At 41.0% G+C, this 118234-nt stretch overlaps 9 protein-coding genes and 1 pseudogene across 11 annotated transcripts; 7 read left to right on the top strand and 3 right to left on the bottom strand.

Moving 5' to 3' along the window:
* The first annotated feature begins 17725 nt into the window (after nt 1–17725).
* Nucleotides 17726–34079, top strand: s1pr2 (sphingosine-1-phosphate receptor 2). Its single transcript, XM_026352721.1, has 2 exons — nt 17726–18480; nt 30932–34079. The coding sequence occupies exon 2, from the start codon at nt 31065–31067 to the stop codon at nt 32178–32180; it is 1116 nt and encodes a 371-aa protein (XP_026208506.1). The 5' UTR covers nt 17726–18480; nt 30932–31064; the 3' UTR covers nt 32181–34079.
* Nucleotides 34080–36095: 2016 nt separating this feature from the next.
* Nucleotides 36096–46999, top strand: dnmt1 (DNA (cytosine-5-)-methyltransferase 1). Its single transcript, XM_026358418.1, has 34 exons — nt 36096–36323; nt 36767–36803; nt 37253–37360; nt 37447–37687; nt 37785–37857; nt 37968–38052; nt 38147–38187; nt 38276–38330; nt 38420–38503; nt 38599–38708; nt 38818–38936; nt 39042–39134; nt 39225–39376; nt 39656–39843; nt 41268–41448; nt 41574–41671; nt 41909–42056; nt 42196–42311; nt 42392–42593; nt 42696–42829; nt 42936–43115; nt 43197–43421; nt 43503–43695; nt 43808–43898; nt 43988–44134; nt 44251–44533; nt 44659–44800; nt 44937–45103; nt 45214–45391; nt 45509–45704; nt 45831–45994; nt 46180–46296; nt 46569–46662; nt 46736–46999. Exons 1-34 carry the CDS (start codon nt 36277–36279, stop codon nt 46771–46773), a joined length of 4527 nt encoding a protein of 1508 aa, XP_026214203.1. The 5' UTR covers nt 36096–36276; the 3' UTR covers nt 46774–46999.
* Nucleotides 47000–47523: 524 nt separating this feature from the next.
* eif3g (eukaryotic translation initiation factor 3, subunit G) lies at nt 47524–50427 on the bottom strand. 2 transcript variants are annotated; one of them, XM_026356261.1, is made up of 10 exons: nt 50326–50427; nt 50199–50245; nt 49407–49495; nt 49110–49169; nt 48912–49016; nt 48598–48793; nt 48391–48501; nt 48150–48286; nt 47712–47818; nt 47524–47634 (listed from the first exon to the last, which is right to left on the bottom strand). In XM_026356261.1, exons 1-10 carry the CDS (start codon nt 50346–50348, stop codon nt 47619–47621), a joined length of 891 nt encoding a protein of 296 aa, XP_026212046.1. In that variant the 5' UTR covers nt 50349–50427; the 3' UTR covers nt 47524–47618. The 2 variants fall into 2 exon arrangements, with proteins under 2 accessions (XP_026212046.1, XP_026211968.1); XM_026356183.1 differs by having other exon boundaries at nt 48385–48501.
* A 426-nt stretch (nt 50428–50853) lies between these two features.
* Nucleotides 50854–52801, bottom strand: p2ry11 (purinergic receptor P2Y11). The gene is made up of 3 exons (XM_026356044.1): nt 52563–52801; nt 52351–52485; nt 50854–52021 (listed from the first exon to the last, which is right to left on the bottom strand). Exon 3 carries the CDS (start codon nt 51961–51963, stop codon nt 51040–51042), a length of 924 nt encoding a protein of 307 aa, XP_026211829.1. The 5' UTR covers nt 51964–52021; nt 52351–52485; nt 52563–52801; the 3' UTR covers nt 50854–51039.
* Nucleotides 52802–53148: 347 nt separating this feature from the next.
* ppan (peter pan homolog) lies at nt 53149–57003 on the bottom strand. The gene is made up of 12 exons (XM_026356018.1): nt 56798–57003; nt 56348–56518; nt 56015–56116; nt 55878–55928; nt 55523–55693; nt 55254–55330; nt 54797–54904; nt 54562–54685; nt 54400–54478; nt 54082–54211; nt 53830–53987; nt 53149–53745 (listed from the first exon to the last, which is right to left on the bottom strand). Exons 1-12 carry the CDS (start codon nt 56810–56812, stop codon nt 53375–53377), a joined length of 1557 nt encoding a protein of 518 aa, XP_026211803.1. The 5' UTR covers nt 56813–57003; the 3' UTR covers nt 53149–53374.
* A 760-nt stretch (nt 57004–57763) lies between these two features.
* angptl6 (angiopoietin-like 6) lies at nt 57764–61651 on the top strand. The gene is made up of 7 exons (XM_026356031.1): nt 57764–58184; nt 58846–59342; nt 59437–59583; nt 59674–59881; nt 60569–60762; nt 60880–61150; nt 61248–61651. The coding sequence occupies exons 2-7, from the start codon at nt 58872–58874 to the stop codon at nt 61430–61432; spliced, it is 1476 nt and encodes a 491-aa protein (XP_026211816.1). The 5' UTR covers nt 57764–58184; nt 58846–58871; the 3' UTR covers nt 61433–61651.
* Nucleotides 61652–61784: 133 nt separating this feature from the next.
* Nucleotides 61785–65711, top strand: LOC113159347 (vascular cell adhesion protein 1). The gene is made up of 8 exons (XM_026355986.1): nt 61785–62041; nt 62902–63183; nt 63274–63579; nt 63686–63994; nt 64136–64387; nt 64534–64863; nt 64975–65235; nt 65390–65711. The coding sequence occupies exons 1-8, from the start codon at nt 61954–61956 to the stop codon at nt 65563–65565; spliced, it is 2004 nt and encodes a 667-aa protein (XP_026211771.1). The 5' UTR covers nt 61785–61953; the 3' UTR covers nt 65566–65711.
* A 517-nt stretch (nt 65712–66228) lies between these two features.
* Nucleotides 66229–69760, top strand: LOC113159392 (cdc42-interacting protein 4 homolog). Its single transcript, XM_026356056.1, has 3 exons — nt 66229–66649; nt 66767–66955; nt 69369–69760. The coding sequence occupies exons 1-3, from the start codon at nt 66584–66586 to the stop codon at nt 69429–69431; spliced, it is 318 nt and encodes a 105-aa protein (XP_026211841.1). The 5' UTR covers nt 66229–66583; the 3' UTR covers nt 69432–69760.
* A 148-nt stretch (nt 69761–69908) lies between these two features.
* LOC113157424 lies at nt 69909–73932 on the top strand (annotated as a pseudogene).
* An 85-nt stretch (nt 73933–74017) lies between these two features.
* trip10a (thyroid hormone receptor interactor 10a) lies at nt 74018–88745 on the top strand. 2 transcript variants are annotated; one of them, XM_026355997.1, is made up of 15 exons: nt 74018–74620; nt 79121–79236; nt 79786–79842; nt 80536–80683; nt 81661–81723; nt 82180–82284; nt 82380–82508; nt 82702–82848; nt 82966–83154; nt 85465–85629; nt 86554–86663; nt 86916–87048; nt 87335–87423; nt 87508–87641; nt 87893–88745. In XM_026355997.1, exons 1-15 carry the CDS (start codon nt 74597–74599, stop codon nt 88042–88044), a joined length of 1761 nt encoding a protein of 586 aa, XP_026211782.1. In that variant the 5' UTR covers nt 74018–74596; the 3' UTR covers nt 88045–88745. The 2 variants fall into 2 exon arrangements, with proteins under 2 accessions (XP_026211782.1, XP_026211790.1); XM_026356005.1 differs by lacking the exon at nt 85465–85629.
* Nucleotides 88746–118234: the final 29489 nt, after the last annotated feature.

Raw genomic sequence — 118234 nt, forward strand, 5'->3', positions numbered from 1 at the left:
CAAACAGATGCTATTTGACCACAACTCTGCATTAACACTTTTAACAGGCAGCCTACTTGAGGCAGATACTGGTCCACACCCAAACCTGAACAGAGCAATGTAGTATAAGCAGTTCAAAGCAGTGTTCACAGAAACAAAGTACAACACAGAAGGGCCAACTCTTAAGGACAGGATTTATTAGTCCACCTGCACCTGAAAGACGAGAGCCACTCAGCGATGTCCATAGAACAGAAAGACAGGTGGTACGAACGAGGCATTAGAGAAGCTGTTCATGTCATGTTGAATGACTCTCTCCCAACAGAGGAGACGGCCTTAGGCATAATCTATCACTTACAATGCAGCCCTTTCATCATTACCCAGGTGGTTTCACAGTCGTTCACACTTGGTCCCAAAGACACACGATAGCCAGGTGAGACAACAACCCACAGGTGACCATGAAGATGTTACCGACTACTCCGGTCAGTCAGAACTGATGAAACCTTTTAACTAAGAGGAGAAAGATCTTCAGAAACTTCCAAAAGTCCAGTTGCTACTTTTAATAAATACACAAAAGTTCATTTACATGCTTTAATAACTTTGCAAACATGTATGCAAAGTCACTTCCCATCACTGGGTGTTTCATTAAATAAATAAATAAATTAGCTGCTGGTGGTGTAAGATCCTGACCATATCCTGAAGGATTTCAGCCTTTGGGCTAGTCACCAATTTACCTAACTACATGTCTTTGAACTGCAGGAGAACAACTGCCACGATCGATTGAACCCACAGTCCTTCTAGCTGTGAGGTGACATTGCTATCCACTAAACCACTGTGTTGCTAGAGTAAATATTTGATGGATAAGTAACAGGAAATATCTAATATACTGCAACACAATTGCAAATTTAACAAACAACAGGAAGAGTGTTAACATTTTTATGTGAAAGGTGGAACCATGCCAGAGATTGCCACAGAATGGAAGATGGAATTTCTCTTTTTCCTTCTTATCAGATGACCTCCTGTTCGGCTTACTGGAAACTGTGCAACAGATCCTCATCCTTATTAAAATCCCTATTCCCTATTCTTTCAGTTTCTGGGCTAAATCTGGCACAGCCATGTGGAGATGCCTTGTTACAGCTCCTCTGTAGCCAATGTACCTCACCTACATAAATACAAATAATTTCAACATCAAGACATCAACAAGACTGAGACATAAAAAGAAATCTAAAGGAAAAAACAGTAAACAGAAGTGATAGGCCTATGCAGTGCAGTAATTCCTTTTCACTTTTATACTCCCTGTTTGTTCCTTTCTCCAGTCTCCTTTTACATGCAACTACTCTCTTCAGTTGGAAATGAAGGAGTTTTAGCCCTGATGGCTATTGAAAGCCTCAGCAGAGACTGAAGGCCTCTTTCCACAGTGATTACATTGCTTTGTTATATTGTTTCATTAAGGCAGGCTCACTCCTGTCCAGCTGAGTCATAGAAGAAGTGCTCTCCAAGAGCAAACTGCCCCTTCCAGTCTCCAGCTTTTGTCAGCTGACAAAAAACACATTCAAACAGAAACTCCCAGTTGGCAGGGGAGGATGAGCCAGAGGATCTGCAAAACATCCCCCTGACTTCAAATGTAGACATTTTTTGTGTCAGATTGTCTTCTTACTATTTATCCTCTCTTGATGTATTACACCAATTTCAGAGTAGCAGATAAAAAGCTTCTCCGGCAGGACAGATGATTTCTGACAGTAGGTTTCTGGTCCTCGAGCTGAGGAAGTGTCTAACTACCCTAACTATCCTATTTGATCCTGTTGACCCCGGGAGGGGATCAGAGCTGTATAACATAAAGATGACATCACAGTCATATGGGAAAATTTAGGGGCTGCAGGTTGGGGTGCAGACAAAAACAGAAACAGAGCATTCATTTCTTTCATATGTTTTTGAAATATTACTAAAACATTAGGAGTATATATATATATATATGTTTACCAATAAGTGATGATATGGGCTTTCAATAGCCTCAGTTTAATTTGCTTTCAGGATGTAGGAGGGACACATGCTGAGGTAAGAGGTTGTGAGAGATGATGTTATGCATGTTGGGAGTCATTAACTGTCAATATCCTGCCAGTTGAACAGCAAAGACCCTCCTACATCATCTGGCTTCAATTGTTCAGAGGAGAACCTTTGAATTAAATCCTCCAAACCTATCAGAGACATTCTCTCGTGATGCTAAATGCATCCCCTGGGAGAAAGAGAATGTGAATATTTTGTCTTTTGGCCACTCGTCTTGACATCTGTCAGGGTAGGACTTCATGGCTGCAACATTGGCTAGTCACTGATCTCTGGCTCCCCCCATATGTTGAATTCCACAGAGTGAGTCCACCACTTTTCTCTTCACTCTGAAAGACGCGTCAGGTTTAACATAGCAAAATAATGCACATAACCATTTCATGTTACAGCACCTTTCTTTCTTTTACAGTAAGAGAGTATTAAAATTAGGAACTCAACGCTCAAAAGGGCACCTGAGTATTTGTGTTCACCACTAGATAGCAGCATAGCATCAAATCAAACACCATGACTCCAGCACGTTTTATAACCGCAATACAAATTTGAGCTGTTGTGACTATGAGGAGGTTTGTGAGGCCAACAGGGCTCTGGGTAAAGGTGGTGGAGGGGGCTGCTCGGTTGGATATTACATGAATTTAGGAAACCTCAGAGACCACATACACTCACTCTAAGGCCATAACAAAACTCCTGAGAAATCCCAATTAGCAAGATTATAGTAAACTGGAAGTGATATGTGGTCTCTAACTTAGTCACATTTAATTTGAAGTAAACATTATTTGAGATGGGTAAGAGAGAACACAGATTTTGCTCCCCGGCCCCCTCTTTGTCACGACACTGACACATAATGAAAACACTGCAAGTCAGACATCTAACACTGATTTGGCAGGAAATGTGATTCAAAGGATGATTATACGTCATTTATTGAAGCTCTATACGGGTTTCTTGAAACTGAGGCCACAGTTCAAAGATTCTATGAGATATGATTTGGCTTTTTATCGTCTTATAGACCTTGTGCATATAGATTCCCTTATGTATATCACACACTGTGTTTTTGTAAGTAGGACAATCAAGAGAGAATATTGACACATGAACTACTAACGTGTAAATATAGTATAGTGAACTGCTAAGTCAAACTTAAAGTGTGTCAATGAAGTGTGTCTTGTGACATACAGTACAGGGTGAATGTTTCATTTATCAATGTAGCGTTTGCAATAGCGATTGTAAAAGAGGTTTTGTCATTTTCTCGCTACATTTACAAGTGATTAAGCACCTGAAAGAATTTCAGAACATTTCCTTTCAAGCCTCAGTGCTTCCTACCTTCATTATGTGTTAACAGCTGTGTCTCAGCTGGCGGTGAAGCTGTTACAGAGATTATTGGTTGTATTGTGGTGGGATAAACCACAAAACTGTCAATTTCTCAGACCTTTGAGATGGTAACACAGTAATCCCCTGTTTGTAAGAACTTTAAACACTGAGATTGGCTGTCTTTCTGTGGTTTAATTTTAACTTGTTTGTTTTGGACAGTTTCCAGCATGTGCTGCAGATGGACACTTTCTCACAGAGCTCCTCAGCCTGGAGCTTTTCCTGCTTTCTCCAGTTCACTCTCACTTCTTGGGGCTTGAGTCTGGGGCTCACTTGTGGCCTCAGCGGACCCAATGGCCAGCCAAAATGTTGTTGATGTCTCGTTTTGCTTCATGTCCCTTTGCCCCAGCCATGCTAGAGCATGTTGAATGGTCTGTCCCCACTGTGCTGCAAATCGCCAAAAAAACAGAAATACCCTAAAACCATGTTTGGAAGCAGTCCTGTGTCGCTGCATTTCATCATGTAACCCTAACAAAAGTCCATAGCAAATGAGTAATAATACACGAATAACTGCTTCTACAGCAGCTAGATGAGTTCCAGCACTGTTTTTTGAAGAGGAGATTAGGATTTAAAATAACACCACCCAGGGGACTATTGCTTTCTACAATGTCCCAGGGTATGTCAGTGCCCACAGTGAGAAACAAATAAGACTTTAATGATGGGCCTTTTACACATTAATAGAGCACAGCTTGGAACATTGTATGAAACATAAATCTGTGATCCGGCGACACAAGAGAGGGAACAGGGAGGGAAAGCAGGGAAGACGGTAACCTTAGCAAAGCTCTAGAAAGCAGTCATTGATTTGTTGCGCAATCGCCTCATAGAAGTAGAGCAAGAAAGGGAAAGGAGAAAAAGAGTGTCAGCATTGTAATAAGTTGATGTGGAGCAGCTGACACAAGATACCCAAACGCCCAACCCAAGGATGCAGACAAATGAAACCTAATGCTGTTTACCACCGCTACCCATCTGGATAGAGAACAGCTGCAGAGGACTTTGTTGTCCTGTGTAAATTCACCTTTTTACAAATGTTACCAGAATCTCTTCTTAACCACACCCATGCTCCTTGTGCAACTTTTCATTTGAAACCCTGCTGGTTGGTACAAAGGGAAAACAGATGAGTGATTACCCTGTGAAAGCAAAAGGATGCTGAGGTCCTTTTCGTAGTCTCAGTAGGAGCTTGAAAGGTCTTGTGACCCCCTCCACCCCCATCTCTGCCGTCCCATCCCCCCTCAAAGGCCTCATGGGCACCATTAGCACTACTCAGGAGTGGCACTGACTTCCAAGGTCTGGTAGGGCTGGAGACTGCAGTATCCCAACATCTGGAAGGCATTATGCTGTTGCTGCTCGAGGGTGAAACATGGGGAGATGATGATGATGATGGTGGGGAAGTGAGTGTGTATGTTTTTACCAAGCTGTGTGTGTTTTTTACAGAGGGTGACTTAATTGCACTGTTGTGTGAGAGTTAGGGCATGAAACAGTGACGTCTTGATAAATACTTGGCGATGAATGAGGAGGAGAGAACGCCGAGATGAAGGAAGATACTGAAGTACATTGCAGTCCTTCTATGTCTGTTGTGTGGGTCATGCATTGGTGTTCATGCACACAGCCTGCATGGCTCTTTGTTCATGTAACTTGTTTGAAGACTAGGCCTTTGACTGGGAGGCAGGATGTAGAGCTCTGGACCCTTGGCAACAGAGCAGCTCCATCTGAGCATGGGCTAAAACAAGATGGCTTTGTATGTGGGATCACCATCCTGCCCCTCCCTTCCTTCCTCTTACCCCTACTACTGTACGGCAGTGCGTGCGGCCTCGCGCGCTGCCCATCAGGTGCTCCCTCTCATTAGACTCACAAGAGCCTAGTTCCTGATGCTTAAAGAGAGCAGAAGTTCCTTTACTGGGACTAAAGGCAGCTCACTCTTTAATCAGGAGGCCAGAGAGAAGCAGGCCAGCTGACAGAGAGTAGCATGTGACACCGCAAGTTAGACATTAACCCACACATTAATAGAAACAGCTCCCTGCCATGGACACCCATTAATAACTGACACATACTGTACGTGATTAATACAAAGCAGGGAGTTGTGTGCGATTTTTCCATGCAGCTTCCAGGACCCCACCCCTATTAGACCGATTTCTTAAGAGAGAGTTGAGTCCTCTCCATAGCATAAACACCCACTGCCTCAGGCTCACAAGAGAGAAGATGCTGGACAGCAGTCTTCTCTCCTCCTCCTCCACCTCCACCCCCACATGAACCTGTCATGCACTCCTTCGACCCCCATTTCATGTCCCACTCCTCCTTTTTCGTCCCTCCTCCCTCTCCCACCATGCCCTGCCGTCACTCGGCTGTTATTGAGCAGGCATTTCACAGACACTCCCACTGAGACCGGTGACCTCATCAGCGGGCAGGAAGTCAGAGGGTTCAAGTTCCTCCTGTGAGAGTAATCCCACACATCTCTCTACATATTTGATTCAGGAGAGCAGAGGGTTTTAAGGGGCCATGGGGGTGTGGAGTCCCCACGCTCACTAGCTTCTCACTATCAGACTATGCCACATCATCCTAGTCATCACATGATCGTAGATTTTGGCTCGAGCTGCCCTGGAAGCAGAACAATCTGAGAAAAAGAGCTGGATCCAGGTGTCTATACTTCCCCAGCTCCAAACTGTTGCAACGTGGCAGTGGAACAATGTGGAGGAAGAGAGCAGAATAGAAAAGAGGGAAAGAGGAGGAAGGTGCTTTTAATAGATGACAAAAGATGTGTATATTTAACCATTGGTGGACAAAGATGTTAACAGACAAAGACACTCTGTTCCCTTGCCTGTAGCCCTCCATCAGGGAATAATCATTAATTTGAAACATCGCGGAAACACAAACTGATGGTGACTTTTTCCCTGAAGTGGGTCAATGACCTCGACTGTTTGTCAGTCTCCTCCTGCCAAAGTTCTGTTGCCTCAACAAATGACATCAGTGGGAATATAAACTAACACTGATTCAACTCCTGGCCGGACACACCCACCTGGTTCTACACACGTAGCACATGATATGTTAATTCTTTGTGGTTACGTTCGCTGGAGACTGTAAAAACAGACACACAACTCTATTATATGACAATGTATAAAAAGGGCAGCTTGTTAAAATGCCTCTTTGTCAAACTGCTGGATGTTTTTTGAGCTGCACTATTGATCCATTTCCATTTCATCAATCAAAACCTGTGGCTTCTGCATGTTTACAGCAGGTCAATCAACTGGGGCACCAATTAAATGTATCCTGGAGCTATGTCATGCAAACACGCAGGCACACAAAGTCACACAACCAAATACACAACTTGATTATCTGTATTTTACATTATGCTCCATCACTTTAACACTCAAAGCTGTAAACACCCTTTCAGACTAATGACTTTCACATTTTGTACACACCTCCCACTCCTATCTCCTTTCAGGGAGCAAGAAGGGGGTACGTTTCAACATGTTAGTTACTGGCAGGTTTCAATTTGTGCTTACTCTGCAAAAAACATTTCAGTTCTAGAGAGTTGTGTCTGGGCTTGGCCACTCCCGGCGCGCACAGCACAAAGACACAAACACAGAGTCCATAGTGACACAAGGCAAAAATCTAATGGAGGGCGTGTGGTGTATGTGCGTGCTGAAGAGGTGTTGAATGTGAAATGGCTGCGTGCTGGGCAGCAACACAGTTCAGCTCATCACTGATCTTTGCCTAAGGGAACACTGAATGGGTTTGTGCCCAGATGTGTGGGAGGGAGACAGAACTGAACATTCATATCCAGCGTATGTGAAAATCAATGCAACTCTTCAACACTGAAAAACATCCGTGCATCAGTGACTCAATTGCCGGTTTTAACATGCACAAACAATGCGCATTTCTGACTTTGAAAATAGTGTTACGTGCACTTGCAAGGTTCATGTGCAGAATTTTACAGTAAAATGAATAGTGAACAAAGTGAAAGAAAAAAATGTAATTTTTCCTCAATCTCACACTTTTTGTTGTTGTAAAGAATGCAGTTTGTAATTTAAACAGCCCTGCGTGTCTATGAGGCCCACTGTGACCCGGCCATCACAATCAACCCTTCTGCATCGGACGTGCAGTCAATGTGGAGGCCCAGTGTGTTTTAAGAGCTTTTCTCCCCTCTGCCTGACTCTGTGCCAATATTCATACTTAACTGAAGCAGAACATTCACATTGAGACGGCAGTGAGACTGGGAGGACATTCACTGATAAACTCTAGACCCTCACAATGAGAACATTCAGACATTGTAGTCAGGGATGAACTGGTCTCACTCTGCACCCAGCAGATCACCATTGTGCCACTGCAAGGAGAGCTAATGATGCATCTACTTGTAGTGCAGCCACCTTACTGTCATAGTGAAGTCATAAAAAGATATGAATTGGAAAAGTAAAGTTTGTCAGTATCGATGTGAGTGAATAGTTTTGTCTGCAAAAATGTGATTAATAGATAGAAGGAAGCAGAGGGGAGAAAGATGGTGTGATAGAGAAAGCATGTGAAAGTTAAGATAAAGTGTGCCTGTGAAGATAAACGCAGGTCACTGCAATCTGGCTGCTCGAAGGTCAAGAAGGTCAGTGCTGATGTGGAAGCTGAGAATGTCATGAGCTGTTGCTGTGTGAGAAAACTTGGGAAGGAAACGGGGAATATTTTCAGGTCTGTTTGGGATAATTGAAGTGCGTCCTTCAGCTGGAGTACGTGTTGGTGCAGTACTCGTCATACAGAGAGAGGGAAAGAGATGGGGAGGAGGGAAAAGAGAAAGAGGAGATTTGGTCCTTGGGCAGGTCTGGTTCCCATTAGACCAGAGGCCTGGGGTCCGTTTGTTTGTACAGGCAGAACGTCCCAAAGGAGAACAGAGGCAGCCTGATGTTTCTCCTCCCAACCGGGCCGCCATACAGGGAACATCAGCTGTAGGGCTTTCTCTTTTGCCCCTCCTGTCCCTGTCCTGTTTCTGTACTCCTCCTTCCCACCCACCCTTCTGGAACAAAGTCCAAGAGGGCCTTCTAAAATGTTTACGGATGTTCTCTGTTTATGTGCTATTCATGAGAGCGGTGCTGTGAGTTCCTGTCAGAGGCCTTAGACCTACTGTCCCAGAAATCGTGTCATTGATATGTGAACCGAACCTTGTGTATGAAACAGCCTAGCTTGCCTGTGTCTAATGGGCATGCAACGACAGGTCCATCACTCACATGGGTTGGGCTACAGCGCTGCAGTCTCACACTCCTTTTAGGCATAAACATCAGCAAATCAATAAAAAGGTTTTCATCTAGTGTTGCAGAACAGTGCTTGTGTAACATATTTTTTCCATCAGACTGTGCTGTGTCATGGAAAATTTTATCAACATAAATTTCGCAGATCTGCCTTCATAGTTATTTGCATAGAATTGTGGAAACATGAGCCCTTTCTCTAACAATCCCCCTACAGGGGGTTTTGCTTTTTTCTTCTTCTTTTTTTTTTTTTGCCACTGTGATCTGTATGAAAACACTGTTAGGAAACTGCAGTCGCACTTGAATGCCACCGCTGTTGTGGATTGTGGTCGATGAGGAATAAACAATATCATGACCACATTCTGAAATACCAACAGGTAAAAAAAAAACATGCCAGAAGGGTGCTTGAAGCAGCGCGACAGACGCCACAGTGGTCTGAAAGACAGAGTCGTAACGATGTCAGTACAGAGTGGGTGACTCAAAAGGAAACAGAGACCTGTTGGTTGTGGTAACATGGTGAGGAAGTTCTCATTTGCTACCCTCTGCTGCACTGAAGCAGTCAGAGTGTAGGGGGGTATAGCTGGAGGTGATCAGGCAAAGTGAAGGGGATGATGTTTCTCCCTCAGTGCTCTCCAGGGAGTGGCAGGGGAGTGGAAATGTGATTTATTGAAGCCAAAACCTTGTTGCAACTTTTCCTGGAATCTGGGGGCTGTTGTGTGGGACAGGAGGTTGGCTCAAGAAGGGGTTAGGGGGCAAGAGTGGTTTAAGGCAAGTGTAGAAGCAATATTTCACAGAGGCGGTTAAATCGATTCATCTGAGGAGGGAGCTGCAAAGCTCTTTTACTTTTGCAAGGTTCTTGACTTAAAGCCTGTCCAGGTCCCCGGAGATTACAGGGTAGTCCCTCCCCAAGGTGAAGATCTAAAATCTAGCTATTGTTATTGGAACCTGTTAAGGTCAGGAGTGCAAATCATCGGGCAACCAAAGATGGGGAAGAAAGTGGAAACTGAAGGAATTCATCAAAACAGTAATAAAAGTCCTTCACAGTTAGAAGGCGCCCGCCTGTTCATTTCCACTAGATGCAGTGCAGAGGTTCTTAAATAGTCAGTGAAAAAATTAGGTCATTTTCGAAGTGATACCTTTTCCCGGCTATATATTTAATAGCAATAAATGAAAACATAGTGTTTTTAAAGGTTTATAAATTCTCTTGCCTTACCAAAATCTTGCTTTACAAAATATACATTCTTGAATTCAATTGGTTTTCTAAAAACTGGCAGTCATTTTATATATGTGTGTGTGTGTGTGTGTGTGTGTGTGTGTGTGTGTGTGTGTGTGTGTGTGTGTGCAACATCAGAGAACAATCATGGGTCTGGATTAGAAACACCATTCAAATTTAGTAAAAACTGTGGTTCTGTTGCTGTTTTACCACGAGGAACAATGTCTAATTCAATCTGTTTTTGGTTAGCGAGATTACTGCCATAGAACAATTCGTGTGAGCTGTTAATTAAAGCCATGTTTCTGTTTTCGTTATCCAGCAGCGATATTCATAGGTTTTATGGAGAATCTCTGTGGCTGCTGCATAGTTGGCAAATGTCTTCATTTTAGGGTTGAGTCCTTGAACTTGGACACTTACAGGCACACCTCTGACTTTTTTTCCCATCACCCACCTCTACTGCCTCAAGGAGTGATTGTTTATATGTTTTTCACCGCAGATGTGAACCCTGCAGTCTGATTAGATAATGGTGCAGCAGTCTCTGTATTCCACCATGCAGACTTTAAACTCTAATGACATGACTCAAGCAGAACCAGCCCAGCTGGCAAGCAGCAGCATGAGCTAACAGTCATCATCAAGCCAAAACCTCACTCACAGATGTGTGTATCCAGGGTGACAGATCCATTGACGTTAGGGTTACCAATGAAGTCGGTGATAAATCTAGAGGGCAATGCTCAAAAGTCATTGTGCCTTATCGTGAACTTCAGCAGGGAAAAAGTGACGGCTGGATATGGTTAGCATGCGTAGTGATTATTTAGTAATAGGATATTGTGTGTGGCGTGGGTTGCCAGTTCTTGAGCAATTCTGTGGAATCTGGAGCTGTTGTTAATTATCTTTTTCAGTATTGTTTTTACTGTGAGTGGTGTACAGTGGTGCTTTTCATGTGTATGAAAGGATTAACTTGTAATTTGGCTCTATCTCTATTGTATCTGCTAACTTTCTTTTAATTGCCACGGTTATTACAGAACTGTCTGTGGGTGATAAGTAATTTTGGACTTGAAGCCAGACTTGATTGGATGTGGCCTGTGAGGTCATCATGCAGTTAGAGTACAGCTGTACTAATATCAGCAGTCTCTCATAGCTAGATTGTCGTTTTCCCTGCCCCATAATACTGTGAAAGTTACTATGCGTTTGAAACTTCTGAAACAAACTTTTCTTTGTTACTTCCTTTAAAAAGCACATTGAAGTTACTCACCAGTGGAAACAACAGTCAACTATAAAACAATGTGACTTATTATTTCACAATGTGTAAAGTACTTTCAAAATGAACAACACTAAATGTTGTTGGGAATTTTGCAATTCATCTACTTAAAAAACAAAAATCCTAAAGCTTCTTAACAAAGTTCAAACCTTGACTGTATACAGGGATTTTAATCTGACAAGTCAAGACAAGTGACGGCCTATTTCTAAAAACAGCTCAAGGCTTCAAACTAGAAGAGATGTGAAAGGATTCTGAGAATATAATACTTCCCTTTTACAATACTAGTAGACGATTCTTAGTTTTGTAGTGTGATCAAAGTGGCCCGTGAACTAAAGTTGTATTTACATTGGATGGTTCAATGACTGCAGGTCTTCCTTCCTTTCTCTCTCTTACTCTCTTTCTTTCTGTCATTCTTTCCTTTCACACTTGTAAACGGACTCATAGAGTTAAAATAAAATAAAGACCAGAGGTCATGGAAAAAGGAACAGAGCAGCTGCAGCAGTTGCTGTCCAAGAGAAACGCTTGATAAATGTCAGAGAAAGGGGAAGAAATCACCTCTCATGACATGCAACGTACTGACATCATTACACGGATGAATGATATACATGATCTGACCTGTTCAGATTTTCTCTTCATGCTGCTCAATTGCATATGCTGACTTGAATAAAAGTCAAACAGAGGTGGGCCGTTCCAGCTCCGTTGTCAGCACGACCTTGGTGGAGGTGGTCTGGGCGACTGGAGTTGTTCCAGCTGCGGCCAATAATAAACACTGGGAAGAGAAGCGAGATGATGATGGGAAGAATGTGTGCAGCGTGCTGATCAAAGCACCATTTCCTGGGTGGCGTGTGGAGCTTGACCACAGAGGAGGCAATGGTGTGCAGTTGCTAAACCTGGGAGGGTTTCTCTCGAGTTCAAAGGTTAGTTGAAATGACTCAAAGACAAACAAGCACTGAGAACGAGACAAAACAAAGAAAGAAACATTTTGTCATAATTTTGTCATAATGTTAATGACCTTGTTTGTATCTTAGCAATGACCATTATTGTAATGATTTATTCTGAAATGATGACTATTGGAAATTTTCACATTACACATTTATTTTCATGACCTTCTGTGAAAAGTCATACTGGTAACTAAAATTTAAAAAAAAAAAGCATTTCCATGTGATTGTCTGTGCTACATCCAGGCTGGGTCTGGGTCATGCTCAGTGGGTGTGTGATTAGCTTTAAAGACAGACGTGCTTCAGGCTGTATCAGGAGAGTGTGAGATTTAGACCCTTGCTGCCTTCCTACAATCTCTCCTCACAGTCTTTGTTCTTTTTTTTTTTTTTATTATACATTTTACCACTTAACTTCTGTGAATGGTCACCGAGGGCACAGAGAGGAGTACTGGTCATAAGACAGGCTGGTACGAACAGCTGGATTAGAGTAATGGCCTGACCCTGATCCTCCTTATCTGATGACCCCCTAATGTGGACACCGGCAGCCAAGTGCCAGCTTCCCTTTAGGAAACAAGTTCTGCTTAAGGAGAGAAATGTGCACCTTTTAAAACATGTGTTAGCACAAGCATTCTTTTGTAAACACACTTTTACAAACAAATACTGAGCATTGTGCCTCAAGCAAAATTACACAAAGACAAGCTCACTGAGTTTGGCCTCCCTCTCTCAGCTGTGCAACACCCAAGTTTCCACACTAGATTCCAAAAGGTTCATGCTTGACCTGGTTGCTGAACGCTTATTTTACCCTCTGCTGACCAACTTCACTTCACTTCCTTTCAGTGTTTACACACATTCATCCATTCTCTATTTCCTTCTTCGACTCCTTCACCAAACTGTTCCATTGACCCCTTCTATCCCTTTTCATTGTACAATTGTCTGAATGGTTCTGCATGATTGGACAAAAAAGAACAGGTCTGCCTTTTTTCTGTCGTGCTGAGTGATTGCTGCACACCATCTGAGCACTAAATCTCTCTCCTACCTCCGCAAGCACGTAGCCCTCTGAAACCCTGCATCAACAGCAATCAGGTCAAAGAGAGCAAACTTCCTATAGCTATTACAGTTGTGGTAGAATATTAAAGAGCATTTAATAGAATTGTTTTCAGTCTTAGGGTGAAGCTCCAAGTAAGCAGAAGTGTAAGCCGAAAAAAACATTACTTGTACTTGTATGTTTTGGTTTCTAGACTAAAACATAAAGACAGAACACACACACACACACACACACAAGGACATAAAGACACATGTTCATACAAATCTATAACTAACCTTTTGAACTTGCTTTCTGGTTAATGAATTAGCAAGTAATGTCAGTATTAGGTTTCTTTGCTAGTGTGAGGGGAAGCCCTGATGGCTGCCATATGGTTCCAGGTCAAAACAACAGATTTTTAGCCGTGCCCTTTGCAATTCCAGTAAAGATTAAATGACAGGGACCCTATCTGTGGCTGTGCTTAATGCTGAAGACCGTTTGTGTGCCTATGAAAAGACACCTCTCCAACCACCAAATGACTGTTAGACCACAGTGCTGACAGAAGTTGCTTCACTTCTCTTATGACAGATACTACAGTACTGTGTAAACCACATGCTTTGACTTATACACTAATAATGGATGTGTGGACTTTAATGTGCTTTGCCAAGGGTTTTTCAGCAAGGCTCTGTAAGCACTGTCTTAATCTGCAGGAAGCCACAAAAGTCATGTCTCACCCCCAACCATGTGGTCCACCTCACTTTAACTCTCCTCCCTTTAGTGGATCATAGGACAATGAACACAACAGACACTTAATACTAATAATCAGACATTAAAACCAGCACACAAGTCTACATCAGTGCAGAAGTGGTCCATGGGAATAATACAACACTACTGGTTAAAAGTGATCACGTGAAATGATCTTGATGTTGTCAGTGATTTTTTTACTATGACTATTTAAGTCCCTGTGCAGTAAACAGATCAAACATAAAAATAAGTTCTTTTGTGCAGGAAGAAGCTGCTATGTGGTCTCAAGATAAACAGTAAGATAACACTGCAGGTCCCAGTGGAGTTAATGGAGGGTGGACAGATTTCTTCCTAACCTGTGAACGGTGAGGACAAGTGACACAGCCAGCACTTAAGCCCCCTGCTTGGAGAGCAGATAGAGATAAGCTGGGCTGGCTCCAGGCAGCACTCGCTGTGATGTTGGGTGTTGAGAGAGGAAATCAAACTTCTACTGCAACAAAAACTGTGTGTGTGTGTGTGTGTGTCAATTTGTTGTGTTCATGGCCTTATCTCTTTGAACAATTTTCAGTTATCAGCTTTTATTTTGTCAACAATTCTCATAGCAGGTTTGGTTTGGCAACTAAATATGATTTTCTATAGTGAGCTGTTCTCCTGTTATGGAACTAAAGTGAAAACACAGTCATAACATTAGACCTGGTGGAAAATAATGTTTGGTGTGCACCCTATGTATGAACAAGGACAGTCACCTGCATGTGGCCATGTTGCACAGAAAACGTTTCTCAGGCACAAAATGAGCACATTTCCTTCTTCTTTGACGTCCTCTGAGAACCATGTCATCCGGCTCACATCGGTTCTGACTGACTCAGACACGTTTGATGAACATGACCAGCAGCACATTCACAGCACTATAAATACACATAGAGAGTTGGCCAGAACATCTGTAGAAAAAAAAAGGGAAGGTCTCCAACGACTTCTGTATGTCTGTGAGGCTTTTTTTTTTTCATTTTCTTTGTAAGAGGAAGTGGAGCGAGTATCTCTCACAGATCTTTACAGCTTTCTACTGTACGTGTGTTTTCATTTTAAAATCGAAACAACTTGTTACCTTCAGAGATGTTGTGTCTGGCTAGAGTAGTGTACATACAAATCACACTAATGACTCATTACATGAGTGCATATGATGCTGTGCCGGGGCTTGTGGTGGTTACCCAGTTGTCGTATGTTACACATTGACAACTGTATATGTGGTTTAACTTTATGTTCTACACAAATGTGAATTAACAAGTGATGGAAAGTCCCAGAATTACAGATGACAGAAAACATCAAGTTGGAGTTTTCTGTTATTCACATCCCTCGTGTAATCCTGCGTCTAAAAGTAGAAATGCAGAATATTTATGTGGTCTTAAGACCACATTGGCTTTTTGGGGTCATGAGTTCTTTGAAAACTTTGAAAAAGATCTACGGAAATGAGTAACATGAACAATGAAAGAATTATTCTCTTTGAAGGCCAGATACCAACAGTAGCCTACTTTCAGTCGCCGCACACATCTTGATCTCTAAATCGTTTACAAGTTGCTCAGTGTCTCCCTTCTGGTAAGTTCAAGCCCAGGTCAGGGGACCACAGCCTGTCTGAATGCACACAGTAAATGAGCCACTAAGTCTGGTGCAAAAGTAACAATAATGCATAATTTGCTTAAAATGCTTCTTCTTTTCCATGCTGACATGAGAAAATTTAAAAAACTGTGGTGCGTGTACATGATAAATACGTTGCTGGAGTCAATATCGGTTTAGCTGGAGAAAGTTATTCTACATCTGGTTAGAGGTAGCAAATTTTACCAACCACAACTTTGAAGCCTCAGTAATTAACATGTTTTATCTTACTTGTTTAATCTGTACAAAACGAAAGTGTATATGACCGTTGGCCGTTTTACATGGGCTGGTTGCAGCTTGCAGGCAACTTCATGGAGATTGAATCAAGTTGAGCACACATTAAATTAAACTGCTCTTACAGTCTTTCTCTTCTATGGAATAATCATAATAAGGTGTGTAGGTTCACTGTTGGAAGCACTGTCGATTCACAGGGCGATAACCTTTATCTGTGCATGATCTCCCTGTCTGTCTGTCTGTGTATGTTAGCTTCCTCCCACAGACACATGTCCAGAGACATAAAGGTTTGTTAAATGATAACTCCCACAGATGTAAATTGTCTGTCTCAATATACCAGCCCTGTGATAGACTGGCAACCTGTTCATGGTGTACCTGCCTCTGTTCCACCCCCGCAACCCTAAACAGGAGAAGCGGTTAAGATAATGGATGGATGGATACAGTGTAGTATGGTGTGTAATGAGAAGTGCTGGTAGGAATAATCTGTTACTTCTAGACAAGACCAGGTCTGGTTTTCAGCTTTTGTGCTAAAACCTTGTAGAATACAGTGTAAAGGTCTTAATTTTTAAAGGTATTAAATGATGCTGTCAAAATAATGCTGTGAATAGTTTCATAAATTGTGTTGATCAACTCATCTAACTTGCCACAACAATTTAAATGAGCATATTTCCCCAAACTACATTATATTAAATGTACTGTATATGTTTCTACATGTAAGGTAACATATAATGTGAGTGTCCAAGCAGGACAATAAAATGAGTATCACTGAACACATGTAACAAAGCTTAACCTGTGTATGTCTGATTCATTCTATTAATGTTGTAACAACACAGTAGTGACTTCTGAAACAATACCATCTCCGAGAGTTTATTTCGAGGTGCGTTCTGGGGCTCACATTCACCAGCAACTGTAGTAATCTTCCTCAGGGGGTGGAGGGGCGGCCGGGTACAGGAGGTTGCTAATAACAGCTGCCAGATGTGCAGATTCCCCTGAGTCCATGCACATTCTCACAGACAATGGAATGCTTGTGAGGAGCCCCAACAGGAAGTGAGGTCAGGGCTCTTGACCCCTCCCCTGAAAGCCCAGCGAGAGACACAGCAGTGGGGCAGGCTTAGTGGAGCAGCTCCTCAAAGTGTCCCATCATAAACCCGCTGACAGTGAGTAGTCAGTCTATAAAGTCTGTCTGCTACACATCCATTTCACACTGCTCACTGAAGCTGCCAGCACTTTAAATGAGGAGAACATAAAGTAAAGAGCCTTGAATATGCAGCGTTAAACCATTAAAGTTGTCTCCAACCTCTAGCAATTCCAGCAGATTTATTACAAAGGTTGTTTTTTTGTTTTTTTTCTTTTTCTTTACTGACTATGTTCCACATACCAGCCACTGCGGGGGTGGAAGAGATGAGTGCGGTGAGCGTGGATTGCACAATCTTGATCATTTCTCCCCCACTACACTCTGAGCAGACATGAGTCAAAGCTGGTGAAACTGTTTAGTAAGGGCCAGACACGAAAAAGATTCATTTGGGAACTACTGGTGTATTTCCACTGGGGAGGATTCAATCCCCCTTGTAGACTGACTGTATGATGATCAGTGAGGTGCTCTCCCTTGGTAATTGCACTGATGTCATTCAGTCAGGTAGGACTCAGAGTACAAAGCCTTCATGTATGAGTCTGAAGTCATTTTTGCTTCCTGACATTTAGACCGGTTTCATTTGATGAAGAAAACCCTGTGCAGCTCTTGCTTCTTATCATATACACATGACATCATAGTCACTTGGCACGAGTGCGACTTTGAGGGCAATGACTGTGAAGAGATTATTACCTCCTCTAGTGTTGGACAGAAGCTCTTTCACGGAAGCCAGCACCTGCCCCACTGCATGAGAAGGCGCAGCCCAGATGACTAACAAGCCCTGACTTACCTACACCTCACCCTTATTACAGTTATACCCAGACGTGGTACACACATGTAAAATTACTGTAATGACTCATCACAAACAAATCTAAGTGTGTATTTAGCTTGAAAAATCACAGACTGCCAGGCTTCTTCAGTCTAAATGCATTGATATCATTACATTGTCGTTGAGCTACGTGCATTTTGCAGCTGACCAGAAGAGAAACTGAGCCAGAATGAGCTGAAAGTGGGAGCAAGAGGCAAGAGGAAGTGAGGAGGAGGAGGGAAATCAACATCTGGACTTCATTTGTGTGCACCAGAGTGGAGAAAGGGTCCAGAAATAGGCTTAAAGACGCTTTTCCATATTAATTGCTGTCCACGAGTGCGCACCATTGTTGTGTTTCGACACTGAGACTCGCCACTCTTTCAGTGGCTGTATGACGTTTCCATAACCCGTCTCTCTCTTGTGTGTGTGTGTGTGTGTGTGTATGTGTGTGTGTGTGTGTGGGTGGGTGTGTGTTCGTGCGTGCGTGACCGCGTATTGTGTGAGCGCCTGCAAAAGCCCGTGGAGCTGTTGTTTTCAGAGAGCAGGAGGACAATCACACGGACTGTTGGATTAGTGCGACAAAGAGAAAGTTTCTCTCCGTTAAAGTGAGTCCCTCGTCTTTTGGACTCGGGCTCTTTTGGGGGGATCTTTGTATGATTTCTGCGGTGGCGCACAGACCGGTATGGATTTTACCACTGACTAGACGAGACGCGCCAACTAACATTAGTCTTCAAAGTTTTTGGTTGTCAACGCTGCTTCTCGAGCCCGGAGCAGAGAAAGTTTGGGAAAACCGGTCACCACATGTGAGGAAAAACCGGGGACATCTATTTGTCGGCTCGTCTTTTCGATCATCTGGACTGATTCTCTGATGGGGTGAGTAGCGTCCTCAAACTAGTGCTGGTGTGACAGTCTGCATGTGCTGCAGGAACCGAACAAAAGGACCTGATGTCTGTCTGTTCTGCTTTCTATTGTCCTACTGCAGAAATGATTTACAGTTTAACTTGAAGCGACTTACTTTCGTTTATTGCGGCTCCCAAATAACACATGGTGGGTTTGGAAAACGCCACGAGGTTACTCATTACACAAACCAAATTAATAATTGATTCACAGAAAGTTTCCATTCAGCGGATTCAGCGCCGTTGACGTTGGAACACCTGGCTGCTGCACTTTGACTTGCAGCCTGCAGACGCACGGAATATTTGAATTCCGTGTGACAGCAGCGTTTGCTAAACATTATGTTATAATGAATAACACTGCGTGGGAGAGGGGATGGAGGGTGTGTGTGTGTGTGGGGGGGGGGGGGGGTCAGTTCAGGCCGCTGCATCATATGTAGCCTGTCTGTATGAGCTCTGCTCCCCAAGAGCGTCATCGCAGAGACCCCCATACCGCAAACGCATTATGTTCCTTGAAGCCGTTGCGCAGCCTGCTGTGCCCCCCCCCCCACCTCACCCCAGCCCCGCGCTCTGACCCCTACGATGTTGTTGAGGCTTGTTCATCCGTCACTCTAAAGAAGGCATTGTATTGAAAGGATGTATTAATAAGACAAAAGCTCCCATTATCCCCATGTACAGGAGTTAATCTAATGGGGCTGGAGATGTGCTACATAGAGAAATCAGCACAAAGCTTGAACTGAATGTGCTACAGACTTCAAATGTGCTGAATATAAATGTGCATTGGAACGCTTTAACAAGAAAATGTATGTATGTTTAGAGGATTTGCGTCTTTTCTAGGCCCAGTGGTGACATTTCCTTATCTTCACTCTATCGCCCTACTCTGACTTAATAGCACATGCTGTTTCATTGTGTCCAAGAGAGACAGCCATGAAAAGAGGGATACATAGGTGTCAGCAGTGCAGCCATGAAACATCCTGTTGTGGGAGAATCTTAAAATCACTGAGAGATAAGATGATAAGGCGAAGGAGCTAATGTTTATTGCTCAGATAAAAGCTCTCATCCATCACTCTCTATCCTGTGCTTGGTCTGGTTCAGCCCATTAGCAGTCAATATCTAACTGCAAAGGCCTGTGGTGACATAATATGTGTGTGTGTGTGTTTGTGGGTGTGTGACATACATATACATATATATATATATACACACACACACACACATATATATATATATATATACACACACACACACACACACACACACACACACACACATATATATATATATATATATATATATATATATATATATATACATATATATACACACACACACACACACACACACACACACACACATATATATATATATATATATATATATATATATATATAGACGATGGATGATGCCGAGGGGTATCTCCTCCCAGATCTGGTCCAAGGCATCACTGAGCTCCCGGACAGTCTAAGGTGCAACCAACACATAATGTCCCAGAGGTGTTTTATTGGATTCAGGTCAGGCGAGCGTGGGGGTCAGTCAATGGTATCAATTCTTTTATCCTCCAGGAACTGCCAGAATGCTCTCTCTACATGAGGACGGGCATTGTTGTCACCAGGAGCAACCCAAGACCCACTGCACAACTGTAGGGTCTGACAGTGGATTTCATCCTGATACTCAGGGTGCTGTTATCTGGCCTGTAGACGTCTCTGTGTCCCTCCATTGATACGCCTCCCCATCACTGACCCACCACCAAAACCGTCATGATAAACAATGTAACAGCATAACATTCTCCACAGCTTCTCCAGATCTTTCATGTCTGTCACATATGATCAGGGTGAACCTGTTCTTATCTGTGAAAAGCAGACCTGCCAATTCTAGTGTTCTATGGCAAATGCCATAGAAGGCCATAAAGGTCATTTTGTAAGGCTCTGACAGTGCTCATCTTGTTCCTCCTTGCACAAAGGAGCAGATGCCGGTCCTGTTGACCTTCAATGGCCCTATCCAGCTCTCCTAGAGTAACTGCCTGTGAACTGGAATCTTCTATGTGCTCTTGAGACTGTGATGAGAGACGCAGCAAACCTTCTGACAAAGGCATGTGCAATGTGACAGGAGTTGAACTGCCTGTTCAACCTCTGTAGGGGCCAGGTATCACCTCATTCTACCAGTAGCGACACTGACCCTAGCCTAGTGAAAAAACTGTCAGAAAAGATGATAAGGGAAAAAATGTTAGTGGCCTCCACCTGTAAAATCGTATCTATTTTGGGGGTCTCATTGTTTCCCCTCTAGTATATACATCTTTATATATATATATGTAAATCAAGGTGATGTGGTATCACGTTCAGCAGAGTTTAGTGAGTGAACTATCAGGTTTGAAGGCCCTGTCAGCAGGTTCAGTGTTGCTGGTTTTGTTTGAGAGCAGCTTGGTTTCTTTGAGGCCTGCACAGCTGCTTAAGGCCCTGATGCTTCTCCCAGAATGCTTTGGGCCTGCTAGAGACAGGCCATGATACAGCACAGATACTTGGCCTTTGTGAGGGTGCTCTAAACAGAGTCAACTTATCGTCCAGACACTGCACAGCCCCACGCCAGCGCAGCTCTTTACAGACAGGAGCACATATGGTATTAGACCTAGCAGTTTCTATACAGGAACTTAAAAATGCTTTATGTTAGACTGCAAGTCTCTGTCCAGCAACCCATGACATCATGAGCTGGAGATTTGTGTGTTACTGACCCACCTCGCTGTGCTGAAATCGGACCCTTCTCAATGGGGACAGCCAGGGATAGCGTGAGAAATGAAGACAAAAAGATGATCTGAGTAAATAAATATATGTTTAAGTGCATGGATGGATAAATAAATTAATGGTAATTTGGTGGTGGGAACTGGATTTGCGGGACTTTTTATTTAACGTAACAGGTCACTAGGGGGTTGAAGGCGGGTATGGGTGGTGAGTGGGTGGTGTCGATCCCAGAAGGATGCTCAGGTTTCACTTTAAGCCTGGGAGCATACTGCTAATAGGAAGCAGTGAGAAGGCTTTTCCTTGGGGAGACTGGTTTTTCTATTGTTGTCTGCATTCACTACTTTATTCAAACAGATCGGAGGAGTAACAACATTGAAAGATCAGAGGAGTGACCTGCCAGATGCATCCGGGCTTTAACCTGGTTAAATAAAACCAATCAGACTTCAGTGCATAACTTTAGGATAAGAATAGGAGCCAAGTTAGATCACAGAAAACAATACATTGTCTTTTACATTGCCTTTGTGCATTTCTCAGGGATATTAATATTCGGTAGGTGATAGCTATCTGGGTACTACAGGCTCACAGAGTCATAGCTGGTGCTCCCCCATTCACTGAAAAACACTTTCTTTGGGTGTGGCAGCTGAAGCAAAATAAACGCCTTCTGTTCACAAGCCGAAGTGCAAGTCACAACACACAGCTGACAGCATGTAGCTTGCTGATTCACAGCCAAGACCTGGGAGTGTCTCGGATCAGTGAAATAAATATGGTGTCCTCTGCCTTTTTCCTTTTTTGCAAAAACATGTGAGAGAAAGGATGTCACTAAAGTGCTGGCTCCCTTTTGGCAGGTAGACGAACACACAAAACAATCGGCCCATGTTGCAAGGAGATATTGTTCGTGCTGTTATGATCATTATATAAACATTTACATAAGCTGATATTTAGTGGAAAAAAGTTGGTCTATTTTAGGACACCGTTGTACCCAGTGAAACAATTTGTTAGCTTTAATGTCTCCTGTTACATTCCTTTTCCACTTGAGGGACTTACACAAACTATAGGACCCCCCATGACCAGGTACTAATGCTTGTAGCAGCATGCCAGGATTTCCCTGATGCTCTCTAGTGTGGGGATAGGCTTAGACCGGCCCTTGTTCCAAAATCCTGTCAGTTGGAAGTCATGCAGTAAAGGTTTTTACAACTGTGAGTGGCATTTTTCTTTGTACAACATCGCTCCACAGACATTATACATGTTTTAAAGACAATGACAAGTAGATTTGAATACAAGGTTTCTGGTTACTGCTGTGGCTTTGGATGGGATTTGTAGCACGTTGCAACCTCTCTTTAGGTTGTACAGTGTGATTTATGAACTGCATGGGAACAACCTCAGACTGTCTGTTCTTGTGGCAGGCTTAATCAGTGTGGTCATGTTGTGGTTTTCTGATTTCTGGTCATTCTCAGCACTCACTCTGGAGTGATCTGGGAGCAGGTACACTGGAAGATGCTGTGGTTTTGGTGACCTTCTTCTCTGTTGGAAGCCTTTGTTGCACACTTAGCTTTGTTTGTGCAGCTGGAAACCTCTGCAGCATTACTTCTACAACAACCTACATACATCCAGAAGTAAGCTGAATGGTATTCTTGGATTTTAAAATGCCCCATGCAGCCAGTGAGAGCCTGTTGAAGCCATTCATTAAGTTTGGAACTGAAAGTTGTCTTCCTAACGAGCTCTTTCAGATTTTCTAATGACTGAAAGGATTTAAAATAGGGCAAAATAGCCTACTGTGATGATATTGTGTGAAGACACAATAAAATTAACCTCTGGCATAATCCAAACAGGGTCATTATAGAGGCCAAACTGATCCATTGCAACAGACAGATTGAGTGGAAGTGAAGAATAGGATGACTGTTTAAACAGCCGTTTCAGATGAGTCTCATCTAGGTCAAAGTCAAGTAGCTGTTGTCTTGTACCCTCTGAAAAGTTGCACTGCAGCAATATTCACTTTGTGTGTAGTTTGTTATGTTTGCAAAATGTCCCTTGGAAAACCACTCTACCCAAACCTTGCACATGGCTCTGTAAAGCTGCATAGAAAGCCAAGGTATTTACTGTGGGGCCTTTTCTTTAAAAAAATGTATTTGTGTGATGCTGCCAGGAAATAAAACAGACATCGCATCCCTCCAAAACTGTGCTCTTGATTCACTTTCCATGCACACATTTGGTGGTCACTAGAAGGAAGTTGCTGTATTGTAACCAAATATTTTATGATACAAAAATATTTTATGACATTATATCCTCATGTCAGTGAGGCCGATTTATGTTGTCATCACAAGATGTTTTTCAAAAATAAATTTGGTCTTAAAAACAAGCCATTGTTAAATTGTGTGAAATACAGAAGTACAACTGCGGACTGTGTGGACACAACAATGTTCTCTCACCAGGCAACAGTGTTATTCTCCAAAAACAGAGACGAGTTAAATGGATCTGTGTTTGCCAGAGGAGAATGAAGTTGTTTTCCTATGCTGGACCATCAGGGGAGGTGGAGGGCCTCCATCTGTACATGACGTTATCATTGGGAGCTAGGCAGAAGGAACCAAGGCGGCTTGTGCCACTGGTGTTAGCCCACGTTGATGGTATAATTTTGCTTTGTGCAATCCTTTGTTTTTTCACCAGCACCAACCATACGCTCTTCCACTGTGTCTTTGGTTTTCGGCATGATGTGCTCGGTGCACTGAAAATCAGTTCAACACAAGTGGAGCAAACACATAAATGTTGTCATGGCTCATTAGCACGCCATGTAACAAATAATCACAAGTTCTCTCACGGCAACCACACAGGTTCCCAACAAGCCAACAGAACATGAGAAGGGGTGGAGTTCAAGGTCTGGCAACACAGTAGAATAGGAGCAGGGAGCTAGGACAAAAGAGACGTAAAAGAGGGTTCAAAGCCTTTCATTAGGGGAGACCTCATTGTAAAGACAAGAACATGGGGAGGTGTGAGATGGGCAGAGCAGCTGAAACTTGAATCAAGCACACCTAAGCACTTGAGGTTTTCAGTGGAGACTAGCAAGACCTGACATAACATCATTTGCTGCATTGTATCAGCTAGTGTTTGCACTGCATTTGTGTTCATGTCGCCATGTGGTTAACACTAGTCTACGTTTACTGGATGCAAATCAGAAAAATTCTCAGCGTCTTCTGTGTGGTTTACCGCGGTTCAATGATGTTTAAATTCTGAGAATAGTTGTTTTTGTTTTTTTGTTTCTTAGTTTTTTTTTTTGCAGAACATAATGATAAACGTCAGGTACGCATCCGGCATACTGTTCAAAAACAGTCTTTTAGTCTTAATGATAAGGATGATAAAGGCATTGTTTTGTTATGCATGAAGATATGTGAAAAATATATAGGATGCATATGTAGTTGAAGTTGTAGTGAGAGTGGATTGTGCAGCATGCGTCGTAATGAAGTCTGTAATAGGGGGCTATGAGAACATGTCTGCTCCAGATGTGTGCTAAATAAATCTTTCTTGATGTGCATTTAATCACCTCTTTGTGGCTTTGTCCTTTGATCTCTGTGGTAAAGTTTAAGATATACTAGTGGAGGAGGGGGGTGTTAGAATGAGGATGATGTGGCTCGGGAAATTGGGGAGCAGCATAAAAGGGAGATATGCAAAGTAGAGCGATAATAAACGTGAATAATTAGGAAACCAGTGACTTAAGTTGACAGGAGTGGTCCAAGAGTGAAGGCATTACAGTAATTACCTCTCAGGCTCTATCCTCGGAGATCCCCCACCTCTCATTGGGGCAGACTGGGGGGAAGGGGGTGTCTGCCAGTCATGTGGGTTATGGCTCCTGAGGGTATATGATGCCCTTCTTTATGGGGCTCTTTGTCTCCTGTTTAGCTCACCGCCACCAAGAGCCCCACAGCATGTGCTGCCTTAAAGCGTTACAAAGTTGAACTGGTGAACTGAGGAGGAATGTAAAAACAAGTCAGATCACTGCGAAATACAGTGAAATTAACAAACACGTTTTGTTCTGACAGAACTGTGCTAACAGACTGGACATCTCAGAAAGGGCTGTGCCCAAACTGTCAAACTGTATGATGAGCTAAAGGGTAATCCCTAATTATATGATGAAACCCCATGTATTTGGGACACCCACTCCCCTAATATCTAGCAGCTTAGATATAGATTTAATGAAGCATGACGGTGTTAGCATAATAACAGACTAAGAGACAGGGAAGTTTAAAATGTAAGCTTAAACACAGAGTAAATAACACAAGACGGAACTGTTTCATCTTTCAGCAAAAAGGAACCGTTTTGCTCTGTGGCCCCTCATCTCATGCTATTTTGCTAGTATCCTAACACTGATGGCGACTTGTAATAAATACTTCTGTATTTTTTGTTGCAAAAAAAGGATGTAATTTCTCTGTGATATGATTTCGCAAGTAACAAATACTTCTTTGCCAGGATTAATTTTTTCCCTTAACGCTGTTGTTGTTGTTGTTCCCCCAGCTAAATTTCTCTCAAAACTAGAAATTGGGAGACATTGCAGGCCCCCATCTCATATATCTCAGCCTGTTCTGCCTCTCGACTGTGCAAGTTACAGCGCCACACTGAAACAGACTCTCATCTTGTACTTCCCCTTCAAACTTCTATTTTTTATTTGTCCGGTGAGTCTCTGCTGTTTCAAAACAACAGATCCAGCAGACTTTTTCTTTTGCCAGTATTTCACTGTATTTCATCCATCTTCAACCCACGCTTTCGTCCCTTGAGTACAATGCTGCAGTGTGTGAAATCACTGCCAGAGTGAGTCTCTGTCTCAAAGGATTTTACTACTTTGATTTTCCAGCGTTTCGGAAATATGAGTAAACATCCGTATGGTGTATATCTAGTCAGTAGTAAGTAACATGTGACTGCAAGTCTAGCACCCTTAGCTTCAATTTTTAATTGTGATTCTAAGGAAAACTTGCTCATGGGATTTCATTTTGTGAAAGTACAATATTAATACAGTGTTTTTTTTTTTGTGGATGACAGAACTGTCACTAACTACCACAGGAGGAAGTTGAGGTTGTTCATTCTTTGGTGCTTAGTTTGACCTTGAACATCAACATTTTTAATGTTGTCTTCATCTAAGCTGCGCTTCTTTATCGTTGTTTTTTCCATCATCTTTTATCAGCGAGCTTGTCTGCAGTATGGCATGTAACAGAGATAAGAGCAACGGCTTACGATAAGCTCAGGCAGTAAGGACTAAGGCTGTGAGCGCTGTTCTGCGTTTAGTTAGATTTTAAAGAAGACATGCTGTTGAATAAGAGAGTAAACAGTGTGTGACTATGTTGCCTAAGCCGTGATCAAGGTCATATGAAGAACCAAGACACATTGTAGTCATGCGACTGCAACAGCATGAACCCTCCTCATCACAGTTACACTGACACTGGAAACATGAATGCCTTTTCCTGGTAATTAAGTGTGAACAAATCAATAGTGCTGCTGTGCTGATGTGAACAGATTTCACACACAGAGCCCCGGGGTTCAGAGTTAGATAGGACAGTAGAGAGTCATTGTAGCCACCTGCAGCAGACACAGTTCATCCTGTGTGTGTTTTGTGGTTGCACAGCATGATGGCTCTGTTCAATTGAAGTCCTCATCTTATTGGGCCCACGTGTGGATATGCTTGCTATAACCTTAAATAGCACTGAGCTGTCAGTGTGAAGAGCAGCTACAATGTATGGTATTGCTGATCAAGTTTGAGAAACAGAAAAGAAAAAAAAAATGTCTGTGGGTGCCGCTTTAAGCATGCATCTTTCACTTTAGTCATTTCCTTTGAATTTAAGCTCTCGTGGTAGCAGCGGTGAAACTTTGTGGTGGTAATAGTTGTGTTTTCTCCTGCGTGTCTGACAAGTCGACGCTTGACTGGGGGAAATTTCTGCCTACATTGCTGTACTTTTCTCATGGAATTTTTTTGTATTGGAGGCTCGGCTCGTTTGCTGTACTGTCCCTGCATGCAATCATCTTCACACCTTTGGGTTGTAATGCCCCACAAGCAATCTTAATTTAAATTACATCCTGTTTGAATGTCAAGACTCGGATGTGTTATTTTACATGATGTTTAGCTGATCATCTCCATTGCATCAGTGCCTCAAAAACAGTGAATATGTTTCCAAAAATGGCGACAGTCAATGTCCTGCGGCCTCCAGGTTAGTTAAGAGATGCTGGACACTAAAGGCTGTGCAGACTGAGCCTTTCCACAGCTAAAGCAAAGCACCTCTCCAAACCATTAATGGCTGTGAAACTGTACAGGATGCATGCTGTATATCCATGATGGATTACTTTGTGGCTGTGCTTAAAACTGGGGGGAGATTAAGCCCAGAAGGGAGCCATTCAGTCTCCTTAAAATGGAAAATGAGCCTTAGACGATTAACATTTTCATATTTTAGTCCTAACAAAGGAGCGTTGTCTGCTATAGTCTCATAATACAACACTTTTATAGCACAAAAAAAAACAACAAAACACTTGGTCTGCAGGAAAAGAAGCAGAATTATGTGCTATGTTGCCACTACAGCGACTTATAAGCGATGAGTGTAAAGGGCAGATAAAGAAAGATGTGCTACAGGATGTTTCAGACCACAAGCGGCTCAACCGTGAAACGTGTTTAGCGTTTCTTCTAACTAAACAAACAGTTAACACATTTCAGTACAAACAAACCTGCAAAAGGAAACTGTCCAAACATAGGTCAATCACTGCCCCTATTGCTCCTATCTAGACTAAAATGTTTGTCGGAGATTGTGAGGGAACGTGTGTGTGTGTGTGTGTGTGTGTGTGTACCAAAAAATGTGGACATGCACGGTATGCTGTGTCAAGGTTTAGGAGTTCTGTTCTTGTTGTGTTTTCCTCCTGAGAAAGTAGAGCCAGGTTAAAGTGGAGGATGACAGGTGTAATGGGGCACCGTTGTCTTGGTTTTTGGTGAGCAAACGCTCTGCTAATTGGGGCTTATCAGGTGTTTCTGGGAAAAACACCTGAGGCTTTTGTGCAGCTGTCAACCCCATGATGGAGAGGGGCTCTCTCTGTCTCTTGTTAGGATTAGAAGCAAAAAAAAGAGTCAACTTTCGGTAAAAACCATCTTTCTCTTTTGAATCATCTTTTGGATGTTAGAAAATCTATGCTGCACATGTAATTGTTGTTGTGCGATAAGAAGGATCACACAAACTTTCTTATAGGATATCCTGTCTCTGATGACTTCCTTTGTCTCGTTTGCACCTTAATGCCCTGCTGTGCGCTGTTGTTTCTTTCATCACGTTTCGTAACCTTGTCTCAGCTTTGCAGGATGTTGTTATTTGTCTTTCTGCAAGCTCGCTACACCTTCACCTACATCACAGTACCCGTTTACCAAAGTAATGAAGCTCAGCTTCTTTATGATCTCTAATAAAAGAATTTCTTAGCTCATGTTGCTTTCTGTTTGCATTACTTAGCAAAGGAAACCTACAAAAATCACTGGTCAACATGGCGTGACAGCATTGTGGACGTGTTATGTTTAATGTAGAAGTGTGTTAGTAATGTCTGGATTGCACATCTGTCTCAACTATGATGACAGTGATGAAGCCATTTTGCCAGGACGTCAGCACTGCTGTTGACCAATCCCTGTGAAAACACTGCATTGCGTGAATTGCACATGGCAGGTGGCGGAGCAGGAAGGTGCTGTGGTGAGACAATGCTTTAGCAAAACCAGCCTGTCAGGTTTCCGCACACAGCAAAATCCCTTCATGACAAAAACCAAGGACTCCTTGGTGACAGAAGGACCTTGAGCTGTCTACACAACATTCAGAAAAGAGAAGTGTCCTGAGAAAATGTGGCAGAGCCGAGAGAAAACCTGAGCCGAAACACATCAAAGTCAATGCTTATTTTCTCTTGGCAAACTGGAGGCTCTGGAGATACAGAGCTGGTCTGTATCTGCTGACTTTTCCAGTAATAAAATTATAGTCTGCCATAATATAACCTGATTTAATTACGCTGGTGCAGATGGAGCACGTGTTCGGCCTCAAGCCTTCTATTTGTGTCTATTAATGGAGCTCAAAGGGCAGGAGATAGACGAATGGTCCTGATACAGCGGTTCTGATAAAGAAATGCTCAACTGTAAATACATTTGTATTATGATACAGTTGCAGCAGCCAAATGGAAGTGCACTGTGCCATTATTAAGGCTGAAGGGCAATGCTCTCCACACTCAAGCAGACTATTGTTCTTTGTTCCTGCTTGAGGAAATGGTGTGCTGGTTATTACTAGCAACCAATAGCAGCTGTGCTGAACCTGCCCATATGTAGGGGGGATTCTGTGTCAGAATTAGCTGTGTGTGTGAAGAAAGATTTCTGCACACATGTAAAGTTCTAAAGTTGGTGCAACACATTACGCTGATGGATTTGTACGTGTGTGTGTGTGTGTTTGCTCATCACGGTGATTACTCAGATGCCTGGCTTTGTGTCCAGATGCCGTTCCACATGCATGCTCTCTGCCTGGCTTTGTCTTGCTCCCTCTTCATCTTTCAGTACTCTTAGGTTTTATGTCAAATCCCAGCACAACAGATAAGAGTTCGAGCCCCTGTTTCCACTAAAAGCTGCTGTAGCTGTCCAGGCTAGTTTGTGGAGACGAGCAGTGGAAGCATCAGTGTTGAGTTACCTTTGGAGCTGGCTTGCTGAGGGATCCTGTTACTTTTGACAGGTTGAAGAAACAGCTCCACCTCTAATTAGATTTCCAGAGCCTCTAACTTTTCTTTTTTTCAGCTCTGTAGCTGTATCTCATTTTGTTTTATTTTTTTATATAGGTTTATCATTGAAAACGTTAATTTTAAATCACTCTTCACAGATTTTCTTCAGTGTGTTCACAATGGATACAGCAAAATATGCCAGTAAAGCAACAAGCTTTATATGTACAATAATTATTCTAACCAATTACTTACTACGCTACAATCAAGTATTAAAAAGCTTTATACTCATAATGATTGGAAAACTTCCACCCTTTTTCTTCTAAGCAACTATTTGATTTGCTGTCAGCTTTTCTGCACTGGTTGGAAGGGGAGGGCGAGGGTGAAGAGGTCTGGCTGATCCACAAGCTATGCTAAAGTTTCAAGAGGTAGCTCACTGAGGTGGAATGGTTTGCTCCCCACAACAATGCCATGTGTTGACAGCCGAGTGCTCGGACAGGGTTAGTGGAATTCAAACTGCAAGCGCAGCCCTTTGTCTAGACACCAGAATGGACAGCACCTTGCAGAGAATTTATTCTACTACCTGAAGATGGTCTGTACCCGTAGAGCTTCAACATGCAAACAAGGGAAGAACTTTAGATGTTAATAAGATCCAAAGTAAATAGAGGTTTCCCCACATAGCTATTTTAATCATACTGTGCAACTCCCATATGAGCCATTGGATTATCACACGTCATTATTAGAGTGAAGTAAGTTCTAACTGCCTTTAGTTTGGAAAATAACAAATGGACACAGTGACTCTTCATGCTGAAGCGTTGGTATTTATAGTTGCTCTTATGCTTAATCAACTCAAGGAAAATGAAGCAGTTTTTATTTTAAATCTGTATGTTGTACGTTATAAGAGGAGGAGTGCATTGCTTTGCCAAAAATGTGTGTTTGCTTTGTGACAGTTTATTTCAACAGTGCAACAAAATCTCCCTTGTCAGTAATCCACGCCTTCTCTCTCTTTTTGTGTGCCTGCAGGTGACCCACATAGAGATCCTGAGACGTGACTGTGGGACAGGCAGGTCTCCCACGCAGCAGCGGCCCTCTTCCTGTCCTTTTCTTAAAGGCAATGATTATCAGCATAGACAACTTGCACAACTCCACTGTGTGAATGAATCTTTGTCGAAAAGCCGTCGGGCTTTGCCACCCTGTCACCATGAAGAGCAAGTATTCCCAGTACTACAATCGGACTTTGATCCACTCCTACTATGCCTTTGCAAAGAATATGACCACTCATGACCTGGAGAAGGTCATTGAGAATAAAAAACAGCTCACCACCCTTCACATTGTCATTGTGGTTCTCTGCACCATCATCATCCTGGAGAATCTGCTGGTCCTCATTGCTGTCTGCCGCAACAAAAAGTTCCACTCTGCCATGTTTTTCTTCATCGGCAATTTGGCCTTCTCTGACCTTCTGGCAGGCTCAGCCTACATAGCCAACATTTTCCTATCAGGGTCAAGGACCTTTGAGCTGGTACCTGTGCAGTGGTTCATCCGGGAGGGCACAGCATTTATCGCTCTGGCAGCTTCGGTCTTCAGTTTGTTGGCAATAGCTATTGAGCGATATATTGCTATTACCAAGGTGAAGGTGTATGGCTCCAACAAAACATGCCGCATGTTCCTCCTGATAGGAGCTTGCTGGGTCACCTCCATCCTACTTGGAGGACTTCCCATCATTGGCTGGAACTGCATCAACAACCTCCCTGAATGCTCAGCCGTATTGCCACTCTACTCTAAGAAATACATCCTCTTTGTTGTCACCATTTTCAGCCTCATACTATTATCCATTGTCATCCTGTATGTGAGGATCTATTTGATTGTACGCTCTAGCCGCCAGGAAGCGACCAACGCACCAGCCTATGCTCTGTTGAAGACAGTCACTATAGTGCTGGGTGTCTTCATCATGTGCTGGTTGCCTGCTTTTACCATCCTCCTTCTAGATTCATCCTGCGGGATACAGTCCTGCAAAATCCTCTCCAAAGCAGAAATGTTTTTTGGCTTTGCCACTCTGAACTCAGCGCTTAACCCAGTAATCTACACGCTGCGCAGCAAGGACATGAGAAAGGAATTCCTGCGTGTGTTGTGCTGCTGGGGCGTGCTGCAAAGTGGGCGGCCCGCAGAACGTTGTCTGGTCCCACTGAAGAGCTCTAGCTCTCTGGAACACTGCACTAACAAACACGAACACCAGACCACACCCATCATGCAAGATTGTACCACCTGTGTCTGATACGGTGAAAACAACTGCTTGTGTGTATTGTGTGTATGTGAGTATAAGTGAGAGATAACGTGTCTATCGAGCGTGAGATCAAGTAGAGAGGCTGTGATGAGATGGAGATATGTTAAAGAAATAGGGGTGGACTGGCATGCCTAGCTAGGCTGTGACACAGCTGTCTGTGGAGACACATTATACGTTGCAAATATTTTCCATTTGTGAATTCACAATCAACATTCAGTTAATTCTATGCAATGAGTTTAACGCAATGTATTTACCAAGGGAACCGATACAGTGAGAACTGTGAAAAGAGCTTTCTCATGGGTACTCTCATTAATATGGAGTTGAAAACCATTTTAATGTATATCCTTGTCGTGTTTTTGCTGTTTTTCTTCCTAAACATGTAAACCCCGATTGAAAGCCAAAAACAGAAACATAACATGCATAATATCAAGGTTATGTTGAGTTGCATTTCAAGAAGTGCATCAATTGCTAAGTTGCACTTTGTAGATGATTTCAGAGATAGATTCTTGTTCCTGTAACGTTTAAGCGGATTAGGTTTCTCTGATATATGTATACATTAGGCCTTCAGAGTTACCACTCTTTACAGAGCTGTAGCCTGCAATCGGGTTCACTCTGCTCTGCACTCTGCAGAAGCCAAACTACCACAGGCCCCTCCTCAACGGAAAACCAGGTCTATATATTTCCTATATAACTGTGTTTAAACCATTTGATAAACTACAACAAGCTAACATAGTCTGCTTACATTTAATGCATGAATTTCTAACTCATTTGTAAGCGCTAATAAAAAAAAATGTATCATGTAATCCAGCTCCAGCTTCCATCACTAACACCCCCTCCCTCATTTGTCATCTTAGTCTGTCACCTTGCTTTTACCGTTGTCTTTTGTATCTCAAGAGTTTCCACTGAGGAAGGCCCAATCAGAATGCACATTTACTGAACTGAGTTGGCACCGGTGCATTTTACTGAATGACATCTGTCCAGTAGTTTTGATTAAATGTACTGATGTGCTGATTGTGTTGTAGCAATGAAGCAGTGCTAACTCTGTTTGTGCCTTCCTCTTAAAGGAAATAGGCTGAATGTATGTATGAAGTGTTTGGGGCAGGTGCCCCATCATTGACAGTATTATTGATCATTATTTTAAATTACCAAGTCATTGAAAACCAGAAAGTAGGATGAACAGGGTAGGTCACTCTCAGTGTGAAGTCTTAAATAGCATAATGAACAACGCAACTTGTGAACATCCTGGTTTAATTTGCTAGCCAAATACCTTGAGCAACTTGTAAGCAAGTCTTATCTTTCCAAAAAACCCCTACAAAATAAGAAAAGGTCTGCTTCGAAGCACAGGAGAGGGTGTCTCCTTGGGAGGCCAACTTCATTCATCCTTATTCTATGACATCCTACAACACACAAATTCCTTGAGCACTAGGACGTCCTGTAGTGTACTGTATGGTTCCTGTTGTTCAAGCTTACACTAACATTTTTCTCATAGACACAGTTAAACTCTTCTCTCCTTCAGTGTTTCTTTTTTATTTTTTTATTTTTTTACATGTAGATGGCCAAGTTGAAATGGTGAAAAGCACTTTGGCAGCTCCAGTGATGTTTGCTTTCCCCCAGTTTTTTCAGACAGAGAGGTGTTTCAATCTGTGTACCTATCAAGTACTTGTGTTGATTTTTACGATAAATATATGAATACCTATGTATGTTTGTAAGTATGTATGTATCTTTGTACAGTATGTATGATCTGTGTTGTTTGAAATGTCTTGTGTGCAATAGCCTTGTGTGTTCTGTAGCACGCTGCCTGTGTTAAATCGGTACAATCTGAAACACTAATGTAGGTACATAAACATTTTGCATTCCCTTTTTTATAAAATAAATGAAATACTGAAAGAATTCATTTGTGTGTTTGAGAGTAATTCTGAGCTGTAAACACATTTAATTGCAGGTGGAGTTTATCTGCAGGTCCTGAGATGCCTCTCTATTGTGCCTACATGTGGGGAGTATTCAGAATGAAGCATTTAATCCAAACATGCCATGACATGGTCAGGAAAACACCAGCTTCAACATGAACGCACAAATCGTGCATGCAAATGGTTCTTGGCTATTAATCATTACTCTCTTACCTAATAAAATTGTTCAATTGCTTAAAGGCTAAAGCAAGACAGGCCTATGCTGGGAAGCTGGGGAGAGGGCAAGGAGGATTAAAATGGGGTGTGGTGAAGAAGAATGTCTATTTGTAAGATAGTTTTCTGAGAGAAGCATAAATAATGACCCTGAGAGATGTTTTTGGGTAAGGGGAGATTTGGGGTGAGGGGAGAGGCTGACTTATAGTGGCCTTGGGAGAGCTGGGCCTGTTTCCTGTCAGACATCCAGGATTCCTGGGTGGGAACATTGGCTGAATCAGCCCCAAGAGGCTGCACTGCTGGGATGTCTGCCAGGTCTTTCCAGTGCCCTGCAGGATATGACATCAGGCTCAGAAACCTGTAGGTGAAGCTGTGTACACAGAAACATTTAAGGCAGCACACAAGACCGACTTAATCCTTGAAAATGGGACAGTTTGAAATAGTTTACAAGAAAGCTAAACATTGACAAAAAAAACCAACAATCTGGTGGAACAGGTCCATGAGATTATGTAAATATAGTACACGCACACAATTGAACAAATTGCTTTGGTATAAAAAAGTGACCACTGCTCAGTTAAAATAGAAACTGACAGTAAATGTAAGATAAATATCTTATCTGAATAAATATGAGGGAGTAAAACCATTGGAAACCTTCATTTGGCTTCACAGAAAAGGCAGACTATTAGGATCCGCTGTGACATAGTGCCACCTTGTGGTATGATAGACATGTAGGTAGTGTGATGTTAAAAATACACATCTATAGTAAATGAAATAAGTGATACCCCATCTACATTAACTGACTACTACTTCAACCTCTACCACTACTACAACTATTAATACTATTATATTATTGTTGTTGTTATCATTAGTATCTGATAATACATAGCTAATAGGTATTTGATTAATGGTTGCAGCTCTAAGCTATACAAAAAGGGGGATATCTCAGAGATGGTAAGTAAGTATTTTATCAACTACTGTACTTAAGGACAATTTTGAGGTACTTTTACTCCAATTCAGAGGGAAATATTGTACTTTTAGCGTCCTTGCATTTGTGCAGATGTAGAGTAACCGAGCAGAATAAATTGAAATAGGCTCCACCATTACCAGATGCTGTTTTTGTCTTGTCTTTTATTTTGTTACTTTTTGTTAAAATCTTTCTCTTTCGCAGTTTTCACATTTTAAATGTGGTTGGACAAATCTGCACTAGACTTTAATATTTATGTTAACAACACCATCAAATACAACAGTTTCAAATGCACAGTTGTCTTAATTGCAGGCCAGTACTTGTAGTTTTACTTCGGTACTTGTTTTGTGCACGCCTCTCTCAGGATCTGAATCGCGAGCATGCATTAGAGAAAAAAATTGAAAGTGAGTGACCTACAAATGTTAACCCTGCACGAACACAGCTGCACTATGACTCACTGTGTGCACGTTTATTAAATACTTCTACTGAAAACGCAGACAGCTAAGCTCAAACACACAAATCAAACGCTAACATCGCTCCACTATTAGCGACAACACTTCCGCTTGGGCCGTTGTTTACAACATCTGGGAAACGACAGGGGTGAAAGAAGTTAGTTTCTCATTTAAAGTGTAAAATGCGTGTAGCCTACACCCGCCTGACAGTATTGTTGTTTTCCACACTTGATGCTGTATATGACCTTGTGTTTCGCGTTACAAATCAACATGTGCGGGGACACATCGAGTCCCATATTTACCCTGTTTTACCCACATATGACTGCAGTGGTACAGTCCACAACACCCGGGTTTCCGCGCGAAAAGACGGCCCGCGCGCCCGAATCGCTTATAGCATCCATTGCAAAAAACAGCACGCGCCAGGCGGTTACTCTGGAACCGCGCTGTGGTCACGAGCAGCGGCTTTAAACATTTTAACCCGATTTTAAAGCGATTTTTATTTTTTTTTTTTAATCTGTTTTGTCTTCTACGTTTAGCTATAGCTGTTCACCATGCCTGCCAGGACTTCCCTGTCTCTGCCAGAGGATGTCAGGAAAAGGTAACGTTAGTAACCTGAATGCTAATAGTGTCTTGGTGGGGAAGCTAGTGTGCAGCTTGATGTCCTCCTCCCTAACAACAGCAGTGAACCCTGGAAACCATCTGCTCTCAGCCCAGCTAAGTTGTCATGAGCGGGGCACCACTCTACCTTTTGTTTGTACTAGCAGCTGCAGCTAGTGTTAGCTTGTTGTCACTTGACAGACAGATGCCGCATAGCCCCCGTTAACGTTAGCCAGTTAGCATTGTAGCCCGTCAATGGATGGAGCAGAGTGCGAGATTTGGCGCCACTCAGGAAGTTTTGCTACCTGTGTTTCTGCTAGCTCTCTGCCACGGCTGCTCCGCTGCTACAGGCTCGGTAGCAAATGTGCTCCTATAGGATCTGCGCGCTGTTGCACATTAAACTCACTCACCGTGATGTTGTTTTGGCTTGTTCCTCGTTCACAGGCTGCAGGTGCTGGATGGGGATGGACTTTCAGACGAGGTGGGTACTGTGTATGCTTACCTGAAAGCCTGCATGTCATCTGTGTGAGTTTAGCCGCTCACGAATTGTTGTGGCCCTCCAGAGACCATCGAGCATGTTAATTAGCGCTGGATCATCTTAAGGGGAAGCTCTACTCTCAGCGATACTGTTATGGTGTTATGGTGGTATTATTCATCATAGAGTTTATATGAAAAGTATAGAGCAAAGTGGTAAATGGTGTGCAAACTAAAATATTTACTGTTAAGGATTTATTAGATAATGTAGTAATTAACATTTTCTGAAGGCAGGTAGCCTCCTAGATTTTAAGTGATGCATTTTAGGGCAGTACTTGTAAGTCAAAAATGTACTGTACCTTGACAAGTTTATGATTCTCAGCTGCCAAGGCAAGTTAAACAATATTTTGAAACTGTTTAGTGTTTTAAAACCTTTGCTTTTTCTTGTCATTTAAGGATCACGTGAAAGAGAAGCTCAGGTTGGTGCAAGACTTTCTGCATCTTGATGCTCAGGACCAGCTGACGAACCTGGAGGAGAAGATGAAAAGTTCAGAGATCTCAAAGGTTTGTGAAATCCAAATCATTAATAATTATAAAACTTTGTGTATGATTTATACAGTGACGTGACATGTACTCTGCACTTTCATCAGGAGGACTACATAACTAAAGTAAAGGCCTTGCTGGTAAAAGAGCTTAATCTTGAAAATGGCTCACATGTTGATGGTGTGGAGCAGAATGGAAAGACAAATGGCTTCACAAATGGTTCCCACAAACATGAGGATGGTGTAGATGTAACCATGGATGTACAGGAGGAAGAGGAGGCTATCAAGTCACCCACTGGTCCTAAAGGGAAGGGTGGACGGAGGAGTAAAGCAAATTCTGACACCAAAAGTAAGGGTTAGAAGAATGGCTGCATTGAAAGACAATAATGATTTAAAACGTTTGTCTGGTGGAAAACATGATCCTGTTTGTTCCTTCTTGTTTGTAGAGTCTCCAGCCAGTACAAGGGTTACAAGAAACAGCGGGAAACAGCCAACCATCTTGTCAATGTTCTCTAAAGTGTGCGTATATCATTCATATTTTCTGCCTGATACTTTCTTATTCACATCTTTCAACACGTTTTTCAGGTGAATGTGTCTGCAATCTTTTTAAATGTAAATCTGTTGTATAGTCAAAAGCGAAAGTCTGAGGACTTGAATGGAGAAGCTACTAATGGACAAAATGAAGTAATGAAAGAGGAAGATGATGCTGATCAGGTAAGGTTTTGTTTGTTTGTATTATTTTAACTGGCACAAGACTGGAGTTTTCAGTGTCTAACATTACACTGAAAACTTTGAAATCTGTCTGTAGACTCGGGAGGAGAAGCGTCTTAAAGTGGAGTCTAATTCAAAGTAAGTATTTTGTCTTCTTAACCTAAATCTAAATGATGGTGATGGAGCTTACAGAAGTGAATATGTACTAACACTTTTCTTCATGCAGTGCTGCTACAGAAGACTCAAAGAGTGAGCTCATTAAGCCTGTTTCTACTGCAAAGGTAACAAATTGAGTCATTCTGTTTCAGAGCTGTAAATTTTATTTTATTTTTTTTGGTATATCATCACCGGTGTGATGTTTTTTGTTAAGACACCACCTCCTAAATGTCAAGACTGCAGACAATACTTGGATGACACAGATCTCAAGTTCTTTCAAGGGGATCCTGATAATGCGGTGAGAATTTAAGTTGAGTCATTCAAGAAGTGGAAAGTGTTTTTAAAAGTGCAGTACTGAAAACTGAAACTGTTTTTCCTCTTTAATATCTTCAGCTAGATGAACCAGAAATGTTAACAGATGAGCGCCTCTCTCTGTTTGACTCAAATGAGGATGGATTTGAGAGCTATGATGATCTTCCACAGCACAAGATTACAAACTTCAGGTGATTATTATTATCAGTTTTCTTTTTAACCGAACTACAGGACTTGAGGTGAGTTTTGTTTAGTTTTTTTTCTTGTCAGTTACAGGTTATAACTATTATGTCTTTGTAGTGTGTATGACAAGCGTGGCCACCTTTGTCCGTTTGACACTGGACTGATTGAGAAGAATGTGGAGCTCTACTTCAGCTGTGTTGTCAAACCCATTTACGATGACAACCCTTGCTTGGATGGTCTGAAAACTTTAACTTAATATTGCTTGTATATTATCTTAAGCTTTAAGCCTCTCCAACAGAGCAGATGTTTACATGTATGGTGTGTTTGCCCCCCCCCCTTAGGCGGTGTCCCTGCCAAAAAGCTGGGACCGATTAATTCCTGGTGGATCACTGGTTTTGATGGTGGAGAAAAAGCTTTAATTGGTTTCACTACAGGTAGCAAAGCTGAAAAAGTTTTCTGCTGTAAATGGGAGTCTTTCGCTCTTTATACATTATATACTGATGGCAGATGTCTTTATTATGCAGCTTTTGCTGATTACATCCTGATGCAGCCCAGTGAGGAGTATGCTCCCATCTTTGCACTGATGCAAGAGAAGATTTACATGAGTAAGATAGTGGTGGAATTCCTCCAGAAGAATCCTGATGCTACGTATGAAGACCTTCTCAACAAGATTGAGGTGATGTGTAATTTGAGTAAACCCAGCATTTTTGTCCGTGTTCATATTAAAATGTCAAATATTTGCTGTTTGCAGCTTTATGGATAAAACGGACTCACTTTACAAAAAAATGTCTTTATGAAAATGAAGGCTCTTATTGTTTAATTGGCGATTTTCATACTTTTTAACATTAAAATCAATAAATTGTTAAATCAGAAAAGTCACATTGAAATGCAATGTAGATCTTGTCAAAAGAAACATGACAAAACAATAACCAGCTTCTGTTCCTCCTTCCATCAGACCACCGTGCCTCCTGCAGGGCTGAACTTCAACTGCTTCACTGAAGACACACTGCTGCGCCATGCCCAGTTCGTGGTTGAGCAGGTAGAGAGTTATGACGAGGCCGGTGACTCTGATGAGCAACCCATCATTGTTACTCCCTGCATGAGAGACCTGATCAAGCTTGCAGGAGTCACTCTCGGGAAGAGGTATGATAAAGATGAATGGATTATGGTTTGGTTTCTTTTTACCATTAGGAAATATTGTACTATATACTTGAAATTCTTGAACAGAAAAGGTTAACCAGTGTGTATGCTACATATTAAGTGAAAACTCCCTGTTCTCAGTGCTTCAAGATTTCAAGGTTATCTGTTTTATTTGTATTTTTTTTTTTTTTTTTTTTTGGCTTGTATTTCTGCTCCTTGTCCTCCCTAATGTCTAACATTCCTTTGACATTTCCAAATGCAGCAAGCTGCTGTACTGGTAGGTAGGCCTTGTTGTGAATGCATCCTTAGCTTGTATGGTGGTGTTTTAGTGTGAAACATTTAGAGGCTATATGGACAAAAACGGCAAACCAGAGTTCACGCTAGAATTTTTATTTTCCCTCTAATTTCCTTTATTTGGCTTTACATTGTGTGTTTTTTTTTTTTTTTTTTTTTTTTTTAATTTTACATGGCACGTTTAAGTTCTGGCCACTTAACACTCAGACAGGCTTCTGGACCAGTACCATTAACAAAAATATTTGTTGGGGTAGGATTTTGTTTTTAAATCTTTTGTGTATTTTGTCACTTTGAGTAATGCAAACCCTTTTGCACTACATATTTAAAGGTTTATTGCAGAAATGTTTTTCAACATAAACTTTGTCGTCACAATCAAGATCCTTTAATAATTCTGGATATGCAAAGTTTGCAGGTGAACTATCTTCCTGCCATTATCACATTGTCAGAGCAAATTATAATATTTACGTTTGTGTTAATTTTGAACAAAATTACATACTATGCTCAAATCTTTTTAAAAGTTGAAAATTTTACACATTTTATTAAGACCAAACCATAGTAAAAATTACATAAAGCTCTATATAACTATTTTCAACAATAGGCAAGTGTGGCCATAACTTTTTTTTGTTTGTTTGTTTGTTTGTTTTGTTCCTTTTTAGCTCCGTCACTCTTTAAAACGGTTTACATAAACAAAAATGTTTTAATCATTTCTGTACTGTGCCATCTTTGAACTAGGTCTTGTCTTGACTGTAGACTCCCAGCGCTTAAGCCTTTGATTGTTTGTAGTAATGTTAAATATTGTTAAATTACAACTGGGTTTTCTCTAGGCTCCTGTCATAATGGCATTTATTGAAACAACATCTAAAACACGAACACTGAGTTCAGAGTTTCATTTGTGAAATTCGCAATGCGAAATGTGTTAAGGAACAAGTTTGTTAGTTGCATCTATCGGGAACTCTGCATTATACATCTTTACTGTGTTTGTTTGCTCGTTTCTTATGTTGCATGGCCTGATGCTGTGGTGTGTTGACGGCCCGGGGCTTCATAATGCCATTGCTCCACATACCATCAGGTGTTGATTCTAAGCTACTGTCAATGGATTTTTCCACTGAACACAAACTTTGTTGTGCTTACAGGAGAGCTGCCAGAAGACAGGCCATTCGTCACCCAACAAAGATAGAGAAGGACAGTAAGGGGCCGACTAAAGCAACCACTACCAAGCTGGTTTACCAGATCTTTGACACCTTCTTCTCTGATCAAATAGAACAGAATGATAAAGAGAGCGGTGTTAAAAGACAGCGCTGTGGTGTCTGTGAGGTGAGTGACTCTGAGTGAAGCCCAACTGCTAATTTAACTTATTTGGCAGTGCCTGATGTCAATTTGATTTAGGTCCCCTTATGTTCTTGCTAGTTACATTTTTGTTCTGTTTTCTTTGTCTTTAGGTTTGTCAGTCTCCTGACTGTGGCAAGTGTGTAGCTTGCAAGGACATGATTAAATTTGGAGGAAGTGGCAAAAGCAAACAAGCTTGTAAGCAGAGAAGGTGAGCATGTCTCTATACAGTCAGCAATATATAACCTGAAGCCCATGAATTCCTTTCAAACACGTTTCCAAATATTTGTGGTGTCTTATTCTACTTGCTGAGTATGTTGTTAGCAGTTTAATTTAAGCAAGAATGAATGGGTATTTGATGAACAATTACATATACTAATGTAAGTGGAATGTGATTATGTCTATAGTGTCTAATTCCTCTCTTCCCAATAAACTCCCGACTCTTTAGATGTCCAAATCTTGCAGTGAAGGAGGCTGAGGATGATGAGAATGTTGAAGAGGAAGATGTTCCTGTGGAGAAGACCAAAAAGGTTTCTCATGCTAAGAGAAAGAAGCAGACCCAGTGCAAGCTGACATGGATCGGCGAGCCTGTAAAGGTATTTTTCCCCCCACATCCTTTGTTGTATGTGTGTATGTATGTTATGATATATGTAATAATAAATGCTGCAGATAAAAGCATAAAGATGTAGTGTGTGTGTGTGAATATAAAGTGTATCTGTTTTCTGCTGTGTTCAGACTGAGGGGAAGAAACAGTACTACAGGAAGGTCTCTTTGAATGATGAAGTTCTGGAGGTGGGAGACTGTGTCTCAGTTTCATCAGAGGATCCAAGTATTCCTCTGTATCTGGCAAGGTGTGACATTTTGAAAGAAATGCACGCTGATAATATAGTTAGGCTTGCTTCTATAAAGCTAATGCTGTTCTGCTTTCCAGGATCACATCACTGTGGGAGGATGGCAGTGGAAAGATGTTCCATGCCCATTGGTTCCTTCGTGGGATTCACACAGTGTTGGGAGAGTCCTCTGATCCACTGGAGCTTATGCTTGTGGATGAGTGTGAAGACATGCTGCTCAATTATGTCCAAGATAAAGTGAATGTCACGTATAAGGCCCCATCTAACAACTGGTTTATGGAGGTAAGTTTATTTGAAAACAGGTTTATCTGCATATTGTTTGTGTGCTGTGTGTCACTTAAAACGTGAAAGTTACAGTGAACTGTTTTTTCTTGTGTGTTTTAGGGTGGCATGGATGTTGACATCAAGGTGATTGAAGATGATGGGAAGAGTTTCTTTTATCAGTTCTGGTATGACACAGAGTTTGCCCGCTTTGAGATGCCTCCAAAGACCAGTCAACCAGAAGACTGCAAGTTCAAGTACGCAACATCCACACATGTATTTGTTCTGCAAGTGTGAGCGGTTCAGTGGGTGCGTTTTTGTTTGTATTTTTACGAAAATTCCATTTTATTTTTTTCTTTTCAGGTTCTGTGGCAGCTGTGCTAGGATTAAAGAAAGAGAGGAGCAGGAAATACCTCGTGCATTTGAACCCCTGGAAAGTGAAGACAAGGACTCCAAGGCTCTGTATGCTCTGGCATGCTTTAAGGGGGAGCAGTTCAGGGTGGGAGATGGTGTCTACCTACCTCCTGAGTCTTTTAATTTCAGGTCAGTGACATCATTCAAAATTTGCAGCATACTCAAACATGTACAGTGACAGATGTACTCAAACTGTCTTCTGACACTTAGTGTGAAGCCTTCTAGTCCAGTGAAGCGCTCCCATAGGAAAGAGGATGTGGATGAGGATTTGTATCCAGAATATTACAGGAAGTCGTCAGACTATATCAAGGGGTCAAACTTGGACGCTCCAGAGCCCTTCCGTGTTGGACGCATCAAGGAAATATTCTATCACAGACGTAGCAATGGGAAGCCTGACATGTCAGAGGTCAAACTGCGACTGTACAAGTTTTACAGGTAAGAGCCATCAGTTACATTTGTTGTACTCCACAGTTTAGCAAGCAACAATAGAAGTCACTTTTTTATCTCACCCTCCAGGCCTGAAAACACTCATAAAGGTGTTAAAGCAAGTTACCATGCAGATATTAATCAGCTGTATTGGAGTGACGAAGAAGTGACTGTCAGCATGACTGAGGTACTTGGCCGTTGTCAGGTAGAATATGGAGAAGACCTGAACGAATCTGTCCAAGAATATTCCAGTGGTGGACCTGATCGCTTTTATTTTCTGGAGGTAGAGTTACTAATTTGCAAATGTCTTATATTACAAAGACTGTTCTAAAAAAGAAAAGTTAAAATATCATTAGTGCCATGAATGCATTCTCATGTAAATGTTTCTCTCAAAGGCCTATAATGCAAAATCAAAAAGCTTCGAAGACCCTCCAAATCATGCTCGTTCAGCTGTTCATAAAGGAAAAGGGAAGGGCAAAGGAAAAGGTAATGGTAAAAAAAAAATGCCAGTGTTTAAAGAAGTTAAGTTTTGTATTACTGAAATGGTAACTTAGTGTTCTTCTGTTCTCAACAAGGTAAAGGTAAAGGCAAAGGAAAGGCATCAGCTGCACAGGAACCACAGGAATCCCAGAATGAACTGAGTGCACCTAAAGTGTCTAAATATCGCACACTGGATGTGTTCTCTGGCTGCGGGGGACTTTCTGAAGGCTTCCATCAGGCTGGTGAATACTTGTTCTGTGCCACTTGTGAACTATTTTGTTTCTATATCTAAACACATGATCAGGTGCAGTTTATTTGTTCACTACTGTGATGAAAACATGACTGCTTGTTACTTCAGGTATCTCTGAGACTCTGTGGGCCATAGAGATGTGGGAGCCTGCAGCACAAGCCTTCAGGCTCAACAACCCTGGCACAACAGTGTTCACTGAGGACTGCAACATCTTGCTGAAGTTGGTCATGTCTGGAGAGAAGACTAATTCTCTTGGTCAGAAGCTGCCTCAGAAGGGTGATGTGGAGATGCTCTGTGGAGGACCCCCGTGCCAAGGTTTCAGTGGGATGAACCGATTCAACTCTCGCACTTACTCCAAATTCAAGAACTCACTGGTGGTTTCCTATCTCAGGTCAGTTTCTGTAAGAGCAGATTTTCATCTTGACCCTTAGGTTACATGATGTTACAACTTTTCATCTTTCGTAGAACAAGCTGTCCTTAAGCACACATTTAAAATACGATTTCTGTTTCCTGCAGTTACTGTGACTACTACAGACCAAAGTTCTTCCTTCTTGAGAATGTGAGGAACTTTGTGTCATTTAAAAACTCCATGGTCCTCAAACTGACTCTACGCTGTCTTGTCCGCATGGGCTACCAGTGTACTTTTGGTGTCCTTCAGGTGGGTCTGACTATATGATACCGACACCAATGATAAATGTATGAGGGGGGTGTTTTCCAACTGAACACTGTTTTGAAGATGACTAAAATCAGCTTCACTAGATCACTAACATGCTAAGTTCTGCCTCTATCATCAGGCTGGTCAGTACGGTGTTGCCCAGACTCGCCGCAGGGCAATTATTCTGGCTGCTGCTCCTGGAGAGAAGCTGCCTCGCTATCCTGAGCCTCTGCATGTGTTTGCCCCCCGAGCCTGCTCTCTGAGCGTGGTGGTGGATGACAAGAAATACATCAGTAATGTCACACGGTAATGCAAACATCCTCTGTTGTTCTATGCACAAACCTATACAGCTTCTTAGTACTTTACAATATGGCATCGCAACTGTAGGTTAGGCTAAATTGTCTGTCTTCAAACAGAGGTAATGGAGGAATCTACAGAACCATCACTGTTCGAGACACCATGTCCGATCTGCCAGAGATTCGCAATGGTGCAGCTGCATTGGAGATTTCCTACAATGGAGAGCCTCAGTCTTGGTTCCAGAGGCAAATTAGAGGCACACAGTATCAGCCTATCCTCAGAGATCATATCTGCAAGGTGAACAGACTCGGACTCAGTTTTGCAGTTTTTCTTCTTGGTAAACATTATATTAAAGTAATATTTTGTCTAATAGACATAAATGTTATAACAAGGATGTGTTATCCTGTTTTTCAGGACATGAGTGCTCTGGTAGAGGCTCGGATGCGTCACATACCCTTGGCTCCAGGCTCTGACTGGAGAGATCTGCCCAACATTGAGGTTCGCTTGAAGGATTCCACCATGACCAAGAAACTGCGTTACACACACTCTGATAAAAAGAATGGACGCAGCAGCACTGGTGCACTCAGAGGTGTTTGCACATGTGCAGAAGGTACGTACATCAAGTTTTCTGTTCCTGGAAACTAACAAAATGTGAATTTTGTAGTGTGAAGATATCTCTGATTGTGTTAATATGCTTTTTATTATTATTATTATTTATTATTATTATTATTTTTAGGTAAGCCGTGTGACCCTGCTGACAGGCAGTTTAACACCCTGATTCCCTGGTGTCTGCCCCATACTGGTAACCGCCACAATCACTGGGCTGGACTGTACGGCAGGTTGGAGTGGGACGGCTTCTTCAGCACAACTGTCACCAACCCTGAACCCATGGGCAAGCAGGTATATCTACCTTTTTTTTTTTTATTAATTGGTTTGAATAAGACCATTTTTCAAAACTGGTACAAATCAGTTGGTTAGAAAAACACACACTAACAGAACAGCAATGACATTGATGCTTTCAAGGCCTGTAAAACTTTTTTTTTTTTTTTTTTTTTCCCTTGTCTTTGGATTTTGTTTATTTCCAGGGTCGGGTTCTGCATGCTGAGCAGCACAGGGTGGTTAGTGTGCGGGAGTGTGCACGCTCTCAGGGATTCCCTGACACCTACCGCTTCTTTGGAAACATCCTGGACAAGCACAGACAGGTAAAATGCTGTTTGCCTGTTTTTTAAGCTCAGTCAATAAGCAAGCAGAAGTTTGAGAGTTTGAATTACCATTTCCTTCTGTCAATTTAATTTTAAAAAAATCACCACATATGTTATGCAACTGAAACTGGCTTAATAGTGAATGTCGGACATAGTGACCAGAAAAGGTATTGAAACTCTAAGCAATTCAAAATGTTTTATCTAGAAATGTGTAAACAACCAAAAGATTAAATAACCCAGCATATGTAATTGTTTCTGTGGTTGCCACACAGGTTGGAAACGCTGTGCCCCCTCCACTGTCCAGAGCCATAGGGATGGAGATCAAGAAGTGTGTCATAGAGAGAATGAAGGAAGAACAAGCGTCAGGTAACTCAATTTGCCTTCAACACTTGCAGTAAAACACTAACATGTAAGTCTTAACATGTCTTTTCCTCCACAGATAATGTCAAACAAGAGAAGATGGATGTTTGTGATTAGTCCCTCATTCCCCTCCCAGCAAGAATTGATCCTACAAATCCTGATGTCAGTAAATAAGCTGGCTTTCACCTGTGTCACTAAGTGGCTACCATGGACATTCTGTGCAGTGCTGTTCATGTTGTTTTAAGTGTTTTTAAATCATGTTGTTGGGGGAAATGTTCATCTGGGATAAATTGTATGTAGTTTTTTATATGTAATATTTCAATAAAGCTCTTATGAAATGGAATACTTGTGAATTTACTAATAAAGCTAAGCTGTTAAATCTTACAGCAACTTGACTAAACTACATTTTGAGGATGAAGTTGACATTTTTCTGTCCACTATGTGGAAAATCTCCACATTATATTTGACTACGTTCAGACCAATAAGACCTTGCAGTTGCTACAAAGGCAACTTTGCTCTTTCATTGTGCAACTCATGAGAAATAAAGACTACTTTATTAAAAAAAAAAAAAAAACTACCTCGATTTGATTTTAATGCATAACACTTCTCAATTGGGTATTGTGATGTGACTAGAACCATAAACATCAATGCAGAACAAGGTTGTAGCATCCAAAACTATTACATCCAACTTTAAAAGTGTGATTTGAGGGATGTGATGTGTAGTGTTTGATATGATCACAGCTTGCACTTAAGGACTGAATCTATTTTCAAGCCAAAGACTTCATAGCTTCAATAAAAGTTAAATATCTAGCTAAATTGCAAAGACATTTTTAAATCTCTGGAAATGAGAAGACAAAATTAGAAGGAAATTTTTATTTTTTTTAATCTTTATTTTGTTATAGCCACATTTTTCCACAACAACAAAATCTAGGATCATCCTGGAAGATGTTCCGTTGAATTCCTCAGTTGTTTGATGGTCTGCAAAGAGAATAAATATATTTTAGAAAGAACAAAAGACACTACCACTTAGCTGGCAAGACTGAAAATCTACTTACTTGGCCCATTCAACATTGAGAATAAGATGATCGTATCCAAACCCGGATACGCCTGCGATGGCTCTGGCTGCATCCTCCCGACGATGGAAACTGATAAAGGCAAAGCCCTGCAGGAAACAATAAGGACCGGTTGAGACAAACTGGACAAGGTGCCGTAGTCCTGGTCATTGTCAACTCATTTCTAGCAGCATCCGCTAGTTATTAATGCAAAAATACAGTTTGTTTAAAAATGCAAAAAACAGCTGCGCTAAGAAAATAAAAAGCTATGATTCACCCTCAGTAAGACTTCTTTTTTACCGTTATTCATTAGTTTGTACGTTATATACTGGCAACTCAATGTATAAGCTAAAACACCTGTTTTAATAATTCCTTTCAACAACGACGACGTTTTTTGATGCCTTAAACATTCAAAGTGTCAATCTTGAGACAAGCACTAACCTTCGACTGGCCAGTGTTCTTGTCCTTGGCCAGATAGATCCTCGAGATGGAGCCGAATGGTCTGAAGAGCTCCTGCAAGTCTGTCTCACGAGTGTCCTCAGACAGATTGGTCACACGAATAGTGGCATTGTCATCCGCTGTAAAGTCCAAACATATGTTGTTACTCATTTTGGACTGTACAGAAGTAGCGAAAGTTCAGAAAGTGTGAAAAGAAATGGCAGGCGTAATAACTTACACCCACCTCTCCGGTTAGGCTGCATGGACTCTCCCCTTCGTGTGCCTCCATCCCTCAGACTCGGGGGCACATACTTTCCGGTCTTGCTCTGCGCAGGCTGTACAGGCTCTGGTTCCGCTAGAGAAAAAAAGAAAAAGGGACACACCAGGTATAAGTATATAGCTGAACATGAAAACAACACAAATATCTGATAATGCAAATGGTGAATTGTACCAGAACCAGCAGGTTTTTCCTTGTCTCCAGTAGAAAGCCCAAGCTGTTCGGCCAGCTCCTTCTGCATGGGGCCCAAGGTGTCCTTGTATGGACAGCGGGTGGTCCAATGGTCACCTTTACAAATACGACAAGACACAATCTTCTGTCCTTTTAGTTTATTCATAGGATCCTCATCCTGGTCTTGTGCGTTCAAATCCTGCAAGAGAAAAAGTGAAGTTGTCACAAACTAACCAGAGTAAATTACAGTGTAAAGTGGCCTGAAACGCATCAGAGAGCAAAAGCACAAAATCATAAACCTCACAACAGATCCTTACCTCTTTGCTGGAAATGAAAGTCATGAAGACGTCATCGCTGACTGTGGTGGTGGCAACATTAGGACCTGGTGCATCGAACTCAGAGTTACCGAATTTCTTCCAGTTCTGAAATGATAGAATATAAAACCTGAATTTAGCCAGAGTTAGGTTCATCTTAAAATTAACAAACCATCAACTACATTCAGTATAAGACCAGACCTTTCTCCTGGCAACAGCTTTTGAGGCTTTTCTGGTCTCAATCTTGAAGGTCCGCACTATCTACGAGACAACAAGGGAGCAAGACATTTTATAATTAGTACTGACAAAATATGTAAATGACAAATATCTACTGTGGAACTAATCAACATCTACAAATAACAAGAAGCACAAAGTTTTACAGTTTTAATGGCAGGGTTTACAATTAAGAATAAAAATGAACAAAGAGTGACCGATCTAAATCAATACTGTAAACAAACCGAACAGATACAACATACACCTTCATAAAATTCAAAGTACCTTGTACTTCTTTCCATCGTCATCTATTTTATATTCAGTGACAGTTTTTATATTTCCTTTGATTGTTTCCTTGGGGGATGGTAGTGTGCCTGTTAAAAAAAAAAACAAAGTCAAATTAGATGACACAAAGAAGACAAAGAAACTGTAACTGCTGCCTACTTCCACTAAGCTTTGATTAGTGTTGGTTCAATATAAAATAAACAGATATAAAGAGAAAATGTTCTGTTAGTTAAGATAATGTGGGGAAATGCTTAAAATACCTTTTCAACAAGTGACATATTCATGTCTATTGTAGAAATTAGCTGTCATGGTGTCCACCCTTTACCCCTAGTAATAGTAATAGTAGTACCTCCTAGTTGGATTAGCTAACCCCCCAAATTCCCATCTGTTTAACAAGTGATCTGAAATGGTCTATAACTCACTTTGCACCCAAATCTAAATGTCAACATGTATATTTGTGAAGACAGTATCATTTCCATCCGACTAGCTAGCTTGCTAACCCTCGTCGTTGCTGAGGGATGACACTGCCTACGTCACCGTCCACAGGACAACGCAAATGTCGATAACACATTACGTCTATAAATCTACACGCAAGGCCAGTCATTCAAAAGTATGACTCGCGTCTTTATGAGATCTGATGTGCAACACATTCTGTATACAATAAATGTGGGCTCGTTATAATACCCAGGCACCACGTGGAAGTGGAAGCCGCCTAGCCGGCCTCATCCTCCGGACTCCACACACTGCAAGAGACGTGCTAACATTAGCTAGCTATGCTAACCAGTTCTTTACCTTCATCTCCTTCCTCCTCGACTTGGTCTGCCCAGCTGGGCTTGGAGCTGGGGGAGAAATTGATATACAATATTAGATAGGTAAAACGCCTCCCATATACGCTAAAATTATGTTTAACAACACTTACTCGTCGTATTCAATCGACGGCATCCTCTGAGCTAGCTTAGCTTCAAACCCGCAAAGAGCGGAACTCTGCGAACTGCGCAGAGGCGCCACTAAAATCACTTCCGGTCCTTTAATGTCACAATAAAAGCCTCACGGTCCTTTATTTTAGCTTCACAATAAGAGTACTGTGTTTTTTTTAAACTTTGGTGGGACAGAAAATAATGTTTATTGTGTGTGTTGGCTTCAAACCATAGCACCTCAAAGGGGCTGCCTGTCCACAAAGAATTTAAGGAGATTAATAACGTATCAAATATTATAAGTATATTATTATTATTATTATGTTGTTGTTATCCTCATCCACACAGATTTATTGTCAGACATATCATCAAGGCTGCATTAGCTGCCTAACCAGGCAGGGTGAGCTCCTTGGAGGGTGTGGATACTAGATCATACTAAAAACTTCGATGGTGTTTCTCTCTTCAGTCTATCTTTTCTTCCTGTTAGTGCAGGCAGAGCCAGTCAGGAAGTGAATCACGAAGAAGATAATAGATGGTGTCAACAGAAGTGTTTATTATAGCTGGTTATATTTAAAGGTTAATAATACATTGCAATAACTCCAGGCAATAACAAAAACAAGCAAAGGCATTAGACCATGTGTCCTGTGTATTTACATGTTTGGTTGAGTTTTCCAGCATGAAGTAAGACTATACAACACAGAAAAGTTTTCAAGCAGCAACTAATTTCTCATCTCTATAGAGCTGTTGTCTTCTTCGCTCTTTCCACAACAAGCCACTCTAATGCTGTCAAACAAAGCCATGTAAAGGATCGGGTGGATACACATGCTCAAACTTGCCATTCCCTTGGACACTTGGTACATTAAATAGACTGAACATTTAAACCACTTCTGCATTCTCAAACGCAAGTTGTACATCTGGAAGACATGGTAAGGTACAAAAGAAAAGGCATACAGGACAAGCACTGATAAGACCAGTAACGCTATCTTGCGTTTCTCCAGTGTGGTTATACTCACATTTTTCCAAGCCACCCGAATTACCACACAGTAAGAAATGAAAGTAACCAGAAAGGGAACAAGGGCACCAAACACAGCAAGAAACATTTTGTAAGTGAAGTGAGCAGTCTCAAGATTTTCAGTTTTACAAAAGGACACACACTGAGTCTTGTTCTTCTCTTGGCAAACAGAGGCAAATTTCAACACAGGGCAGGACATGGCTCCTACAACAATCCAGATGATGACACTGACGATCTTGGCATGGACAGGCTCTACGTGGGATCGTGTAAAGAAGGGACAAGCGAGGGCCACGCATCGGTTCACACTTATTGCCATGATGAAGAAGATGCTCACATACAGGTTGCAGGTGAAAAGAAACCTCTCCATTTTACACGCAAATTCACCAAATATCCAGTCTTTCTTTAGTGAGTAGTAGACTATCAGCAAAGGTAGAGTTAGGACATATAGCAGGTCACTGACGGCCAGGTTACAGGAAAGGACCACACCAGTGTGCCAGTTTCTTCTCTCTCTGGCCAACAGCAGCCACAGGGCGAATAGGTTTCCTGCCAGCGCCACGATGAACTCGGCCCCATACATCAGGGGCAGCATGGCCACTTGGAAATGCTCACAATCAGAAACATTACGCTCCATCTTGTTTTCACCCTAATGTTATTTAGTTGCTGCTACGACAGTGTTCACAGTTCAACATCTGTAAATAGAAGTATGTTAAAAGTTAGTTAAACTTTATAATTGATATGAAGTCATAGCAATCATTTACGTAGGCAAATGCATATTTAGTCAGACAGACTGCAACCCCTCCAGCCACCATCACGTTGAAAGTTACAGGGCGTGTTCACAGGAAAAGTCATGACTTGTGCATTTGTGTATCTGTTTCTATGCGTTTGGTGAAGATCAGATCACATTGCACGACCAGTTTTTGCTGTCACTGTATTCGCTTTTAGCAGGCTACTACCTTTTTTTTACTTCTGCAAACGCGATTAGTACATTTCAAAATCTGAAATGAAAATGTCAACTTACCAAAAGGCAGATTTGCAGTGAACTAATGAAGTGCTCATCTCCCGTCACTGAATTCATAATGAATTCGTGGAAAGAAATCACACATTATCATCATCACCATCCTATCGAGTAAAGGTCACTTCCTCTTGCTGTCTTCTAAAAAAGAAAAAAAACGCAACTTGAAGATGCACATGACGCGCATTTCCAAACCAACCACGCACTAGACAACTCACGGTGTTTGTGCTGCAGACGACTTGATGAGCTTTCCTGGCGAGTGCGTCGGTATTTGTGCACAGCATATTTTGCAGGACATGTTTCTGCGGCTTCTTGCTGTCAGACAGCTCTGAAAGCGGCTCAAGCTGCATTAAAATACGCAGAACCGCGCTAAACTCAAAACAGATGCAGTTACCAGGTGTTTAGTTCCGGAAGATCCTGAAACTTCCTCTTCAGTCGGAGAATGTGATGAATAGCTATGGACTTATCTGTGTTTATCATATATGTATATGTGACATGCCATTTAAAATTTGCTTTTAACTCAAGATAAAAAAAAAACAAAAACTTTTAATAACCATTTCTAGCAATTTGGTACATCTACAACATCTAAGAATAAAAAAAACGTGTGTACAAAAATAAATAAAATTCTTTATATTATTTATAAACCAAAATCATACCTCCCTCAAAAACATCCTAATTCCAGCAGGTAGAAATGACTAATTACGAAAGTCTACACTTACCCTGCCTGTGCCTTGTACTTTGTATCTCACTTAGATAAAATCATCTGCCAAATAGACGTAAGTAACCTCAACAACATGCGTCAACAGATGTGACAGACAGTTTATTGAACAGTACACTTTCAATATTAAGTAATACAGTGAAAATATAGCATTTGGTTTTTGTAAGTCCCTCTGCAGATTTTTCAGCATCACACAATCTCACGGACAGCCATCATTCATGGCTGAAACAATGGCGGCAAATTAATGTCTGCTGCCATCTGGTGATTCACCAATGACACATTCAGTGTTCAAGTTCAGAAGAAAGGGTGAGTTCATCTTTTTCCTTTCCTCTGTTTGAAGCTTCGCATCGTTTCTGCACCTTTCTTCTTGAAGCCTTGTTTTCCTTTATGACCCTTTGAATTAAACGCCTTGTCCTTATTTTTATTTCCAAATATTTTGCTTCCTCCTTTCTTCTTCCCACCCAGTTTATTTTCCATATCACCAGGCTTCTTGGATTTGAATGTCTTTCCTCCAGGCTTCATTTTCTTTCCAAATGGTTTCTCCCCATCTCCGGATTTCTTCCAGTCCTTTCTGGGTTTTTCTCTGTGCCGTCCTCCTGAGCTTTGTGGTGATTTAGAGTCTTTGTCTTTTCGCAATGATTTACCAGGGGACAACTTCCTCTTCTTAGTACTAGGAAACATATCTGCAAAGAAAAACTCTTGGTCAATAGATGCCATGTAAGTCAGATGTAACACTCAGCAATTGACAGTGCACTAGTTTCATTTACCTTCATCTGGCTCTTCTCCTACAGCCTGTCTGTAGTACTCCACCTCATCGTCAGATTCAACAGCAGCTGCCTGATCTTCCTGCATCCCAGGATCCTCCACCTCACTGTCCTCTTCAGCTTCAGCACGTTTACGTTTAATACCTTCCACACTCTTTTTCCTGTAAGAAGGAAACAAAAAACTCTTTTAAACCTCAGCTAAGTGGAAAAACCAACATGTCAAAAGGTGCTAAATTCTCTTTAAGGCCGACTTACTTGTGCTCTTCTCGTTTCTGTTTTTTCCTAGCAACATTCAGCTCTTGCTTTTTCTTCCGATCTTCCTTCTCTTTTAGCTGGGTCTCCTTCCTGTTCAAGATCTCCTGTATTTCCTCCTCTGTCTTTGAGACTGAAACCAGAACACACAACAATACTGAGGAACAGTTTGCAGGCAAGTGCACATAAAACTAAGTCAGCTCTAGATGCATCAGTAAGCGTTTACTTTTAGAGAGAAATCATTAAAAGTCTCATATTCATTTTTATCATCATGTACACCTGAACACCAAAAACAAGATGAAGGGAGGCTAAATGACTCACTAATGGAGTGATAAATGATGTTCCCCTCTCCCATGCCTTCTTGGATCTTTACCAGCTGCAGAGTCATGCGGGGACCAATCTGATAACACAATGCAAATTTCAGCATTAATTAAATACTGTTATTTTTGTTTGTTTTTTTTTACACTAAATTTGCATACTTACCTCAGTCAAACGCACAGCACTCTGCTGGGATGCCATGTTGCCTCTTCCAGAATAGACCTGTGGCAGTTCAGTTATGTTGTGGTCCCCATCTTGTTCTGCTTCACTTTCTGAAAGGTTTGCCCCCCTGTGAGTGGTTAGAGAACACGTATTAGATAAGATCCTGCACCACATCAGCTACAGAATGGGCCCCTCCAGACTCAGTACTACAGGAATTGTACCTGCACAAGAACCTTACTTCATCAGCAGCTCACTGATATCCTCGAACTTGCTCATGTTGGGGAATTTCTCCTGCATTAGCTTCTTGACTCCACGGCTCATGCCGACAGGGACGACCTTCAGGCTGCTGCAGGTTGGGAATAAGATGGTTTAGGTTAGTTTGACATTTAATAAATAAGTAAATAACAGAAACACAGTTAATATGGAGGCTCATCAGTGCGTTTACTTTGGACAAACATCACTGAACAGTCAAGTCATAATATGTCATCATCTGAGCCCAAACATCATAAGATCGTTTTCTGAAAATTACAACCACCCTGGTCTGAATACATTAAAAGACCACAAGTGAATTGTGCTTTAAAATTTATTATAAAAGAAAAAAATCTCACTAAATCTGACATGTTCCTAAGCTACAGAGTAACTGAAGATATTTGCATTGACCTTAAAAACACTGAAGAAAAAATACTTTTACTTACTAATGTCGAAAATCAATTTCCTGAGATGCTGGGTTGTAACTCAACAGCACACATCGCTTGATGTTGTTGAGGCTTACCTGAAAAAGCAGCATTTATCAGTAGAAATCCAATTCCGCTTTGTCAGCACAGAGTTATGTAAGCCTTGAAGTATCAGAAAGCGTTTACTTTTGACAGATCTTCATGAGAACTCTGAAGACTATACTTTCATCATGAAAACAAAGCTTTAATATTCACAAGTTAACAATAGTACAACAGCTGGCATAACATACCTTGTGCACATTAATGGAAGGAAACATGTTTTGGAACATGGTGGCCATGAGTTTGACGTGCATGCCATCAGATCCAAAGTTATTGAGGATGAGTAGAGGATGATGTGTGAACTGCTGCTCATGCATCCTGTGCTTCTTCAGGGATGAAACCACATCTTTGATAAGACAGTACTGGAAGGAAAGATAAGGACTCCTTATAACTTTGAAATAAATGTAAATCTGAATAAGAATGGCAGTTTGGGCACATCAGTGCGTTTACTTTGAAAAACATCACTTAACAGTCAAATATTCTAATGTCATCACGTGTACCCATCAAGCTATTGTACTCATGTTTGATTTAGTACTCAGGATTTACCTTTTGCACTCTGAAATGAAGTGTGGGACCTTTTGGCAATCGAGCAAGTCTCTACAAGAGCAAGAAATGTGTTATAAGACGGGTAAAGGTGCATGTTTGAAATGAAGAATGAGTATTTTGATCTGATGTGATCTCACCATGTTTATGTTACTGGTTGTCTTGCTGAAGATCATGAAATGTGTCACTCCTAGTGGTCCTGCAATCGCCACAAAGTCTTTAAGCACATTCTTTTTCCTAACCTGTCAAGATAAAAAAAAATGTTAAAGTTTTGATAGTGTGAAACAGCAAGGGGTAGAAGTACAATCACATTAAAATACACCCGACATCAACAATACAACAAACTTAAAGCTCGTACTGAGCTACTTATCACATCACATGCTCACAAACTGAATGTATTCAATAAATCATAACTCCTACTACTCAGGAAATTATTTGAAAGTGTGCAGCTGAGCAGGTTTTCAACAACAAACCTTCAGGGACTCAGCAGTGTAGGGCTCCAACACTTTCCGCATGTCCAGGATGAGCTGAGCCACGTTTTTCCCGATCTGCCCCCGATGAAACACGAAGGAGTGGGGGACAGCTCCGTAGCTCTCCTCGGCCACATGGTTGGCTACTGCTCTGGATTTCTTCTGGTTCTTCGTCTTAAAAGATCAACAAAAACATATTAATTAAACGGATACACTTTAAAAAATACACTGGGGGAACTCGTGTGTGCGTTCACGATAAATGCTCAGCTTAACATTAAATACGTTATATAGAGGTTTTACAGGTGTTCTCACACTGATACAACATACACATCACCCAATGCAACTCAATCTGTATGAGAAGATGATAAAAATCCATTAGACTTTGATTAAACAGCCCGTTCAGCTAATTTTTCATTAGCTAGTGCTAAGCTGCTAGCACAGGCCACGTCTTACCTTTGATTTCCCCATAGTTCAGCGACACGTAGAGCTTCTCAATTTAGGCACAAAGTAACATTGGTTGTTACGACACTATATGTTGCTTGTAAAGAAAACACAAGTTCATTCCGTCTGCAAACGTTTTCCACAACTACTTCAGTAAGAAGCACGACGCGAAATCAACGCGACACTTTCCACATGGTCCTACCGCTGTGTCACACACTAAAACGTCCGTGTGTCTCACAATGTTAATGTTCCTACCGCCTCCAGATGCACACACTGCATAATGATATTACACTCAGTGGACCGTTTAGAAACGTAGAAAAACATGTTTCTGTAACATTTAAATCATCATACAGCTCAAGTAAAATTTAAATGCGCACAAAAGGGCCAATACAACTGTGCAGTATCATTAGATGTCATAGTTCCGCTATTACCATACTATAATACCATGATTTATGAAGCTGTGTGGTACTGCTTTGTGGTACTTTTAAAGGTTAAATGTTTATTAACCAAAGGAAGTCGTTTCCCTCATTAACCATCAACTGAAGTGTTACTAATTATTTCATGGTTGTAGTTTCATATTGTGACCATAAAATGGCAGAAAAGCGTTTATTCTCGTGTGCACAGTGAGGATAACATGTTTCCCAGACCCAGGAAATTGTTCCTTTGTTGTCCACAATCACTTCCAAAAATATACATATGACAGTCCTGTTTGGGTGTGACCATCAGCCCACAATGGCTGTAAGTGTAGTGTAAGTGTAATACTTACAATACTACATGTACACTGACCTTTGTACTCCACCACATTAATTGGAACAGTAACAGTTGCTGGTTACTGATTTTACATCACTGACATAAAAAATACTACAACATTCACAACAGAACTAACATTTTGAATCACGTTAAAGATGTTTCAGTAATAGAGTAAAAGTGTAAACCACTGTATTAAGACGACATGCTAAGACAACTCAGTTCTTTCTGGGATGGCATCTGTGGCAGAACAGCAGGCTGCTCACACAGGGAGGAGACATCTCAGGATTGCTGCACAGAGCGCCGAGCTACACAACAAGTACTGGGTCATTTGAATACTTTGTAATTAGCTGTCGACTTCTTCCGAGCTCCTGAGACAGGATCCCTGGAGTAGACGGGGTTGGCCTACCTGCTGCAAAAACTCTTAAGATTCATTTGTGACCTACTTTTCTTTTTTTTTTTTTACCTTGAATTTCACTTAAAACACACAAAAGAGAACTATTAGTTTGGAGGAAGCGGCTCATTGTTATGATTTTAAATCTTGATCTTTGAAGGTTTGATTTTTAAAATGTTTTGATATCTGTGCCTCCTGGGAGCTTCTGGCAGACACTGAAACAGAGATAAGACATTAAAACACTTCTCAGCTGCTGCGGTAAGTTCTGAGTTTTCTCTTGTCTTTCAGTACAATCTACTTTTATGTAGACTAATACATATATATATATTGCACTTATTGTTCTCCAAAGTTGCACATAGACTAATAATCATTTGATTTATGGTAAATCATTACTGTAAATCAATACTGTGCACATGTTAATTATCTGTACTGGATTTTCTTTCCTGAAACCAGCACAGAAGAAAAAGTGCTGGTTTGTTTTAGAAGAAAAATATTTTGTCTGATACCACACAGTGATGTGCTTCAATGAGCGTGTCGCACTTAAAGATTTTTGTATAAGATGTAAATATTGATGTATTTGGACTGATGTGTTTATGGTGTTGACCGCGGTTGTTGTGGTTGGATGTGGAGCTGACCCGTCTGTTGACCGTGAGATTCAGGTGTGTTGACTCTGGCTGGCTTGTGTTGACTGTTGTCTCTTCACTATTGATCAGCAAATAAACTCCAGCCAGAAGGAAATGTGTGGACTTTAACTTTGCAGGGAGACATCTGGCGAACACTCAAATACCACAACACAAGTTTCCTTGATTACAAACTTGGTCTGTGTATCAAAGTGTCTGAATGATGGATGGCGAGTCAAAGATTATCAGGTGTTGTATTTGCTGTCGAATTCTTATCATGTTCTTTCCTTCACTAACAGGGTGTCCTCAACAGTTCAACAACTTCATGGAGAAGATACTGACCACAGGTCTGATTCTTTTCCTAACTCTCTGCCTGGATGTACCAGGAACAGACGGGAGGAAGGAGGAAGCCAATGTAGAAAACGCTCAGAAACGTCCCTCACGATCTTCAGACGCCAAAGGAGGTCGCTGCTCCTACACCTTCATTGTTCCACAGCAGAAACTGACAGGGGCGCTGTGTTTGAACACGCAGTCTGCTGCTACCAACCGCTCAGAGGTGGCAGAGCTGCGGGTGGAGCTCAGGCGGCAGCAGGAACAGCTGGAGAAGCTCCGCGGCCAACTGGAGCAGGAGGGAGCCCTCTCTGTGGAGATAAGAGCCCTGCGTAAAGAAAGTAACAGCATGAACTCTCGTATTGCCCAGCTCTATGCCCAGCTGCTGCATGAAGTCATACAAAAGAAAGACCAGGCTTTAGAACAGCAAAGGGTGGAGAACCTCCTGCTAAATGCAACAACTCAGGTGAGCGGAGATCTGTAGTCTTTAGTGATGCTGGATTCACAACACAGACTGTGTGTTAATGAGTCCTTATGTTTGGTGTGGTGTACTATCTCAGGCTCTACAGGTGTCCAGTAATTACAGAGAGTTGGAGAAGAAGTATGGAGCCCTCACCTCCATGATGAGCTCCCAAAACCAGTTTATTGCTCGTTTGGAGAAGCAGTGCCAGTGCAGCGCAACGCACTCTACTCACCTGTCCTCTGTGGTACAGAACAAGTCGTGGTTTGAATGTTGCATGTTTTTTGGTTTCAACACAGGAACTGAGAACGGTGTGTTGGTTTTGTTTTGTGAACAGGTGACGAGTGAACCACCAAAAAGTTCGTCCAACGTTCATCCAAATTACAGCTCTGAAGCCAAAGAAATAACCAATGATGTTCAAAGGGATCAAAGTGCTCCTCCACCAAAGCAGGGAAAAGCAGGGGGGGTTCCTTCCCTCCCCACCACCACAGACAACACTCCCACAGGCCCTCCTTTCATTAGCTTCCCTGTCACAAAGACTCCAGGTACACCCATGTCAAACACGTCTTTTAGCAGAAGTACTAGATGAGACTTGTGCATGAGTGTGTCAGTCCTCAGTCAGGGTTACTTAACTGCTAAGACAAGCAACAGAAGCTGATGGAGTCAGTGACCTGCTGGTGGGAGCCCTATCACCCTGAGAATTTCTAAACACTGTCGAAAACGGCTAACAGCTCTTATCAGGACAGAGGAAACGAGCAACACACAGAAACCACAGTGTTTGGTGGGGCACAACCTGCACAACCGTAATGTTTGAATGACAACACAGTAAACAAGTCAGCAGTATCGATGTGATACATCACACATGTGACTAACCACTTCCTAAAAGAGGTGACATGGTTATTGTGTGAATTTAACTGAGGACTGTGAATGCCTGTCAAAAAGGACCATTAGACATTATGGGGTGGGAGATTTAAGTCACTGGCATGTTTTAGAAAAAGCTTTAAACAAATAAGGTAAAGCTGCAGCTTGTGTGTAATTTTCCTGGTGCTAAAACAAATAGAAACTCCTATACAAGTAGCTACTCTTTGTGTTTTTCAGATAGTTTTTCTTTTCTGTAACACAAAGTAATATTACATAATACTAACAATTTTGAAAGTGCACAACACAGACAGGGGGACACAGATATCTGCATTTGTCTTTTCTCATTATACCATATTTGTCTCCCGACTCAGGACCGTGGCGGGACTGTCAGCATGTGCTGGAATCCGGAGAAACCACAAGTGGGATCTACCTGCTTCACCTGCAGAGCGCCAACCGCCTCGTGCAGGCGTGGTGTGAGCAGAGCCAGGCTCAGGGAGGCTGGACGGTCATCCAGAGGAGACAGGACGGGTCGGTTAACTTCTTCAGGAACTGGGAGCAGTACAAGGTGATGTCTTGCCTGTTTAAAATCTGCCTTGTTCCTTTAATGTCAGAATAATAATTATCTATCTTCAACTGAAAACAATATGCAAATGAAGTAAAGTGGTGTGTTGGTGTGTTACAGCAAGGCTTTGGGAACCTAGATGGAGAGTACTGGCTCGGCCTGGAACATCTCTACTGGTTAACAAAACAGGCCCAATATAAGCTACGGGTGGCGCTGGAGGACTGGCAGGGCCGGCAGGTGTTTGCAGAGTATGACAGCTTCCACCTGGAGCTGGAGAGTGACTGGTACAGACTACGATTGGGACAATACCATGGGACTGCAGGGGACTCGCTCTCATGGCACAACAATAAGGCCTTCACCACTCTGGATCGAGACAAGGACGGCTACACCGGTCTGCTCCCCTCCCCCCTCTGTTCCTGTTTATTATCTGTCTCTTGGCTGACTCTTCGTTTGAATAACATTTTATGTTTTTTTGATTGTTTCCTCAGGAAATTGTGCTCATTACCAGAAAGGAGGTTGGTGGTACCACATGTGCGCCCACTCCAACCTGAATGGTGTGTGGTATCGGGGTGGACACTATCGCAGCCGCTACCAGGATGGGGTCTACTGGGCTGAGTTCCATGGGGGGTCCTACTCTCTAAAACGAGTGTCCATGATGGTTAAACCTAGATAGTAACATAGATGTGTTACGAATATGTGTGATGTGAACGCTGTGTATGATGTGAATCTTAAATATCTGTAGAGGGAGGTAAACAATGTTAAACTATCTTTTTAAGAGAATCTACATATTCAGTGATATGTCTCGTGACTGTTTTTGAATTCTTAGATGACTAAGACTAATTTGTACCTAGTTGACATGACTGTGTTGCAGTTTGTGGATGCACTTGAATAAAATGATGACAAATTAATTATTGTGAGCTTCTTGAAAACACAGTGAATGACTTTGTGAAAAAAAGGGGTGTGGATTCATGCATTGTTCCACAAACAGGCTGCTTGTGGCATCATATTTCCGTTTCATAGACATTGTACATTTCCTGTGCACTGGGGCGTAGCATTTCCCCTTCTACTGATTTTAAGCCTATCTAAGTGTTAGCGGCAGTTCATCTTCATCAGGGCCAGCTCTGATACAGGATTTATGTAAACCATTTTCTGAAGCTGGATATCTTTGAGACCATCCTGAAACACACATCTCACATGCTCCATCCTTCACCCTTCTGCATGCTGACTAACATGCTTCCTCTCAGGATGTTGGTCGCTCTCATGTTCATGTTTTTACTGTCTGGTGAGTTACAGTGTTGGTGTACAACAGAACAGATTTGAAGTGTTACATATTATTTATTTTATGAATAGAGCTGAGAATATGTTGAAATGCTGGGGCAGTTGATTTGCTAACAGTTTCAGTAGCTCCACGTGTAACTATTGAAGGCATGAGCAAAAGAAATGTAGGTGAATAATTTAGTAGTTTATTAATTTTTTATTTTCTGATGAGTGATGTTTTTGTCTATAATCTAAAAGTGTGGATATATTTAGAGGCCAATACATGTGTAACTTCTGTTAAAGGAAACAACACATTGACATTTGGGAGAGGTAGGTGGTTTTGGTAAAATGACTGCTGTACTCTCTGTGACAGATGGCTTAACGAAGTAGATTAGCTATATATAGATCAGTCATCGGCAGCACAGCATATTGATTTACATACAGAATATAAATTCTGTGTTCATATATTGTCAGTGTCAGAGATGTAAATCTCAACAGACAATAACACTAGATTACAATTTTTTATTACCATTTTCAGCATGACTATCATATACAGAGACAATAGGATCACTAGCCTAGCAATAACTATGTTATGAGTTATGAGTACCTATACTTACATTGTGAAAAAACTATTTTTTTTCAATTAGTGAATGTTGTACAACTAGATCTCAGATCTGTGATTCAGCATTATTATCATGACTTTTATATTATTATTACAAGGTACTTCATGGACACGCCATTGTGCCATGAGCTAAAATTCAGCCTCACACATTACACGTGTAAGGTTGTTCCTGGTATAAACGGCATGCATTCATGTACTGAGCCGCCAGAGTGCAGCAAAGCCTGAAGTACAGTGAGCGAATGACTGTTTTCGTCTGTCTACAGATGTGGTCAGTACATGCCCTGCAGAGCAAAACCCTCTTACACTGGATCCTCCAGAGGTTAAAATAAAATATGGACAGGAGCTCTTGGTAAACTGCACCAGCATAGTTCAAGACCATGAAGGGATGCAGTGGTGCAGTGGAACCGAATGTGAAGGCATGGAATATGAGCGCGCTTTTGTCCAATGGGCACTGATAGCGTCTGAATGGAATATAAACGGCTCTTGCATAATAAAGCTGAATGATTCTGTTAAGTGCAGCAAAGACCTTGAAATCACTGTGTACAGTAAGTATGATTTCAAATGAATATTATGAAGTGGAAAAAGATCAGTAACAATCAAGATAAATTTGTCATTGTGTGATTTCATTTTGATAGAGAATCCAGATGTGGTTCACCTGCATCCTGTCGATGTTATGTTGGAAGGAGAACAACATAAGTTGCAGTGTGATATCATCAATGTTGCGCCTGTGCAGAACTTTACCGTGAGGTGGTCCAAAGACAACGTAACCATCATGATAACGTCTTTCACCAAAGAAGACAAAACACCAGCAAATTTTTCCTCTTTCGTGTCAGTCACCGTCGGCAGAGAAAAAGATGAAGTTCAGTTTAGCTGTGAGGCTCAGCTGGACTATGACACAGACTCTGTTGTTAATTCTAGCACAATCAGCGTTTCTGTGAACTGTGAGTAAGCAACAGTAAAAACCACTTCTAATTCCTTGCATAGACAAGACACATAATGTCATTGTGTACACTTTTGAATGATTAAATATTACATTTGCCTCTTCAGACGCTCCTGAGCTCAAATACAAAACTGATGATGTTTTTGATGTGGAAGAGGGTAATAATGTCACCTTGAGCTGTGAAGCTGATGGAAACCCTCCTCCTGACTATCACTGGACCAAAGATGGGAAGATGTTGGAAAACGAAAACAGTCCCAGTCTTACAATTACTGAAGTAAACGCCAATGCAACCTACATCTGCACAGCTAGCAATACTGTGGGATACATAACTGAGCAAATCCATGTTTATGTGAGAAGAAAAATCAGTCCACCTGTTGTAGACGTGACCACACCGGTAGCATCAGCCCCACAAAACGGTAAACACCCATGTGTACATTTGATTGGATATGAAATATGTAACACTTGTTTCTGTGATGGTCAACTGGATACAGTTGAATACTCATTATTACTGTGCATCAACATGAGGCTAACTGAATCTGATTGATTTTCCGTGACAGGTTGTACTCCAACATTAATACCACCTGAACTGGTGGTGAGATTTGGAGAGTCAGCTTCAATTAACTGCACCAGTTCACACCCAGATTTTGACATAATGGGCTGGGAAGCTCCATATGGAGGTAGCAGATATGTAAAAAGTTCTATAGTCATCTGGGAAGTTGAAAGGCTGGAAGTCTGGAAACCAGATCCTTTCTGTTATGTCACTCTGGAAAAGGAACAATGTACTGTACATCCAAATATCACTGTCTATAGTAAGTATAAGTCTTCTGAGCGCAATATACATTATGAATCTTATACTGTATTTGTGGATGTATACGTCTTAAACTGGTTTGGTTCTGATATAAATAGCCGATTATAAGTGTGTTTCTCTTTTTACCAATTATGTTCTTTATTACAGAGACTCCTGATAGTGTGTCAGTGTCTGCTTCGTCTGATGAACCGTTGGTGGAGGGCAGGGAGTTCTCGCTGACATGTGACATTATCAATGTGGCTCCTAAAAGAAACCTCATTGTGAAGTGGTACCGAGACCATGAAAAGGTGCACACAGAAATGTTTAAGAACGACACCTCAGAGCTGCCAAATAATGTGACCTCTACCTGGAAAATGATCCCCAAGAAAAGTTACAATGGAACAAAATTCACATGCAAGGCTGAGCTGGACCTAGGACCAAAGGGACCGGAGCCTGTCCCTACTGCAACCTCAGAACCTTACATTGCTGTTGTACACTGTGAGTTTTCCATTAATCTATTTATTATTTTATTCCCACACACCCACCTCCCAGCTATTTGAATAGCCTGCAGCCTATTATTTCTACTTCTCAACCCCTTTTTTTCGACAGTTGCCCCTACGTTCAAGGAAGGAAATGACAGTAAGGAGGTGAATCAGGGTGAAAACGTGACTTTTTCCTGCCATGCTGAGGGAAACCCTGCTCCCGAGATTCACTGGAACTACACCTCTGCAGAGAGTGTGTGGGAGACCAGTGGAGGGCGCCAGAAGAATATAACCATTAAAGCCACGTCTACCAATGCTGGTGTTTACATTTGTGTTGCCATAAATGAATTTGGGAAGGTGACAAGATCTGTCACACTGAAGATAAAAGGTATGATCATTGACTGTGTGATGGACACTTTCGGATGTGTACACAGTGAAGAGCTAACTTATATTAATGTATATCATAGTGTGCAGAAAAATTCATTTATTTCATCAGTAAGGGAGAAGTAAACCAATTTATGTTGTTGTGGTTTGTCTTACAGATAAGGCTGATGAAGGCGTCTCAGGCTTTTCTTGGTGGCACCTGGTGTTGATGGGTCTTATGGTTTTAATTGCCATCGTCTTCCTCGTCCTCTTCATCAAACTCTGGAGCTATCATACAAAACATGGACAATATAGCTTTATCAATCCAGCTATCCCTCTAGCTACCAAGGCTTAACTTAGTTTTGGGCACTGAATTTTTTTTTATATTTTATTTATCTCTAATAGCAAGAATGAGATTTATTTTTTTTGTGTTTATTTTTCTATGACAGGATCATAACTTAACATCCTGATGGAGCAGATGTAAGTTACATTTTGTACATATGTGGCTAATTTAATCAGATGTTCTCCAAGAAGTGCCTTTTTCAATGAAATTAAGTTGAATTCTTTAGTGACAGTGATAATGTGTCCTATTTTGAACATCTTGATTGCTCACTGTTTACTGTATAGTTTGTACTTATAAAACCTTTGTGTTCTTTATCTTATTTTGTGTTCTTTATCTTATTTTGCTTCCTCGACAGTTTTATGTTTCTATGCTGTGAATGAACAAAAATCTTTCCAACATTTTGCACAGTGACGCCACATTTCTGCAGCGTTGTAGCCTCATTTCACTTAAATCGTTCAATTGGAAATAGAGAAACCTGCTTCAGGCCTTAATTATGGGACAATTGTGAGATGAGCAGCACTGTGACTGACTGACTGACTGTGTCCAGCATCAGTCGTGTGTTTTAGCGTCTGTTGATTCTTGGGTTTATTTTAGTTTCATCAATTCAGCAAAGTTGGCTGGCCTGGGAACGCCTCAGTGTTCCCCCGGAAGAGCTGGAGGAGGTGTCTAGGGAGAGGGAAGTCTGGGCATCTCTGCTTAAGCTGCTCCCCCCGCGACACGGCCCCAGATAAGCGGAAGAAAATGAATGAATGAATGAATGAAGACTTTCATATTTCAATGTGACATTTGCACCAAATAATACATTTAAACTAGTTAGTTTCTGTTCTTGTATTTTATAGCTCTACCACAGAAACATGAACATACACATGGTATTACAGGCTAGATATCACTCTGTATTGTCTCAATCCTAATAATGGCATTGTCTGAGTAACCATTGTGTGTTTACTAGAAAGTGCAGGATCTGGATGAGAGGCGAGTAAAGAAGTTGGCCCAGGGCTACATTTTGTTCTCAGACACAGAGAAGCATGTGATGCCTATCATTGGCAAGTGCCTGGAGGGCATTACTAAAGCTGGCACTAATGTTAATGAGAGGAATGTGAGTTAGTCTCAAAACTGCTAAATGGATTATAATATGCAGTATGGCTTTATACTATCAATTTGTTTTGCTGTTGTAACTGTTGATTGCTCTTATCCATCATTGCACGCAATGCAGGACTCCATTGCTGTAATAGAGCAGAACAAGTCAGGCTTTGAGCGCCCTGGGGATTTGGAGTTTGAGGACTACAGTCAGGGCATCAATCGAGCCTCATCTGACAGTAGCCTGGGTACACCTAAAAGCCACGTGGACCTTCCAGGAAAGAACAGGAGCAAAAACTTTTGGCTTTTCAGCAAAAAGAGTAAGGTAGGACATTTGATGATAGTAGAGCACACTGACCGAAGGTCCTTTTGTTTGCATTGTGGAAATGTGAAATGAATTAGTTAGTCACCCCCCCGCCAATGATCAGTGACTGCTGATTTGAAAATCTGTTACTACTTGCACGGCAATGCTAGCGTTTGAGCCACAGAGCAACGAGGCAGAGCACTCATGATGGACCTGAAGTTGTGGTTACACACAGGCAGCACACATACATAATCTTCTCATCTCCATAGCTCAGAATTCTAGAAAAGGTCCTTTGCATGACTCCGTTGCTGGCTGTGAGTGAATAAACCTTGCCCCATCCACGACCTCCCTCTCTCTGCAGCGTGGTTTCCAAAATGCGTCAAATAGTGCAATGCCTTGAACAAGGTATGAAAACATGACATATTTCATGAAAACTTAACCGTAATCATCGTACTGTAAAGACATTTGTGGCTGATTCAGAGCACAGACTGGTTTGTGCAGATAAAGGCAGAATAAGGAAGGTTTCTGCCAGACAAATTAATTGTATTAAGAGAGCAGCTGCTAAAATGCCATTACAAAGCAGCAAACAGGTATTTGAAGCTGCTGGCACCTCTGAAGTTCCACGAACCTCAAGGTGTAGGATCCTACAGAGGCTTGCAGTTGTGCATAAACGTTCCATTCGGCCACCCCTAACCAATGCTGTAATGGGAATTTAAGCTCTTTGTATCTCCTGGTATCTAACTTCCTCAGACACTCAACCTTCTGTTTTCTTACCAAAGTATGAAACAAATTCTGTCTTTTGATCATGCTGTCTGAGCCTCTCAGGAACTGTCACCTGGGTGTGAAATCCTTCATTCTTCACCAGCAGATGAAAATTTCCACAACAATGCTCACAATCAGAAACGGTTGCAGTGGGCCCAGACAATCACGAAGACTAATTTTCAAACTGTCTTGTTTACTGATGAGTGTCGTGCAACCCTGGATGGTCCAGATGGATGGAGAAGTGGATGGTTGGTGGATGGCCAACATGTCCCAACCAGGGTGTGACGTCAACAAGGAGGTGGCGGAGTCATGTTTTGGGCCAGAATCATGGGGAGAGAGCTGGTAGGCCCCTTTAGGGTCCCTGAAGGTGTGAAAATGACCTCTGCAAAGTATATAGAGTTTTTGACTGACCACTTTCTTCCATGGTACAAAAAGAAGTACCGTGCCTTCCGTAGCAAAATCATCTTAATGCTTGACAATGCACCATCTTATGCTGCGAAGAATACCTCTGTGTCATTGGCTGCTATGGGCATAAAAGTTGAGAAACTCACGGTGTGGCCACCATCCTCCCCTGACCTCAACCCAATTGAGAACCTGTGGAGCATCCTCAAGCAAAAGATCTATTAGGGTGGGAGGCAGTTTGCATCAAAACATTAGCTCTGGGAGGCTATTCTGACATCCTGCAAAGAAATTAAAGCAGAAACTGTGCAAAAACTCACAAGTTCAATGGATACAAGATTTGTGAATGGTATATAAAAAAGGGGTCCCATGTTAAGATGTAACATGCCCTGTTAGGATGTTTTTGATTGAAATAGCTTTTGATTTCAGTAAATATGACCTGCTAATGCTGCAAATTCAAGAAAAGCCAATTTTCAGTTATTTACAACATATAAAATGTTTTAGGATTGTTGTACATAATAATTACGAACAGTGTGTTTTCAGTTTGTCATTTTTGAAAAAAATATTATCAATATGAGGTTTGTTTAATAAAATTCGAATTATACCCTAATAGTTGATGAGTTGAAAATTATACTGTCAATTGCATTGACTAATTATAAAAATCAGAGAAATATATCATTTGCCTAATAATTTGGAACGCAGTGTATGTCTGGCATCACAATTGAATCTTTGTACCAATATCAGGATGACATCAGGTTTGCCAGGTCAGAAAAACAAAAAAACTTCTACTGTCTATTGGGTATCTATTAGGGTCAAGAGAGCTTCACTGCATAGCAAAATACCGCTCTTATCTCAATGGAGCACAGTGAAGGAGGTCCAAAATTAAACCTGCGATACGAAAGGCTGACCACTAACCAGCTAATGGTTGCCGTCCTCCAAGTCGATTTCCTGTTAAATCAGTCACAAAGTATCTTTACAGTGTAACAAAACCCAATATAAGCTGGAGGACTGGCAGGGCCGGCAGGTGTTTGCAGAGTATGACAGCTTCCACCTGGAGCTGGAGAGTGACTGGTACAGGCTATGGTTAGGACAATACCATGGGACTGCAGGGGACTCGCTCTCATGGCACAACAATAAGGCCTTCACCACTCTGGATCGAGACAAGGACAGCTACACCGGTCTACTCCCCTCCCCCCTCTGTTCCTGTTTATTATCTGTCTCTTGGCTGACTTTTTGTTTGAATAACCTTTTATGTTTATGATTGTTTCCTCAGGAAATTGTGCTCATTACCAGAAAGGAGGTTGGTGGTACCACATGTGCGCCCACTCCAACCTGAATGGTGTGTGGTATCGGGACGGACACTATCGCAGTACCACTATACCAGGATGGGGTCTACTGGGCTGAGTTCCATGGGGGGTCCTACTCTCTAAAACGAGTGTCCATGATGGTTAAACCTAGATAGTAACATAGATGTGTTACGAATATGTGTGATGTGAACGCTGTGTATGATGTGAGTCTTAAATATCTGTAGAGGGAGGTAAACAATGTTAAACTATCTTTTTAAGAGAATCTACATATTCAGTGATATGTTTCGTGACTGCTTTTAAAATTCTTAGATGACTAAGACTAATTTGTACCTAGTTGACATGACTGTGTTGCAGTTTGTGGATGCACTTGAATAAAATGATACAAAACTAATTGTTGTAAGCGTCTTAAAAACAGTGAATGACTTTGTGAAAAAAAGGGATGTGGATCCATGCATTGTTCCACAAACAGGCTGCTTGTGGCATCATATTTCCGTTTCATAGACATTGTACATTTCCTGTGCACTGGGGCGTAGCATTTCCCCTTCTACTGATTTTAAGCCTATCTAAGTGTTAGCGGCAGTTCATCTTCATCAGGGCCAGCTCTGATACAGGATTTATGTAAACCATTTTCTGAAGCTGGATATCTTTGAGACCATCCTGAAACACACATCTCACATGCTCCATCCTTCACCCTTCTGCATGCTGACTAACATGCTTCCTCTCAGGATGTTGGTCGCTCTCATGTTCATGTTTTTACTGTCTGGTGAGTTACAGTGTTGGTGTACAACAGAACAGATTTGAAGTGTTACATATTATTTATTTTATGAATAGAGCTTAGAATATGTTGAAATGCTGGGGCAGTTGATTTGCTAATAGTTTCAGTAGCTCCACGTGTAACTAGTGAAGGCATGAGCAAAAAAATGTAGGTGGATAATTTATTAGTTTATTAATTTTCTGATGAGTGATGTTTTTGTGTATAATCTAAAAGTGTGGATATATTTAGAGGCCAATACATGTGTAACTTCTGTTAAAGGAAACAACACATTGACATTTGGGAGAGGTAGGTGGTTGTGGTAAAATGACTGCTGTACCCTCTGTGACAGATGGCTTAACGAAGTAGATTAGCTATATATAGATCAGGCATCGGCAGCACAGCATATTGATTTACATACAGAATATAAATTCTGTGTTCATATATTGTCAGTGTCAGAGATGTAAATCTAAACAGACAATAACACTACATTACAACTTAGAATTTTTTATTACCATTTTCAGCATGACAATCATATACATACAGTTTGAAGACAATAGGATCACTAGCCTAGCAAAAACTAGTTATGAGTTATGAGTACCTATACTTTTTTCAATTAGTGAACGTTATACAACTAGATCTCAGATCTGTGATTTAGCATTATTATCACGACTTTTATATTATTACTACAAGGTACTTCATGGACACGCCATTGTGCCATGAGCTAAAATTCAGCCTCACACATTACACGTGTAAGGTTGTTCCTGGTATAAACGGCATGCATTCATGTACTGAGCTGCTAGAGTGCAGCAAAGCCTGAAGTACAGTGAGAAAATGACTGTTTTCGTCTGTCAACAGATGTGGTCAGTACATGCCCTGCAGAGCACAACCCTCTTACGCTGGATCCTCCAGAGGTTAAAATAAAATATGGACAGGATCTCTTGGTAAACTGCACCAGCATAGTTCAAGACCATGAAGGGATGCAGTGGTGCAGTGGAACCGAATGCACTGACATGGAAAATGAGCGCGCTTTTGTCCAATGGGCACTGATAGCGTCTGAATGGAATATAAACGGCTCTTGCATAATAAAGCTGAATGAAACTGTTAAGTGCAGCAAAGACCTTGAAATCACTGTGTACAGTAAGTATGATTTCAAATGAATATTATGAAGTGGTAAAAGATCAGTAACAATCAAGATAATTTTGTCATTGTCTGATTTCATTTTGATAGAGAATCCCGATATGGCTTACCTGCATCCTGTTGGTGTTATGGTGGAAGGAGAACAACATAAGTTGCAGTGTGATATCATCAATGTTGCGCCTGTGCAGGACTTCACCGTGAGGTGGTCCAAAGACGACATAACCATCAAGACAACGTCTTTCACCAAAGAAGACAAAACACCAGCAAATTTTTCCTCTTTCCTGCCAGTCAGCGTCAGCAGAGAGAAAGATGAAGTTCAGTATAGCTGTGAGGCTCAGCTGGACTATGACACAGACTTGGTTGTAACTTCAAGCACAATCATCGTTTCTGTGAACTGTGAGTAAGCAACAGTAAAAACCACTTCTAATTTCCTTGCATAGACAAGACACATAATGTCATTGTGTACACTTTTGAATGATTAAATGTTACATTTGCCTCTTCAGATGCTCCTGAGCTCAAATACAAAACTGCTGATGTTATTGATGTGGAAGAGGGTAATATTGTCACCGTGAGCTGTGAGGCTGATGGAAACCCTCCTCCTGACTATCACTGGACCAAAGATGGGAAGATGTTGGAAAACGAAAACAATCCCAGTCTTACAATTACTGAAGTAAACGCCAATGCAACCTACACCTGCACAGCTAGCAATACTGTGGGAAGCATAACTGAGCAAATCCATGTTTATGTGAAAAGAAAAATCAGTCCACCTGTTGTAGACGTGACCACACCGGCAGCATCAGCCCTACAAAACGGTAAACATCCATGTGTACATTTGATTGGATATGAAATATGTAACACTTATTTCTGTGATGGTCAACTGGATACAGTTGAATATTCATTATTACTGTGCATCAGCATGAAGGTAATTGGATCTGATTGATTTTCACTGACAGATTGTGCTCCAACATTAATGCCATCTGAACTGGTGGTGAGATTTGGAGAGTCAGCTTCAATTAACTGCACCAGTTCACACCCAGATTTTGAGGGAATGGGCTGGGAAGCTCCACATGGAGGCAGCGGATTTGTAAAAATTCCTATAGTCACGTGGAAAGTTGAAAGGGTGGAAGTCTGGAAACCAGATCCTTTCTGTTATGTCACTCTGAAAAATGATGAACAGTGTACTGTACATATCCAAACATCACTGTCTATAGTAAGTATAAGTCTTAACGCAATTTACATTACGAATCTTATGCTGTATTAAACAGGTTTGGTTCCGATATAAATAGCCGATTATAAGTGTGTTTCTCTTTTTACCAATTATGTTCTTTTATTACAGAGACGCCTGATAGTGTGTCAGTGTCTGCTTCGTCTGATGAACCGTTGGTGGAGGGCAGGGAGTTCTTGCTGACATGTGACATTATCAATGTGGCTCCTATAAAGAAACCTCATTGTGGAGTGGTACCGAGACCATGAAAAAGTGCACACAGAAACGTTTAAAAACGACATCTCCAAGCATCCAAATAATGTGACCTCTACCTGGAAAATGATCCCCAAGAAAAGTTACAATGGAACAAAATTCACATGCAAGGCTGAGCTGGACCTAGGACCAAAGGGACCGGAACCTGTCCCTACTGCAACCTCAGAACCTTACATTGCTGTTGTACACTGTGAGTTTTCCATTAATCTATTTATTATTTTATTCCCACACACCCACCTCTCAGCTATTTGAATAGCCTGCAGCCTATTATTTCTACTTCTCAACCCCTTTTTTTTTGACAGTTGCCCCTACGTTCAAGGAAGGAAATGACAGTAAGGAGGTGAATCAGGGTGAAAACGTGACTTTTTCCTGCCATGCTGAGGGAAACCCTGCTCCCGAGATTCACTGGAACTACACCTCTGCAGAGAGTGTGTGGGAGACCAGTGGAGGGCGCCAGAAGAATATAACCATCAAAGCCACGTCTACCAATGCTGGTGTTTACATTTGTGTTGCCACGAATGAATTTGGGAAGGTGACAAGATCTGTCACACTGAAGATAAAAGGTATGATCTTTGACTGTGTGATGGACACTTTCGGACGTACACAGTGAAGAGCTAACTTATATTAATGTATATCATTATGTTGTTGTGGTTTGTCTTACAGGTAAAGCTGATGAAGGCGTCTCAGGCTTTTCTTGGTGGCACCTGGTTTTGAAGGCCCTTATCATTTTAATTGCCTTCCTCTTGCTCGTCCTCTTCATCAATCTCTGGAGAAATCATACGATACATAGACAATATAGCTTTATCAATCCAGCTATCCCTCTAACTACCAGGGCTTAACTTAGTTTTGGGCATTGAATTTTTTTTTGATATTTTATTTATCTCTGATAGCAAGAATGAGATTTATTTTTTTGTGTTTATTTTTCTATGACAGGGTCATAACTGAACATCCTGATGGAGCAGATGTAAGTTACATTTTGTACATATGTGGTGGTGGAGGGAGCTAATTTAATCAGATGTTCTCCAAGAAGTGCCTTTTTCAATGAAATTAAATTGAACTCTTTAGTCACAGTGATAATGTGTCTGTAATATTTTGAACATCTTGATTGCTCACTGTTTACTGTATAGTTTGTACTCATAAAACCTTTGTGTTCTTTATCTTATTTTGCTTTAGTTTTATGTTTCTATGCTGTGAATGAACAAAAATCTTTCCAACATTTTGCACAGTGACGCCAGATTTGTGCATTGTTGTAGCCTCACTTCACTTAAATCGTTCAATTGGAAATAGAGAAACCTGCTTCAGGCTTTAATTATGGGACAATTGTGAGATGAGCAGCACTGAGACTGACTGACTGTGTGTGTGTCCAGCATCAGTCGTGTGTTTTAGCGTCTGTTGATTCTTGGGTTTATTTTAGTTTGGGCATCAATTCAGCAAAGTGTCATTATAAACGAGGTGAAAGACACTTAGAAACACCTTTTAAAGCCAAGTGGAGCTGCCAGTTGTCAGGATGTGTCTGTGTGGCTCAGTACTGCCGCTTTAAGACCTAAGATTTGGGAGTGACGCGGATGTGAAAGCTCGTTTATCCCTCTTTCCTTCGCTATGAAAAATATCTGGACAAACTAGACGCACGACAGCCAGCCTCGGGTAATTGGCTCATTATGAAGCTGGTTTACATTACATATTGAATGAACTACAACCGGAGTGCGTAGTGGTTACGGCTTATTTATCAAGCTGGATTAAAGTTGCCTGGGCCGTCCTCCGCGCTGCTGGGATAACTTTGGAGAAGTTCTTTGTATTCGGGAGGCAGCTTGGGCAACAAGCTGAACATGGACTGGGGCACGGAGCTGTGGGTGAGTCCATCATCTGCCCTGCTTCGATTATAGTGTTAATGTGGCTTAGTGAGGTTTTATAGGCAGTGTTCGCTAAAGTCGAGATTGTTTAATGCAATTAATGTATGAAGAAAAAGCAGTGAACCGCTGGCTCTGCAGCTTGTGTTTGCGAAACGGTGCGTTCAGGAACGCGCTTCCATTTTCGGACAGTTTCCTTTAGTAGACTAATAAGTGGCTCAAACAAAGAGTGGGTCACCACAAGCTCATTTATCAACGTGCTGCGCTGATGGAAAATGAAGCACAGACACGGTTAACCTGATTTATTTGTTGTTGTTTTCCTGAATCAGTCATGAACATGAAAGTAGCCGTGAGGTAGGATAGTCGGCTGGAGGTACAGTGCGCGACCCAAACACTTGGAAAGTCACAGAAATTCAAAACTTTGATTGGACCGTGAAGAGAGGAGTCGTTTTCTCGTATTGTTTGTCAGCTTTCAGGCATAAATCCTCTATTGTTAATCATACGTAACGTACTAATCAACAATAAAATAATTTAAAAATCCAATTTGCCAAACAGTTTTTTTTCCATCAAGTTGAACATTGTGTCAGGATGTTATTTATTCTGCTTGTACAAAAGGGTTTTAAGTATGTTGAGGTGCATTGTACCCGGTGGGATGTTTCACTGTTTACAGTCTGACACACCTTGTTTCCATAGAGATGAAATCAGATGCTGTCATTTGCCTAACCAGCAAACATCAGCACTAAAGTGCTGTGTGTGTGTGTGTGTGTGTATACACCTGACTGGTCAGATGTTGATTTCAGGAGTCACTGATGTTTACAATACGGTCTGAAGAGGTCATTTGTTGGAATATGTAAATACAGTAGATTTGCTAGGGCATTGCCTTTAATTGATTTTAGTTGACCTGTTGCACATATGAAAAAGAATCACTCCAGCTGGTCTCCTTTAAAGATGAGTGCTTCTGGCAGGTCAACACACAGGCTGCTATGTACTAAACTCTAAGCTACTTCTTAAATGTAACAGCAGTGACCCTGCATGTAACGAGCTACCTTGATGCCCAAAGCAACACAATTGCAAACAATTACACAGGCACATTTTCAGGGAACCTGAATATGTAAAATGGAGCACTGCAAAGAGGTCATGACCTCATTACAGTGTATCCCCCTAGGCCTCTTCCTCTGTCCCCCTTGCATCGTATATGCTGGTGGAACAGACTAATTAGTTTTGCCCTACTTTGAGTCAGAGAAACACCCATACACCAGTATTAATCGGAGGCTCTGTCTATGTGCAGGAGTCTCTCCTATTCACAGCATAGAATCGTGTGACTGGTTTTAGAGGAAACTCTTCTCCCAAAGCTACTATTCTGCTTTTACTTAATGTAAAATACTAATGGTTTCATTAAAAGTTAAAAAAACAAAACAACTTGACTCTAAGTTTCTGTACATTAGGTTGCATTGGCTGTATTCTCACCTGTCTGGTTAGACAAAGCCCTGTAGACATAATTGGTTTGGCTGGAGAGACTTTGCCCAAGTCAGTGCTGTGGCATCTGTCCCCCTGTTGCCGTTAATCCCATGGCTATTTTAAGGCACTAGTTTGCAGAGAGCAAGATCACTGTCTAGGCATTAGCTGTGATAGTGAGTGTTACCAGGCCACTCTTGAGAACTACTGTGGCAGGACTGCCTGGGCTAGGCCCCTAATTTTCTAGAAGACAGGGTGACTCAAGAGTGAAACATCCATCCAAGCCCTGTAGGTTGATGACTTTCTGAGTGACTCCTGTAGAAGTCATGTGGCATTGCTTGATGCCAGTTTTCTCCCTGATATTACTGGAAGTATTGGGAGATTACACAAAAAGGACACTCTGCATATGTGCTAAGTTTAATTGGATATTTGAAATATCAATTTAGGCCTATATGTTTTTTTTTTAACCCTACTGCCTAAATATGTGCCATAAAATGGAAGCTGTGGCTTTTCTTGTTAAGAAATTCTACAAAAGATGCTACTGATGCTACCCGTGGAACCTTATACAATAAGTAAAAATGTCTAAAATATACGTGATATGTGATGACAGCACTTGGAAGAAGAAGAAGAAGAAGAAGATGTATAGGATATAAGACCTACCAGAAACAGAACTATACAAAGACAAGTGGACTACTTGGAAGTTGTCAAGAGCAGAACCATTTATGATTTATGAAAAATCACTTCAGTACAAACCCACTCTATGGGGATCTATAAAGATAATTTTAGACGGTCATAAAATTATCTTTATATGGCTTTAGATGGTAATAAATTGTAGAAGTCTCACTGCCACTGGTATTTGACGTTGACACTGATTATGTTCTTACAAACTACAATTTTAAATGAGACTAGTATTTCTTTTTAATTTGGGAACTCTGTTTTAAATCAAGTAATTGAAAACTAACTCACACAGACTTTTAAGATGCTTTTTTGCCTTTATTTATATTTATTAAAAAACACATTTTCCCATAGTGTTAAATTTAATTTTGAAGAAAGAATAAACCCTTGAACTGAGTACTGATTCTTTGGGTAATGGTGAGTGGGAGGCATGTTAGAATAGTTAAACATGCTGTTTTTGCCACTTCATAACCATCTGAAACTTGTATTTTTATTATTGGAACCAAAGGCAACAGGGAACAATAAATGGTAGTAACTAGTAAAAATGTTGTTGCTTGTCTTGTAAAAACTGTATATTTAACAATGGGTGAAACCCATTGGCACCACACTTCCTTATAATATTCCTGACAGTGTAAATCCTTGCATCATTTTGGAGAAAAACATCTGTATGCTAGCAGACATGCTAGTTATACCTCATTAAAAACCACCAATAAAAGACAATTGATGTGCAGGGTCTAAACGGGAGTCAGAATATTGGTCTGGATACAGAGAGATAAACCCAACACTTAGCAATTCCTGACCTCACCATCAATGTCCACAGTAGTTGCCCTTTTTGCACACAAGTCACTAGTTCACAAATGGGATATGCAAATAATAGACTTATCTATATGAAATACCCGCATCAAGAGCTCAAGGAAGTACTTTACATGTCTGCTATCATTGCTTTTCATAATATGATGCATGACCTCCCCTGAGTTATGAAATTGTCAATCTACAATTAAGACTTCAACAGTTCAGTTAGTTCAGCCCTACTATTTACTTCAATGCAGGGTTTAATCATGAATCTGTAACTCTGGGAGGGAATGTGGCTAAAATTTGATGGCACTCTACTGCTGCATGTGTGTTGATTTTTCACTTATGATAAATCCTGGCCACTATTTGAATGTGTCTAAATGTGCCTCTTTCATATTCCTCTTTTTTTATCATATCTTTTCCATGTAAGGGATTATATGCATCAGATATTAACGCACCTAGTCTTCTTTTAAGTGGCTGTGCAAAGGTTGTACTGGATGCAGACTAGTACTGCACAATGTAAATAAATAACTTGACTCTTTTAAGTTGGATAGATTTAAACAGAGTTACACAAAACATTTTTGATTACTCTAGTAAAATCCTTCTTGATTATTGTAACTAGAGATAAATTCAGTGCAGGTCATTTCTATGTTGTGTTGTTAACACAAGCACCATAGGAAATCAGAAAATCTTTAGTTGTAAGTAAGGTGTATTGACTTCTGTTCCATAATTAATGACACTAAATTAAGCCTGGAGCACTGCCTTCTGGTTAGGTGTTACAGTGGTGATGGATTGCAGTCCTCCTTTTGTAATCTTTTAGCCCTGTTCTGTAATTAGGCTGAACACTGTCACATTCATTTGGGTTTTGTCTCTTTAGGATTAACTGAAGTGCATAAAGGGTACAGGAGAACATGGCCCAACTTGTCAGCAATGGCCCTTTCTAATTGAGCCCATTCCTAATATTCAAAAGAAGATTGGCTGAGATATCATCTCTCACTCTTAACGTACCTGTCTGAGCATGAAGGTTTAATAACGTGCTCTGCTAAAGAAGCAAAAGAGGAACACGATAAACTGCCTAGTAACACACAGTATGAAAAAAAAAATAATAATAATCAGCAAATTTAGTTGTACTGTGCCAGAGGTCTTTCAAGTTGAAACTAGACATGAACTAGGTCAAAGAGCTACATTCACATTTACTCTCTAAAGCTCATTTTATGTAATTCAGAATGTTACATTGCTATTCAGTACAGCAGCAGATGTATCAGCAGAGCAGTACATGTTATGACACTATATCCTTTCGACACAGGATGTCCACTCTTTTGAGCATGATGGGTGCCCCGTGATTTAAAACAAGCTGGAATGCTAGAAATCATTGCCAGGTTTTTTTGTGTGTGGAGTGGAGAGCATTTGTGAAATCCAACATGCAGGACCAAGCCTTGATATGTTTATTGCCATCCACCCAAGATACTCATGACCTTAAGCCTCCCAGTTTTGACCTAGATGTTAACACATGGTTCCACATCCCTCAGTGTGGTAGTTTAATATCTTTTCCTTATTTGTCTCTCGTGCTCCTGTCTTCAGGACCAGTATGACATCATTGACAAGCACACACAGTCTGGCCTGGAGCTGGTGGAGAAGTATGTGAAATTTGTGAAGGAGAGGACAGAGATTGAGCAGAACTATGCCAAACAACTGAGGTAGGTCTCGGCCTCTTGTCGTTGTTCTCCTGAGCTATGCGCCTGAAATACTTTAGTGTGAGTGTGCTGCTCGTGTCAGTGTGTGTTGTCAATGTGTGTTTGCATTTGTGCATGTTAAAAGGCTGTTTATGAAATGTTTGTGGGGTCTTATGACCACTTTGGGACAGAATCTAGCTTGTCCATGAAACACTGGCCTCATTCTCCAGCTGCAGCCTGCTCGTTGTCTTGCTCTTTCTCTCTCTTCTTGCATGGGGCTCCCTCTCCCAGTTGTTTCCCATCTGCAGGCCCACATCTGTAGTGCTGAGCTTTGCTGGAGAGGAGAGGAAGTGGGAGCAGACTGGCACATGATAGACAGGATGTGGTCAGAGAGAGAGTGAAAGAAGGAAGAACGATTATTTTAACATGTTCATTGTGGACTTTTGTTTTTAATCCTATTGTATAAAACAGACAGTGGGTTGTTGCAAAATAGTGAGCATTCTTAAACCGTAATCCATCGTTTCACCCATTTGCCAGTAACAATTTGTTTATTTGCACTTTCATTTTCCACAGGAACCTTTCAAAGAAATACAACCTAAAAAGAAGCAGCAAAGATGACCTAGAGAGCAGGTGAGCCACTACGGGGTTTCTTCCAAAGCTTTTTGCCAATAAAATAAAGAATTGGATGTTTGAAAATATTCAATGTTCAATATTTGCTTTTGAGAAAAAGCCTATAAACCCACTTACACTACCTGTGTAGTGTCTTCCACCAGCTGGTGTACATACCAAGCATTTAGTAGCTAAAGAGACAAATGTTTCCCTCAGGAGTTGGTAGAGATCAGAAAGTGAGCTTATAGAGAGTGAGTATGGGATTTGCATTTATCAGGAAAACACAAACACAAGTTCAAATTAATGATATTCTTGCTCAGTAATGCAATTCCTTCTTTCTAAGTTCATCATATGCAACTTATTTCTACTGCAACTAAGTCTATTATTGCAGATGTAAGTATAATAATGTGATAATTGTGCTTACTTTGTCAATTTGGACTACCGCTTGTTAAACTAACAGGAAAACAGGGCTCCCAGTAACGTAATAGGAATCATGTAGTCATTAGTGTCCTCCATGTTGTAGTCGGGGGCTGCTGTTAGATCCATTCAAATACGCCTAAAAGGAAACAGGAATAAGGAAGTCATGGGCTTCTTATCATGACTCGGCCTGCTGTTGATTGCCCTTTGAGCCTGTGTTGTTGTCATCTTATCACTGGCCACATCGCTTTGTCTTTATTTCTCCACCCTTTCCTCTCTCATCCCCTCAAATGTTAGGTTGTCCACTTACCAGGCTTTTTTGGACATCTTGAATGAGATGAACGACTATGCCGGACAGAGAGAGCTGATTGCTGAGAACATGATGATGAACATTTGCATTGATCTCACCAAGTACCTGCAAGAGCTCAAGCTGGAACGAAAGACGGTGAGCTTCATATATAGAGGAGCACTAGGTTAGGATAGTACAAGTCCATCTCTGCAGCAGCAAGTATACTCAAATAAACCAAATGTGACAGGTAAAATTGTGTGTTTCAGACTACTTGCTTAAAATACACAGTTTAAACTCCTCAGAGGAAATAATCCCAAAGCCTTGTTGTCAGGCCTGTAGCTTGCCTGCTAGGTTATGATGAGATCCTTGCCATTTTTTTTACTTTGACACAATTTCACTTGTGTGGACAACAGAAACACACACAGTCCCCTCCCACAGTATTAGAATAGCAAGACCAATTAATTTGTGATTCATTCTAGACATTCGGGCATAGGATCAAAATGTCTCATCTGTGAAGCACAGTGGAGGTAGTGTTGTGGCATGTGTTTCTGGAGCAGGCTCGCCAATCTTTATTGATGTTGTAACTCATGGTGCTAGCAGTAGAGTTAATTCAGGAGTATAAAGAATACCACAACCATCACGACAAAACAAACGACAACTGAAAGAGGCTGCCATAAAAATCTGGAAATGAATATCAGTAGAAGGAACCAACAATATGGTGCTGTCAGCAAGTCACAGGTTGGATGCAGTAGCTGCCTGAGGATACGTCTGCTGAGGAGTATAAAAGGTGGGAGCACAAAAGAGGAGGAGTGGAGATCTGGAGATCTCACTGTTGTGACAGGAAGGAAGCCTTTAGTGTCTCCTGAGGGAGGCATAGTCTGATTGGTGGTGTGTCATTTCTCTGAGTGAATCGCTTTCGGCTCCCACTGGTTTGCAGAGCACTGCAGCCATGTACAGGCTCGCACTGCAGACGTGATGTCTCAAACAGACACATTGGTATTTGTTTTCTTGTCAGTTATGTTATGTGGCTTTAGGAGGTTATTGTTCTCTCTACACATGGCTGCCTCTCTCGCTCCCTCGCTGTCTGTCATCTGACCCTTCTTCTCACTGTCTATTTTTATGAATGTCTGCAGTATCTCATGGAGGCCAAGAAGGCCCAGCAGTGTTTGGAGAGCACCTACAAGCAGCTTGACAGTGTAAGTCTAGTCTAAGAAGTTTAAAACATTGGTAACAAGATGTTGTAAAATACATTTCTCCTGGACAGGCATCTAGCATGCTTGACGTACCGAACAATGTTTTATTTAGTATCAAGCAGCTATTGTATATCCCTTTGTGTTCATGTGCAAAGGCCAAAAGAAAGGAAGGAAACAGTCTTTGAAAAAAAGGGTGCACATTCAGTGTGGTGAGTCATGTGACTATACTGTTTGTCTATAGTAAAAACAGTTGGGCAGAATGGAAAGCAGCTCCCTATTTTACACTTATATCATAAATCCAAGAGCGATTTCATAGTTAGTGATTGATTTTATGACCCAAAACCCCCCCCGTCTTTTTAGAAAGACAAAATAAAAATGCTTTGCTCAACAAAAGTAGATCCACTCTATATTTCTTTCAGTAAATAACCCCAATTTGCTGTTTTTCTTTCCTTGTGTCAGAGTAAAAAGCGATTTGAGAGGGAGTGGAGAGAAGCGGAGCGTGCAGCACAGTATGCAGAGAAAACTGACCAAGATATCAATGCTACAAAAGCAGACGTAGAAAAGGTAACGAGGGGGGAAATCAACATCACAAGTGCTGTTTCACAAAATAAAAGTGCATGTGCAACTGGCTAATCTGTTTGCTGTACGTGTGGTTGTAGGCCAAACAACAGGCTCATATGAGAGCACACATAGCAGAGGAGTGCAAGAACGACTATGCGGCTCAACTCCAGAAGTACAACAAGGAGCAGAGCCAGTTTTATTTCAATGATATGCCGCTCATTTTTAATGTAAGACTTTCATATTTCAACATGACACATTTAAACTTGTTAGCTTCCATTGTATTTTATAGCCCTACCACAGGAACATCATGTTGTGAAGTGGACATTAACATACACATGGTATTACAGGCCAGATATCACTCTGTGTATTGTCTCAATCCTAATAATGGCATTGTCTGAGTAACCATTGTCTGTTTACTAGAAATTGCAGGATCTGGATGAGAGGCGAGTAAAGAAGCTGGCCCAGGGCTACATTTTGTTCTCAGACACAGAGAAGCATGTGATGCCTATCATTGGCAAGTGCCTGGAGGGCATTACTAAAGCTGGCACTAATGTTAATGAGAGGAATGTGAGTTAGTCTCAAAACTGCTAAATGGATTATTATATGCAGTATGGCTTTATACTATCAATTTGTTTTGCTGTTCAAACTCTTGATTGCTCTTATCCATCATTGCATGCAATGCAGGACTCCATTGCTGTAATAGAGCAGAACAAGTCAGGCTTTGAGCGCCCTGGGGATTTGGAGTTTGAAGACTACAGTCAGGGCATCAATCGAGCCTCATCGGACAGTAGCCTGGGTACACCTAAAGGCCACGTGGACCTTCCAGGAAAGAACAGGAGCAAAAACTTTTGGCTTTTCAGCAAAAAGAGTAAGGTAGGACATTGGATGATAGTAGAGCACACTGACAGAAGGTTCTTTTGTTTGCATTGTGGAAATGTGAAATGAATGAGTTAGTCACCCACCCTCTGCCAATGATCAGTGATTGCAGATTTGAAAATCTGTTGGTGGGCAGTCAAATTAGTGGGTGACTCCTTGCACGGCAATGCTAGCGTTTGAGCCACAGAGCAACGAGGCAGAGCACTCATGATGGACCTGAAGTTGTGGCTACACACAGGCAGCACACATATATAACCTTCTCATCTCTAAAGCTCAGTATAATAATGCACGAGCCTCTGTCATTATATTGTACACGTACGTGCACACACACACAATTCTAGAAAAGGTCCTTTGCATGACTCCGTTGCTGGCTGTGAGTGAATAAACCTTGCCCCCTCCACACCCTCCCTCTCTCTGCAGCGCGGTTTCCAATAGGTCAGCTTGCAGTCAGCATTCTGCTGCGCTTGTGCTTTCATCAGCACGGGGCCCAAACAACATTGGATTTTCTACTACAGGCATCCACAAACACACTGCTCCCATTATACTACTCACAACCTGGCCTTATGTCTCGCATCACAATTGAATCTTTGTACCAATATCAGGATGACATCAGGTTTGCCAGGTCAGAAAAACAAAAAAACTTCTACTGTCTATTCGGTATCTATTAGGGTCAAGAGAGCTTCACTGCATAGCAAAATACCGCTCTTATCTCAATGGAGCACAGTGAAGGAGGTCCAAAATTAAACTGGCGATACGAAAGGCTGACCACTAACCAGCTAATGGTTGCCCTCCTCCAAGTCCCAGTGCTAAATGATCCCTTCTTTCCTCCCTGTAGTGTTTGCTTGTTCAACGCCTCTCTTCTCTCTGCATGCCGTACTGGGCTCTGTGCTCTGCTGTGCGCCCTTTCTGTTCTGTGTATGTGTGTGGCACAGTGCTCTGTGTCATCAGTCATGCTCTCCCAATTATCCCTGAAGCAGTATGAATAGGAGACTCATTATATTGGCTAAAGTGAACTTTCGGTCTACATCTGCTCCCCAAAATGTTTCATTCTTAATTGATCTTCTATATTTAGTTCTTAAGAAAAGTATCACCTAGCCAGTAGATGTTCACATAATAATAGTGCTGTATTTAAAACCCTTGATAAGTACACAAGGGACCTTGTTGTATGACTGTTTTTAGACATTCAATATTGAAGACTACAAGGTGTCAGCCTCCTGTGTAATTTAGCTATGGAGACCCACCACCAACACTTTTCCACATAGACACACGGCTGACCGAGATTTTACTGTAGTCTGTTCCAGGCAAGTTTTCAAGTTGACCTCTTTCCTAAAGAGAGTTATTTTTTCATAACATGGGTATTTTTTATAGTCATGATAGCATCTTCACTGATAGTTTTCTTAAAATAAATGTACAGGATCCTGCAACCCCACTAGTCAATATTGCTGTAATGCTTATTTTAGAAACAAGCAGTAATATTTAAATAAGCTATTTCTGACAATTTTCCTGGATCACCAAAGTGTTCATTATAATTACCAGCTGCTTTGCAGCTTTGCAGTGTGTTTAGAGTCTGAAGGTTTTTTTTTTTTTTGGTCAAAATTTGGCCAAAAAGTAGCTTTTAAATGCAGCTTATTACAGTGTAGGTATAACGAGTAGTGATTTCCTGTTAAATCAGTCACAAAGTTTTATCTTTACAGTGTCACCACATCTCTGCAATGGGACTGGGTCAAATATCATAGATTATTTTATGGAAATAAAAGCTAAGCTGTTAGAAAAACAACCAACCAACCAATTAAGGAAATGTAAATTTGGTGTGGGTTCGATGTTCTGCTCCAGTTCCTCACTGAAACTCTACGCTGTACAGCCTGGCATTAGTTTGACTACACGTGTTGCTGTGGTGACACCAGTTTGGGAGCTGTGGTTGGTTGCTTGCTTTGTTGTTTGTGTGTGTGTGTTTATTTTTCTTATTTATTTATTTATTTATTTATTTATTTATTTATTTATTTATTTATTTATATATTTATTTATTTATGTTTGTGTGTGTCAATGAGAGCAAAAGAGCCAGATGTGCGTTTGTGCTTTCATGCTCTCTGGGCTCAAGTGCTGGGTTCGCTCCAGTGTTGTCTTCCTGGCTTTGTGGTGTGCTTTAAGGTGTTGACAGTGTCTTTTTCTTTCCCTTGTCACCTTGTTTGTTATTGTCTTCCCCATCTTCCCTCCTTTTTATATCCCCTCTCACCCATCCTGTACACCACCCTATTCCTGCATATCTCATGCTCGGGTGCTGGTACTTTTGGTTTCATTCCACCCCAGTTGTCTCCCTCCACTCTCCCACCATTCTCCACACCCCCTGCCCCTTCGCCTGCTAATGGACCCCCTTCCCCCAAGTTTGGCCGGGACCCCCTGTCGTACTGTTTGAAGGAGATCAATAAGACAGTCAAACCAAGAATCTCTTCCTTCCGGACACTCAGGAGATCGGTGAGTCACCAGAAGAGAAGGGTTGGGTGCCAGGAAACGTCCACTCATGAGGGCTTGCACATAATCCTCAGCCTCAGCAGGAATTACTGAACAACCTTTTCAAAACTAAAACATGTGGCATGACTCTTACTTCTCACAATGGATATTCACTAGGCTTGATATATTTATGTGTTATAAACATGTACTGAACACTTTAAAGGAAACAAGCACCAGTTTTAAGGACATTATGCCATCTTTCTATCGACATATTGTTTCTGTTTTCCCTCAGAAATTTACTCCCGAGAGGATCCTGGTAATATGGACGACACAGCTGGTGTGGGGTGGTTCTCAGTTGTGACATAAAAATGGCCACCTTTCCATTACAGCAGCTCATCCCCTTGTTATACTTTTCCACCCACAAAACTCTGCTGGCCCTTAAATGTTTAGATGACTGAAATTTCTCTGTCTTAATAACATGCACCATGTAGCCTCATGTTTTGTGGCAAATGGCCCCTCCTCTTGAGTTTGTATTGGAAAGGTGGCCACCTAGTGGAGAAAGAGGGGAATGCTTGGTAGCACAAGAGGAAATGGGGCAACTCATAACCTGATTTTAAAATAGCCTTCTGCACTTTCTTTTCCATCCATGGCTTTATTTCTTAAACCTTAGGGTGAAATTAGCAAATTTACATTGTTACTTTATATTTGTTGGTCCATGATTTGTGGTTTTGGGTTCAGCTCACTATTGCACATCACTGGCTTTGCATTAAGTGGAAGTTAAACTAATGTGACTAATAGATTTCTTTTCAGTAAAGAATTGACAGTCACAACCCTGAGTTGAGCTCAAATGGGACCCAAAGGCTTGGTGTTGTCATTATGAAACAGCAGCTTTATTGCGAGACTCGAGTTTAGTGTTAACCCACCCTTCCTGTGACCTCTTGCCCACAGCCCACAGTGACAGAGGACTTCGCACATCTTCCTCCAGAGCAACGCAGAAAGAGATTACAACAGAAATTAGATGAAATTTGCAAGGAGCTGCAAAAGGAAGTAGATCAGAGGTGTGTGTATTTGTGTGTGTATATGTGGGTATCCTTCTGCGTATTAATACCCATCTCTGTTAGAACCTCTCTGGCGGGAGTGTGGATAGAATATTCATGTTGTGCATGTCAGCGTGTATAACTCTATGGTGTCTGTTTGACTGTTTGAATTGTTTACCCAGCCCTAAGCTCTGCAGGGAACCAGTTTCTACTGAAAGTCACTTTCCCTCATCCTCTCTTGTTCCTTTCTCGCTGACTCTCTCTGCTCTTCAGTGAGGCCCTGGGGAAGATGAAAGATGTTTATGAAAAAAACCCTCAAATGGGAGACCCTGCTAGTCTGGCATCCCAAATCAGCCAGACGTCCCAGAATATAGAACGGCTCAGAGGAGAGGTCAACAAGTATGAGGTAATCATGCCCACTGTTAATGTATATTATGTGGCCCTCAGTTAAAATAATGAGGGCCACATAGTATCATTCATTGCAAAATATTATGAGGTTTTAACTCTCCTCCAGTAATCCAGTGATGGCTGCCTGTCTGTGGGTAAAATTTAAACAAAGCTAACGAAAGCTGGAGGATGTAAGGGGGACAGCATGACCCCTAATACTGTATCTCTCAGTAAACACAGTATCACATACTTCAGCAAACAGCATTCATGATTTTCACTGTTCTGTCACTGTTTCGCTCGGGTAGACTTGGCTGGCTGAAGCAGGAGGCCGAGGGGACACTGTGCGCCATAAAACTCAAACCTTCAACAATAATGGGGCTCATGACGTACAAAGGTATCACTACTTTCTACTAATAGACATTATGTTTGACACAATGAGGTGTTGTCTCTGCTGCACTTTTTTCTTTTTTCCAATCAGCCCTGATGGAGCGCACTCAGATGAAAGCACTCCTGATCCCTCCCAAGCCATCTACGCTGAGTTTGACGATGACTTTGAGGACGAGGAGTTATCTGCTCCTATCGGCAAATGCACAGCCATGTACAACTTCCCCGGTATTAAAGCTCTTTTAGCTTACTGCCTTACTCACTTATTGTATGTTGAGCATTGTGTGTAGAAAATTGTTAATTGCTTGAATGTTTTTCTAAACTTGAGAAATCTAAACTGGAGATTAGTGACCTTCTTAAAATGTGAATTTTGTTAATTATACTACATTAATGATAATTTTTATCTAAAGAATACAAAAGAATTTAAAAATAAAGAATTTTATTCTGGGAATCATTTGTGTGTGTCCTTCCCTCTTCAGGTGCCAGTGAAGGGACAATCTCTATGCAGGAAGGGGAAGTGCTGGCTGTGGTAGAGGAGGACAAGGGAGACGGTTGGACCAGAGTGCGTAGGAACAATGGGGATGAAGGCTACATACCAACATCTTATGTCACCATCAACCTAAACAAATGAGAAAAACACAAGGAACAATAGAAGAAGAGATTAGCACCTTGAAAAACTGTATGCAGTTGTTCCCATGGGACCAATCACAAAGAAGCCACAGCACTCTAGGCTGGACCACCTGTGTATCCAGAAGGAGATCCAAATAAGATGCTTTGATTTCTTGGGACGGGTGCCTGAATGGGGAGAGGAATGGTGCTAACAGTGTGTTCCTCATGTTACATCATTGTAATAGCAGTTACCTAAGCCACCTCAACAACCGAGTTATTTTCTTTTTTTGATATATCACAATAACTTTTTGGTTTTGGTTAAGTGTTGAATGGATCTTAGGAACCATCATGCTACAAGTGCTCAAATTGTTCCAAAGCACAATAAGGCATTCACTTTTAAATATGAGAGGAAGAAGTAGAAGAGGAGTGCTGCTGAGTGCTGCTGTAATCTTTAACACTGAGTGTTAATACCAGTAATACTTAGGAGGAAGTTACCTCACCTGTTTACCTTTTGCAGTTAAAAACTGACCTGCTTTGTCCCACGGCAGTCCACTCTACCACACAGCCTAAAATAATTCACCTGTTGCAGTTTATATTTGTCTCAAGCATGCCACTTTCAAGCTTTAATAGCACTTGCAAAGACATATGGCACCGTCACTTTGCTTATGGTTGAACTTGAGATTTTGAGTGTCCCCAAGGGAATGAATGCGATTTGTGGGGGGGGGGGGGGATGCTTCACTTATGGTTTTCAGCAATTTGTCAGACCAAAGGTGTCGACCGCTCTCCTGTCATGGTAAATCTCTCACACGACAATTAAAACACTTAAGCCATATCATATCGACATCATTTAAGATAACTTTCAATCCATAGCAGTAACAAGGATTTACAGTAGCTGTTGTCTTAATAGTTACAATCTGGACATTGTGCTAAAATAATTTATTACAAATGTGTATGTTCTGTGAATTATATTTTGTAGTGACAGAAGTTGTACTATGTATTAAGGATGTTCTCACACTTCCCCTTGCACACATAGTGGACTGTTTGTAGCCACGAAAGGGAGTAAATAATGCACACGCAAACTGTGCTAAGACTATTGTATTTATGTAATAAATAATATATATTTTAGCTATCACAACACCACTATTGTCTTATTAGCTTTTTAACCATTCAAATAAAGATAGTTACATTGTGAGAGAAAGCTAAATGTCTGTAATTATGTTGCTAGCTCAGTTAATTTTATTTGGACTTACTTTACACATTTATATACATACATTTTAAATGGATTCACATGCCTTTTTTACATTGCTTAGGAGCCAGCAAGAAGCAGTAATTGCTCATTTGTCTTTTGTGCCTTTCTGGGTAAAATCATTATGTACATACCTTTTCTTTTTCCTTTTTTAATTTTTTTTTTTGTTCAAGGCGTAATAAATGTAAAGCACATTTCAGTTAGAAGTGGTAATGTCATTTCTGGACTCATGAATAAATATATATTTGAAACACAGTGTCTATTGATCTTTGATATTTTGTATTTTGTTTAATTTGAATACTTGGAACAAAAGATAATATAGCCTATTATGAAAGTAGGTGTATGGAAGATTTGCCTTTTTATAAGTGAATCAAATTTTCTGCTTTTGAACTTAATTCAAAGACTGTATTTTCCAAATTATTGCTCTTATTCACATTTTTATGACCCAACGCAAATGCTCACTTAGCTTTTGACCACAGAAATAACAACTTTTCCTCTATGTGTGGGGAGTGTTAGATGTTTTCAACACTCACAAAACCATAATGATTTACCTCTCATCCAATCAGTCCAGTAGCAGTGTAAAATTTAAATTCCAACTCTTGGGAGTTCATCCATTTAGTTTGCATTCAAGTGATCCACAAAATGTCACAAGAAGTGAAACAGAACCCAGTTCTTTCTGAGAATTGCTGTTCCTCTGACCATCAACTCTTCAGAGTACATGCATTTCATTTTCAATGGGTGGCACTGTTGCATCATTTCTCAGGGAGGTGGACCACATCCTACATGTACTCGTCCTCTCTGCATAATTATGTTTTCAATATAGGCCATGCATTTGCATACCTGATTAAATTGCTCTGGCTTCTAAACCATGCTGCTTATAATAACTAATTAAATAACCTCAAATTGGCATGCCTGGCTTTCACATTCACCTTATTGACAACTGAAGGGAAAGACAATTAATGTGAACTTGGTCAAACACAAGGTTTAATGTGAATTGTTGTACAATTTTTAAGGAAATTAAAAACTGAGGAGAAGTGGTGGAGCTTTATTCAGTTAATGGAGCATCCAGCAGTAGCAGGCTGTGGAAGTGACTGACTGCTCAGATGACTGAGGAGCTGGATCATCATTTGTATTCAAAGCCTTTAAAGGTCAGCTTTCAATAAAGCTACTGGATGCAGCCAACATCCTGCACATGCCTACAGCTGGGAGACAAGACTGCATCCTGGCACCTTAGCACAACCTGGAGATGGAAATCCTCACTGAATAACATGCGGTGCAGCTGCTACAGTGCACACTGTAGGGGTTTGTGAGCATGTTGCACCTCCAGCCACACCCCACTGAGCTGCAGCAACATTTGCTGTGCCCTTTGTGAATCATTAAAGATTTATCCTTTTGAAAGAGACAACAGAGATGGGGTAATTTCACCTTGGCTGTCATGGTATACTATACCTGTTGACAACATCCACTATCTCTCCCCTAATAGCAGGGATTAGACTGGAGCTGCTCCAGTGGTTTGAAACTTAGATCCTGCAGAAAGATCTGGGAGGATGCTTTAGCAAAAAGACACAGGCAGCATTTACAAGATAACATCTCTCTTGCTGTATCTAATATAATTTCCCCATCCCCGTACATGGGATTAAGATGTTTAATATGACCTTAACATGAGTTTAATCTGGGTTATCTTTTTAATTAAACAAAAATTGATTAAACTTTTTTATACTGTGTAAAAACAACATAAAATACAGATGAACGTGCTTAAGCCTTGGTGTTACTTAACATCAAAACTCATTACGGAAATTGTGGGATGAAATAAGTGACACAAAACACTACCTAAATCAAAATGTCGACACATTTCAGGCAGTAATAGGAATACCCTCAGGGTTTTTTTTCTCTATGTAAATTAAAATATTTTCTGTAACTGTGTGTAAAAAGGTTAGATCTTATACGAGGGCAGAGCTAGAGGCTGAGTGTGACTTTACTGCAGAAAGGCAGAAATAACAAGATAAATGCTCTATGAATGCATGTGGTGATGGCAGATTAAGTTGGACATGTCTTGAGGAGGCTAGTAGCCAAAGATAGATCGCGATAGTCAGTCAAAGTCATGAAAAAAAGCCATTTTATGTACGTTACTTTCTGGAGATGTCACTAGTCTGTTATGGACAAATAAAGGTTTGCACACGTAGGCGGGATGACCTTTGACATCTTCGTGTGGACATATTTTGACCGGTCTGGACGAGACTAATGCTCAAATAATAAAGAAATTGTGGCAGCTGCCTAATTAGACAATAAACACATCAAAACAAATATAGTTGTTTAAAGAACGGAGGTTGGAGGAAGAGGAAGTGCACAAAATTAAAAAGAAACAGCAGAGAGCTTTTCCTGTCTCGTTTTTCAGTGACCAGCACTGGTCTGAACAACTTGATTTTAATGTTCCTGACATAGGAGCCGGCAGATAAATTGGATTATATTGAAAAAATCTCCGCCTCTGCCTTAAGATGTAAACTGCCAGTGTCTTCCCCAACAAACCTTGATGGACTGCCCATTTGACGTCCCTGCCAAGTCTGAAAAGAAACCCCGGTCGTCGCAGGTTGAAGATGTGCACACGTGTTGCCGTGTTTCAGGACGTGTGTGCTAGTCTATGCTTGTTTTAATTTTAGGTTGCAGAAAACAGAAGCTGCTGCTCACCTCCCACTGCACACACTTAAATTAAAGGCACAAAATAGTCACACTGGCTGATACTAATGAGCAGCAACCTGATGATCCTTTAGGGCAGCTGGATATTGTGGTAATATCAATATAAAAACAGTGTAAACTGTCATCTTCTGGCACAGTATTAGTATCAGCATTCTGTGTCAGTCCCCATAACAGTGTAAGTGATGTATCATACCCCTTTTATTATGGTGGGTGCTGTTACAAAATAAGCAATTATTTCTCTGCCTACTGCACCACAGGTGATTAAAGATTTAAGAACTTGATCTTCAAGCAGTTGCTGCAGGGGGGAAAAAAACGACAGAGATGGAGGGAAACATTTAAGCGGCTCAGCAGCTTCTGTGGTCTAATAGCATCTGAACGGCATATAATCTCACTATACCATTAAGCCACTCTAGAAGACAATTTGCAAGATTAGCCGGACAATCACTGAATAATTAATATTTCAGGTTCACACCTACTCAGCTGTTTTGTGATGTGGATAATAAATTTCACAAATACACGGCTAACTTTTGCAGCTTCTTTGTAACTTTAACATAGATTTATAAATAAAAGTCCCACCGATTAATCACTGCCTTATGTTCATTCCTGCGGCACAGCTTGAGGCTAATTTTTTTTATCTCTTTACCACTTTTGTGTTGGGAACACTGTTGGTGTTTGGTGGTATTTTATGTGAATTCAAAGAGTCTATAAGAAGCTCCACTAGTTAGAAACATTGTAATGCTACTGTGAAACCTGTTTTCAGCCGCAGTGAAACCAGGAGTAGTCCAACACTGCCAGATTTAGTAGTGTGCTTCATTACAACCCACTCTCTAAATCACTTCTCAGGAAGGGAAACAAGACCCAAAGCTTGGGGTGGGGTTTTAGAGACAGCTACTCTGAGACCACTAATAGACAGCCTCTTTTTGGCAGCTGATAGGGGTCTTGTGCTATTTATTTAACAAATTATCCCTCAGAGATGAAATTGCTTTTCTATCTCTCAGTGAGTGAAGACTAATGTATTGACCTTGTGATATTGGGGCCACTTGTGGTCTTCCTCTGCAAAGTGAGTGCCAGGCACTTCCCACTTAGAAGCATACAGTCCTGCCATGATTTGCTTAGATGCTTAAAATTTGACTTCAGATGCTTTCATTTTGTTCTGATGCCACATTATAACAGCATGTGTAAGGAGGACTGAGGCACAGCTATAACTGCAACAGGTGAACAATGATGATTTATTTGAATAAAGCCCTAATTAGGGGATGAAATCTGATCATGTCATCTGATCATGTGCTTCATGTGAAAGGGATAAAACTCAAGCAGATTTGACCTTTTCTATAAAGGACTTAACATGGTGAGTGCCACACTTGTCTTGCCTGTCCATCATTCCCTTATTTGGTCCGTTTCCTGTTTGGCTCCGCCCTGCCTTACGGCTCTCTGATTGGTCATTGTTCACACCTGTTCTACTCCCTCCCTTTATAATCAGGTCCGTTCATCGTTTAACTCAGATAGTTTCACGACTTCCTGTCAGATAAACTATCCAGTTTTTACCTTTGGACTGACTTCCTGATACCTGAACCTGCCTCTGCTCGTCTCTTCGGTACCGTGAGTGTTTCCTACCTGACCTGTTCTCTCCTCTGTCCTCTCCCTCCTCACAGTACCGGACCGGACCGGACCCTGTTCCGGTTCCTCTCTGCCCTCTTCCCTGTTCTACGTGTTGGATATCTGTGTGTTTGACCAGGGTTCTTTTCGGACCTCTGTATGTACTTTACGGATCCAGCTGTTTCGGACTGCCTTTCTGTGTATGACCTCGGATCTGTACCTCGATCGGTTCTCTGGACCTTTTAGATTACTGGATAATCTGACATTGTGTTTGATTATTAACTTGTGTCTGTACCATTCACCAGGAATCTATTTTCCATTCTCAGTCGTTTACCTCACTGCTCCCGGTCTCCACGTGCTCCTTTCACCGGCACCTGTCACTTCCGGATCACCACCTTACCAGTCGCTGTTGGTCCACTGTTCCGGTAGAGCAGCTTCCCATCGCTTTCCCGACTCACTCCACTGCCACTCACCTATTCCTGAGTATCCCGTGATTTACATTATTCAAGAGCCGTCTTAACTCTGTCCCCTCTTCTAGACCATCCTCACCTGACCACATCTCCGCTCAGCTGCTGAACTCGGTGACCCATCCATTGCACAATTGTATTAATAAAATCTTTTGTTTAATCCATTCTCGCCTGTCATGTGGTCTCTGGCCATGGAGTCTGAGCCCGGGTTTGACATTTGAGTCCTAGAAACGATGCAGAGTCTGAAATATAGAGTATTTTTTCTATTTCCACTGTACTAGAAGAGTTTTTCCAAGTTTGCATGAACATATTACTTTTACTTTTTGCGTAGTGCTTGCTCAAGTTGTGCTACATGGCATTTGTCTCTTTTGTGAAGCACTTTGTAACATGTTTAGAAAAGTGCTCTATACATGGATTATTTCATGAAGGTCTAGAAAGCATTGTATATAGTGTCATACTTGTTTCTTGTCCTTTGTTGAATTAAAAACTAATATTCACAGAACTCCACTGGAGCGTTTGCTTTAAAATCCCACATACCACCAGTGAACTGTTATTTTCCACAGGTCTCTGCAACTGAGTGACATAGAAAATGATAAATGATAAGTGATAAGATTTCACTTAAACTGAAACAAAAAGCTGGATTTTGAACAAAGGTATACCCCCCCTCCACCCCATCTTTGAAGGAAATTCAACAGGAATAGATGCATTTAGATGGATCTTAAACCACAGCCACATGCATTTCCTTTTTTTTTTTTTTTTTTTTTTTTTTTTTTTTTTTTTTTTAAAACTGTGATCCTAGAGTAACATTAGAGGGAACTCCTGCCACAAAGTTAATATCAGTTAATTATTTCTTTAAAATAAAGATTGTCTCTTCAAACTCAAGCTGTTAAGATGTACACACTAAATTGTGTGATGTACTGTTTTTGAGTTGCAGGACATATTTAAGGGTAATCTGATTTCAAAGTTTGTAAAGTAGACTAGACCAAAGTGTAGAGCAGCAGGATTTTCTCACCCATGTAATTTTGCACACTATATGCTGTTGTGTCTATGGTCATGATGTACGTGTCCCAACTCCGGTAAAGAAGGTGAGATTTGTATTCAGCATGAGAGGAACTTGTGTCTCGGAGGCTCAACTGAGGGCAACAGAAGCTAATGAGCTCTTTTCACAGGGAGAAAATGCAGGCTGCCAAAATGCGTTTCCTCCCTCTGTATTCAAAGTTTGGACCATGATGAAATGCTTTTTTTTGGATTCAATATTTGGATGATACCACTCATGTCTGTATGTGGAGGGCATTATAAGGACATTCATAATTCCATCTCATTTAGCTTGTGCTTCTTAGGTACTGCTTATTTTACATTATCTTTTTAGCATACATTCTTCTTATCAGCTGATAAGATAAGAATAAGAAATAAGTGAACAAAATGGGAACTTCTCTTTGCTAAATTCTTGCTATGTGCCAACATACACAATACAATTCAAATACAATATATAGTTTTATAGAGGCATATAGCCAGGTTTCTGAGCTGAAGTAAGTGAATTTTGTATCACAGATGTCACATCTCATAACATCACATCTCTTTGCCTACCAGTACATTTCAGGTAAGTTACATTATTAACTTATTTTCTCACACTTGAAATCTTTGCTCTTACTTTGGATGTTGGATAACCACACAATATCTTTGTTTCACACCAACCCATTACTGAAAACGTGCATTCTTTGTCGGTTATAATTGTGTTGTAATTGTGACAGCTGCTTGCCGTAGCCGTGGAAAGAAAGCAGCAGCGCCAAAGGGCAGATTAGAGAAAAGGTAAATCAGAGTAAAGATGTGCAGTTTGTCTTTCTCTCGTCTACGTGCTTCCCGCCATGGGGGATGAATGGGCTCCTTTAAATAGCTCTGATTAATTAGAGGTTTTAATTGGAGGGGTGTTGGTGGCAGCCTCTCTCTAGCTCTTTTCAACCAGTCATTTAGGGGAGTGGTGCCCATGTCAAAAGGACACCTGGCACCGGCTGACTCAGTGCCATCAGCCGCTGCACTCAGACTGCTGTGTCGACATGACAAAAGACTTACCCACCACTGCATCCTCTTTGTGTGGGTGTCGGTGACAAGCAGCACTATTCACTGTTGGTGCCTGTGCATCTCTCAAACTCTCTAGCTTTGCTTTTCAACTCTTTCTCCCTCTTTTTTGCTCTTTCCGCACAGTTACATCATCACTTGTTTGCTCTGTAGTGTGAGTGATTAACCCTCCACCCCCCCCATGCCGTACTCTCAACTCTCTTGGGTCTGTCTTTTTATTGTTCCTTGCATTGTTTTGCGTCACTGTGGGCCCCGCTTACACTACCTTCATTCACACAACTTATCAATGATTTCGTGTTTGCCTCCTAATAATATTGTCAGGTGATGTGCAATACGCAGAATGCCTGAATTTTTGAATTACTTTTTGGTGAGCTGTAAGGAAAGTAAGAGTGTGCCTCTGTGAGAGCACTAGTCTTGTTTCAGCCAGCACTAACAAACGCACAGCTGTGAATCTTACCTGAGCCAGCATGCACTCTCGATCGCAATACTCTTATTGCTGTCCTGCTGCTTCAGCTCATTATTGATCTAAATTAACAAGACTGCTAATAAACATTCAGTCATTAGAAATAATTTGTTTCTGAATGCAACACAAAACATAAAATCTGACTGTTTATCACTTCAAGGGTTTTCTACCTACTGTGTATATGTGTATACTAATGATAGATGCTGTTGTTTTTAGGAATTCACTTAGTAGGTAATTTTTTAAGATTTATACATTGTTTTCTCAATTAGAGTAGAAATACAAATGTTACACTGTCATTTTGCTGAGTGGTTTAAAAAAATCTGAAAGTACGTTCTTGGCCTAATTAATGACGCTGCTTGGCCTTTCCACCTTCTACAGCCTGCTTGAGTATGCACAGTAGCCCTTGGTGATTGATGAGTGGGCAAGGGAGAAATCTATCCCCAGGTTACAGTGTGGCCCTGGTGATGGATGGCCCCTTAGAGGTCTTACCAGAGCTGATGGGTCTTGGGCCACACAGAGCTCAGAGCTGCGAGTAAGAAAACACAGGATGCAGAAAAAGAAGTAGGTGTACAAGCGCAATGTGTTTATTTTTATCTGTGAATACAGCAAAAGACTTTTTCTCCTTTCCTCAAGATAAACGTTCTAAATCTCACTGTGAACGTCTCAGGTTTACATACCAGGAATAACTGTTTCTTATGCTCGCATATCTTAACTTCTCTAAGTTGATTCTCCCAGCTAATGTTCACACAAAACATCTTCCACATTCACAAGGATTAGCTGGAATTAACCTCTAAGTTTTAACTTTTTCAACCTCCAATAGTGGAGATCAGTGGTTGTGGAACACAGATTGCGAAGAGGGGCCAACTTACTCAGGCCACATATATTACTTAAAAGAAAATATAGCTTAGTAATACTTGAATGTTTTCTTCCATGTGAAGAGAATCAAGTTACATGTTGCTATGAGATGGAGGTATACTGAATGCGAGTACTGCTTAAATGTTTGCAGATAGCTTGACTTCTACTCTTGTTCCCCCTCATTGTTATGTATTCCACCCAGGTATCCTACCATCACTGAAAGTAATGTCAGTGCGCTTTTTCAGTACATGACAGCTTGAATGTCAACGCCACCCCAAACATAGTTTTGTATAGGAGACAGACTGCCACTCTTGTAATCTGTTGTTGTACTACCTCTCTGGCGTAGACATATTTGATCGTCCTCCTGCAGTGAATTAACTGGAAATCAATCAAGATGATGCACAAGGAGAGTGGAGGAACTGACAGAAAATAATATAATCTGTGTTTTTGTTATCACAGGAGACGTAGGAGATGCTCCTTGGGGCTGGTGATGATTTTGGGAAAATATCATGTCTGACAGGTTTAGCTCTGTGAACATACACAGCTTATATTAGGTTTGGCTTCTTGATGTAAAGTACTTTCATAAACAAGTAATGAATACTTCTACATTGGCCTTATGCACTTGAAGCAAATGCAATCATTAACTATTCTCTCAATGCAGCAAATATGGTAATGAATCTCTCAAGAAACTTTGTAATGCTCTTTTCCTCCCTAGGCTATTGAAGAGATTCATTACTATATCTCTGCACAACAGCAAACTTGGCCAGCTTCCATGCACTCACATAAGTGTGTGAACAATGACTTCCCATACGGCCATCCTAGGGTGGCCCTAAGAGCTTCCAACTGAAGACGACACATGCAAATAGACCGAACACAAGTAAATAATGAAGAAATCATCATTGACAAACAGGTGGAATATTTAGAAGAAACACAGTTAAGTCAGTTAAACAGAGGAAAAACTGGCAGGTTTGAAGAAGATGTTTAGAATAACGTGAAAAAATACAGTGACAGATTGTTGACTTCTGGTTTGGTATAGATTGTTTTTTGTCATTTGCATGCATTTTTTCTATTTGCATGTTTTCATGTGCCCACCTCCTACTCTAAACATACATAAAACAGGAAATGAAAGGGAAAAACCCTTGTCATTTGCTTTATGTCTGTGTCAAACGTCCACTCTGAGGCCATATTTCGCCCAGTAGTATCCACCTTGGTGGTCTGCAGTGGCGATAAATTGGCATGGATTAAATGTCAGCTCTCGAGCAGATTCCCCCTACAGTCGATCTTTTCAAATGAGAACGGGCCAGACAAATTAGCGCAGGCTCCACCCTCCGCGTATAATCTTTATGTATGAGAAGACAATTTAACAATCATGTTGACTGACACAGGCACAGGTCTGTCAGCTGAGACCCGCTCAGCTGTGTTAGGGTTTTAGACAAATATCAGGCAGTTTTATTGGGAACTGGGGAAAATATGACAGCCTAATGAGATCCCTAAAATAGAAGCATCCCTATCTTTAAAATGGTACTAAACATGCTGTTTACTAACACAGTCCCAGCTGGAAATTTTCCTAATTCAGCACAAAGAAACACGAAGTTCCAGAGAGTGTAATACCAGTCTGCATTAAAGCAAAACACTAGTAGTGGTAAATATAGTTGAGGCCACGCCTGTCAGCCTCCTGTTTTCACTTAATCTAAGCCTTCTGTTGGACCTCTTTCTGCACATGCAGCTGACAGATCCTCGCCTTCGCTAAATGTCTTTCTCACATCGTGTCCTTTGTTGCCATCTCCTTCCACTCATAATATCTCAATCATATCTTCACGCTAGCAGAGTCTACTATGTAATCGTGGCATTCGGAACATAAAGGACAATTAGATTAATCACTGTTAGGACTGTAGGAATGGATTTCCTCTCGGGCTGTGTTTCAGCCAAATCGCCAGCGAGTGAGAGCTGGGTAGCTCGCCAGGTGTGAATCTGTCTGTGCTTGTGCAATAGTCTGCAAAATTTTGAGAGCACTGATCCTGCTCATTCACCCATGGGCTCAGTGAATTCCCATTTGAATCCCAATTAAACAAAAGTGTCTGGTGAAAGAATCGAATCAAATCCCCTAATACTAGAACCTAAATCATACCTTGTTTTTCTAACCTTAGGTTTGTACGGTAGGTGTCTCTGAGTTCTTCCCTCGAGTTGGTCCTTACTTTTCTTTACAAAACTTTTTAAATGTTTCTTTGTGTCTGATGGCATAAAGTAGCTGTGATGTGATTTCCAACCACTCTGACCCCTTTTTGTTAAGTTCACATTTGTATTTTAATTTTACACAGACCTCTGCACTGTGTCGGTTCAACAAGCAGCTGCTCAAAGAGCTAATTGGCTTCTCTGTTGGTATACTATGCTCTCACACAGCCAGTCAGACCCCCAGACATGCTGCTATTCCATTATCATGCTGATGCACGGATATGCAGGGATGCACGATACATACAGAAAGCGCAAGATGTGTAGTTGCCCAGAGGCCCAAAGAACCATTACTGTGTTGTTCAAAAAACATTGAAACCAACTTAACATAAATGTGTGAGCAGTGAAACATCAATCATTTACCTCCCTGCACAGTTCCAACTGCCTCATACATTACAGATTTTTAATATCTTCACTCTCTCCTTTTGCCCAGCTTGGACTCCTTCCAAGGTTGTGGCAATGACAAAATTTCCTAATGCACATATACAGCACCTTCGCAGTGGTGTTGAAATAAAAAAACTGAGTGCACCCATCTGAGTTTTTTAATAGCTGAAGAGGGCAGACCGACATATGTCATGGGATTGCTTGTTTGCCTGGCGGGCAGCCAGACAAAAGATGAGGGCTTGGGATGTAGCATGCTACACAAAATGACTCTACTTATGGGTGAGCAACAACTTTGTGTCTCTTTCTCACTCTGTGCCTGGACTCTGATGGACAACTGCCCGGAACTAAGCTGTTCCTGCACTCGGGGTTCGAAAGTAAGAGCATGATGGTTGTTCAAAGCAAGGGGGTGGCAGGGCAATTTTAGAGAGTCAAAAGACAAACTGATGCCAGGTGCTGGAAATGCCTCCCCTTGCACACCTTTGTCAGCTTTCTCTTTCACCACTTGAGATGCCACTGGCACCTGTCAACAGCTACTTAGTTCCTTTGGACGGGCAGCTGATTTATAATACACCTGCCTTCTCGGTATTGCCTGCTTGACTTCTGTGATGTGAGGTTTGTTCAGCACTCATTTTGAAGTAAACCAGAAAAGGTACTGCAGTGGCAGAGATGTTCCATTGAGGTGGCTGGTAATTGATGTATGGCTTCAACCATGTTAGGGCTGTGTAGTGGAGAGGAGGGAAGCAATTTGTGGCTCGGCTAGGGGCCCTTTTAGTGGCTTCAGTAAGCACTCCAATTTCCCTTTCATTCTGCCCGGCACTTTTTGTCTGAGGATAAACGGCAAGCTGTGAATTTCCACTGATCACATGGGCTCTCTGTTACTCACACACACTCATGCATGGATTGGGCTTTTTGGCCTCTTCAAAATAATTTTTTTCAAGGCAGAGTGAATATGAGCGGCTTCCTTACTTCTTTCTGATGCGCGAGCTGGACGAATGGCGTAGGAAGAAACTGGTGTGTTTGGGTTTTTAGCGGAGAATTGATTGAGGGGCTGTTTGGGTTGGGTTGAGAAGGGAGGAGAATGAGTTGGTTGCATTTTTGGCTTTCAGCTGCATGGTGAAGTACTCCCAAGTGTGCCTCTGTATAAATATTCATCTTCCTCAGTGTTCTGCATCAACAGCTGAAACACTTTCATCTATCTACATTTGCAGTTTTATAAAATAGATCACTCCTGGGCTGTGAATAGCATAACAGTATTAGTAGAAGGATTAACTTGTTAGGATCAACCCTAAGGTAGTTATTATTCATAGAGTAGTAAGGTGCGTGACACTATTAATTAAAGGAAAATTCAGGAATGTATGCAAAATGTATAACAAGTTTACAGACAGTGTTTGATGTTATGGGGGTTGTCTCTGCTGTATGACATTACATTACATTAAATATTCTTCAGTACAGGTTATGGAAGTTTAAAGGTGACATTTTTCAAGTGAAAATGCAGTTTGGTTCCCCACATGTACAAATAGATAGCATAATGCAGCATTCATCAGGATAAGAATTACATTAAATTAAATTAATCTTCATTAAATGAAGCCAAAATGAAACAGAAATTTCAGAAATTTACCTTGCAGCCTGGGACTCTGTTGGAGGTTGATGCAACAAGACCTGTTTTCCTTGAGGTGACAAATTAGTGTAATTGATTTGGTGTGGATGGCAGAGGAAGACTTTAAAGTGTCTCTGCAGGAGCTCAGAGTGGCTTTTCCACATCTGGTAAACTGGTGTTACAATTGTACATTAAATTAAAGGACTTATTTTATACATTTATTGAGCAAAAATGAGCCAGTTCAAGTTTCTTTCTCAGTTTTAAACATGGAGAGCGTTTTCAAGCGTCTCTCTATTCCATGTATACTTATCATCAACACTTACTACTGATGCAAAGCCTTACCAGTGCGAATCTGACACCTGTCAGATTGGGTTTTCATTGAGATCCATCATAATATGACAAACAAGATGGGATTTATTTAAATGCTGTATAATCATCTAATACACACTCAGTTACATAGAGGTACACACACTCATTCTGCCTTGCTGCAATGATTTCTTCTCAATATGTTCTTTTCCCCAAGACTATTCCTTGTGCCTGGTAGATGACAAAAATAAGGAATAATAATAATAATAACGATTAAAAAAAAAAAGTTTTCAGTGACTAAAAAACTCCTGTGTGCCTAGAACTCAGATTTAATACTTTATTTTCTGCAATTTCTTACATATTTATTCTACTATTGTTTTGCATAATTATTTAGTTTTGTGCTCCCACGGTGATACAGTAGTCCTCCCTCCCAGCTGACTGTAGTTTCTGTGATGATGCTGCTCCTGCCTGTGCTCACTCACACGCATACAAGCTAATGTTGAGTTTAGTAAGAAAGAGGGTGGGGGGGTGCTACTGAAGCCCTGGGGACTAGGACTGCTCTCTAAATGGTCCAACGAAAATGATGTGAATTGCTGTAGCACATCTGATAAACCTCTTGACATTAATTAAACAACCCTGTGCTGAAAGTATTATCTCGTAAATTAATCTGTAAACCCATATGCAAATGTAGCTCGTCATGCCTCCAGTTTCTTAACTGTTACTGTGTTTGCCGGCAGTTTAGAGTCACTCCCCTCTATTTCATTTACAGTGCATGAGCAAGATCACCCCATCCCCTGTCTTTTTAGCTTTGCTTCTTTTGTTATGCTGATATATTCTCCAAATGGACACACACATTGGCCTTTGTATAGCTGTTAAATAACAACTTTTTTTCCTGTTAATGTTTGGGTAACTTAACAATAAATACTTATCATAACTTTTGTCAGAAATGCTGGCGCATTTATCATTTATTCTAACAAGAACTCTATGAATGAACAAACCTATTAACTATTCAGGAAAGTAGTACGCACAGAGTAAATGTAAAAAGAATAAATGCAATCTCTGCTAATATATTCTGTTACATGTAATTATACGCTGCCTGTCCCCCCCCAAAAGTCAGTTATCTTTCAGCAGTAATAAGTATTTATGGTATTTAACACTTCTTTCAGCTTCTCATTTCTTAAACAACCATGTCAGAAGACACATCCTGTGGACGGGCAAAGTATAAGACAAATGTGCTAGTGCACTCATTTAAAGTGTTGCTGGATTGTTCTTTTATATACTGTGAGGTTTACTCAAAGCCATCACACTGTTTTCGAACTATTTTCTTGTCTTCATTCAATTAAATCTGATGTAATTTAACATAAGCAAAACTGGTGAGAACCAGTTAAAACCTACATCGCATGAAATTATATGCAGACTTCAAATGTGTGCTTTAAAATGAATCGTCATGTAATCATAATGGACCTTTTGATAAAATAAATGAAACTGAGACAGTGGTTGAAATGCATTACTCAAGCTTAAGTTTTGTGTCTTTGTAGTGCATTTTGAGATCATATTTAAAAGAATGGAAATCAAAGAACGATAATGAGTCGCACAGAAAAATCTAAAACATGAAGAAAGGCCATTAGTATTGGCAAAATGTGAACTGCGTACTGATTCTGATATTATCCATTATGATTATTTTTGTAATGCATCTAATTTAATGGAGACTTCCAACAACAGTTTGTGGCCAGTGTACTTTTAGTCACAGGCTCTTAACTGTGTTGGTTTCCCCACAGCTCTAACTACGTCTGGAGTTTAGGAATCACTGAGTTGAGTGGAGGTGTTGATGTCAGATTTGCCCACCCACTGTCTCACTGCTCTTCCTGCTCCTTTATTATGGGTCTTGTGAATAAGAATGTAGGAGTTGTTAAGCAGACTTGTTCCTCTTGTAACCACATAGTCCAAGATTTGCTCAGGGAGCCATAAAAGGACCAAGCAGGAAGGGATGCTAAATAGCAATAGATGAGCAAATGCAGACCTCTAAGCCAGTGAATACGTGTGTGTGTGTGTGTGTGTGTGTGTGTGTGTGTGTGTGTGTGTGTGTGTGTGTGTGTGTGTGTGTGTGTGTGTGTGTGTGTGAGTGAGTACCTGCGTGTGCTTATATGGTTTTGTGTAGACCCCTGTTATGTGAGTAATAACTCTTTTCATTCACCAGTGGCCCTGAGTGTCTGAGAAGTCACCGCAAATCCTCATTTTTGCAGACAAAGCACAATGCCAAGAGGGGAGAAATGAGTTTTATTTTAAAGCTTTGTCTCATTCAACAGTTTACATTCCTCTCCATCTTAGGCGAGTGCACACAGCTTGGTTATCATGCTGCACTGACAGTATGTGGAGACTATCTCTCAGTTTTACAGCCTTATAATGCAGCTTTGTTGCAGTGGCAATTTACTCCATCTCAAAGTTGGCGCTCGGGGTTATTGTGTACATATCGCCTGAACCAAAGTGGCTCCATATTATATCCATATTTTTATTCAGTCAACCCTAAAATTTGAAATAGCATTGCTATGCCCCAATACAGTCTTTTATTTTATAACTCTTAATCCCACTATTTTAATTCTTGTTCTCAAAAACCAATTATGTGGTGCTTTGAGTTGCTAATTGAGATTTTTAAGTGCTATTTACAGCTTCAAAAATGGCACCAGTTTATATGTTTATTGTCTCCCCCAGCAATTATAAATACATAAATACACACTTATGGAAGGAAACTTTAAATCCATGCATTCCCTTCAGGCCCTGCTATTTGAATTATCTCTATGGAGAATATCTCAGCCCTTTCTTCCTTTCAAAAATTAGTCATTTCAGATTTGAGCACACAAATTAATAGCTATTGTGAAATTTACAGGTGACAAGAAGTCAGTCTTGCTATATTTTCTCTAGATGGTAAGTAGTGGAAATATTATGGAAATAATGCAAAGAAACAAACCCACAAACACATTCAGGGGAAATATAAAGGATCGATAAGAAGAACCACTTTGCTGCTTGTAAAGGAAGTAGAAATATGGACATTAAAAATCCTCCAAATAACAAATCGTTGTGAAAGACCCAAACAGAAGCTCAGTCACAAAGACGTGGCCAAGCGATGCTGGAATGTAATCGGTCGTCTTATGTGAGTCAGCAATTTAGCTGGCTCCCACCGTTAACAATCTACAACAATTCTTCTGTGCCGGCTCTCACTTCTTTCTCCCTCTCCTATCACCTCTCTCTTCTCTTCCTCTCTTTGTCAGTGCTCATGTGAACCCCACAGCTGCTAACAAATGCACACCCAGTCTTCGCTAGTCTTGTGTTCTTCATTTACATATAGACAAATTCGCCTAGCACGAGCTTACAGCACCCATTAGAAACTGCGTGTTTTCGTTGTTCTATGTGTTGCCAGCCTCTATAATGGCATGACTCACTTCTGTAGAGGATTGAATAATCCACTCCTTTTCTCCTCATCCCCTAGGACAAACCTTGTGGCAGCAGAGCTTCGCCAGCTCCAGGGAGCCCAAATCCTTTTTGATGCTTTTTCATCCTTTGTTTACCTGATATTTGTTCAGATTATGCTCACTACAGATTGAAAGGACACAAGCTGAATTTTTTAGGCTTTGAATCAATATGACAGCTCCTGGGTAACATCTAAAATGGCCCGGCTGGCGCTTTTTTGACATGACCACTTGTCACACGCTGTCATTTTAGTGTGACAGAGTCACTGATGCAATCTCGGCTCGCTCAACAAAGCCGAACTGTTTGAGGCACTGATAAAATCAAAACAGAGAGTCCTCTTTGGTTGCTTACATTTGCATTAAAACAGTTGCATTTTGCCATGAATAAGGTCCCTGTGTAAGCTGTCAGCAGAGATATTTAGCAGTTGTGACGGAGTGCGTATTAGATGCTACACCATTCATTTATTTTGTCCCGATTAGTATAGTTCTCCTATTGTTGCAGGCCTTATGGAGGAACATTTTATCCCCTGTCTTCCTCTGTTCTCTTGATGTGGTGTAAAGAGAAACAAATCGATATTTGCTCTGCTTCAAAGCAAACGGTTAAAGAATAATTGAATGAGTGCCCCTCAGACTGAGACAAATGACTCTCATCTATGAGTGATTGGACTTGTTGCCATCTTGCCCATACGCTACCTTACAATTCTGTCGCGCTCCTACTTGATTATTGCCCCTTTGCACAACACATTGAAATTCAAATGAGCCTCAGTGGCTCGACAACAAACAATATTTATTCCCCAAATCAGCTTGTAGACACTTCTGAAACAAACATTATAAGAATTAAGATGGGAGAAAATGAATGTGTAACATCAGATATCCATTTTAGTTGCCGGGGGTTCTTGTTTGAACATTCAGGTGTGTTGCTGCTTCATTAAAGCCCTATTCCCCATTGACACCACAGCCGATACCGGCACAAATTGCCTCAGTGAGAGTCTGGCAGTCCAGCATTTTAAAACTGAGAGAGAAATGGATACAGAGCCCAATTATAGATATAGACGTCCGCTTATATTTCTTTAACAATACACCGTACCTTGAAACTGGTTGAGTGGTCTTTGCTCTGCTTCACTGCCAAAGATCCCATACAGTCCTCATTTTGCACTTGCAGAGAAAGGACACCTTTATTTCGATTTTATCTGTGCATAGTTTGGTTATATGACGAAAGTGAGGGACAACGATGCAGGATTAAGCTTGTTCTGCATTGTCAGGTGTGAAGAGTCTTTTCTCCATTATTTGTTTTTGTTTCACTTGCATCAAGTATCACACAAAAAACGAATTTTAAAGTTGCCTTCATCTGGTATTCATGACTACATTTAATTAAAATTCACCTGAGTGTTTTTGTAATGATACGACCTTGTACTTACTGTTTCTCTTTTTTCTCTCATTCTTTTTGATCTAGCATTCTTCTTTTTCTTCTTTTGCTGTTCCAGCTACAAAGTCTCAGATCAATGACCAAGAAAAATGACAATGAAAAAATATATGAAAATTATGAGTGATGCATTGTAACAAAAATCATATAATTGCTCTGAAAAAGAAGCGTTGTTATTCCACACATCCATGCACAATATTTGGACTGATCTGATGTGTAAATAGGACAGCTGTGAGGGTAATTAAATATGTGGTGCTGTGCAGCACAGATGCGCAGATCACATTTGCTCTACACTTTATGTGTGAGGCCCTGCACATAAGAAACACTGCACAGTATGCGCATGAAGGAGGCTATGTTAATTAAAAGTGCAGTCTATAATTGTAGTTTAGAGTGGTGTAGTCATGTACTTTTTTATTGGATAGTGTGGTGAATTATTATGTAAGTGGTGGAGTGCAGCTTTCAGTGCTGTGCGGGAAACATACATTAAATAAATTATGGCAAAAATCAAATGAAAAAAGGCTCCCAGTCGTAGCAACCTTTTTGCTGTCCTTCTGGCTCAAAATGCGTTTGCAGTCATGACACTGAAACTTTGAAGTATTTCACAGCCACATCCACATTACTAACATTGTCCATATGCTGACCAGTTTTCTGAGCTATGGAAAATTGGATTTAAATTGGAACAACATGCAATGTGTTTGCAACTCCGCTCCATTAATGATGAATGATTATATTCAGAGATCAAAAAGAATTTTTTCAACTCATTATTCTCTCTGAAATTATTCAACAATGCCTTTGTTTTTAAGGATGCCTATCCTAATAATGTCACATTTCTAACACAATACTAATGTATAGGAAAAAGTGTTTATATCCTACACATACAGTATGTGTGGGATTTAAATAGACACGGTAGCTTGCTTCACTTCGTGAAGTGACAGCCCTTGGAAAGACCTTCTACATCTATAACAAATGCTGCAGGAAGTCTTTCGTTCAGATACACTGTGTTCATATGTCTTCTCTCATGTGAATGTGATGCATTATACAGTATGAATACGTTACAAACAGCAGTCACATGTTTCCCATTATGTCAACTAAAATGTAATGCATATTACTTCTTAATGCTAGCACCTTTTTAATTATGCATCTTGTTTGCAGACTGCTTTGGACATGCCAGCTGCTGTAAACTCTTTTTCATGCATGGCTGTGCAGATTCGAGACATATGAAAACATGTACTGTGTGCTCCAGCACTGCCTCCTTCTGTAGAGCCTGTCAGCTTCTGTCAGATACTGTGTTTTAGCGCAATCGAAAGCTGTAGAAGAGTGGGAAACCTGCTGCGGTTGTGTATGAGTTATACCCTACTGGCTCTGTCTCTCTTTTCCCTTTGTGAAAACCTCAGAATGGCAGGTCTTCTGTGAGATTCATGACTTTTCTGCCCCCCCTTTCTGCCCCCATGTTTTCTCTGTCTCTCTATCCTTCACTCTCACTGGGCATGAAAGAGCCCTATTTCTTTCTGTACTTTTGACTTTCTTTCTCCTTCTGTCAGGCAGTGAGATACAAGTTCAGCTTGAAACCAGTGACCCACAGTAGGGTTGCTGCATTCTGGAAAACATTAGAGAGCAAATCAGGCAGTCAGTCATAGGACTGGCCAAGCAGGGGTGAAATAGGGTTTCGGGAACCACACATATGGTGGGGAAGAAGATGACAAGGAGAGCAAGAAGGATGACAAAAACCTGTGCAGCGTGTTTGCTTCCGCATGGTTGAGTTGCTGCTGTTGAAGTCTGATAATAAAGCTCCTGAGATTCTCTTCAGAGTGATGCTGTTAGTTTGTTGTCTGTCTCTCAGCTTCTTCCTCTAGCAAGATCTAGAAACTCACCGCACTGCGTAATCATAATCATTTGGTGTCCTACATATTTCAGAGTAGTGTCACTAGTGACGGGAGCTACAGTAATGAGAATTTTTCAAACAGCCAAACGCTGACGCCCTCAAAGCGGATATCCTTCATCTCTAAAGAAGTTACCCGTTTTCTTCTGCTCTCTTTCTGACACTGGCGTTAGATGTTGAAAGTGAAATCGGGTTGTGGAATCAGATATGAAACAGATTCTAATGTCCTTGCAGACTTTTACCACTAGAGGCTGGGTTTTTGGATCAGTGTAAATAAGCAAACATAGCGTTTGATTGCATTTGGTCCCACGGCCTGCCATTACGAGCCCACATCTTGCCGTTCTCTACTTCTAAAAACTCTAATCATTTCATCAGGCGCTCTTCTTTTGCTCAGCTGCTCATCAAAACCTCTTCATCCCCTCTCGTCTCTGGCTACGCATTTTCAGTGCTGATGAATTTACAGCTGTAACAAAGGACTTGTTTACACTCTCGGCTTCCAGTTTCTTTATTGCAACTTTCATTGCAGCCACCCACTTGTGTGAACTTCTTTCCTGTGCTGTCTCACAAAGTTCCACAAACTATTGATTGCCAGCTACAAAATTAGCCCTCACTGCACGATTTATAAAATGATGAAATGACCAGGGGAGCATCTGTTCAGGCACTGTGCATTTTTAACAGCGGGATTTGCCAAGTTGTTTATTGATTAAATCTCACTTATCGTGCTTTTCCTATTCCTAAACATTATCATTATAACATTTATACAGCCAAATATACAAGCAAAACACGCAGAGCAGGCTTATACAAGGGCATAATGTCAAATGGTTAAACTGTATATGCACAAATGTAAACAATCTGGGAGTGACAGTGAAAAGAAATATCCACACTTTCTCATTTTCCTTGTCCAAAATAATGGCAGTTCACCTGTCAAGCAAATACCAGCTCTGTCACATCATTTCACTGTCTTCATAAGAGACATTTAAAAGTTTTTATTTTCTGTTTTATTCTGGTGAATGTGAAATATAATGTATTTCAGTCTCTGCTGCTAATTTACATCCTCAAAAGTGTCCAGATTTCGTCAGAGCACAGATTTGGCCATTTTGGCTAAAACATCAATGAGCTGAAGTGTTCACCACTGTGGCTAAAGCTTTAACAGGATGGCAGCAGTGATTGTAACATCATTTGAAAGATCATTACAGGAACTGTATCAGTGTAAAAATGTTGCAACTCTGTGTGAACATTTGCCTGCATTAATAATTCAAATAAAGTTGGTCTAAAATTAGTAGTTGCCAAAACAGCTTGACTGTTTTGATCGAACTAGGCAGAGGATGCAAACTTCAAATGTTTTATTTTGTTCTCAGTCTGTGGGTGTCCACAAGCTTCCTAAAGAGTCAGTTTTAGATTGCAGATTTTTTTTTTTTTTCCATAAGCCCTTCCTATTCATCCTCCACTTGTTCTTTGACTGTGGGAGGTTTGGTATTTTTGTCACTGGATCCTCTGTTGCAGTCAGCATGGTGTTTGATCCACTGGGTGGCCTGTGTGTGTGTACTGCTCCTACTCTCTTCTGAAAGTCAAGAACACACTGACATGAATAATTAAAACGCTGGGGAGAGGCCGATTCTCCTCTTTTACAGAACCCGACATCCCCACGGTGTTAGCCTGTTTGTCTGAGTGCTAAAGCTTTACCGAATCTGTTTGTGAATGTGTTCACTGATGTTCCTCCCCTCATTCCCTTTGAGATCAGTTGGAGCTTAATCACTGGTTACAATAACACTTGAAAAAAAAAAAAGAGAACATTTTGTGAACCTCGTAATTTCTCTCTGCCATCAACAACTATCACCTGACACTCTCCGTCTTTTTCTTTCTCTCACTTGTCCCTCCACCTTTCTCTTCCTGTGAGATTGGAAAAAGGGCAAAAGGAGTCTGGCTGTGATATGAAATGTTCTGATTGCAATTTGGACTCCTGTGTCCTTAAGGATATTGAATTGACCGGCAGTTATGTCTCAATACAGTGAGCTTGGTGACCTCCTCCACCTCAAGCTTATCAGCTGAGCTCCAGACTCGCTTTGGCTGTGTTTCCTGGCCAGCTTGTCGGTGCTCACGTCTGGCAATGTGGGCTGCTACAGTTGGGACTGAGAGCCATTGGAAATGTATGCCTCCGAGGACTTAGACATTGTATTAGAAATACAAGTTATCACAATGATAGAAAATGCATGCTCCAGAGACGTAAGAAGAGCTATTGGCTATTTCGTTCATCCACTTGTCCTCACTAGTGTTCACTCAATTACACTTATGAGTCCACTTCTCTGCCACTGAGATTCCTCCTCTTTCCTGCTCTTATCCTCTCACAAACCTGACTGCTGACCCCTTCATCTGCTGCCTCTTTCTTTGCCTCTTCTTCTCTCTTCATCCTCTCACTCCACTCTCTCCTACTTGCCTAAAGCTCGATTTTTTCGATGTCTGCTCTTCTTCATCTTTCCGCTCATCGCTCTACTATGCAGGATTGTAAACACAAAGCACATAATTGCTCCCTGTGGCCCTATGATTTCCTAGTAATTGCTGCAACAGTTCTTGCTGGTTTGCTAATGTCCCCCTACTCAAGTCTCTGCCCAAGGTCAAGTCAGATACAAATAAAGGAAGGCAAGTAAAACAAACTGTCCAGTCATTTCTACACAACACCCTGGAGGGAACCTTCATTTCGCCTGCTCTCCTCTCCTCTTTGTTGATTTGACCGTTGCAGGTCAGCTGTTTTCACACCGAGGGAAGCTGACTTGATGGCTGGCCATTTTTGTGTGTGCATTTGTCAGAAGACACAACAAAATATATCTGTAGCCTGTCATTTTCATTTCTTTTGCTGTCTTGCTGCTCTGCTGGTGGGACTTCTTCGTGTGAGTCAGTGTCTGTCCACTCACATACTGTGTCGAGGGTAACTTACAGAGCATGTGTATGTGATTCATACTGAACTGCAGTCAGCTACTCTCGCCAGCGACATCAGTGCCTTGACAGTGTTGCTCCGCAGATCATGTCATCCCCGTGTACTTCTCCACATGCAGCACCAGATAGATGAGACTGGGTTTGTGAGAGAGGGCAGCAAGATGAAATTGAGATCCTGGGCCCACTGCATCCCTGGGTTGTTCTGGTGATGGACAAACGTGTGAATGGCCGTGACTGCAGAGCTGCCACAAGGGTGTTGGTCCCAGTGTGCACCGTACTTTGCATCTCTCCACTATGATGAATGTAAAATTGATAAAGGCTCATTAATATGTGCAGATAGAGGGGAAAACCCATTGACTACCTCAGCAGCTCTTGCTGCTTGTTTTGGGGAAATTAATTTAATAACTGGACCAGTAAAGCGAGGTGATCACAGCCCTAGCTCTAATTTGCATATTAATGTAGCATGGTGCATGCAGCCTGCAATATTTATGGACGGGTGGGGCTGAGGCGACTGTTTTTAATTACCTTTACTTTGTGCAGCTCTGGAGGTAACAGAGGTGGGGCCCTGTCGCGTTGCAGTGAAGGCAAGAAAAGCAACCGTTTCCCTGGTGAAAACTTTAATGCGCTTTATATTTATTAAAAAGGCATTTCAGTGTACACATTCGCCCACAAGACTAGTGGTGGGATTTGTCAGAATTGCATTCAACTACTGCAAGTTGGAAAAAAAAAATCACACAAATAGAAACGCAACACAATTGAGGTGTTTGTGCTTTCCCACATAAATAAAAAAAACTGAACTCTTATTAGATGTCCAGCCTCAGTATGTTTTAATGCATGTGTTAAATCATTTTATGAATGTGTGGGCATGATGAAGATTTATGTGATGTTTACAGCAATATATAGTATATGTGTGTGCAAGTGTGTATGTGTGTGTGTATGAATTATACAACAGCTTCATGGGGGAAATGTGAACTCATACGTTTCAACCTGGAGCAAAATTCATCACACACAAAGGGGAAAAAAATGGTGAAGAAGGAGAGAGAGACAACTGCAAGACACTCTTTAGACTGAGAGAAACCGTGTTTGAAGCTGCCTCAGAAGATGCCAGAGCACCTGTAAAAGCAAGACTAATTCAAGTTTGGGTGGTTGCAAGAATTTGTAGTTAATTTACCGTACAATTTACAGTATTACCAACAGTAATATTTCTGTTACTTAACTGACAATGACCCACGTCTCTATTTTGAACAACCACCAATAATGTTACAAACACGCAGATGCATATGGCAAAACAGCAGCTACTGAGGTAGATGTGACATATAAGATATTCAGCAGAACCAAATGAATTTAAAAGAAATTAAATTATATTTATATCCACATGGAGGAAAAATATGCATACAAATATATATATATATATGTATATATATATATATTAACTATAGATCAAATATAGAAGCAGACTACAGACAAATCAAATGCAGATATCTGAATCATGGCATTAGGAGGTTCAGCAATCAGAAAACATACATGTCAACAGGGCAACAGCAAGCACATGCCCCCTATGATAGGAGGGTATTAAATGCCAATAATCTGCTGTGGTGGGCAGTTTGCTGTACAGTAAATTCATGGACTTTGAATAGTAATGCATACTGTGCAGTCCAGGCTGTGTTTGTATCCAGATTTCTAGTATTCTGTATAGTTTTATTGTGTGCCTTTGTGAGGTTATAGTGTTAATTTGATGTTGGATCACATAGGCTGATCTTGGCTGAAGCCATCTGTTATAATCTGGTGAGGCAGCTGTGAATTAGCCACAGCAGGTACTGTTGACAGGTGGAATTATCTCACAGTGCATTAATGTGTATGCATTCCCGGTTTCCAGTTCAGGGCAGCTGTCTACCTCTGGACGTGACAGTCAGGACATGTCTGTATGCCCCATAAAGAACAGAAAGTATATTAAATAGTGATATACCAGTAATTCAGTGTGAGCTGATTTTGATTCTACATAAAAATAGCCTCCAGATGACAATCCTCAGTGGCAGACCTTTGCAGCCCACCCCACCAGGGCGAGACTTTAATTTGAACACTTTAGCAGTGTCCTTGGAGATTTGGCCCTTTGATCTTGGTGCAATTATGTGTTTTAGTCACATAACACTTCAGCGTTGCCACGCGGGCTCGCTTCTGTCGCCACTCCCATGGCCACTGGTGTTTTGACAGAGTACTTTTTTTTTATTTTTGAAAACTTTTTTCATTTGTCACAGAATAGCTGGAGGAAAGAGTTCTCTCTCTCTTCAGGGAAGCCCCCTCTCCCATCTCTTTTGATCTTCTGTTGAGGCAGGGGGGGCAGCATCTTGTCCCATTGAAATACAGTAGAGAAGGCCTGTGATCTGACAGTCTTCTTACCTAACCTGAATTTCACTTTGTCTGTCAGTACCTGTCATTCTCACAACCCCTCACTTCTCTTGTCTGAACTTTCTAATTTAGACTGCAGCATTTGAAGTTGCTTATATTTCATTGCCGCTCATGATTTAGTAATATACCTACACTGTGCCCGAAAACAGAAACTCACCCCAGTCCGTGAGGCTTGTTCATTTAAGCAGGTTAAACAGTACTTAGCCTGTGTTGTGAAAGGGAGGAAGTATCAAGTAGTTAATTTATCCATAACATTTGTTTATAAAAGCTTTAGGTCTGCACTGGTGCCCTAATAAGATATTTCTTTTATTGATCTCTAAATTTGCACTTTGATTTAAAGGTCCAGTGGAATGTTTGAACACTGGAAGCACTAAAGAGCTTTTTTTCATTTGCCAAAAATATTGTTCTAAGGGTTTAACAGATTTCTTTTATACAGCTTCCACTTAAACCAGAATCCATGCAGGATCTTGTAAGTAAGAGTCTCTTGTAATGCCGAGTGCTGTGTATGCTTCTCAGTGACAAAGCCTAAATCACAAATATACATTTTATACATACTGCATTCACATAATGATTGTGATCTGTTCTAAACAGGTTGCCTCATTTAAGGTGGGTGTTATGACAGCTACAGTATTATTTTGTAAAATATAGATTTCCTGTCTAACAGCAGTTCTACAGCGAGTCTGTCCTTATGCTGCAGACCCAGCATAAGGGACAGGTGTCACCACCCACACCCAGAAGTTATACTGAAGTACAACAGCACAGACACAGAGACACAGTCTGTTTTTTCCAAAGAATTAAGGTTGTAATACTTGAATTTACTGATGTTGTGGTGTCTTGGTGATGCACAGTGTATATGAGTAGGTGGAGTGAGGGGAAACTTTATGGAAAGAGCTGCTGTAAACATCCTAGTCACTTCTGTCTCTATCTGACCAGAGTCATTTCAGATAATGACATCTGTGAGGAAAAGCACAACAAATTGGAGGGAACTCACACCCTTAATGGGAAAAGATAAGAGAAAGCTCACAGAAGGTCATGTCAGCAGCAGCAGACCCTAAACGCACCAAAAAGATCAGAGGATGATGACACACTCCAGTCTATCGACAGAACAGTAACACGCTCATCAATCTGTTCATTGAGACTGATAAACCAGGCAGGTTATGTAACAGGCAAGCTTTCAAAGAATTTAATCCTGCACTTGACCTGAAACTCAAAACATTGCAAACTGCAGGTATTAATTAATGAACTGAAAATGCAAACAGCAGCTTGGATCATCAGTCTGTCGTCAGTGTTTAGTTAAACAGTAAGATTGATGTTAAATACACATCATAATGTTGATACCTGTATGTAAAGTAACATGAAACTAAAATAAAATTGGATTTATGCTAAATATCACACACACATCTTGGCTATCGCTCAGTGAAGCAACTGCTACTAATCACTTTTCTTTTGTACAGGGTTTCACAGGGAGTTTCCGCAAAACAGAAATCCTTTTAAATGCAATTGCAAATGGTGCGAGTGTGTGTTTGCTGTATATATAACTAACTAGAAAGAGGTCCTTTTAAATAAAATGCAGTGAGAAGACGGACAAAGAACAAATCATTAATCAGCAGGGATGGAGGAAAGGAGATTGATGCCAATTTAAACTTATGTTGCTGTTTTTGCAAATGAATACATGCAGTTTGAGGAAAAAAAGTGTGAGACTTTATTGCTTTAGAGCCCAGTCATTCATTAGAGAATAAGTGTGAAGCTCTGTGCCCAAAAAAACAAAGACGGTACTTACTCAATTGTACTTCATTGGTTGAATTAAGTATTATCCATTTCCAGACCTGATAAATTGACATTTTGGCTGTAGTAGTTCACCAAAACATCACATTTTAATATTCAGATCTCACACTGCACGTATGGAGTAATCAAATCTTTTATTTAACTTAATTAGTGGTTGCCTGAAAATAAAAATAAATAAATAAAATGCACACAAATTGCTCACCCATTCGGTGGACATGGACCTTCCCTTTGCTTTTGGCTGCATTTAGCCACATATGTGAAACATGCTGATAAATGATATCTCATTTTATTTATAATGGATTGGTGCACATTTTGTACCGTCTTGCAGCACTGCTAAACTGTTTCTATTTCTTTTTCTCAATATTCTTTTTGTTATATTGACATATTGCACTTATTGGACTCTTATTGCTCATATCAGCTTCTGGCTATATTGTGATGTTTGTTGGTTTGTATCCTGACCCCTCCAGCGCATGAGAGCTAAACCACCTTTTCTCCAGCAGCATCTTACTGTAATTACAGAAGGAGAACAGGGCGCCAAGAGACGCAGCAGTTCAGTGTTTCATGGTAAATCTTCACTGCCTCGGTGAGGTGTACAATGTCAAGACATCAGGGTTATAAAACCGAATCACCCATGGTTGTAGCCTAGACTTATTCTACTTTACTGTCCTTCACAAAGCAGTACCTAATGAGATTAGGGGTGTAAGTGCTGAATCAATGAAAGCTCAAAAGACAATCAAAAAGCCAATTAATGAACAAGGTTCTCTAAAGAGTTAAGGAGAGTAAAATTATCTCCTCTCTCACCAACCCACTATTCCACCCTTGCATCCTTTCTGGTTCGAAACATGAATTTTAACTACGGGGTGGGAAATAACGAAACTGAGTGCGAGTTATGTTTAATTATGAAGAAACAAACATTCACAGTTCATGGTGCTTCTCTGTCATCTCCAGGGGAATGGAGTTGAGGAAAAGTTTGTTTATTATGAAACTGTAGGTACTGCTGTGTTGTTCTGAGTGTAGCTGGTGAGGAAGCTGATGAACATTGGCAGGGTGAAGCTGGAACTGTGAAATGAATGCGTTTGTGATCCTTACTGCCAAGGTCTCAAATCAAATAATATATAAATGAAAGGGACATAAACCAGATGTACTGTGCATATAGTTCTCTTTGATTAAATGTAATTCAATGCAAGATGTGTAATTCAGGATGAGCCGCACACTCAACCATGATTGTGTTTCCACCAAAATACACCCTTCTTCCTGAGAATGGGTGCATGATTAAAGTGGGAACTGGGTCTGCTGCTTAATTATTGAGCTGCTATCTCTATCTGTTCCTGTCTTTTGAAAATCACCCCTGTGCACGCTATCAGACTGGCTCTATCGCTTCCATACCTGCACTCTGTCAAGTGCATGTGAGAATGCATGCTTATAGGCACTTAAGGTAAATCAGACCGCCAGGGCCACTCTATGGTCTATTGTTCCTTTTTGGATTTCTGCTTTGCATTAATGCAGGTTGTTCATGCACGGTGATTTCTGAAAGTTAATGCATCCTCCACATAAAAATTCTGTATTAGTTGGTTTTACCCTAGGTACATGTACAACTCTGCATTAAGGAAATGCTCTGGCAAAGTCACAGAAGAAATAAAATGTCCTTCTAGGTGAGCTGGTTCGGGTGTTGTGTGTTTGATCATGCATGCCAAACAGCACTGCTCTCTGAAGCTTTTACTTTACTATTTATTAGGACTAAAACAATTTGTTGATGCATCATATTGTTTACATTCATCCCAAATTATGGCAGCTCCAACTTCCCAGCATGCTGAAAATGCAACTTTATCCCCCAAAAAATGCAAACAGTATTTTCATAAGTGTTCTTATCTGTTATTTTTTAGACATGAACTCAATAAAAGACTTGCTAGAGTAGGTGCTAACAGCTAACTTTAGTATGGCAACACCCCTTTCTATTGCATTTGTAAGTTGTTATCATTTTGTTTGTGCACATATAGGCCTATAAAACTAAAACAACATTGCTGCCTATAATCGTTGTGCTGTACATCAGTGTCAGGAACATTTTGCAGATGAATAAAACAAGGTCATTTCTGATAACAATCTATCGTATCTACTATACTTGCTCTTTTCAGCGTTTGCCAGGAATAGATATGCGTTACTATCAACCATTATTATTCTTATCAACCATTTTCTGCAGCTGTAGGGGCTAAATTAAAAAGATTACTGATGTCTTGGCAACAAGAGCTTGGATGTGCACGGTCTGAAATTATAATTGCACACAAAGTTATGTGCTTTACAGTATTGTGTGTGTGTGGTGTGTATTTGCCTGTACAACTGCTTCCAGATGAAAAATGTATTTTGCTGTATGCATTAATTATTTTCTCACAAATGTCCCCATCCAGTGTCTTACA

Source organism: Anabas testudineus, chromosome 8, assembly GCF_900324465.2.
Source record: "Anabas testudineus chromosome 8, fAnaTes1.2, whole genome shotgun sequence".
Taxonomy (NCBI): domain Eukaryota; kingdom Metazoa; phylum Chordata; class Actinopteri; order Anabantiformes; family Anabantidae; genus Anabas; species Anabas testudineus.

What these genes read in the sequence shown, in the direction of transcription:
- angptl6 (XM_026356031.1), top strand. Translation starts at nt 58,872, where the DNA reads ATGGAGAAGATACTGACCACAGGTCTGATTCTTTTCCTAACTCTCTGC. An exon ending in TGCTAAATGCAACAACTCAG is followed by an intron (nt 59,343 to 59,436) that starts GTGAGCGGAGAT and finishes GTACTATCTCAG; the next exon opens with GCTCTACAGGTGTCCAGTAA. An exon ending in CTACTCACCTGTCCTCTGTG is followed by an intron (nt 59,584 to 59,673) that starts GTACAGAACAAG and finishes TTTTGTGAACAG; the next exon opens with GTGACGAGTGAACCACCAAA.
- s1pr2 (XM_026352721.1), top strand. Translation starts at nt 31,065, where the DNA reads ATGAATCTTTGTCGAAAAGCCGTCGGGCTTTGCCACCCTGTCACCATG.
- ppan (XM_026356018.1), bottom strand. An exon ending in CTTCCATTAATGTGCACAAG is followed by an intron (nt 55,331 to 55,522) that starts GTATGTTATGCC and finishes CTGCTTTTTCAG; the next exon opens with GTAAGCCTCAACAACATCAA. An exon ending in GTGCTGTGCGTTTGACTGAG is followed by an intron (nt 54,479 to 54,561) that starts GTAAGTATGCAA and finishes TTGTGTTATCAG; the next exon opens with ATTGGTCCCCGCATGACTCT.
- LOC113159392 (XM_026356056.1), top strand. Translation starts at nt 66,584, where the DNA reads ATGCCTATCATTGGCAAGTGCCTGGAGGGCATTACTAAAGCTGGCACT. An exon ending in CTAATGTTAATGAGAGGAAT is followed by an intron (nt 66,650 to 66,766) that starts GTGAGTTAGTCT and finishes CACGCAATGCAG; the next exon opens with GACTCCATTGCTGTAATAGA. An exon ending in TTTTCAGCAAAAAGAGTAAG is followed by an intron (nt 66,956 to 69,368) that starts GTAGGACATTTG and finishes TTGTTTCCTCAG; the next exon opens with GAAATTGTGCTCATTACCAG.
- p2ry11 (XM_026356044.1), bottom strand. Translation starts at nt 51,963, where the DNA reads ATGGAGCGTAATGTTTCTGATTGTGAGCATTTCCAAGTGGCCATGCTG.
- LOC113159347 (XM_026355986.1), top strand. Translation starts at nt 61,954, where the DNA reads ATGCTCCATCCTTCACCCTTCTGCATGCTGACTAACATGCTTCCTCTC. An exon ending in GTTCATGTTTTTACTGTCTG is followed by an intron (nt 62,042 to 62,901) that starts GTGAGTTACAGT and finishes GTCTGTCTACAG; the next exon opens with ATGTGGTCAGTACATGCCCT. An exon ending in CCTTGAAATCACTGTGTACA is followed by an intron (nt 63,184 to 63,273) that starts GTAAGTATGATT and finishes TCATTTTGATAG; the next exon opens with AGAATCCAGATGTGGTTCAC.
- eif3g (XM_026356183.1), bottom strand. Translation starts at nt 50,348, where the DNA reads ATGCCGTCGATTGAATACGACGA. An exon ending in AAGCTGTTGCCAGGAGAAAG is followed by an intron (nt 49,017 to 49,109) that starts GTCTGGTCTTAT and finishes CTATCATTTCAG; the next exon opens with AACTGGAAGAAATTCGGTAA. An exon ending in GGAAAAACCTGCTGGTTCTG is followed by an intron (nt 48,502 to 48,597) that starts GTACAATTCACC and finishes TTTTTTCTCTAG; the next exon opens with CGGAACCAGAGCCTGTACAG.
- dnmt1 (XM_026358418.1), top strand. Translation starts at nt 36,277, where the DNA reads ATGCCTGCCAGGACTTCCCTGTCTCTGCCAGAGGATGTCAGGAAAAG. An exon ending in AAAGTTCAGAGATCTCAAAG is followed by an intron (nt 37,361 to 37,446) that starts GTTTGTGAAATC and finishes CACTTTCATCAG; the next exon opens with GAGGACTACATAACTAAAGT. An exon ending in CTAACAACTGGTTTATGGAG is followed by an intron (nt 42,594 to 42,695) that starts GTAAGTTTATTT and finishes TGTGTGTTTTAG; the next exon opens with GGTGGCATGGATGTTGACAT.
- trip10a (XM_026355997.1), top strand. Translation starts at nt 74,597, where the DNA reads ATGGACTGGGGCACGGAGCTGTGG. An exon ending in CAAAAGGAAGTAGATCAGAG is followed by an intron (nt 86,664 to 86,915) that starts GTGTGTGTATTT and finishes TCTGCTCTTCAG; the next exon opens with TGAGGCCCTGGGGAAGATGA. An exon ending in GGGGCTCATGACGTACAAAG is followed by an intron (nt 87,424 to 87,507) that starts GTATCACTACTT and finishes TTTTCCAATCAG; the next exon opens with CCCTGATGGAGCGCACTCAG.